This window comes from Dermacentor variabilis, chromosome 9 (assembly GCF_050947875.1).
Source record: "Dermacentor variabilis isolate Ectoservices chromosome 9, ASM5094787v1, whole genome shotgun sequence".
In the NCBI taxonomy this organism is placed as follows: Eukaryota; Metazoa; Arthropoda; class Arachnida; order Ixodida; family Ixodidae; genus Dermacentor; species Dermacentor variabilis.
Genome location: NC_134576.1, coordinates 91,193,524 through 91,309,099, shown reverse-complemented (window position 1 = coordinate 91,309,099; position 115,576 = coordinate 91,193,524). Strand labels below are relative to the sequence as shown.

General features: G+C 43.0%; 2 protein-coding genes across 4 annotated transcripts; one reads left to right on the top strand and one right to left on the bottom strand.

Annotated features, from left to right (window-relative positions):
• Window positions 1-17,377: 17,377 nt before the first annotated feature.
• Window positions 17,378-78,342, bottom strand: LOC142558438 (uncharacterized). The gene is made up of 5 exons (XM_075670573.1): window positions 77,971-78,342; window positions 71,181-71,303; window positions 46,873-47,339; window positions 33,541-34,170; window positions 17,378-19,730 (listed from the first exon to the last, which is right to left on the bottom strand). Exons 1-5 carry the CDS (start codon window positions 78,035-78,037, stop codon window positions 19,200-19,202), a joined length of 1,818 nt encoding a protein of 605 aa, XP_075526688.1. The 5' UTR covers window positions 78,038-78,342; the 3' UTR covers window positions 17,378-19,199.
• A 7,926-nt stretch (window positions 78,343-86,268) lies between these two features.
• On the top strand, window positions 86,269-115,314 carry LOC142557118 (uncharacterized). Of its 3 annotated transcripts, none has more exons than XR_012822716.1 (6): window positions 86,269-86,405; window positions 86,732-86,863; window positions 86,943-87,059; window positions 105,589-105,771; window positions 113,290-113,693; window positions 114,639-114,656. XR_012822716.1 is itself a non-coding variant. In XM_075668735.1 (6 exons), exons 2-6 carry the CDS (start codon window positions 86,849-86,851, stop codon window positions 114,785-114,787), a joined length of 498 nt encoding a protein of 165 aa, XP_075524850.1. In that variant the 5' UTR covers window positions 86,287-86,405; window positions 86,732-86,848; the 3' UTR covers window positions 114,788-115,313. The 3 variants fall into 3 exon arrangements, 2 of the variants coding, with proteins under 2 accessions (XP_075524849.1, XP_075524850.1); XM_075668735.1 differs by lacking the exon at window positions 113,290-113,693 and adding an exon at window positions 90,658-90,691 and having other exon boundaries at window positions 86,287-86,405; window positions 114,639-115,313; XM_075668734.1 differs by lacking the exon at window positions 113,290-113,693 and having other exon boundaries at window positions 114,639-115,314.
• The last annotated feature ends 262 nt before the right edge of the window (window positions 115,315-115,576 follow it).

Here is a 115,576-nt window from a genome sequence, read left to right as displayed (position 1 = left end):
GGCAGCAATTGTACAGTTCATTGAACTAAGTGTGTCAGAAGAATTTAGTGAGTAAATTCACCAAGTATTGTTTGAATTCACTCTAAATAAAGAGTTTCTTTAGCCGAATGTGCATAGAGTACTTTTAGCGAGCTGTATCATATGCAATCTTTATAACGGAGTGACCTGTATAACGAAAAACTTTAGTAGTCCCAAGCACCACGTTATAAAGTCCTGTTTGGCTGTAATAACGAAGCTAAGAAGCAGAAAGGTCAACTTCTGAACCGACATACGCCACTTTTAAACTCGGCACTCTTGTTATTACAAGACATAGTATAATTAATGTTGATTGCCCTAGGACAAATACAAAAGAAGTTATGCATGTCCCATTGAGCAAATGCGTAAACCTTAGGAAAACTGCCATTTTAAAAATGAGAAAGATTGATAAAAATGTTTTGAATAAAAATGTTATGGACTCCCCATATTGCCGTATAGAATTAGCTGCTTGAAATTTTATGCCTTCTTTTGTACGTGTCACTTCAAAACTAAGATTTTTTTTTTGCTACGACGATAACAATTAAAGAAATCAAACATAAGAAATCTATACTTGTTTTTATAGGGCAATTTAGATAGTAGGATATGTCCATAGTCTTGCTGCTCACAAATTTTCAGCCTAGAAACAAATTACAAACAGTTTTCGCCTTTGTGGTTTTGAAACCATATAGTTTTCCTAAAAGTGCAAATTGGCTAAAAAACGTGAAATTGGAAAAAAATGATTCAATGATCTCAACACATTCCAAAATGCATGCAAATGCAGGGTAAAAAGGCAAATTTTCTTCTCTTTTATAGTGCAGATAATAACCAAACTTTGCGATGAGCTCCTTTATATGCTCAGAAATCCAAAACATGCAAAATTAGAAAATGTGTATTTCTGAAGAAAATCGGAATTTTATTCCCGCACCTGCGGACCATAAGTTCTATCTGGGAATGGCATATGATCAATCATGCTATCACCTGACAAAGAACTATCGTAATTAGTGGGCGCCTGTGTGCCAGCAAATGAAAGAATGCTCCAAGAAGAAATTTTTGTGAGAACGAGCCCTGATCTTTCAGTGACATCAATTGCCAAATATTCAACTTCTCATGAAAGCTGGTATACAAGTAGAACAGACTTTATAAATTTTACAGCTGTTACATGAACGGCTAGTATAAGCTACTGATCTTTAAATAAGTGAAAAATCACCCTTTTATCAAACATATGAATTAGTCTTGACGAGAGGCAAACCGTACGTAAGAGGTGCTTCCAAATATTCTAGTTATAATTTCACTGCAAATGTCACACGGAAAGCAGACACTGGAAGACTTTCTTATGAAGCAGTTTGTGCAAACTGACTGGCTACATCACAACAAAAAAATGGGCCACAATGAAGTGATCCACGGTCATTAAATACAGCACTGATGCCTATCCTTGAAAAGCAAATGCAAACACTGACACTACAAGTAAGTTCTACTTTGTTTGCACGTACATCGAAGTGCCACTCAGCAGCTCTTAAAAGTAAATCACACTCACCAGACTGAGCTGAACAAGTATTTTCATAGCATTTCACTTGCAGGTGCTGTTATGCGTGCACTGACTGCAGCATATGTGAAAGGTCCTTCATTTTCAGGTTTAACATTTTTTTTGAAATTCCTAAGGTAGAAATCAGATGTTATCTTTAAAGACAAAAACTGGGGAGAAACTGTGCGTTTTATCTTGCAGCCAAAAGTTTTAGATTCTTCTGGTAACGATTAACACAAGCAATGGTCTCCCTTTTGTACACAAATATTATATTTAATGAAGCGAAATCACTTACGTCAATATGTAATTGTAAATAAAGCAGCTCACTAATTATGTTACGAATTCATCTCTACACATCCTTGTTGTCAGATATTATTAATACATTTCAACGAAATTCAATTACCAAAGCAACAAACAGAGATGGGATTAGTGAGCCCTTCTTTACTTTGTTCTCTGCACTTTTTTTGACAGAGAAAGAAAAGTACAAAAAGTAGTACACACGAGCATGCTTCACAGGAGGTGTGACGTTTTTCGTTATCCCACAAGCCCTTGTCCATGAGCACTATCATAGGCATTGAGAACATTTCTGTGTGTAGACGTTACTTGTTCAGCCTTTTGCCCTTGTCTGTAGTCTGATTTTACTGGTTCTCAATATATGTTCTTGAAACAACATTGCTGTACCGTACTATTGCGCGTACGACACACACCAAAAATTTAACAGAAAGTTGGGCTGCGAATTACATGCAAATTTTGACTTGAGGTGTGGCTTCACGGCACTGTTGCTCCTGCTGCCGCGAAGCCATACTTAAAGGCAGCGCGGGGCGCTCCGCCGTGGAGCCCCAACTCAAGGCAAGGTTTTCGGCCATTCAAAGTTTCATTATTTCCTAGGTAAACTCACCCTCTCTCCACCCCTGAGTGTTGAAGCTCTCTTCTCCCTTCATTTTCTTTAGGAGTAGCAATTTTGCGTTTAGTAGTTAGGAAATACTGCACGCGGCACGGGTGAACTAGAACTCGGATCACGGTGAGCTGAGCTTGATGACTGCCCTTTAAAGCGCAGGAGACGCTGAAGATTATCGGCATCCCTTAAGAGGGAGTAGGCAGGCGGGTGGGGGGGGGGGGTGCGAACAGAGTCGCTGGCGGAAGATACAACGTGGGTGAGTCGATCGTGCGTCCATGAACTGTCATGGGCTATATGGAAGGATTTTTTCCCCTGGCTGCTTAAGTGGCCGTGCAAGTTATACATGGTGGCGGGTTATAGGCCGGAAAATATGACATTACCAACTAGACGAATCAGAAGTCATTCTTTGAATGTAACGTAGTTGGGTAAACATCCTCTCAATGTCACAGCTACCGTTCGCAATGCAGAACAATGTCAGCAGTGCATTAATTTGCTTCCTAGCGCATTACAATCATTTACATGCGTCCTTTGTCTGAAACATCCAATGCAATGTGCCAATGTTCTACTCATGTAAACGGCGGTGCTAAGAATAAAGCAAGAAGCTTTTGCTCCCTCAGTGCCAGCGAGTCCGCTGATCAGATATTTTTCCATATATGCCGGTTTTCGCTTGAATGTTAAGAGACAATGTGGTGCATGCTATATTCATATGATACTAATATAGGAATTATTGATATATCTTGACCATTTGCTAGCAAAACGCGGGCAGCATTCATTAGTTTTTTAACACCTGCACTTATTATTATCCTTTACGAAAAGTAAACTTCGGGGAGAAATCGGGCTTAACCGGATTTTCACATATTGTGTTCAGGGTGTAAAAACGTTTACCAGAAAACAAAAGACCCTACATATGTGTAATGTAATGTTTCACACCCATGACATAACTCAACATCACCAGTGGCTTCTCAAGACATCTATAGTCCCCACTTGCTCATGTCCTAGCCTTGGTGTGCAAATACTAACCAGTTTTATAGGGTTATAGCTTACGCTCGACCACAGGTCTGATGATGCATGTCTTAAGGTACAGAACAGACTGAGCTTAAACTATGCAATGCAGCTGGTGAACAGTTTGACAACATTACAACTGCCATAATGTACTAGCCTGTACTAAGACGGTGTGTAACATGTCAGTTTAGCTGTATTATTAAACAAGAGGTTGTTATGACAACATAAGCACTTGATCAAGGAAGCACTAAAATTACATCAAATGTGAACTCTAACTTCGATATGATGACAACTTTGTAAGAAACAGAAAAAATATGGCACACACAACTGTTACCTAATCTGAATTGCATCTATTTCATTGCTGGCTTCTTACATTATGTGTAACTTAAAAGAAACTTATTTCCACAGTTATGAACACATTTTAGGTCAATCTTCATTCGAGGTAAAAAGTGAGCCTTTGATATGCTGGCATAGCTGTGAAGTCACATGAAGGCACTTTCTAAGAAATTATGATATACAGTAGAGTTCACGTCCCTCTAGGTAACCTTACAAGAGATATTTAAGGTTGAAGGAGCCAGATAGCTCTCAAAGCAGTTTTGGAATCACATCCTCCCATATAAAAATTTATCAATTGGTCAATCTACAAAGAAAGCTGCAAGCGCCAGACTGTTAGGGCTTCTTCCCTGCATGACAGGACTTGTGGCCAGAGAGGCTGTTTCCCTGCAAAAGGAATGCGCTGCAGTCAACACACAAAAGGGGACGCTCTCCCCTGCGCCAGTGCATATGCCGTGTCAAGTTGTTACTCTGAGTGTTAACTCCTCTGGGTACAGGGGGCACTTGAAGGGGCGCTCGCCTGTATGTGTGCGCAGGTGTGTCCTCATGCAGGGCTTGCGCTCAGTCCTGTAAGGGCACAGCCGGCAGGAATGCAGCCCACCATGCATTGACACGAGAGATTGGTACTGCTCCAGGGACCCTGCTGGCCAAAGACCCGCAGAGTTGCAGTGAGCACAGGAAAGCAATACGAACAATGTGTCATATATATGATAGAACTAATGCGCTAAACCTGGCAATGAAGAAGACTGAAACCACCTGTAATCAAAATGCATGATAACCTTGGACTAGCAAATCCACGTATTGCTGCCTTGGCACCAGTGCACTAACGCAGTACACGTCTCACACAAGTTCCTACTTCTCCATGCATGTGCAACTGTCCTGAATGCATACTAACTACTGCTGGCAACTCATATAGGTCAGATTTGGCATGCAATTTAACATATTATCGCTTGCAGAAAGGAGTCAGGAGTCTATTCCATAAAAATTTCCTGTCCCTAACCTGCAAAGAAGCACTTCCTTGTGTTTTGTTTTTCTCGGATACCCAGTTCCCCATTATTGGTTTGATCACATGCAGCTTATTTGACACTTCAGTACCCTACTGCCTTTGTCAGTATTTCCGCAACTCACGATGCATGAAAGGCTTCAAATCTGTGGGGGGATAGCTATGTTTCCATCTGTGTATTCAAAAACTGCCGATGTGGCACTTTTGCACTTTTGTCTGCAGCTACATTGCCTTTTATGTCTGTATGGCCAGGTAACCAGCATACTATGATCATTTGGTTGCCCATGTAACCTGAGCATAACAAGCTGTACAGTTCATTACAAATGAAATTTTGTTTTTGTAGACTTATCAGAGCTCTAACAACACTCAATAAGTCTGCGAACACAATCGCTTTTGTAAGATTCATTTGCTTTATGTGTTTAACTGCTGAGAGGATTGCGCCTGCTTCCGCTGAAAAATACTTGCACGTATATGGATGTACCGGATATTAAAAATGATGGTACTAGAACTCCACAAGCAACACCAGCTGGAGACCTAGAAACATCTGTAAAAAATTCAGTACAGGAATCCTTCTCTTGAAGTTCAACAAAATGTGAATGTATAAGTGCCTCTATTTCTAAGAAAGAGGTGTCACAACAGATAGTCTGCTGCTTCTAAGGTGGTGGAAGCCGAGTAGGAGCCAATAATACATTCTCTAGAAGAGGAGGCCTGTGACAGTTCTACCAACCAGAGGGACAGAGGAAGCCTAGTGGCTACGTGGTCATGGAACAGCCTGGCCGTGGAGAAGTTACGGATTATTGAATGACATGGATGATCAATCTACATCTGATTTTACCTTCAAGGTGTAGGAAAAGCTTAACAATGCCCTTTGGAAGTAAAGACTATTTGTAATATTCAACATGCAGGCTTTGTACAGGACTAGTCCTGAAGGCGCCTGTAGCAAGACGGATATCCAAGTGATGGATAGGATTGTGCATCTTCAATACATAAGGCCTAGCAGAATTATAGACTATGGCTCCATAGTCAAGGCGTGATCTTAAAAATACTTTTGTACAAGCTTATGAGGCATCTCCTGTCATTTCCTAAGGACGTGCGTGACAAGAATTTGCACATATTCATCGACCTGAGACACTTTGCTTTAAGATTCTTCAGGTGCAGGACAAAAGTTAACTTCCAGTCTAATATGATACTACCCAATAATTTATGTTCACGGCATACAGATAGTCATTCCGCATCGAGATCTATCCCGGGGTCTGGCATTGTACCGCTCTTGTTTGAGAAGAGAATGCACATACTTGTTTTGAGGGTTTCATTTAACATAGTGCTCGGCCGCTCACTTAGACAAATTATATTTAAGCCATGCTATACTTGTTGCTCGTGGATACCAAGATAACATGACTTGTAACCTATTTGTAATGTTATCCACAAATACAGAAAAAAAACAATGTTTGTGGGATGACACTACGCAGCGAGTTCATTTTGACAATAAATAAAGTACAGCTCAGCACACCACCTTGTGGTACACCAGTCTCCTGCGTAAATTGACAAGATAGGATGTTACCAATTCGAACACTGAATGTGCAGTTCGAGAGATAACGTTGAAGCCCGTTCAGCAAGTTGCCTCGGACGCCCATTCCAGCCAGATCACGAAGGATACCGAAATGCCAAGTGATGTCATATGCTTTTTCCATGTCTGAAAATACTGATAAGAAGAACTGTTTGTGCTCAAAGGCATCACAGATATTTGTCTCGATGTGGACAAGGTGATCTGCCATGGATGTATCTTCCCTGAAACTGCACTGTAAGGGATTTAGTGTTTTGTTGCTGTCAAGAAAATGGATCAGGTGCCAGTTAGTCATTTTCTCAAAGAGTTTGCATAGGGCTATAGGCCTATAACTGATGGCCGAAGTCAGGTCCTTGCCCTCTTTGAGAATAGGAATTATTATTGCCTCCTTTCAGGTAGCCAGGATTTAGCCACCACAAAATATGGAGTTAAAAAGTGAGAGAAGTGTTTTCTGGGTTTGAGTGTTTAAGTGTTTGATCATGCCAAAGTATTCAGTTGGTTCATGGAGCCGTATCTTCGCAGAAGTTCAGTGAATCCTGAAACTCCATCATGTTGAATTGATGATCATATGGTTCAGTCTGTCTGGTTTTTCAATCGAAAGGCAGTTGTTTTGCATCTTGATGATATCTTAAGCATGTCTACCATTTGAGGGAAGAATTGCAAAGATATACGAAATGTGTACCTAGACTATCAGCTTGTTCTTTGAGTGTGTCTCCTAGGGTATTTACCAAAGGTAGAGGCTGAGATTGCCGGCCTTTTAATTTGTTGACTCTGTTCCAGGTTTTTCCCTCATCTCTATATAAGAATTTATACTACAGATGCATTTTTGCCAGCTGTCCCTTTTGGCACAGCGGTGCATTCTTCCACTTTGAGCCTTTATCTTGCTAAATCCGATAAGGTTTTGTGTTGTTGGTGAGTCACGAAGGCGACTCCAAGCCTTATTTTGCTTTTTGCACGCTTCCCTACACTTGTCATTCCGCCTGGGAGCACAAGCTGTTGAAGGCGATCCATTCATTTCTGGGATACATATTGACATTGCATCAATTAGAAATGCTGTTACGCCACTGCCTCATGAATATTGAGTGTACAGATGTCATCCAAGGTCAAATATATGTGAGCTCTCTGTATCGCTTCCAATTGGCTGAGTCGACCTTCCATCTGGGAGCATGTGGAGTGCATTTATCCTGTTTTGTACGGCTTCAAAACAATCAGGATGTGGTCGCTTCCACATGGGTCCCCAATAATGCTCCCTTCCAGATAAGGCATAAGTGTACTTGACACTACGATTAGATCTACCGAGAAAAATTTTGTGTGTGCAAGGCTATAGAAAGTAATTTCCTTTTCATTAAGTAAGCAGGCACCTGACGAGAATAGGAAATTTTCTATTATGCGCCCTTTCACATCACGAGAGACCCCCACCTTCCCCCCCTATAGTGTACTATGCACAATAAGATCTCCTGCAACGACATAGGGCTCCAGAAGTTTATCCATATAGTTTTGGAATTCAGAAGAGTGTAGGCTTGGACTGGTTGGTTATACATAGTTACACTGGAAGCATAGCGCGGGAAGGATGATCGACAAAGACTAGATAGGGTTAGCGCTTGTCCTATTAAGTCTTTGCCGATCGTCCTTCTTGCGCTATGCTTCTAGTGTAACTAGTTCAGGAAGTCTGTTCTCAATAGTTGGGAACAAGGGAGGATATACATTAGGAACTAATTGATATTAACTTATAAAACAGCACAGCTCGAACTGCAACTGCCTCAAGGGGCGTTTGCAGCTGTAAATGCTGAGAGGCACCTCCCTTATCCAATACTATATTGCTACACCGCTAGACGATGTGACAGTGTCGCTGCAGTCATTGCGGTAAATGCCGTATTTTTGGAGATAGTTAGTATGTGTAGATTTAAGGTGTGTTTTCTGAACACACACCACCTCTGGGTTAAACTTATGTAGGTGTTCTTTAATGCAATCAAGGTTCCGAAGCAGATCCCCGACATTACTTTGTAAAATTTCTGTATCCATGTTAAAAACGAGTTTGTGCTGTGCGTTTAAGAAGGCAGGTTAAAGTCGCTTAGCTTACAGGGTCCTTCCCGGGCCCCGTATTGCAGGTCTTGTCTTTCCTGCCATGGTGCCTAGACTCGCGGCGGTCCATTGGTGCTGCCCGCGCCATCTGGCTAGGAGTAGTGTCATCATCCATGGTAGTGTCCATTGCCTCTTGAGGGGCGCTGGACGTCGCCTCTTGTGAGCGGTGCAGTCGTTGTGAAGGCTTCGCCTCGAGAGACGTAGCTATGAAGCCTCCCAACCCGGAGGTCGATAGGCCCTGCTTCAGGGAGGGCGGCGAAATAGTAGTGGCTGCTGTCAAAAACGGGGCTGGTGGTACTGTTGTGACCATATTCTTTATGGGACAAATGGATGCCGGAGTCTGCAGCGGTGCTGCCTCCTTACACAGCTAGCATACCTTGCGGTGCACAGAAATGTCACGTGCATTCATGCTTCCTGGAAGGAATGTATTTCCTCTACTTTGAGTGTGACTATATCTTATTCTTTCTGCCATGTGGGGCAAGCTCTAGAGTAAGCTGCTTGACCGCCATCACAGATCAGGCATAGAAGTGGGCCATTACAATCATCTGAGAGGTGATCATGAACACTGCACTTCACAAAGGTTTGTCGACCCTGGCAATCGTGACCATACCTTAGACATTTCAAACATTTCCGAGGGTGTGGGATGTATGGTCTGACTTCGACTTGCATTTACCCTGTTTCAAGTATTTCTGGCAGCACACTGGTTGCAGAGGTGAAGATCACGTTTAGTTGAAATTTCTTTGTTTTCCCGTTAAATTATCATTCTTTTTACAACGGCAGTGTTCTGTTCCTTCCAACCATCTAGGAGCTCTTCCTCGCTCAGGTTCAACAGATCGTCTGAAATTATTCGCTCCACTTGTCTTCATGAGGCGATGTGGAGCCACTGTGGGGTTCACATCACTGATGGAGGCCAGATATGGGCGCTTGTAATGTTGTTGTTTATTGCAGACGTCAAACAGGAGGCCGCCGCTTGCAATCTTTGTAATTTTGTAGCGAGGATCAATCATTTCGGTGAGACATTCCTCAACAGTGAAAGGTGAAATCATTGTGACGGTCTTTTCAGGGTTTTCACTATGAATGACATGAAATCTTGGGAAGGTTTTTTTTTTTCATTGGCCAAAGACTACAAGATTTCTTCAGTGCACCCTCTTTCGATAAGAGGGCGACCAGGCACATGTGTGAAGGACAATATATCCATACATATGTACTTAATTTCGGTACCTATGCTAGCCATTCACCATTAAGCCCAACAAGGGCATGCTACGCCATTCGAAGTAAATGCAGATGCCAGCTGTACATGGCAACTATAACTTCATATAATAGATCCAAGGTAGGATAAACTTGTCATCATCACCCTACATTATGTCCACTACAGGATGAAGGACTCTCTTTGCAATCTCCACTTACGCCTGTACTGCACCAACAGATTCCATCTAGCACCTGCAAATTTCTTAATTTCATCACCCCACCTGCTACCCTAATGGTCTGCTAGATATCTAACCTACACATTACGTGACCTTCCCAGCTTTACGTTTTTTTCTTAATGTCAATAATTATATTGGCTATTCCCATGTACTCTTTTATCCACACCACTCTCTTCTCGTCTCTTAACGTTACGCCTAATATTCCTCGTTCCATCGCTCTTTGTGCAGACCTTAACTTGTTTTCTAGTTTCTTTGTGAGTCTCCAAATTTCAGTCTCCCACACTGTGCATGTTGAAAGATGCTCTGCAAGCATTATAGGACCACATGAGAATTACTTTTCATGGTCAAAGCATGAGACAATGTGATGCACAATACATTCAAACATGTACAGACGTCTCTGCCACTATGGTGAAAAAAAAATCATAAGGCGGGGCTGGCGCCGGTGGCGCCAGCCTTGCTGACCTGGTGCCACCTTAGCCTGCTCCTTGAAGTTTCGTCTTCTACAGTTATTGGGAAGCGAGCATTGGCCGGCATGGGCAGTTTCGTGGTCCTCGATGCACCATTTGTGCATCGTGCTATGATGCATGAATATCCCAAAAAGAAGTCCTTTTTATTCAAAGTTCTTTTATTTCATACAAATTTTCGGACCCCTTCGAATTCGAATCATCAGGATTCGCCTGTATATATATTTACACAGAAGAAAATTTCTGACAAAGCTCTCCATTTCACATAGATCACAACACTGCTACAGCATGTTTTACTGCTTTGCACTTTGCTTAAATGTAACACATCTGTTGTCACTACTCGACCATATTCTAGAAAAATGTAGTGCACATGGAACAGATCTAAGTCGGTCAGAGTACCCTAGATGTATTTGGTAAGATTGGATGCACTTTGTAGATGGTCACAAGGAAGAAGACGGGACAGGCGCAAACTAACAACTGAGGTTTATTCGAAGGAAACACTTAAATATCAGTTCATGCCAGCGCAGGCGCATCAGGGTATCAGCAGCAGATAAGAGGAGAAAAACACAAATTAGAAAAAAAAAGCCAATGGCGTGGCTTGTGTGAAACACAAGAAGCCCTAGCTTGCCAAATTGGCGTTATTTATCAGATTCCCCTGACATGTGGCAAAACCTAAACCTACATAGGCCAGACAGGCCGTTGTTTGAACGTGCGAATCCGTGAAAACGAAAGGCCTATTAAAAACCGGAAGCAACACCATTTACCCATGCATTGCCTAGATCATAAATGCGGCCTCTGCTCAACCAGGTTAAGATCCTCTGCAAATGCAGTAACGAAAAAGCACAGGAACTTCTAGAGGCATATAAAAAAGAAGGGACAAGCATGCATTAGTGACACATCGATCATACTTTACAATAGGGAGGCACTTTTCCTAGAAAATACAATTAGCTGAGCCACGCCATTGGTTTTTTTCTGATTTTGTTTTTTCTCCTCTTATCTGCTGCTGATACCCTGATGCGCCTGCGCGGGCATGAACTGATATTTAAGTGTTTCCCTCGAATAAACCTCATTTGTTAGTTTGCGCCTGTCCCGTCTTCTTCCTTGTGATCGTCTACAAAGCGCATCCAATCTTTCCAAATACATCTAGGGTATTCTGGCCAACTTAGATCTGTTCCATGTGCACTACATTTTTCTAGAACCAACCATCTTAATTAAAGGCTGTTCCATTTAAGCGATTTCGATATACACAAATTATACTGTATATGCTGTGACAGAAACACACGGGGAATGTGCCCTGATATGCCTCTCACGTCTGGTCTGCTATTACGGATATATTTAACAGATAATTCAACAACGTGATGTACTATAATACTGAAGCTAAGTCAAAAGCCCAGTATGCATTTCATGTTTACCATGCTCAAAATATTCAACATCATCTAAAGTGGAGCACATAAATCGAACAAAAATAATGCACTTCTCCCAAGTCACAAATATCTGAGAATTTCAATATGATTGTCAGATCCAGAACTGGTCCAGAGGTTCTATAAATACAAATCACACTGTGCATGACATTACATGGGCCACAACTTAAGACCAGACTGAACAGTCCTCTTTGGTATAATTTAATTTAGTTTAGTCACTTCTGTTGAATACGTTGCCAAGTTCAGTCAACTATTGCAAAACCTTAGTTTCTTGGCCCTCGAGATATCTGAATCCATAAATTGGACCCATACTGAATTTACTCTTGTAACGCTCGTGATAATTTCTTTTTCAGAGTTTTACTGGGTGCACGCCTTGCATGAGGCAGGCTTACTGCTCCTCACTGACACTTCAATCTGTGGTCAGACTGCTATGAAAAATATTGCCACCCCAGGCGGCCAAGCATGAACAGATTTAGAGTAGCCGACCAGTTTCCTGAACACTGACAATACCACAAAAATTTCCAAACAGTCAGGCAGACAGAAAAACCTAAAAAAAAAAATTATGGGGTTTTATGTGCCAAAACCACTTTCTGATTATGAGGCACGCCGTAGTGGAGGACTCCGGAAATTTCGACCACCTGGGGTTCTTTAACGTGCACCTAAATCTAAGTACACGGGTGTTTTCGCATTTCGCCCCCATCGATATGCGGCCGCCGTGGCCGGAATTCGATCCTGCGACCTTGTGCTCAGCAGCCTAACGCCATAGCCACTGAGCAACCACGGCGGGTCAGAAAAACCTATTTGTGACTGTAAGATTGATTACGTTTCTTTAGAGTGCCTCAACGACAGAAACTTTGTTTGCAGACGTTTGCTCATTGTCTGTTATGCTGCATTAAATTTTCCTTGAAATCTTGTGATGGGTGAGGCCACAGGGGCATTTCATGCATTTCCTTTTTATTCATCACTAAGTCCGATTTGTGTCACCAATCGTCACACAATACAAATGCTGCACACACGACCTTGACTGTGCAAGCCTGTTGATCTACGTTGTGCTGCGAAAAATAAGTAGGTAGCTTTATTGGCTTTATTCCCACATGCGAGCTTACACTGAATGTGGACATAGACTGGAGCATTCATTTGCGTATTGTAACAGTCTTTAAAAAAAATGCAACTCAAATTTGCAACTGCAACCCTGGGACTCACGGCAGTCCTTCAGAGCCGGCTGCGCCATCTCACTAGTAGTAGCGTCTTTCTCTATGGTAGTGTACATTGCCCCTTGAGGGGTGCCGGACATCCACTCATGTGAGATGTGCGGGCGTTGTGAAGGCTTCACCTCAAGAGACGAAACAGCGGAGCCTACCAACCCGGAGGTCGACGGACCCTGCTTCAGTGACGGCGAAGCAGTACTGGCTGCTGTCGCCGAGGGGGCTGGTGGTGCTGTTGTGACAACGTTCTATGTGGGTCGGGCGCATGCCGGAGTCTGCTGTGGCACTGCCTCCTTATGCACTGCATGAGCATACCTTTCAGTATGAAGAAAGGATACACGCATTCATGCTTCCTGGAAGTAATTTTTTCCTGTACTTTAAGTGTGACTATATCTTATTCTTTCTGCCACGTGGGGCAAGTTCTAGAGTAAGCTGCTTGTCCACCGTCACAGTTTGGACAGATGAGTGCCCCATTAAAGTCATCTGTGGGGTCATCTTGAACACTGCACTTCGGAAAGGTTTGTCTACCGTGGCAGCTTTGTGAACTGTGGCCATACCTTTCACACTTGAAACATTTCAGGGGGTTTGGAATGTATGGTCGGATTTGGACTTTTGTGTATCCTGTTTCTAATGTTTTTAGCAGCACACTGGTTGCAAAGGTAACGAAAAGATGTTCAGTTGTAATTTCTTTGTTTTTCCATTTGATTATGATTATGATACCTTCCGGAAGCCAGCCTAATCTCTTGGTTGACTAAATTCCAGTGTTCCATTTACTCTATTGGAAATTATCTTGGTGAATATTTTACACAGTACTGGAAGTAAGCTAATGGGCCTATAATTGTTCACTTCTTTAATGTCTCCCTTTTTGTGGATTAGAATAACACTGGCATTCTTCCAGTTCTCTTAGACCCTTGAAGTCATGACAGAGTTCACATAAAGGGCCGACAGCTTTTCAAGCATGATGTTTCCTCCATCCTTGATGAAATCTACTGTTATTCCATCTTCTCCTGCCGCATTTCCCCATTTCATGCCTTGCAAGGCCCTTCCAACTTCATCGCTGGTTACAGAAGGAGCCTCTGTAACCCGTTCGTTACTACTTCAAATGGAGGCATCATGGCTATATTGGGTATTGTACAGGTCAGTATAGCATTCTTCCGCATTTACTGTATCTTCAAAATTGCTGATGCTATTATTACCCTGCGTATCGTTCAGTGCATACATCTTGGCTTCTATTAGGTCAAGTTTTCTTCTCACTGATTTCATGCTGCATCCATTTTTTACAGCATCCTCAGTCCTTCTTACATTATCAATTCAAATATCCCTTATTCTCTCTTTGCTGATCAGATTTAACAGTTCCGCGAATTCTATCTCATCTCTTGAGTTCGATACTTTCATTATTTGTTGTTTCTGCAGGATAAATTAGACCAGGTTAACTCTTGCTGCCTGGAAAATTGGAAGTAATATGAAGTGTGTAGAAGACAGGAAAGATTGAAAATAAGACAGAAAGACTAAGAATGAGGCAAGGAAAGGAGAAAGCAACTACCAATCTTCCCCTGATTAAGTCCAAGGGCATTGTCTACTTGGAGCCAAGACCAAAGGGGTGTATTGCTTCTGCGAGGGACCTTAAAGGTCCAAACACTCGTCATTGGCTAAAACCATAAGATGTCCTTTGCCCCGGACAAGCCATGCACAATTAAACGAAGGAGGGCCCCAACCGCCATGTGCTCTGATTTGTGGTGTCGCAACACACCAAACACCTGCTGACGCAGACGTGCCTGCAGGCTTTAAGCAGCTGAAAAATCTTAAGAAATTATGCAGTTGATATAGAGGCTTACTTAAATGTCAACATGACTTCCTCGAAGGTGACCACAGATTATGCAGCATCATATTACTACTTTTATTCTGAATAGACAAGTACATGCCATGTTTTCGCAACTTACGATAGGATACACATATCTCCCACCTAGGTCCTTCATTGGGTGCAACCTCTATAGTACATACAGTATGAAGCACCATCAGTGCGCATGGACACTTGTAGTTTGACTGCCAGTGCACAGCCACTAGTAACATACTGCTACAGACTCACTAAAATGCACTAAAACACAGTACACTCACTGTATAGTATAAAAAACAACTAGAAAGGCCCATTTTTTTGAGGCACTTCGAAGTTAAACAATAGAGGCTGGAATGAAGCATATGATGGTTACTAGAATCACAACATAAAAGCCATACATTCATGGCACATTAACACAAGAAAAGTATACCAAACATGTTTGCAATACCAATATAAACATGAATGATCACTAAACATTTAAGAAAGCGAGAATGGGGAGTGATACTAGGCACATTGTTCAGTACTACAGTAATGAAAATAAATGAAGATCACTAATAACCAAAGTGAAACCAAATGCAGTTTAAGGAACGAAGTTAACAATTGGGATACAATACACAATGCAAGAGAGTATTATACTTGAAGCCCAATAACACATAGTCTTTTGATGGATCCAGAAACATCCAATCTTTGTGCAGTATTTATGACCCCTTGTGTTCATTGAATCGCTTTCTCTACATACCATAAATTCTAGACACTTGCAAAACCATGCACTGCTAACATGCTAGCACGATAGTGTAATGATAATAGTAATGCTAAAGGACAAAAACAAACCATATCTTCCTTGACAAACCAACGTGATTTCTCGTTCATGATAATGATTCTAACGAACTACTACTTCAAGTAATTCAATGCAAGTTAATTAAAGAAAGAAAAGCACTTCATGGTGTGACTATTGCACATGGAAACAACAGGTATGGTTCAGCGTTTCTTGCACATGTTACTTGGCCAAACTGGCATTTGGTCTAATTAGCACACACAGATCCCCGCTTGCCCTGGTAAAGTTGAGTCACCAGTAAGAGGTGGCTGGAAAATTTCCTCTCGTAAACAACTTTGTCTATAGACTTTCTGAACGATGAAAAAAGAAAGTATACTTAATAAAGCTGGATGGGTGAAATGGCCTATATAAGACTATGCAGGACACTGTGCAGTGTGTTCATATTGAAAGCCTGGGTTACCCATTGCACATTGACAAAATGTACAAGGTACACGTATACCCGGGCCATAGTCTAATAAAGCTGCATAATGAGAAAGCAAATCTATGAGGTCCCTTAGGAGAAACACCTCAACAACATAAAACTGACAATATAAAACCATCGAAGAAGGATTAGTCATGAAGGCTTGATTACAAAGTTAAGCTGCATGTACATGCACTGGTATCACATATCACTCTTTTTTGGCAGGCTGCGGGAAGAATGCCTGCAGCAGCAAGTTTTCTGGCAGGTCGTGCTGTAGTAGCTATTGCCACTCTGGCTGCGGCTTCAGCTGTGGTCCTGGTTGCGGTCTTGCTTGTCGACTTTATCAAAACTGTGGATGCAGCTGTGGAGATTTGGTGGCCATGCACACGGGCTCTTTGAAGTAGCCAAATTGCTCGGACAGGGTTTGGAAGCATTTTACACATGCCAGAACCTAACTTGAACAGAAACTTTAAACACTAGATAAACCACAGACAACTTTTTCCCACAGCTGATGTCAGTTTTTTGCCCGCCCTTTGTGAAAACTGAAGAAAGGTGTCATTACAACATACTTGCTTCTGAAAAACACCCACACATTCGTCATGAATATGCACTTGTAAGATGATCAGAACTGACATGACAATAAATGCATGCTACCTGGATATTCGCTTGTATTCTTAAAACTTATCTTAAGAGCTATTATTGAGTACCATGCAAAGAATGGTTGCGTAGTTGACATTCTGAACATGTTCGTCATTAGCAAGAATAAAACAAAACATAAGTAAATGAATGAATGAATCCTCCGGGCAAGACGCTTTGTCATCTATTGCCACATAAGACATCTTTTGCCACATATTTATCTTCTGATTAAGGAAGGTACACAAGCAGAACAGACTTAAGTAACTTTCCTGCAGTTTCACGAGCAGCATGTAGTATACTGCTAATTTTGAAGGAAAAAGAAAGAATTAGCCTTCTCAAGCAGGTTAATTGTTCTTAATGAGAGGCAAGTGATAAAGTAAGAGCTTCCGAATATTGTGTTTATAATTTTGCTGTACATGTTATGATGTAAACAAAAGTTGTATTTCACAGCCTTCCAACAATTAATGCGAGCTGTCTGATCACATCTGCAAGGTAATAAAAGCCACATTAACATAATCCGAGGTCATTAAATAAAAACTCGGTACTATTCATGAGAAGCAAATGCAAACACCTGGCACAGCAAAATGGTTCAAACAAAGAATAGAAGCATGAACGGAAAAATACCAGGATGCTACTGACATTCCGGACGAGGACCGACCTTCGTTGGAGTGAAGGCCGAAACGTGCACTGGTTGCTGGCCTACGAGGACCCCCCCCCCTTCGCCCCCCTTCGCCCCCCATCTGCTCAAATATTTTAACAGACGTGGTGATCTGCTTGGAAAAGAGGCAAAGAGGCAAAAAGAAAGAGGTAAATTATAAGAGGAGGAAGAGTAGGCTTTCGCCATTCACTTTTTATGAGAGATCTTACGAGACCCTGTAATTTTTAACAGTAATGTAATGTAATTTTACATGTATTATCCTTAATGAATAATTGCCAGGCTTAGCTTGGTTAAGCCAAGAATGTGTTGCATGTTGCATGTGTTGCATGTTGAACAATGGATGGTGCCAACAGCACGCCTAAACTCCGGGCAAGAACGTTTGCAATTCACACTCCCTTCCCTTCTGAATGCTTATACATCTGCACATTTTGACTTATTCACCTGTACTCATAAGGTATTGCGTAGGATGTATACAGAAGGTAGCTCCGAACAATTTTCATCCTCAGTTGTGCCAAAATAAGTCTTTGCTTCTGTATCTCATATTTCATGTATGAGAGTGTGATATGTAATAACAATCTTTTTATCCCTGTGTTTACTCAGTACGCTTGAAGTGCTCTTGCGATGTATAGCATTACATTTTTGTTCTTTTGTTTCGTTTATACGACACCTGAAGTTGAGTCGTTGTTTGTCTTCTGCTGTTGCCTGTAAAATGGGGGCTGCGGCTTTGTCAAGCTGTATTTTTACAGCTTTTTCTGCAGCTCCTCTGTCCATGTATCTTTGAGGCAGAAATAAAATTTATTATTTATTATTATTATTATATTGCGCGGTCAGGTGGTGGCTACGGCCACGCGTGACCGCGCCAGTTGGGGCCCAGTTTTTCCTCTGTGACGTCACATGCCGGCGCAGCGCCCCTAGCGGGAGGAACGGGAGTCAGGTGGTGGCTGCGGCCGCGCGCGACCGCGCGAGTTGGAGCCCAGCTTTTCCTCCGGCTGTCGTGACGTCACGTCACGTGGTTGCGCTAAAGGTCAATGGTGGCTGCCCGGCCGCGCCCAAGGCCTGAACTGAGTGATTGCAATATGCAACGCATAAAAGGAACTTTCAGGTAGAAATCAGGCTTAATGAGATTGTCATATATATTGTTCAGGGTGTAAATATTAGGAATCGTCAGTTTTTATCAGAAAAGAATGGACCATACATATGTGTAAAATGTTTCACACCCATGACATAACTAAACAACAACAATGGCTTCTCAAGACTTAAGTGCCTGCTTGGTCATATCATTGCCTTGATGTGCAAATACTAACCAGTCTTATAGGGCTAGCTTACGCTCTACCACAAGTCTGATGCTGCATGTCTCAAGGTCTAAAAAGAAACTGTGCTTAAACTACGCACTGCAGCATGTAAACAGCTTGACAACATTACAACTGCTATAATGGATTAGCTTGCACTAAAACAGTGTGTAACATGCTAGAACATGTGTATTATTAAACGACAGGTTGTTATGGCAACATCAGCACTTCATCTATGAAGCATATATTTACATCAAATGTCAATTCTATCTCTGATCTGATGATGTTTGATTTGGCCCATATTATTGTACCCCGGTCTGAATTGCAGCTATTTGTTCGCTAGCTTCATACATTACAATGAAGAATTACATTTTACCTTGAATGATCATTCAAGGTAAAAAGTGAGCCTTTGATATGCTGGAATAGCCATGAAGTCACATGAAAGCACTTTTTCAGAAATTCTGATAAACAGTAGAGTCAATTTCCCTCTGGTAACCTTACAAGAGATATCTAAGGTTCAGGTACCCAGGTACCTCTCAATGCAGTTTTGAAATCAGCTACTGCTATTAAAAAAAAATGGCCAAACTAGAAAGAAAGCTGCAAGCCCCAAACCTTTAGAGCTTCTTCCCTGCATGACAGGACATGTGGCTGGAGAGCTTGCATTGCTGTGAAAAGGAGGCGCTGCAGTGAATACAGGAAAAGGGAAGCGTTGCCGTGTGGCAGTGCATATGCTTTGTCAGGCCGAGACTCTGAGTGAATGTTTGTGGACACAGGGGACACTGGTAGGGGCGCTCTCCGGTGTGGGTGCACATATGCCGTGTCAGGTTGCTACACTGAGTGTATGCCTCGGGGCACAGGGGGCACTTGAAGGGGCGCTCTCCTGTGTGGCGGCACAGATGCCGTTTCAGGTGGCAATCTTGAGTGAATGTGGCCGGGCAGAGGTGGCACTTGAAAGGGCGCTCGCCTGAGTGTGTGCGCAGGTGATTCGTCATGCTCGCCTTATGCTTGGTCTTGTAAGGGCACAGCTGGCAGGAACGTAGCCCACCATGCACTGACACGAGCGACTGATACTGCTCCGGGGACCCTGATGGCAAGAGACCCAGAAAGTCGCAGTGAGCACAGGAAAGCAATGGGAACAAAATGTGTCACATATTTGATAGAACTAATGTGCTAAGCAAGACAATCAAGAAGGATCGCCTGACTTGTAAGCAAAATGCACGATAACCTCTAACTAGCCAAGCCACATATTACTGCCATAGCACCAGTGCATGGGTGCTGTAAATGTATCCCACAAGTTCCTATCTCTCCATACATATATTACTATCCTGAATACGTACTAACCCCTGCTGCTAACTCATAGAGGTCAGATTTGCCATGCAATTTAAGGTATTATGCATAGTCATATTAGTTTTTATATGTAACACGGCATTACGCACACTCTCTGACCTTCCCTGGCCCTTGTGCAAAAAACACCATTATTCAACACTAAGTTATGCACTCACCTATTAACTTACGATTACATGTTTGCTTTGCATAAAATTTATACAATGTAAGACACAAAAAGCACCAAGTGACATGTGCACACCTGAAGCACATGAAATTGAACATGAATATGAATGAAGGATGCTATTATAAAATAAAAAAAACATGTGAAACCCAAAATATCATGAACACAGCATTTATGAACGCTAAATGGCACCACATTTGCATGTTGAAGGGAATAACACTGATAATTACATATCAGTCGGTACACCAGAACATTGTTTTTTTACAATTTCAGTAGAATGATGGGTTATTTTATTTATTTATTTCACAATACTGCCGGCTTCCATTTGGAAGCCCAGGCAGGAGTGGTACAAACATCAACTGATTTCAAACTTTTTCCTCAAGGGGACAGAAAAAATAAGTAAAAAGACAGCCTAATAGGCAAGGCAAACATATGCAAATACACAAAAGAAATGCGATGATGCCGTCACATTGCTGCCAATAGGAAAGGCGTAATAAAGGAGACATCAGAATATGTAACAAGCAAAAGATACAATGAATGCATGACATTACAAGCCCATCTGTACTGCAGATAAGAAGGAATCTGGAGTGGCTGAGTTGACCACGCTTTGCGGAAGAACGTTCCATTCGCGAATTGTCTTGGGCAGGAAGGAAGAAAGATATGCGTTTGTTCTAGCACGCGGCAATAATGTTGTTTGATTGTGCTTGCCTCTGGTCAGTCGCGATTTATTAAATTGCATGTAGTTGTCAAATCTCATTTTAGTGTGGTTGTTAACTATGTTATACATTGTTTGTAGACTGTGCATTTTGCGACGAGTTTCTAGTGACTGGAGCCGAGATCACAACCTTAATAAGGTGACTGAAATGCGCCAATCATAAGCATTGTAGATAAATCTAAGAGCTTTTTTTTGTACTCTTTCGATAATGTTTATACCAGCTTTTACGTGAGGGTCCCAGACTATATCGTTATACTCGAGTATTGGCCTAATAACTGTCTTAAATGTGGTTAATTTGTTAGCACTAGTGCAGTTTTTTTAAACGGTGCTTTAATAACCACAACTTTTTCGTTGCTGCCGCGGAAACATACCGAACATGAGCGGTATAGCTCATCTTGGAATCAATTGTAATTCCAAGATATGCGAATTCCTCTACCTGTTTAATGTACATATTATTTATCGTGTAGGTGCAAATTAGCAGATTTTTTTAACGTGTAATAACTATGTGCACGCATTTTGAGATGTTTAGGGTCATATGCCACTGGATGCACCAGTCGTGTATTGCTATTAGATAGTCAGTTAAGCTAGATTGGTCATCCACAGATTCAATGCTCGAATAAACAATACAATCGTCCGCAAGAAAGCGGCACCGCACGGAAAATTTGCAAGGCAGGTCATTTAGGTAGATAAGAAAAAGAAGTGGACCTAAAACCGAGCCCTGTGGAACGCCCGAAAGTACAGAGGCGAGCGATGAATTCGAAGCACCTACTATGCTGACAAATTGTTTTCGATGCGTCAAGTACGAATCAAGCCAACGCAAAATTTGTTCGCTGCGTATGATGCTGTTTAGCTGTATCATCATTTTTTTGTGTGAAACCCGATCGAAGGCTTTCTTGAAATCTAAAAAAAGAATGTCTACCTGCCCACCTTGATCCAAGATTGCCAGTATATCGTTGGTCATATAAAGTAACTGCGTAGTGGTTGAAAAGCCACACGTGAATCCGTGCTGACTCTCACTAAAGAAGTCATTATTTTCTAAAAAGGAACTTAAATACTTAGAAATAAAGTGTTCCATAACCTTAGAAGCGGTGCAGAGTAGGGAGATAGGTCTGTAATTTTCTACATTAAGCTTGTCTTCCTTTTTGTGGACTGGGACTACTTTGGCGACTTTGCAGTCGTTAGGCAGATCCCCTTTGTTTAAACTTACGTTAAATATTATGAACAGGTATTTCGCGGACCATTCGGCGAACCGATTAAGAAAAGCGTTAGGTATGTCGTCGGGACCTGCAGATTTTTTTGGATCTAAGTTTAGGAGTGACGATAATATGCCTTCCTCAGATATGACAAGGTCTGGAAGCTTGAGACCAACGCCGTTAGCATCATCTTTTTGGGTGGGTTCACGTAAAAATACTGACAAAAAAAATGTGCGGCCATTAACGAATTGGCCAAAATCAATTGGCCATTAATTACACTTTGCACAGACAAGTGAACAGTGTTGATGGTAGTATGTAAGCATCCATGTCTATGTCACAATGTAAATAAATTCTATATCAAACTGCCATGTTGAGTAAATGAGAAACAAAATGCATGCTTTCAGAGAAGACGCTGGTGAGCTTGTTTCCTGGCAAAGTCCAAACAACACAACTTCTTGTCCGTTATGTAGCAGCCATGGACATGTCTGTAACAGTACAGAGGTAATCAAAGCCAGCACAAATGTTAGCAACACAGACAAACATTTTTCATTGTACTGACAACATATTTAGCCTGGGAGCACAATCCTACACTTAATATGAGAATTTCATACATCTATTACAAACAATAATTCATGGATTCATGTCAAACGTACTTCATAAGACGGCGATATATTTTTGTAATGGAAGCCTACTGCTGTTTAATTTTTATCCGCTCATAGTCTTGATCACCATGGCTCATTGTCCAAACACCAAGTGTCCCAATGCCTCTGGCAATGCCATTTCAGCCAATCAATAGTTTGTGAAGACAACATCGATATCCAACTCGTAAGGAGACACGCTGGTACTCAAACAAGAATAAACTGCTGTGACTGAGTTTGAAGCCTAGACAGAAGCCCTAGCCCATGTCATTGTTATTCAATTTTATTTCTATTATGATTTCTATATTTGTTTTTTTCGCTTCTCAAAAAATCTGCCAGGAACTTGCATTTATGAGAAAGCCAATTTGTAATGCTGAAATCCATGAAACTAAACCACCAGCTACTGCCTATGCACAAGTTTTCTGTACTAGCTGGCATGAACTCCCACACCGTGCATGTTGAAAGATGCTCTGCAAGCATTACAGGGCCACGTGAGAATTACTTTTCGTGGTCAAAGCACGAGACAATGAGACACACAGTACATTCAAACCTCTACTGGCGTTGCTGCCCCTAGGGTGAAAAAAAGAATCCTGAACCAGCCCTGCTGACCCGGTGCCACCTTAGCCTGCTCCTTGAAGTTTCGTTTTCTATCGTTATCAGGAAGCGAGCGTTGGCCGGCGTGGCCAGTTTTGTGGTCCTCGCTCACTGTGTGCTTGCTCACTGGGATATTTCACGATTTGCCCCATTCGTGCATCGTGCTATGATGCATGAATATCTAAAAAACAAGCCCTTCTTTTTGTTCGAACTTCTTTTATTTCAAACAAATTTTCGGACCCCTTCGAGTTCGAATTATCAAGATTCGACTCTAGATATGTTTACACAGAAGAAAATTTCTGGCGAAGCTCTCCATTTCACACAGATTGCAACACTGCTACAGTATGTTTTATTGCTTTGCACTTCGCTTAAATGTGCCACATCTGTTGTCACCACTCGACCATATTCTAGAAAAATGTAGTGCACATGGAACAGATCTAAGTTGACCAGAATACCGTAGATGTGCCTTAAAGCATTATTATTGATGATGCACCATACTGTGTTTTAAAAATACAATTTGGCACTGTCACTAGTACGTCTAATTATCATTGTTTTGCATGTTGTTTCCGTAGTGGTTCATATTTTCATGTCAACCTAAAACATATCCATCAATCGATACAAGAGTTTTCAGCCTGACATCCCTTCAACTTGGAATGACAACTTTAGTAAGCTTGCAATAAACCCTAACTGCCTTCTTAGTGGCCCCATTTCGCTTATTGCAAAGTTTTCTTCAGAAGAGGCTGCACTATGATAACCAGCTTGAGTGCTGACGAAACACCTTGCAATCATAGTCCTACTCTTGAAATTGGTCATCTACATGCAAGACCTCTCGTGTGCTTTCACATTCAGGCATAAAAGTATCCACAAACAAATGTTAAGAACTGGTTTTATGAAAGGAGAGTGGAGGTTGTATACAATAGACCTCAATAAACAGAACCTCAAGAAACCAGAGAATGATGTTCTGATTAACAAGTGTACCGCTTACTGAGAAACACGTGCAGACGTGCAGTAATATATGTCATATGCACTCTTAACCATGTTAGATATGTTAAGCATAAATATGTGAATAGCGGCAAGTTAATCCCCTGGTTTGGGCGAGGTAGACAGCTATTGGATTGACATGGCTATGCTAGTTCCTTTTTTGAGGAGGTACCACAGACACATCAAAACATAGCTCATTGCTCCAGCAGGTCAGCGAATAACATGCAGTCGTACGGTGGAAGTTCAAGATATCGTACGGCACACTGTTGGGCATCTGAAATTAGGTTGCTCTTATTTTGGCTGCCTATGGGGTGAGTGGCCTTGCTGTGATGCTGTCGAGTCAAGTCTGCACACTGTGTGTTAAAAATCTATACAAATTTTGTCTATATGATCCCTTCACACCGGTCTTTAATGATGGCTTTCTGGATAAGAAACAGGCATTTCAGCAATGTACTTCAAGTCCTGCGTCCTTTTGAAAAAATCATTTAGACCTTGTTTCTGTGGTTTTGTTTACAGAGAGTTACGAAAGTTTTCATTTTGATAAAAAAGAAAGTTTTTTTTTTTTCATTAACCAAACATAGAACCACACATCTTAGAAGGTGTTCCATTTAAGCTGCTATTGCACTTAAGTGATTTCTATATACAGATGTTACATTGTATACGCTGAGATGGAAAGACATGGGGAAAAGAACATATCCTTATATACCTCTCACATGTGATCTGCCATTTTGGATATATTTAACACATAATGCAAGAATGTAATGTACTATAATAATGGAGCTTACTCAACGGCCCAGTATGCATTTCATGTTTTCCATGTTCAAAGTATTCCACGTCATTTAAAGTGTTGTGTATAAAGCCATAAAATAACAAGACACTTCGCCCAAGTCATAATTATCCAAGAATTTCAAAATTATTGTCAGACCCAGAAATGCCGCAGAGGTTCTAACATACAATGAAATAGGTTTGGTAACACTGTGTATAATAGTACACTTCGCTAGACATCCAAGGTGACAAGGACAGAATAAAGTTGATAAGTGTCTGATCATGCTTGATAAGGTTGACAACGACCGAAGAGGGTTGATAAAGGTTTATGCTCGTGAAATCAAGTTTCATAACATCGATAATGATGCCAGCTGCATAGAGATCAGTAAGTGGCCAAATGCTTAAGAATACGTACTTAGACAACTGCCAGACGAGTTCCTGCACAAACTTTTTTCCAAGTGTTACTGGGTGCCGGCCTTACTTGAAGCCGGTTTATTGCTACTCACTGAAGCCTCAAACTGCAGTCACTGCTATGCAAAATATAGCAACCAGGTGGCCGATTATGAACATATTTACGGTCACTGACAGTTTTTTTAAAACTGACAATACCACAAAAATTTCAAAATAATCAGCAAGACAGAAAAAAATTATCGCACTGGAAAAATTGATTCAGTTTTCTACATTGCCTAAGTTACAGAAAATTTCTTTACAAATGTTTGGTCAGTGTTTGTTGTACTACATTAAAGTAAATTTTACTTGAAATTTTGTGATGGTCGGGGCTGCAGGTGCATTTCATACATATACTTTTTATTCATCGCTAAGTCTGATTTGCATCAAGAGTCATCGTGAAGTGCAGATGCCAAACACACACCTTGACACCATATCCTGCCAGTTTAGGATGTGCTTTGCAAAATAAGTTGGGAGCTTTATTCATGCCCACATGTGAGCTTCCAGCGTTCTGTCTGGAAAGCTCCCACAAGAAGTTGGTTGGTTTTCGTAGTAAATGTTGCCCGATTGCCACCACAGAACCAAACTCTGTGACACACCCGCAGCCACCGCTTGAGCTTATGGACGTGCTCTTCTGCGACACTTAGTAAAACAATTATTTCCAAGTTTTTACAAATTTACAAATTGGGGGTTCGGGCCTTACACAATAAAATATTGCAAATGTGCAGTTAAAAATCTTATCACAATGCAATATTTTGTGTTGCCTGCACTCATTTGGGTCATTTGGGTTGCCAAACACTTTTTAAAAATAGAAATGTAACTGAACTGTCACTGCCTGGACAGGTTACCAAAAAGGAGTCAGTGATGAAAAGGGGATTCTGGCTCTCGTATCGACATATTCTATTCAGTCAAGATTAAATTTTTAGCACTTCTTTAGACAAATTATTCTACATGTATTGAGCCATTTTTGAAGAAGCTGTGCAGCATAGTTTCCTATTTCTCTGATAAAACAAACTCATTGGGTTATAGTGCTTTTGCCAGTCTTTAACAGGTCTAGCGACATTTCTTCTGAAAAGAGTAACATTGTGAAACAGTGACATTGCACTTGCCTGAGGGCAATTTCTTTTGTCTTGTGTTTTTATTGTGATAGCCAAAACATTGCCTTAAAAACAGAATTCTGAGCTTAACGCAATGAAAGATAGTATCGTATGTTTCGAAATTTACATGGAGGACGACATGAAAAAGCATTAAAAAGATTCTTTATAAGCAGCTAAAGAACCAAGAAATTATGCACTTTATATAGTGGCTTAGTCAAATGCTAACATGACTTTCTTGAACATGACCACAGATTATTATTATTATGGCTTTTATTCTGAATAGACAAGTACTTGTCATCCTTTGTAAATTTACAATAGGATACACATATCTTACACCTAGGCTGCTACCTCGATGATACATACAGTATGAAGCACCATTAGTGCGCATGGACGCTTGTAGTTTGACTGCCAGTGAACAGCCACTAGTAACATACTGCTACAGACTCACTAAAATTGGCTAAAACACAGTATACTCACTGTATAGTATGAAAAACAACTAGAAAGGCCCATTTTTTAAAGCACTTCGAAGTTATACAATAGGAGCTGGAATGAAGCACCCATGATGGTTGCTAGAAACGCAGCATAAAAGCCATACATTCATGGCACATTAACACAAGAAAATTATACCAAACATGTTTACAAAACCAACATAAACATTGACCTCCTAAACATATAAAAAGTTCCAATGGAGAGTGACACTAGGTACATTGTTCAGTACCACGGTAATGACAATTAATGAAGATCACTAATGTGCAAACTGAAATCAAATGCAGATCAAGGAACAAAGTTAACATTTGGGATACAATACACAATGCAAGAGTATTATACTTGAAACCAGATAAAACATGGTCTTTTGAGGGATCCAGAAACATCCAATTTTTGTGCAGTACCTATGACCCCTTGTGTTCATTGAATCGCTTTCTCTAAATGCCATAAATTCTAGACAATTGCAAAACCATGCACTGCTAATATGCTAGCACGATAGTGTAATGATAACAGTAATGTTAAAGGACAAAAACAAACCATATCTCCCTTGACCAACCAACATGATTACTCATTCATGATAATGATTCTAACAAACCACTACTTCAAGTAATTCAATGCAAGTGAATTAAATAAAGAGAGAACTTCATGGTACAACTATTGCACATGGAAACAACAGGTATGTTTTAGTGTTTCTTGCACATGTTGTTTGGCCAAATTAGCATTTGGTCTAATTAGCACAATTTTGGCCACAGATCCCTGCTTGTCCTGGAAAAAATTGAGTCACCAGTAAGAGGCAGCTGGAAAATATCCTGTCATGGACAACTTTGTCTATAGACTTTCTGAACAATAAAAAAAAAAGAGAGTGTGCTTAATAAAGCTTGATGGGTGAAATGGCCATATATAAGACTATGCAGGACACTGTGTAGTATGCTCATACTGTAAGCCTGGGTTCACCCATTCCACATTGACAAAACGTACAAGGTACACATATACTCGAGCCATAGTCCAATAAACCTGTCGAATGACAAAGCAAATCTATGAAGCCTCTTAGGAGAAACACCTCAACAATATAAAACCGACAATATAAAACCATCGAAGATGGATTAGTCGTCTAGGCTTGATTACAAAGTTAAGCTCCATGCACACGCACTGATATCACGTATCACTCCTGTTTGGGAGGCTGCAGGCAGAATGCCTGTGGTAGCAAGTCTTGCGGCTGGTCGTGCTGTGGTAGCTATTGCCACTCTGGCTGTGGCTTCAGCTGTGGTCCTGGTTGCGATCTTGCTTGCCACCTTTATCAAAGCTGTGGATGCAGCTGTGGAGGTATGGTGGGCATTCACTTGGACTCTTTGAAGTAGCCAAACTGCTCGGACAGGGTTTGGAAGCTGTAAAAGCACTGGCTGTATCTGCGTGAAAAGCCCAGTTGACAGCGTTTTACACATGCCAAAACCTAACACCAACAGAAACTTTAAGCGCTAGACAAACCACAGACAATTGCTTCCCACAGCTGATATGACTTTTCTCCCTGCCTTTTGTGAAAATTGAAGAAAGGTGTCATTACAACATACTTTCTTCTGAAGAACACTCCCAAACATTCCCCATGAATACGCACTTGTATGATGATCAGTACTGACGTAACAATAAATGTATGCTACCTGGATATTCGCTCATATTGATAAAACTTCTCTAAAGTGCTATCTGTGAATGCCATGCAAAGAGTGGTTGTGTAGTTAAAACACTGATCATCCTTGTTATTAGCAAGAACCCAAACATCATTAAATGAATGAATGCTCCGGGCAAGAAGTTTTGTGAACACTGGCCCTGATCTTCTGCAATATCTATTGCCACAAACTCAACTTCCGATTAAAGAATGTATACAAAACTGACTTCAGGACCTTTCTTGCAGTTTCAGGAGCAGCAAAACGTATGCTGCTGATTTCGAAGGTAAAGAAATATTACCATTCTACAAGCATGTAAAATATTCTTAGTGAGACGCAAGCGATAAAGTAAGAAGTGCTTCCAAATATTCGGTTTATAATTTCCCAGCACATGTTATGCTCTAAACAAAAGTTGCATTTCACAGCCTTCCAACAATTAATGCAAGCTGTCTGATCACATCTGCAAAGTAATAAAAGCCACATTAACATCTGAGGTCATTAAATAGAAACTTGGTACTATTCATGAGAAGGAAATACAAGCAGCTGGCACAGCAAAATGGTTCATCCGAAGAATAGAAGCATGTACGGAAAAATACAAGGATGCTACTGACGTTTCGGACGAGGACCGACCTTCATGGAAGTGAAGACCAAAGCGGCAGTAATATCCTGGTATTTTTCTTACATGCTTCTGTTCTTTGACCTGTTTCACTGCCACATCCTGTGATTCAATGCTACACTGATGTGTATATATATATATATATATATATATATATATATAATATATATGTGTGTGTGTGTGTGTGTGTGTGTGTGTGTGTGTGTGTGTGTGTGTGTGTGTGTATGTGCATAAGAATGTGTTGAGTGTGTGCGTGCACTGTACTGGTCCCCGGCCTACAAGGACCTCTCCATTGAACGGAGATTTAAAGACCTGTTAGTAACTATGGAAGACCCCCTCCCTCCGCCCTCTACTAAAATATTTTAACCGACGTGGTGATTTACTTGGCCCCGAGATCATCACTACCATGAAAGACCGGATGGAGGCGAAAGTTGACAAAGGCAGCAGTGGTGAAGAGCCTGGAGAACAATAACCAAGAATTTCACTGCTGACCTTGCCACAAACATCCTTGCGGTTTTCTCAGCAGCAATTATACAGTTCAGGGAACGAAGTGTGCCGGAAAAAATTTGAGTAAATTCACTAAGTACCGTTAGAATTAGTTATAAATAAAGATTTACTTTTGCTGTATATGCTTACATTGCTTTAGCGAGCTGTATGGTGTGCAATCTATAATGAAGTGACCTGTATAACAAAAAATTTGGCTAGCCCCAAGCATTTCGTTATAAAGGCCCGTTTGACTGCAATCACAAAACTTCGCTTAGGAGGGGATGCTGGGCTGAAAAGTCAACAAATGTTGAACAGACATACCACTAGTCAGCACGGCTTTGTCTTCTTGTCCTTAGAAGACAGAGTAAATTTGATTACCCTAACACAAACATAAACAAGCGTGCATGTCCTATTTAGTAAATGAGTGTATCGCCTTAGGAAAGCAACAATTCTAAAAATTAAAAAGCTAGATTAAATTTATTGAATAAATTTGTTCTGGGCACCTCATATTGCAGGGTAGGGCCAGCTGCTTGGAAGTTTATGCCTCCTTCTGAAGAAACATCGTGCATACAAACAGATTACAAAAAAATTGCAATCCAAGACAATCAAAACCATTCAGAACGAGACCAAAACAAGCAAACCAAACAACAGCAAGCGACAGCTGATGCGAGCATAGTAAAGTACGAAAGAAGCAGGTCGGCTTATTGTGTGCACATCACTGAAAAGGCTGCTCTCTTCGGTCTCCATCTCTCTGCTGTTCCTGGTTCGTGTCTACCATCTGCTGCTCTGCGTTTGCTATTTCATCTTTCACTGTTGTGCTCATTTGCTCGGTTACACCACCACGGAAAAAGAGAATAAGAAGTAGAATACATAATAACATTGCCTTTGCTCTCTCCTTGATAAGAACCATTTCCATTTAGTAAGCATTACTACTCGCTCTCGCACTAGTGTGGTTATTGCAGCATCTCCTGTTGTTTTTCCTTTTAACTTTGGTTTCTCCTCTTCAGATAACAATTCTCTCAAGTTACCTCCTTTCACCCGACACCTGGACCTCTGAGAGTACGAGCCATAAAGGAGGATTGTCATCATCATCACGATGTTGTTAGGTTGACGACATTAATTTGCGAATGAAAAAGATGGGATAATTGGAAATAAAACGATTATGACGATACTGTTTGCAGTACCTGAAGTATGGTTTCAAAACCACAGTTTTCCTAAAAGTGCGAATAGACTAAAAAGGGTGAAGAGTGAAAAATTGATTCAAAGACATTAAAACGTGCCAAAATGCATGAAACTTCTAGGTAAAAAAGTTAATTTTCTCCTCTTCTATAGCACAGGTAAAAGCCAAACTTCGCAGTGAGCTTCTTCATGCGCTCAGAAATCCAAAACACAGAAAATTAGAAAATGTGCATTTCTGACGAAAGTAGTGATTTTGGCCCCGAACCTCCCCCCTTAAATGCTGTCTGGGAGTGGCATCCTATGACCTATCGCGCTATTACCGTGACAAAAACTATCGTAATTAGCTGACACCCAAGTCTAGTAAACGAGAAAATGCTCCAAGATGATGTTAAAAAAAGCAACAAAGCATTCAATACATTTATTTTTCTACGTATGGCAGTTTTCACTTGCACGTTAAAGGGACACTAAAGTGAAAAATGATCTTCTCTGCATCAGTAAATTACCGTTCTACAACACCAAAGACACCACTTTTACAACGATAAGACGTTTGGTAAGCCAGAAAAAAACGCAAGAACGAAATATGGGTGACGACGCCTACTTAAGTGTCCGCACCTGGGGGCTGTGACATCTTGGATTTTGATGGCATCTTCTAGGGCTTACTAAATATATATAGCGGTACAGATTCACTACATTGTGTTCTAAAGGAATTGAATATTGAACATGGCAAGTTTCGGGAACCTTTATTCAGCCAACGCGGCCCAAATGCAAAAACATACTTTGGAATCCCTGACGTCACGCTGACGTACCGGCGCTGGGGTTTCGGCGCGAAATTCAAATAGTGATACTTGGACCTTCATTTTCTCATCTAATAATCAAACAATTTTTTTTAAATGACTGCCTGCAGGGTTCTCAAACAGTGCTTCATTAGTCTAAACTGATTTATTGTTTCGCTTTAGTGTCCCTTTAAGCGAAAATGAGGTGTATACTGTATTCATACATTAATAACATAGGAATTATTAATATATCTTGACCACTTATTCGCAAAAGGTGGGCAGCATTAATTAGATTTTAAGGTGAAAGCCTTTCTAGGCTCACGGTGAAGTTTGTGTCATCAGACCTGACCGCTGGAGTGTCCGCCGAAGCGTCATCACGCCATATGAAGACAGATTAAACACACATAAAGAATGATAATGTTATAACAGAGAGTGGTAGACGTTAATAATGACTAGTAATGACTAATAATGACTACTGATGGCTCCAGAATGACCAATATGTCTAATGAAGGCTTGTAATGAGCACAATTGATTAGAAATGCATAGAAATGTCTAGTAATGACTGAAATGACTAATAATGACTTGAAATGACTAGTAATGACTATGAAATGACCAACATGTCTAACGACAGCTTGTAATGAAAACAAGTGATTATAAATCACTAGAAATACTTAGTAGTGAGCAGTAATGACTAATAATACACTGAAATGACTTGTAACGACAACTAATCACTTTGATATGACCAACATGTCTAACGACGGCTTGTAATGATCACAATTGATTACAAATGACTAAAGATGCTTAGTAGTGAGCAGTAATGACTAAAATAAAGAAGAGAAAGAGAAGAGGCAAAGAGAAATAGGCGAATGATAAGAGGAGGAAGAGTAGGCTTTTGCCGTTGACCTCTTACGAGAGATCTTACAAGGCCCTGTAATTTTTAACACCTACACTTATTATCTTTAACGAAAAAGGAACTTTCGGGTAGAAATCGGGCTTAACGAGATTGTCATGTATATTGTTCAGGGTGTAAATATGAGGCATCGTCAGTTTTTATCAGAAAAGAAAGGATCATACATATGTGTAAAATGTTTCACACCCATGACATAACTAAACAACAACAATGGCTTCTCAAGACTTCTAGTGCCCACTTTGTCATATCGTTGCCTTTATCTGCAAATACTAACCAGTCTTATAGGGCTAGCTTACGCTCTAACACAAGTCTGATGCTGCACGTCTCAAGGTCTAAAAAGAAACTGTGCTTAAACTACGCACTGCAGCATGTGAACAGCTTGACAACATTACAACTGCCATAATGGATTAGCTTGCACTAAAACAGTGTGTAACATGCTAGATCATGTGTATTATTAAACGAGAGGTTGTTATGGCAACATCAGCACTTCATCTATGAAGCATATATTTACATCAAATGTCAATTCTATCTCCGATCTGATGATGTTTGATTTGGCCCATATTATTCTACCCCAGTCTGATTTGCAGCTATTTGTTCGCTAGCTTCATACATTACGCATAACTTACAGAAACTTACTCTCACAGTTATGAATACATATTAGGCCAATGATCATTCAAGATAAAAAGTGAGCCTTTGATATGCTGGCATAGCCATGAAGTCACATAAAAGCACTTTTTAAGAAATTCTGATAGACAGTAGAGTCAACTTCCCTCTAGGTAACCTTACAAGAGATATTTAAGGTTGAGATACCCAGATACCTCTCAATGCAGTTTTGGAATCAGCTACTGCTATTAAAAAAAATCAATCAATTGGCTAAACTAGAAACAAAGCTGCAAGCCCCAGACCTTTAGAGCTTCTTCCCTGGATGACAGGACATGTGGCTGGAGAGCTTGCTTTGCTGTGAAAAGGAGGCGCTGCAGTGAATGCAGGAAAAGGGACGCTCTCCTGTGTGGCAGTGCATATGCCTTGTCAGGTCTTTACTCTGAGTGAATGCTTGTGGACACAGGGGACACAGGTAGGGGCGCTCTCCTGTATGGGTGCGCACATGCTCTTTCAGGTGTGAATTGTGAGAGAAGTTGCTCGGGCACAGGTGGCACTGGTAGGGGCGCTCTCCTGTGTGGCAACGTAAATGCCGTTTCAGGTCGCTATTTTGAGTGAATGTGGCTGGGCAGAGGTGGCACTTGAAAGGGCGCTCGCCTGAGTGTGTGCACAGATGATACGTCATGCTCGTCTTATGCTTGGTCTTGTAAGGGCACAGCTGGCAGGAATGTAGCCCGCCATGCACTGACACGAGCAACTGGTACTGCTCCAGGGACCCTGATGGCAAGAGACCCGCAAAGTTGCAGTGAGCACAGGAAAGCAATGGGAACAAAATGTGACATATATTTAATAGAACTAATGTGCTAAGCAAGACAGTCAAGAAGAATTGCCCCACTTGTAAGCAAAATGCACGATACCCTTGGCCTAGCCAAGCCACATACTACTGCCATAGCACCAGTGCACGGACGCAGTACAAGTCTTGCACAAGTTGCTATCTCTCTATCATTATATTACTATCCTGAATACGTACTAACTATTGATGGCAACTCACAGAGGTTGGATTTGGCATGCAATTAAGAAAATGCATAAATATCCAATTTATATTTTATATGTAACACTGCATTACGTGCAGCCTCCGATGTTCCCCGGCCCTTGTGATAGAAGCACCATTATTCAACACAAAATTATGGACTCATCTATTAAACTAAGGATGACATGTTTGTTTTGCATAAAATTTATACAGTGTATCACCACAAGAAGCATCAACTGATATATGAACACATGAAGCATGTGAAATTAAAGATGAATGTGAATGAAGGATGCTATAATAAAAAAAAATATAGGACAACATGCAAAACAAAATATATTGAACACAGCATCTATGAAGGCCAAATGGCACCACATTTGCATGTTGAGAATACAGCCACATTTCTGTGCATTAAAAAAATATTGTTTCTCTCTATTAGTGATATGCAAGCACCTTCCATGATCTATTTCCATGATCCTATTCCATTCATCAGCTAAAGCAAAATCAAATTATAAAATACTCAAGGTAACTTACCTGCAATTTAGTGTGTCACTGACAAAACCACACTCGCAGGATCTATTGAATAGATCTATGAAAACCGGCACAAATCCACACTATGCATATATTACATTCTCAGCTAGTACAGTTGCAGTCTTTTTTTCTTAACACTGATAATTACATATCAGACGGCACAACAAAACATTGTTTTTTACAATTTCAGTAGAATGATGGGTAAGCAAATGAACTGGCCATTAATTACATTTGGCACAGACAAGTGAACAGTGTTGGTGGTACTATGTAAGCATCCATATCTATGTCATAATGGAAATCAATCCTGTATCAAATTGCTATGTTGAGAAAATGAGAAAACAAATGGATGATTTTGGAGAAGACACTGGTGAGCTTGTTTCCTGGTAAAGACCAAAAAACACAACTTCTTGGGAGGTTTCCTGGGAGCCATGGACACATCTGTAACAGCACAAAGGTAACTATCAAAGCTAACACAACACTAGCAACACAGACAAACTTTTTCCCATAGTACTGACAAACATATTTAGGCTGGAGGTACGGTGCTGCATTTAATATATGAGGATCTCGAATACCTATTGCAAAAGATAATTTATGCATTTGTGCCTAGCGCACTTCATAAGACTGGATTACACTTTTCTAATGCAAGGCTCTTGCTGTTTCAAGCATATATTTCTATCCACCCACAGTCTTGATCACTATGGCGCATCCCCCAAACACTAAGTGTCCCACTACTCCTGGAAATGCTCATTCTGACTAACAAAAGTTTCATTGGTTAAGACTGGTGAAGGCTCTTCTACAGCCACTGAAGGCAACATTAATATGTCACTCCTTGGGAGACACACTTGTACTAAAAGAAGGATAAACTTGTCACTGAGCTTGAATGCTGGACAGAAACACTCCTTATTAGACACGCTGGTATTTAAACCACAGGGGCGGGTCTGCCCAAAGCCATTCTGGAGCAATTTTTGGAGCAAGTAAAACTGCAGCTTGGAACACATAAAATTTCTTTTGGAGCAGCATGGAGCAAACTAAATTTCATTTTGGAGCAATTTGGAACAGATACCATTTCGTGTGGAATCAGTTTGGAGCAGGCCAATCTGAATTTCGGAGGAATAATGAAATACCGCAGTACACTTTGAAACCACGACAAAACAGAACAGACCAACAGGCGCGCTGTTCTGCAACTGTCTTAAGGAACCTCTAAACTGAATTTTGAAGCAGAGAACCCCGATACTGAAACCGACTAGTGCATGCAAATTCTGGTAGTAGTGCCTGTAGATCTTTAATTAGTGGTAGCAACCACAAAAAAACATGCATTCTGCAATAATGAGTCCGAAATTTCGTAAAGTAGCCTTTGACATTTTTTGTAAATGGATTCTTTTTTAATGTCTCGACAGTGTGGGTGAATTGCATGGAAACGAGCTTCACCAACAGATTATGCAAAGAAGCCAGCTAGGAACTGCTGCGTTTTATTATAGCGATAGCAGTTATATGGACACTTCAGGTGCACTTCTGCCGTCGGCGCTACCGTGATGTTCCGGATAATGCTTAAGGGTGACAATGTCATCGCCGCACGTCTATGTGCGAGTGAAGACTTGCGAGGGTGAGTCGACGATGGCAACTCAGTCTCGTGCGCGCACAGGCACGAGCAAGGTAGCATCCTCACCCCAGAGTTTTGACATTAAGTGTGCGCGGTGATCATGCGAGATGTGTCCACATTTGATTGTGCGTTCGTGGCACCTTGCTTGTTCATATAGTTAGTGAGTGAAAGATTACAAGTTTATACGACCAATAAAACTACTATCCTTACTTCGTGTAGCTGTCAGCTAATTCGTTACTGCTCTCGATGCTTCACCTTTCAGGTGAACTTGCGACTTTTTTTTTAACCATTTCTACTGCAAAGCTATTACAATCTGTTTTTATTCCAAATCAACCATTAGCCTTTCGGAATCGGGCAAAATAGCTTAGGCCTTGCCACATGGGCAAAAAACAGATTGGAATAATTTTAGGTTATACTGGCCCCGGGAACAGAGACGGCCGCCTGCTGAACCCGCCTCCCTAATATCTAGTTCGCATACTCCGCCCTCAGCCTACTTTTCATTGTTTGGCGCCACAGGGAGCAATGTACCACTCAACCCGCTCAAGCACGTTCTAGTACACTCTGAATATAACTATAAAGCCGCCCTGGCCATTTCAACAGCAGCAACAACAGCTGGGAGGGGTCACGCATGCACCAGTCACTTGCTGGAAGCACCAAAACATCCAGTGTTATAAGCATGAAAATAACAAGAAACCATGCGGGAGGCACCGTCGTGCAGTGTGCGGAACGTCAATGGCTCCACCTTTTTTGGGAGAACGAATCTGCTAGCTGTTCGCAGCCACTGCTGCAGCACACATGCCGAAGCCGTTCTGGTGCAGAGTGGCAAAATTCCGGTCAATTTTCTGTGTTTGCTGCAGAACTTTGTGTTTGTATAAAGACTATGCAATTGGTGCAGGGGTCCCAGCAGTGAAACCAGAATAAACTGCTGTCGCTGAGCTTGAAGCCTGGACAGAAACAATCATTAATGTCGCTGTTATTCAATTATATTTCTATTAAGATTTTTATGATCTTTTCAGCTAGTCAAAAACTTCCAAAAACTTGCATTTATCAGAATGCCAACTTATAACGCTGAACAGCATGAGGCTACAGCACCAGCTACAGCCTATGCATAAGTTGCATGTTTTACCTGGCAAGAACTTCCACACTGTGCTTGTCGAAAGATGCTCTGCAAGGATTACAGCGCCACACGAAATTACTTTTTGCGGTCAAAGCATGACATAATATGATGCACAGTACATCCGAACATCTACAAGCATTGCTGTCACTAGGTAGAAAAAAAAATAACGATCAAAAAGACATACCTGAAGCCTAGAGAGTGATGAAATATACATGTTTAACATGGAACAATATTCCTTGCAAAGCTCTCCATTTCACATAGATCACAACACTGCTACAGTATCTTTCATTGGTTCATGCCTGGCTTAATGCACCGCATCTGTTATTTGTTCCACTTAACCACATTATATTATAGTCTAGCTCGCATGCAACAGTTCTAAGTTGGTCAGAATAAAGCACTAATATTGACGATGCATTGCACTGTGTCGTAAACATACAGCTTAGCACTATTGTGGCTATGTCTAATTCTCGTTATCCTGCATGTACTTTCCATAGTGGTTAATATGCTTATGTCGATATAAAACAGATTCACCAATCGATGTGAGGGCATTTTTTCAGCCCGACATCCTCTAAACTTGCAATGACAACTTTCCTAAGCTCGCTAGAAAATAAATCGGAATGCCTTCTCAGTGGCTCCATTTTGCTTATTGCAACATTTCCTTTAGAAGAGAACAGGCTGTGCTATGGAAACTAGCGAGTGTAGATGAAGGTACTTCATTAAAACTTCTTTCTGGGCGAGTTGGTGCATACTTGACATGAAAACTGTGTACAGCGCAAACACATGCAACCACAAAGTATAAGGGACAGGAGACAGCGCTTGTGTCCTGTCCCTTATACTTTGTGGTTGCATGTGTTTGCGCTGTAAACAGTTTTCATGTCAAGTGTAGATGAAACACCTTTCAATCATAGTCCTGCTCTTGCAATCGGCCATCTACATGCAAGACCTCTTGTGTGGTTTAACATTCACGCGTAAAAGTATATGCCTATACATGTTAAGAACTGCTTTTATGAAAGGAGTACGGAGGCTGTATACAATAGACCTCAATAAACAGAACCTCAAGAGACCAGAGAATGAAATTCTGATTAACAAGTGTACCGCTTACTGAGAAACATGTGCAGACATGCAGTAATATATGTCGTATGCCCTCTTAGCAATGTTAGATATGTTAAGCTTAAATGTGTGAATATCGGCAAATTAATCACGTGCTTTCGCTGAGGTAGACAGCTCCTGGTTTGACTAGGCTATGCTAGTTTCTGTTTTGAGGAGGTACTAGTGACATATCAAAACATAGCTCACTGCTCCAGCAAGTGATTGAATAACATGCAGTCGTACGGTGGAAGTTCAAAGTATCGAACGGCACAATGTTGGGCATCCGAAATTTAGGTCACCCTCATTTTTGGTCATCTATGGAGTAAGTGGCGATGCAGTGGTGCTGTCCAACCAGGTCTCCACATGCAGCATGTTAAAGATCTATCAAGATTTTGCCAATATGATCCTTTGATACCGACCTTTATGGATGGCTTTCTGGATAATAAACAGGAATTTCAAGAATGTACTTGAGATCCTGCCTCCTTGTGAAAATGTTATTTAGACCTTGCTTCTGCAGTTTCATTTACAGAGAGCTACGAAAATTTTTGTTCCGATTAAAACAAGTTTTTTTCTTTTTGTATCACCCAAACACGGAACCACCTATCTTAGAAGCTGTTCCATTTAAGTGACCATTCCACTTAAGAGACCCTGATATACATATATTATACTGTATATGCTGAGACGGAAAAGCATGTGGAATATAATGTGTCCTTATATGCCTGTCATGTCTGGTCTGCTATTAGATATATAATTAACATATAATGCAGGAAATGTGATGTACTATAATGATGAAGCTTACTTGACAGCCCAGTATGCATTTCATGTTTTTTTCTATGCTCAAAATATTCAACATTATTTAAAGTATAGTGGATAAAGCAAACAAAAACAAGGCACTTCGCCCAAGTCATATTTATCCAAGAATTTCGAAATTATTGTCAGACACAGAAATACCGCAGGGGTTTTATACATACAAATAAGTATATTTGGTAATGTTATCTACAACCTAATGTCGGCCACAAGTCAAAACTAGACTGAGCAGTCCTCTTTGATATAACCTAATTAAGGTTTGTCACTTCTGTTGAATAGGTAGCCAAAGTATTCAGCCACTTACTGCAGAATTTCAATTTGTTGGCCGAACAGCATACCTTTCAATAAACAACAAGCTCAAAACAAGCATTTCAACCATCAAAAAAGCATAGCATACACTCCTCAGCAATTGTAGTGGTGGTTTTGTGACAGCCTTGCTGGACATCCAGGTGGATAAAGACAAATGAGAGTTGATAAGGGTCGGATCATGTTCAATAAAATTGACAACAACTGATGAAGGTTGACAAGGGCTCGTGCTAGTCAAATCAAATTTCATAACATCGATAATGACACTGCTCAAAACGAGCATCCGAACCATCAATAAAGGATTGCATATTCCCCTCAGCAATTGTAGTGATGGTTTTGCAACATCTCCCCTAGACATCCAGGGTGACAAAGACCGATAAGAGCTGATAAGTGTCGAATCATGTTTGATAACACGGATAATGACACCGGCTGAATGGAGACGAGTAAGTGGCACAATGCTTATGCATACTTAGACAACTCCCACAGGAGTTCCTGCACAAATTGTTTTTTCAAGCTTTGCGGGTGCAGGCCTTACATGAGGCCAGTTTATTGCTACTCATTGAAGCCTCAAACTGTGGTCATTGCAATGCAAAATAATGCAACCAGGCGGCCGACTATGAACATACAGTATTTACAGTCACTGACCAGGTTCTTAAAAACTGACAATACCACAACAATTTCCAAATAATTACGCAGACAGAAAAAGCTTATTGCAATGGTAAAACTGATTCACCTTTTTAGAATGCGTTTGCCACAGAAATTTCGGCTGCTACTTCGACGGTACATACAGTATAAAGCACCATTATCGCACATTGACACTTGTAGTTGGACTGCCAGTGCGCAGTGACTAGTAACCTACAGCTACAGAATAACTAAAATGCACTAAAAGACAGTACCCTCATTGTATGGCATAAAAACAACTAGAAAGGCCCATTTCTTTTTTTTTTTTAACACACTTCGAAGTTATACAGTAGGGGCTGGAATGAAGCATACAGTAAAAGCTTGTTATTTCACAACTTGTTAATTCAAAATTTTGGATAATTCGAAGTAGCCGCCGCGGTCCACCTAACAACTTATAGAAAGCAATACGTAACACATCCTGTTAATTCACACTGAAATGCGCACCGCCACCGGTAATTAGAACTCTGCATGATTGTGGATAGGGAGAGTGCTAATGCGCTGGAGCACGTTGGCAATGCTGCCGTCGCTGTGCAGCTTTGCTCTTTGCATTTGCGGCCCTTTGTTTAGGTTTGACTGCAGAGAGACATGTTTACGCCCGACCAGGCATGGCCAAAGCCTCTGTTGCAGGTCAGTTCTCTCCCTCTCTCAAGACCTTCAAGATAAAGACATGGATGCGGCGCTGTGTGTTTCTTTTTCGTTCTTTTTGCTGTTGTTGATCATGTATCCTCTCAGAGGCTATGCTCTTTCTCTATTAGGTGCTCTGCCGAAAAGCAGTACCAGCTAATGTGTAAAACATGGCGGCCGTGACGTTCATCAGCACTCACAGTACCAAAGTGCACAGCCTTTGAGATTCGCAGCTATCACTCAAAAGAAAGCACCACCGAGATACGTGTTTGGACACCGCCTATATGTATAGTGGGACTTAGCAGCGTGCAGTTGGTGCAGCTACGAAAGTACAATGGACATAAACGTCACAGCAGGTCGTGGTACGTCTTGTAAGCCCATTTTACAGCTCAGCTCTTGTTGCTGCAGAGTGCATCGGCAGCGCAAAGGTGCGTTTATAGTGCGACATTTTCGGTGTGTGCTGCTTACGGCCAGTCATACTATGCCACTGGCACTGTGCCAGCTGAAATGTCGTCCCCTCTAGACTTCGATGCATGCGCCGTCAGCAGCTGTTTTCGGAGCAAGCGCAGAACGACCGCCAACCTGCGTGCCGCTTTGAACGGCTGTTTGCGAATGTCAGCAAAGTGGCAGCGGCACCTTTTATCTTCGCTCCATGCATTGTGGGTCGGCGCAGTCAATGTAACGAATGCACGCATGGAGCAAGGGCCATCTCGACGTCGAACCATCGGACCCAATGGACACGTCCATTTACGTTGGCTGCACCAGTGATTTGAACTACGGACGTTGTTGATCTCGCCAACGTAATGTAGCATGTGCGCGCGGGTGCTCATGTTACGTCGGACTATATACGTGCCTTAACTGAGGCTTTTTTTTTACTTTCATTTGTTCAAATCTGATGTATTTTGAATTTTTTTAGCATCCCCTCGATATTCAAATTAACGAGCTTTTATTGTATAATGGTTGCTAGAAAAAGAGCATAAGACCCATACAATGATGGCACATTAACACATGTACATGAAACATGTTCACAAAACCAACAGAAACATGACCGACATTCCAAACATTTAAAAATACGAGAGTGGGGAGTGATACTAGGCACACAGTTCAGTGCTCCAGTAATGAAAATTAATGAAGATCACTAATGTGCAAAGTGAAAACAAATGCAGTTTAAGGAACGAAGTTAACATTTAGGATATAATACACAATGCAAGAAAGTATTATACTTGAAGCCCAACAACACATAGTCTTTTGATGGATCCAGAAATGTCCAATCTTTGCGCAGTACATGTGACTCCTTGGGTTCAATGAACCGCTTTCTTTTAAGGTCATAAATTGAAGACAATTGCAAAACCATGCACTACTAATGTGCCAGCACAATAGTATGATGATTACTGTAATGTTAAAAGACGCTAAAGACAATCACTATAACGGACCATATCTGCCTTGATAAATCAACCTGACTTTTCATTCATGATAATGATTCTAACGAACCACTACTCCAAGTAATTCAGTGCAAGTTAATTAAAGAAAGAAAAGCACTTCATGGTGGGACTACTGCAAGTGGAAACAAGTATGTTTCAGTGTTTCTTGTACATGTTACTTGGCCAAATTAGCATTTGGTTTAATTAGTACAATTTTGGCCACAAATCCTTGCTTGTCCTGGTAAAAGTTGAGTCACCAGTAATAAATAGCTGGAAAATTTCCTCTCATGGACAACTTTGTCTATAGACTTCCTGAACGATGAAAAAAAGTATACTTAATAAAGCTTGATGGGTGAAATGGCCACCTATAAGACTATGCAGGACATTGTGTAGTATGTTCATATTGAAAGCCTGGGTTCACCCATTGCACATTGCCAAAATGTACAAGATACACATATACTAGGGCCATAGTCCAATAAAGCTGCATAATGACAAAGCAAATCTATGAGGTCTCTTAGGAGAAACACCTCAACAATATAAAACCAACAATATAAAACCATCGAAGAAGTATTAGTCATGAAGGCTTGATTACGAAGTTAAGCTGCATGCACGTGCACTGATATCACAGATCACTCCTGTTTGGTAGGCTGCGAGTAGAATGCCTGTGGCAGAAAGTTTCGTGGCAGGTTGTGCCCTGGTAGCTATTGCCACTCTGGCTCTGGCTTCTGCTGTGGTCTTGGTTGTGGTCTTGCTTGTTATAGTCACCAAAGCTCTGTATGCAGCTGTGGAGGTTTTGTGGGTATGCACTCGGACTGTTTGAAGTAGCAATTTTGCTTGGAATGGGTTTGGAAGCTGTAAAAGCACTGGCTGTACCTGCATGAAAAGTTCAGATGCCAGCGTTTTACATGTGCCAGAACCTAACACCAACAGAAACTTTAGAAAAGCCAGAGACAACTTTTCCCTGCAGCTGATGTGACTATTTTTCCCGCCTTTTGGGAATACTGAAGAACGGTGTCATTACAACATATTTCCTTCTGAAAAACACAGCCACACATTCCTCATGAATATGCGAGTTTAAGTGATCAATACTGACATAACAATAAATGTACGCTACCTGGATATTCGTTAGCCTTCCTAAAGCTTTTTAAAGTGCCATCTGTGAGTACCATGCAAAGAGTGGTTATGTAGTTAACCGCTGATCACCCTCGCTATTCCCAAGCACACTAAATCAGTAAATGAATCAATCAATGCTCCGAGCAAGAAGTTTTCTAAAAGCAAGCCTTGATCTTCAGTAACACCTACAGCCACATATTCAACTTCCGATTAAAGCAGGTGTACAAAGAGAACAGACTTAAGAAACTTTCATGTAGTTTAAGCAGCAAGAAGCGCACTGGTGATTTCAAAGTATGTAAATTGTTTCAGTGAGAGGCAAGCGCTAAAGTAAGAAGTGCGTCCAAATATTCTGTTGATAATTTCCCTGAACAAGTTATGCTGTAAACAAAAGTTGCATTTTACAGCCTTCCAACAATTTATGCAAACTGTCTGATCACATCTGCAAGGTAATACGAGCCACATTAACATCATGCGAGGTCATTAAATACAAACTTGGTACTATTCATGAGAAGCAAATGCAAACACCTGGCACAGCAAACAAGAAGGTCCACTAGAGAATAGAAGCATGTACAGAAAAATACCAGGATGTTTCATTTCATTTTACTACCTGAAAAGCCCTATAGGGGCATTACATAAGGGGTGGGCGTACATATATTTATTATACATCAGTTTAAGAATAACAGAGCACAAGTTTTAAATATCAAGTTTTAAATGTTACTAACGTTTTGGCCGAGGACCAGCCTTCGTCGTAGTGAAGGCTGAAACGACAGTAAAATCCTGGTATTTTTCTTACGTGCTTATATTCTTTGACCTGTTTCGCTGCCAGATCCTGTGATTCAAAGCTTCACTTATATATATGTGTGTGTGTATGTGTGTATGTGTGTGCTCAAGTACTGTACTGGTTGCCGGCCTATGATGAATCCACCCTCCACTGAACGGAGACTTAAAGCCCTGCCAGTAACTATGGAAGACCCTCCCCCCTCTACCAAAATATCTTAACAGATGTGTTGATCTCCTTGGCCCCGAAATCGTCATGGCCATGAACGACGGGATGGAAGTGAAAGTTGAGGAAGGCAGCAGTCGTAAAGAGCCGACAGAATAACGAAGACTTCGCTGACCTTGTCACGAACCTCCTTGTGGTGTAGTCAGCAACAATTGTGCAGTTCATTGAACTAAGTCTACCAAAAAAGTTTGTGACTAAATTCATTAGGCACTGCTTGAACTCATTATAAATAAACATTTTCTTTTGCCGAATGTGCTTAGAGTGCTTTTAGCGAGCAGCACAGTGTGGAATTTTTATAATGTAGTGACCCGTATAAAGAAAAAATTTTGGTAGGCCCAAGGACCTTGTTATAAAGGCCCATTTGACTGTAATCATAAAACTTTGCTTAAGAGGGGATGCAGGGCTGAAAGGTCAACTGCTCAACCAACATGTCACTTTTAACGAAATTCGGCTCGAGGCTTTGTCTTCCTGTCATTAGAACACATAGTAAATTTGATTACCCTAACACAAACACAAAAAAGTTATGCTTGTCCCATTGAGCAAATCAGTGCATCACCTGAGGAAAGCTATTATTTTAAAATTAAGAAGATATGTTAAATTTTTAAATTAAATATGTTTTGGATAAACCACATTGGAGGATAGAACCAGCTGCATGGAATTTTATGCCTTCTTCTGTAGAACCTTATCACTTCGAAACTGAGTTGTTTCTTTCTTTTTTGTTACAGTGATATAGAAATCTATAATTTCTTTTATAGAGGCAATTTAGAAATTCAATATGTCCATACACTTATCACGCACAAATTTTCCACCTAGCAGCAAAAAGTTTTGGCTGCACCTAACAAAAAAGTTTTGGCTTTGTAGTTTCGAAACCATAATTTTCCTAAAAGTGCGAATTCGCTAAAAAGTGCACCAATTCAGAAAAAAATTGACCCAAACACTTCAAAACAGGCCCAAATGCATCTAACTGCCGGGAAAAAAATCTAAATTTCTTCTCTTCTAATACCGCAGATAATAATCAAACTTGGCGATGAGCTTCTTCATATGCTCAGAAGTCCAAAACAAACAAAATGAGGAAATGTGTATTTCCTACGAAAACAGTGATTTTAGTCCTGAACCCCCCATTAAATGCTGTCTGGGAGTCACATCCTGCGACCTATCATGCTATTACCACAACAAAAACTATCACAATTAGCGGGCGCCCAAGCGCCAGCAAATGAGAGAATGCTCCAAGACGACATAAAAGAAAGCAAAATTCTTTTGTTCACTCAATGCCAGCAGTGCTGAAATATTATTTTTCTATGCTTGCAGGTTCTTGGTTCACTGTTATGAGAAAATGAGGTGTATACTATGTTCATATAACAATAACATAGGAATTATTCTAGATATTGAACACTTGCTCATAAAAGGTTGGCAGCATTAGTTTTTTTTAACACCTGCACGAAAAAGAAACCTTCGAAAAAAAAATGATGCTCAACCTGATCGTCACATATATAGTTCAGGGTGTGAAAATCGGGAAGTACTGGCTTTTAGCAGGAAACAAAGGACCCTACATATGTGTACTAATGTAATGTTTCACATTCATCACATAACTAAACATCACCAATGGCTTTTGAAGAGTTCCAGTGCTCACTTGCTCATGTCATTGTCTTGGTGCGAAATATGCAAACCATTGTAATAGGGTTAGCTTATGCTCTACCACAACTCTGATGCTGCACGTCTTAATGTGGAGAACGAACTGCGCTTAAACTATGCATTGCAGCATGTGAATAGCTTGACAACAATATAACTACCATAATGGATTCGTCTGCACTAAAACAGAGTGTAACATTTAAGTTTAACTGTATTATAAAAGAAGCAGCAGCTATTACAATATAACCAGTTGACCAAGGAAGCACAAAAATCAAATCAAATGTGAACTCTACCTCTGATGTGATGATAAATTTAGAAGAAACACAGAAAATTTGGCACACAAATAACTGTACCCTGGTTTGAATTTCATCTATTTCATCGTTAACTTGCTAGATTATGTGTTATTTAAAGAAACTTATTCTCACAGTTATGAATACATTTTGGGCCAATCATCATTCAAGGTAAAAGGTGAGCCTTTGATATGCTGGCATAGCTGTGAAGTCAAATCAAAGCCCTTTTTAAGAAATTATGATTGCTAGTAGAGTCAACTTCCCTCTAAGTAACTTTACAAGAGATATTTAAGGTTGAGGTAGCCAGATAGGTCTCACTGCAGTTTTGGAATTACCTACTGCCATAAAAAAAATATAGATGAATTGGTTAATCTAGAAAGAATGCTGTAAGTCCCACACCTTCAGGGCTTCTTCCCTGCGTGGATGGACATGTGGTGGGATAGCATGGTTTTCTGTGAAAAGGAGGCGCTGCAGTGAATGCAGGAAAAGGGAAGTGTTGCCGTGTGGTAGTGCATATGCCTTGTCAGGTCTTTACTCCGAGTGAATGCTTGTGGACACAGGGGACGCAGGTAGGGGCGCTCTCCTGTATGGGTGCGCACATGCTCTTTCAGGTGTGAATTCTGAGAGAAGTTGCTCGGGCACAGGTGGCACTGGTAGGGGCGCTCTCCTGTGTGGTATCGTAAATGCCGTTTCAGGTCGCAATTTTTAATGAATGTGGCCGGGCAAAGGTGGCACTTGAAAGGGCGCTCGCCTGAGTGTGTGCACAGATGATACGTCATGTTCGTCTTAATCTTGGTCTTGTAAGGGCACAGATGGCAGGAACGCAGCCCGCCATGCACTGACACGAGCGGTTGGTGCTGCTCCAGGGACCCTGATGGCAAGAGACCCGCAAAGTTGCAGTGAGCACAGGAAAGCAATGCAAACAAAATGTGTCATATATTTGATAGAACTAATGTGCTAAACCAGGCAATCAAGAATGATTGCCCCACTTGTAAGCAAAATGCACGATAACCTCGGACTAGCCGAGCCACATGTTACTGCCATAGCACCAGTGCACAGACGCAGTAAAAGTATTGCACAAGTTCCTATCTCTCTATCATTATATTACTATCCTGAATACCTACTAACCCCTGCTGGCAACACATAGAGGTCGGATTTGGCATGCATTTAAAGATATTATGCATGGATGGTCAAATTATTTTGTATATTTAACATTGCATTACGGGTGCCCTTCGACCTTCCCTGACCCTTGCACAAAAGATACGATTAATCAACACTAAATAATACAATCATCTATTACACTAAGTATTACACATTCTTTAGCATATAATTTATACAGTGTAACACATAAGAATGCATCAACCGATATTTGAACATATGAAGTATATGAAATTAAACATGAATATGAGTGCAATCATCTATTAAACTAGGTATTACACATTCTTTTGCATATAATTTATACAGTATAACACATTAAGAAAGCATCAGGTGACATTGGAACATAAGCAGCACATGAAATTAAACATAAATATGAATGAAAAACGCTGTTATAAAATAAAATAAGAAAACCGTGAAGCCCGATATATATTGAACACAGCATTTATGAAGGCTAATTGGTACCACATTTGCATGTCGAGAATACAGGCACATTTCTGTGAATTAAAGAAAGGATTGTCTCTTTCTACAAGTGCAATGCAAGTATTTTCCGTGATTCATTTCCATGTAGCTTTTCCATTTATCAGCTTAAGCAAAATGAAGCTACAAAAAACTCAAGGTAACTTACTGACCATTTGGTCTGTCCCTCACAGAACCACCCTCACAAGAACTATTCAACAGATCTCTGAAAACAGGCACAATTCTACACTATGCATATATGTATTACGTTCCCTGCTAGTACATTTGCAGTCTTTTTTTTCTTTACCCTGATAATTAAATATCAGTAGGTGCAACGAGACATTCTTTTTTTACGATACGATTTCAGTAGAACAATAGGTTAGCAAACGAAGTGGCAATTACAACTGGCACAGACAAGTGAACAGCGTTGGTGGCAGCATGCAAGCATTCATATCTATGTCATAATGTAAATCAATCCTATATCAAATTGCTATGTTGAGTAAATGAGAAAACAAATGGATGATTTCAGAGAAGACACTGGTGAGCTTGTTTCCTGGTAAAGTCCAAAAAACACAACTTGGGAGGTTTCGTGGGAGCCATGGACACATCTGTAACAGCATAAAGGTAACTATCAAAGCCAACAAAAAGACTAGCAACATAGACAAACTTTTTCCCATAGTACTAACAAACATATTTACGCTGGGGGCACGGTGCTGCATTTAATATACGAGGATCTCAAATACCTATTACAAACAATAATTCATGGATTCATGCCAAGCGTACTTCCTAAGACTGGATTACACCTATTGCTGTTTTGAACACCTATTCCTATCCACCCACAGTCTTGATCACCATGGCTCATTCCCCAAACATTAAGTGTCCCGCTACTCCTGGCAATGCTGATTGAGTCCATCAAACATTTCACTGGTTAGCATTGGTGACGGCTCTTGTACAGCCACTGAAGGCAACGTCGATATATCACTCTGTGGGAGACACACTGGTATTCAAACCACAGGGGTGGGACTGCCCAAAACCATCTTGGAGCAATTTTTAGAGCAAGTAAAATTTTACCTTGGAGTAGTTTGGAGCAGATTATATTGTGCACTTTACCGACAGATTGTACAGAGATGGCAGAGTTATGAACTGCTGTGTTTTATTATTGCTATAGGAATTAACACTTCAGGTGCATTCTGCCGTCAGCGTCACCGTGAGTTTCTGCAGAAAGTCCACACGTGATAATGTTGTTGCCATGCACCATATGTGCAAGTGAAGGCCTGTGAGGGTGAGACGTCGTCGTTGCCGGCAGCTCAATCTCGCGTGCAAGGAAGGAAATTGGGGAGAATGTGCACAGTCTTTTGTTGTGCGCAAGGCACCGAGGTGGAGCAGAGAGGGAGGAGGGGGTCTACTCCGGCGGGTTCTGTGTATGGCGTGGGTGCCCAGGCCCTATCTTGAAAGCAATTTGCATGAGGATAGAGTGCATTCGCCGAGTGCTGACAGCTTTATGTGCGCTGTGTTTTCGTTGCTTAGACCACGTTGAACTAAGAGGCAGCATGAAATTCAATTCGGCTGCTGCTCCTGCCGCGCTTCCTCATTCCAGTGTTCCGACAGTGAGTGCACACGGTGATTGTGTGAGATGCATTCACGTTTGCTCGTGTGCGGGTGACACCTTGCTTGTTAATTTAGTTAGTGAGTGAATGTTTACAGGTTTATACGACTGATCAAGCTACTATCCTTATTAAATATAGCTGTCAACTAATTTGCTATTGCAGTCGATGCTTCACCTATCGGGTGAAACTGCGACTTTTCCAAACGAAGTTTGTATTGCCTCATTCCTGTCGGTGTCAGCATTGGTGTTGCCGCATGAAGAAACCCAAGCCATGCAAAAATAAATACTGCTTGTCTGGCTGCAGATTCTAACTACCGACACCAAGTTGCGAGACCGCCATGCTAACCGATTCAATCACTGTCAGTTCATCATATGTGCCCTTTAAAGCGGGATTTTATATACATGAAGTAAACGCAGCTCAGGGCGCGAGCCAATCAGAGGTGTCCCAACCATCAGGAGACGGGAAAGGGTGTGATCGCGTGTTCGCTTGCCTCGTGCCTGCCGTGTTACGCCTCTTCGGGCACGGCGGTGAGATGGGCAGGCCGTGTTTCGTTCAAACGGCAGCTAACACGGGCCGTGTGTCGAGCGTTACGCCAAAGAACAGGTGACATTTGATCAACGCCGCCGGGAACTTGCTCAAGAAAGGGTTCGTCACCAACATGCCGACCTTGCCGTGAGAGAGCGACAAGCCGAGACATTATGACAACGAAGAGCCCTGGATCCCAAACTTCGCTTGCACCCCTCTTCAAAGCAATGAAAGGGTGGTCAATTTTTTTTTTTTTTGATGTCATTTCTACATCATAGACCTGGCCGAATAAGAAGCACTTAATGCTTAAGTTTCTGGCATGCCATAAAGCAATTACAATCTGTTTTTATTTCAAATCTGCTATCAGCCCTTCATGATAGGTCAAAATGGCTCAGGCCTCACCAAATGGGTATAAAAACAGATTGACTAATTTTATGTTATACCGGCCCTGGGGAAAAAGACACCCTATTGCTAAACAGGCTGTAGCGCACGCCTCCCAAATATCTAGTTCGCTCAGCCTGCTTTTCATTGCTTGGCGCTTCAGGCAGCAATGTACCACTCAACCCACTCAAGCATCTTCTAGTACACTCTGAATACAGCGATACAGCCGCCCTGGCCGTTCCAAGAGCAGCAACAACAGCTGGGAGGGGTCACGCATGCACCAGCCATTTGCTGGAAGCAACAAAAAATTGAGTGTTGTAAGCATGAAGACGAGAAACCGTGCAGTAGGCGCTGTCGTGCAGAGTGCAGAACATGAACGGCTGCACTCTTTTTCGGAGAATAAATCCGCTCACTGTTCACAGCTAGTGCTGGAGCACACACGCAAAAGCCATTCTGGTGCATCATGGTGAAATTCTGTTCAATTTTCTGTGTTTGCTGCATCAATTTGCGTTTGTATAAAACTAGCGTAATTGGCACAGGAGTCCCACCCATGAAACCAGAATAAACTGCTGTCACAGAGCTTGAAGCCTGGACAGAAACACACCTCCATGTCACTGTTATTCAATTTTATTTCTATTATGATTTCTATGTTTCTTTTTCAGTTGTCAGAAACTCGCCAAAATATTGCATTTATCAGAAAGCCAACTTATAATGCTGAAATGCACAAGACCACTGCACCAACTACAGCCTATGCACAAGTTTCAGGTACTAGCTGGCAAGAACTTCCACACTGTGCTTTTTGAAAGGTGCTCTGCAAGGATTACAGTGCCACACGAAATTACTTTTTGCGGTCAAAGCATGACACAATGTGATGCACAGTATATCCAAACATCTACAGGTGTCGCTGTCACTAGGCTGAAAAAAAAGAAAAAACAGTCAGAAGGACATACCTGTAGCGAAGAAAGTGATGAAATATACATGTATACACAGAACAATATTCCTGGCAATACTCTCTATTTCACATAGATTGCAACACTGTTACATTATGTTTAATTGGTTTATGCTTGACTTGATGCACCACATCTGTTATTTGTGTCCATTTGAACATATTCTAGTAAAGTCTAGCACACATGCGACAGATCTAGGTTGGCCCTAGCTGTGTGTTGGAGCATTATTATTGATGATGCATCATATTGTGTTTTAAAAATACAGTTTAGCACTGTCACTACTATGCCTTATTATCGTTATTCTGCATGTATTTTCCATAGTGGTTTATATTTTCATGTCAATGTAAAAGATATCCACCAATCAATGTGAGAGCTTTCAGCCCGACATCCTTTAAACTTGGAATGACAACCATTAGTAACCTTGCTAGAAAATAAACTCAAATGCCTTCTCATTGGTTCCATTTTACTTACTGCAAGGTTTTCTTCAGAAGAAAACAGGCTGCACTATGATAACCAGCTTGAGTGTAGATGAAACACCTTCCAATCACAGTCCTACTCTTGAAATTGGTCATCTACGTGCAAGATCTCTCGTGTGGTTTCACATTCAGGCGTAGAAGTATGAGCCCACAAATGTTACGAACTGATCTTATAAAAGGAGAATGGAGGCTGTATACAAACAGAACCTAAAGAAACCAGGAAATGAAGTTCAGTGGTGCGATTGTAGGTCGTTGTTCGGCACGTTCATTAGGTTACTGGCAGGCACGATTGGCCTACTCCACACCGCCGTCGCCAGCCGCAGGTCGAAGGCACGTTTTTGGTGACGTCAAAATAACGACACGCTCCTGTGAATCATCGTGCACCCGAGCACATCGTCTGCTAGGCACTGAACCCAACGGGAGTTGGGAAGTTTGGAGCGATATACGCTCATTACGAGACCGGCTTCGCATGGCACATCTGGTGGATTAGATTGGATCCAATCGGTGGCTGTGGCTGTGGAATGGCACGTTCGGATCCAATCCATAGTTTAATTGAAGAAAATGGTGCTTGCGTTGGGAACTCAGGTGGTTGCACTGGCGTTGCTCGAGGAGGAAGAACATCGGGTGGCGGTGCGAAACGCATTTGAAGAAATGGCAGAAAGAGAATTCCGGTGTGGCTTTCCTTTCTCGAAACAGATAGTGCGTTGGTTGTACAGCAAAATCTACCCCATCATCGGTGCCAGCGAGCCACTGGAATGTTGTTGCTGCCTCTTGAAAAGTGCGCCACTGCTCCCGTAGTTTCTTTTTTCTTTTTTCTTCTCGCTCTGCACGACACCACCTAGGGACAACGCGGAGAAACGAATAGTTACAAATTGTAGTTGTCACACGTGCTACAATTTAAAAATGTGTTTAAGCTTGAGAAGAAAAAAATGAATTTTTTAGATATAGATTTCATTAATCGGAAGATGAGAAATATTTCGTTTTGTAGTATACTGTCTGCAAGCAGACGACAAACAAAGGAAGTAAACTTCCGGGGAGTTCACCGCTTACCAATTGGCTGCTCTCTCGGCCCCGTGTTCAGAAATGTTGCATACTGCCACTGTGTGACGTTGCAGCAACCGATCAGAACGCGTAGCGAACAAAGATCTCCGATCGCGCCCCTGAATAACAAGTCTATTGCTTATTGAGAAGCACGTGCAACCGTGCAGTAATATGTGTCATATGCCCTTTTAACCATGTTACATATGCTAAGCATAAATATATGCAAGTATGTCACGGGGTGCATGCCTTATATGTGGAAAGTTTATTGCTACTCACTGAAGCATCAATCTGCGGTCACTGCTATGCAAAATAATGCAACCATAGTCAGGCAGACAGAAGAAACTAATTGCAACAATAAAATTGATTGTTTTCTAGACCGCCTAAGCCACACACCATTTCTTTACGGATGTTTGCTCAGTGTTTGTCGTACTATATTAAAGAAAATTTTACTTGAAATGTTGTGATGGTCGGGGCTGCAGGTGCAATTCACGCATATCCTTTTTATTCATTGCTAAGTCTGATTTGCGTCACGAGTTGTCGTGAATCGCAGATGGCACACACACGACCTTGACACTGCAATCCTGTCAGTCTAGGCTGTGCTTTGCAAAAAAGTTGGGAGCTTTATTCATGCCCACATGTGACCTTCCACCGTTCTGTCTGGAAAGCTCCCACAAGAACTTGGTTGGCTTTTGTGGTAAATGTTACTGGATTGGCTCCACAGAACAAAATTCTGTGACACAACCGCAGCCACCGCTTGAGCTCATGGACGTGCTCTTTTGCGACACTTGGTAAAACCATTATTTACAAGTTTTTACACTCTAAATTGGGGGTACGGGCCTTAGACATTTCGATACGATAATTGTGAAGTTAAGTCACATCACTAGGCAATATTTTGTGTTGCCTGAACTGGAGCATTCATTTGGGTCGCCTAACACTATTTAAAAATAGAAATGCAACTCAACTGTCACTGCCCGGACAGGTTACCAAAAAGGAGTCAGTGATGAAAAGCGGATTCTGGCTCTCGTATTGAAATACTGTATTCAGTCAATATTAAATTTTTAGCACTTTTTTAGACAAATTATTCTACATGTATTGAACCATTTTTGAAGAAGCTGTGCAGCATAGTTTCCTATTTCTCTGATAAACCAAATTAATTGGGTTATAGTGCTTTGTCCAGTCTTTAGCAGGTCTAGCCACATTTCTTCTGAAAAGAGTGACATTGTGAAACAGTGACATTGCACTTGCCTGAGGGAGATATTCTTTGTCTTGTGTTTTTATTGTGATAGCCAAAAACATTGCCTTAAAAACAGAATTCTGAGCTTAATGCAAGGAAAGATAGTATCGTATGTTTCTAAATTTACATGCAGTAAGACATGAAACACCATTAAAAAATTCTTTATAAGCAGCTAAAGAACCAAGAAATTATGCAGTTAATATAGGGGCTTAGTCAAATCCCAATATGACTTTCCTGAACATGAAACAGATTATTATTATTATGGCTTTTATTCTGAACAGACAAGTACTTGTTGTACTTTGTCAATTTACAATAGGATCCACATATCTTCTACCTAGGTCCTTCATCGACTGCTACCTCTATTGTACATACAATATGAAGCACCATTAGTGCGCATGGACGCTTGTAGTTTGACTGCCAGTGCACAGCCACTAGTAACATACTGCTACAGACTCACTAAAATGCACTAAAACACAGTATACTCACTGTATAGTATGAAAAACAACTAGAAAGGCCCATTTTTTTAAGCACTTTGAAGTTAAACAATAGAGGCTGGAATGAAGTATATGATAGTTACTAGAAGCACAGCATAGGAGGCATACATTCGTGCCACATTAACACAAGAAAATTATACCAAACATGTTTACAAAACCAACATAAACATTACTGACCTCCCAAACATATAAAAAGTTGCAATATAGAGTGACACTAGGTACATTGCCCAGTACCACGGTAATGACAATGAAGATCACTAATGTACAAAGTAAAATCACATGCAGTTTAAGGAACAAAGTTAACAATTGGGATAGAACACACAATGCAAGAAAGTATTATACTTGAAGCCAGATAACATATAGCCTTTTGATGGATACAGAAACATACAATCTTTGTGCAGTATCTGTGACCCTTGGGTTCATTGAATCGCTTTCTCTTAAGGCCATAAATTCACGACAGTTGAAAAATCATGCACTGCTAATATACTAGCACGATAGTATTGTTGGAGGAAGAAAGCAGGCCCACGAGTGTAAAATAATGTATATTTACAACTGGCGTATATGGCGTTCAGGCAACTGCCAGACTTCGTCTTCGTCTAGTCCAATTCAACTTCTTCGTTCCCTTCACCGTAACATCACCCTCCCGGCGGAGTAGCTCCGTCCCGGTGCATGTTATAGAGCCTCACTTAATGGGGGGACATAGGGCTTAAGCCTGGCAACGTGAACAACATCGCTGGTGACGTTGGGATGCGCTGAAGGCTGAACGACTGGGGCGATCTCGTATGTCACGTCGGACAGTTGGCGTAAGATCTGGACGGACCAGAATAACGGGAAAGTAGTTTTTCCAACAAGCCAACGCGACGTGAAGGTGTCCAGAGAAGGACAAGGGAACCAGGTGAGAAATGGCAGTCTCAGTGCTGAAGGTCGTAGCGTCGCTTTTGAGAAGCTTGCGAGACTGTGAGGCGATGACGGGCAACATCTCGGGCCTGGGCGGCTAAGTCAATAGCATCGCGAGCGTAACCAGTGCTGGGTGATTGTACTGTGGAAGGTAGCAACGTGTCAAAGGGCAAGGTGGGGTCGCGGCCATACAAAAGGTAAAATGGTGAAAATCTGGCAGTGTCGTGACGGGACAAGTTGTATGTGAAAGTGATGTATGGAAAAGCAACGTCCCAGTCATGGTGATCGTCGGAAACGTACATGGCCAGCATTTCAGTTAGCGTGCGGTTGAGTCGCTCGGTGAGGCCGTTCGTTTGAGGGTGGTACGCGGTAGCAATCTGGTGTTCTGTAGAGCAGGAGTGGAGCAGATCATCGACAACCTTCGATAAAAAGTAGCGGCCGCGATCCGTCAGCAACTGGGGAGGGGCGCCGTGGTGCAGGACGACGTCGTGTAGTAAGAAGTCGGCTACATCTGTAGCGCAGCTGGTTGGTAGCGCTCATGCGATGGCATATCTCGTTTCATAATCGGTTGCTACAGCAATCCATTTGTTTCCTTTGATAGAAATTGGAAAGTGGCCAAGGAGGTCTAGGCCCACACGGAAGAAAGGCTCTGTGGGGATATCAATTGGTTGAAGCAAACCAGAGGGAGGCGTAGCAGGCGTCTTCCGGCACTGACACAGGTCGCAAGAAGTGACATAACGGCGCACAGAGCGATAAATGCCGGGCCAGAAGAAGCGGCGCCGCAGGCGGTCGTATGTACGAGTGATGCCCAGATGTCCAGCAGTAGGAGCGTCGTGAAGTTGCTGGAGCACGGCGAGTCAAAGGTGCTTGAGAAGGACTAGGAGGAGCTCCGGGCCGTCAGGATGAACACTACGACAATATAAAGTTCCATCGCGCAGTGGAAACATCCGGAGGGACGTGTCATTGGGCGACGAGCTTAGGCGTTCCATAAGTGTTCGAAGAACAGGATTTTTGTGCTGCTCGTCGCCAATATGGAGGAAGCCGGAGATGAATATAACACTGATGTCCGAGTCTGCATCGGTATCGTCCGGTTGATCCACAGGATTGCGGGACAGGCAGTCAGCGTCTTTATGCAGGTGCCCCGACTTATACATAATAGAATATGTATATTCCTGTAGACGCAATGCCCAACGTGCAAGTCGTCCAGTTGGGTCCTTCAAAGAGGAGAGCCAGCAGAGGGCGTGATGATCGGTTACGACGCAGAAGCTCTGACTGAAAAGGTACGGCCGGAATTTCACGACCGCCCATACGAGCGCGAGACATTCTCTCTCAGTAATGAAGTAATTTCACTCGAGCGTGGATAGAAGGCGGCTAGTGTAAGCGATGACATGGTCTTGGCCATGTTGACGATGAGCGTGGACAGCGCCGATTCCATGACCACTCATGTCAGTTCGTACTTCAGAGGGCGCAGAAGGGTCAAAGTGTGCAGAATTGGGGAAGTTGTAAGCTGCTCAATCAGGGTAGAAAAGGCTTTCTCCTATAGTGGTCCCCAAGAGAAAGAGATGTCTTTCTTAAGAAGGTCAGTGAGAGGGCGAGCGATGACGGCAAAATTTTTCACAAATCGCCGGAAATAAGAGCATAAGCCCAGAAAACTACGGACATCGTTTGTTGAACAAGGTACAGGAAAATATCGCACGGCGTTAACTTTCTGTGGATCAGGTTGGATTCCGGCGGCGTTTACGAGATGGCCAAGCATGTTAATTTCACGGCGACCGAAATGGCACTTGGAGGAGTTTAGCTGAAGGCCAGCCCTGCGAAACACAGAAAGTATGGTTGTGAGGCGCCGCAGATGGCTCTCAAAGTTCGGCGAAAACACAATCACATTGTCGAGGTAACAGAGGCATGTAGACCACTTCAAGCCGCGCAAGAGAAAGTCCATCATGCGCTCGAATGTAGCTGGCGCATTGCATAATCCAAAGGGCATGACTTTAAATTGGTACAGACCGTCCGGTGTGACGAAGGCGGTTTTCTCGCGGTCCATCTCATTGACGTTAATCTGCCAATAGCCGGAGTGGAGGTCAATTGATGAAAAGTATTGGGATCCGTGAAGGCAATCAAGAGCATCATCAATGCGCAGCAGGGGATCAACATCTTTCTTTGTTATCCTGTTGAGGTGACGGTAGTCAACGCAGAAGCGCCATGAGTTGTCTGTCTTTTTTCTTTACTAAGACAACCGGTGATGCCCACGGGCTACTGGAAGGTTCAATGATGTCCTTGTCCATCATCCTGTCTACTTCTTTCTGTATTATAGCCCTTTCTGTTGCGGAGACACGATATGGCCCCCTATGAATGGGGCTGGCATCACCGGTATTGATGCAATGCGTGACAACAGATGTCTGGCCAAGTGGACGGTCGTCCAAATCAAAGATGTCCTGAAAAGATGACAGGAGGTGACGAAGAGCTGTTGTTTGCTCGGAAGGAAGGTCATGGGCGATCATCTTAGAAACATCGTCCGCAGCTGTCGAGTATGGAGGAGTGGGTGACAAAGGTCCGTTGGTACTGAGGAAGGATTCAGAGGTCAAAGAAGAAATCTCAAATTCTTCTAAAGGAGTGATATGCGCTATGGCGATACCGTGTGGCAGCACATGCGCCGAAAATCCAAAATTGAGGATGCGCACGCGAGCGCAGTTTTCGTGAATCCGGATTAAGGTGCTCGGTAGGGCAATATTGCGTGACAAAACCACGTCAGTAAGCGGCGACACGACGTAGTCGCCATCAGGTATGGGAGGACAGGGCGTCAGGAGGACATTAGTAGCCGCCTGTGGAGACAGCCTTGCAAACTCAGCAGAACATAAGCGGTGTGAAGCACAAGTTGTTGTGTCGGCAGGAAGCGGCAGATCCAACTGTACAACACCTGCGGAGCAGTCAATTTGGGCAGAGTGTTCGAAAGGAAGTCGAGGCCGAGAATTAGGTCGTGTGGACAGTGTTCAAGGATGATAAATAGCACAATGGTATAATGGCCCCCAATGGTCACACGTGCTATGCACATTCCAAGGACAGGTGAGGTACTCCCATCGGCGACTCGCACAGTGCACGGTACGGTGGGTGTCAGAGCCTTTTTGAGCATTCGGCGGAGAGCAGCGCTCACAAGTGAAAGCTGCGCTCCTGTATCAATGAGAGATCTAACAGGAACGCCATCAACTTCAATGTCCAGTAGGTTTCCACATGTATGCAGGGTCAACAGAAGATTTGTGGGCCGGGTCGGAGTTGCAGCTTCACCTCCGGGAGCTGCACCGCCTAGTTTCCCGAAGCAAAGCGACCGGTTGCAGAAGGGGACGAAGAGCGGTGAACGAGAGGCGAACGGGACCTATGACCTTGCGGAGACGGGGAGCGGCTGGATCTTGGTGGAACACTGTCGGCGTTTATGTTCCTAGTCGGTGTACAGGGCGAGAAAGTACGATTGTCTGGTACTTGGCGGTAGCGACTCGGAGATGACCACCAAGGAGGCGACGACCAATGGTTGCGGCAATGACGGGCAATGTGTCCAATACCGGAAAAATTAAAACAGATAGGTTTATCGTCCGCTGTGCGCCAGTCAGCTGGGTTGCGACGGAGGGGAGGAAAGCTTTGCGTCTGGGAGCGAGTGGCCGGAGAAATCTGGTAGGTGTTTGTATGGCAGACCGAGCAGAGAGATGGAATGCCCAAACTTGCTATTTCCTCCCGAACGACCACTTGTATAAAGGAGATAGCGGGCACGCTTTCCCGACAGTCAGAACGAACTGGAGCCAAAGCCATGGCCTCAAGCTCACGGCGAACGATGCACGTGATTTCTTCCGGTCCTGTGGGCTGAACGAAGCGCAGCAGGTCTTCGCAAGAAGATGTCGCGGCGGTATTGGGCAATCGGTCGAAAGTTTGAGCGACGTGGCGGCCCTTCGCTTGTTCGAAGCACCGGCACTCCTTTATAATTGCATCCACAGTGGCACAATTCTTACACATCAGGAGATTGAAGGCATCGTCTGCAATACCTTTCAATATGTGACCAATCTTGTCTGCCTCGGTCATATTGTTATCAGCCTTGCAACAGAGGGCCAGCACATCCTGTATGTACATGGCATAGGATTCTGTGGACGTCTGAGCGCGGCACGCAAGTTCTTTTTTTGCTAAAAGCTGACGACCGACTGGTCTGCCAAACAGGTCTCGCATTTTTTCTTTGCAGACATCCCAGCTCGTTAGGTCGGCTTCGTGTGTGTCGTACCATTGCCTCGCAGTTCATTTTAGATAAAATATCACGTTTGCTAGCATCATTGTTGGATCCCACATGTTGTTGTCGCACACTTGTTGGTACATCGTAAGCCAGTCCTCGACGTCGGCGTTGTCCGTGCCACAAAATGTCCTTGGGTCCCGTGGATGAGTGAGGATGACCGTTGGCAAGGGCTTCTGAGGTGTTGTCACTTGTGTCGGTTGATTTGCCATTGTGGCGGCAGGTAGCTTACGTCCGCTGCAAACTTCCGTGATTGTACCCCGCACCTCCACCAAAATGTTGCAGGAAGAGAGCAGGCCATGAGTGTAAAATAACGTATATTTACAACTGGCGTATATGGCGTTCAGGCAACTGCCAGACTTCGTCTTCGTCTAGTCCAATTCAACTTCTTCGTTCCCTTCACCGTAACAGTATAATGATAACTGTAATGTTAAAGGACATTGAAGACAATCACTATAACGGACCATATCTGCCTTATAAATCAACCTGACTTCTCGCTCATGATAATGATTCTAACGAACCACTATTTCAGGGAATGCAATGGAAGCAAATTAAATAAAGAAATGAACTTCATGGTACAACTATTGCACATAGAAATAACAGGTATGTTTCAGTGTTTCTTGTACATGTTACTTGGCCAAATTAGCATTTGGTTTAATTAGTACAATTCTGGCCACAAATCCTTGCTTGTCCTGGTAAAAGTTGAGTCACCAGTAATAAGTTGCTGGAAAATTTCCTCTCATGCACAACTTTGTCTATAGACTTCCTGAACGATGAAAAAAAGTATACTTAATAAAGCTTGATGGGTGAAATGGCCATCTATAAGACTATGCAGGACACTGTGTAGTATGTTCATATTGAAAGCCTGGGTTCACCCATTGCACATTGCCAAAATGTACAAGATACACATATACTAGGGCCATAGTCCAATAAAGCTGCATAATGACAAAGCAAATCTATGAGGTCTCTTAGGAGAAACACCTCAACAATATAAAACCGATAATATAAAACCATCGAAGAAGGATTAGTTATGAAAGCTTGATTACGAAGTTAAGCTGCATGCACACACACAGATATCCCGTATCACTCCTGCTTGGCAGGCCGCAGGCAGAATGCCTGTGGTAGCTATTGCCACTCTGGCTGTGGCTTCAGCTGTGGTTCTGGCTGCGGTTTTGTCGCCTTTACCAAAGCTGTGTATGCAGCTGTGGAGGTTTGGTAGGCATGCAATTTTGTCAACTTACATAAAGGACCTCTACAAGATGCAACAGGGCTGGATCCTAAGCCGGTCTGTTATCTCATGAGAAAATACCACCACCACCATCATCATCAGCCTATTTTATGTCCACTGTAGAACGAAGACCTCTTCCTGCGATCTCCCATTACCGCTGTCCTGTGCCAATCGATTCCAACTAGCACCCGCAAATTTCCTAATTTCGTCGCACCACCTAGTCTTCTGCCGTCCTCTTGGTACCCATTTTGTCACCCTAATGGTCCAAAAGTTATCTAATCTGCACATTACATGAACTGCCCAGCACCATTTCTTTCTCTTAACATCAATTAGAATATCGTCTATACCTGTCTGCTCTCTGATCCAAACCACTCTCTTTCTGTCTCTTAAATTTATGCCTAGCATTCTTCGTTCCATCGCTCTTTACGCGGTCCTTAACTTGTTCTCAAGCTTCTTTGTTAGTTTCCAAGTCTCTTCCCCATATGTCAACACTGGAAAATGCACCAACTGTTTACCTTCCTTTTCTATGATAACGGTAAGCTTCCAGTCAGGAGCTCATGATGTCTGCCGTATGCGATCCAACCCATTTTTATTCTTCTGTGAATTTCCTTCTCATGGTCCGGGTGCCCTGTGATTAGTTGACCTAGGTAAACGTACTCCTTCACAGACTCTAGAGGCTGACTTGCAATCCTGAACTCTTGTTCCCTTGCCCGGTTGTTCATCATTATCTTTGTCTTCTGCATGTTAAAATTCAACCCCACTCCTATGCTCTCTCTGTTAAGGTCCTCAATCAATTGTTGTAACTCATCTGCATTGTTGCTGAATAGAACAATGTCATCGGCAAATCGAAGGTTTCAGAGATATTCGCTGCCAACCCTTACTCCTAAGCCTTCCCAGTCCAATAGCTTGAATACTTCTTCCAAGCATGCAGTAAATAACATTGGAGAGATTGTGTCTCCCTGTCTGACCGCTTTCTTTATAGGTATCCTCCTGCTTTTCTTGTGTAGAATTAAGGTAACTGTGCAACCTCTGTAGATATTTTCCAAGGTATTTACGTAAGCGTTCTGTACTCCTCGATTACGTAATGCCTCTATGACTGCTGGTATCTCTACTGAATCAAATGCTTTTTCATAATATATGAAAGCCATATTGAGATGCTTATTGTACTCTGCTGATTTCTAGATAACATGATTAATGACATGGATGTGGTCCATTGTAGAGTATCCCTTCTTGAAGCCAGCCTGGTCCCTTGGTTGACCAAAGTCCAGTGTTGACCTTATTCTATTGGAGATTATTTTGGTAAATATTTTATATAATACTGGGAGTAAGCTAATTGGTCAATAATTTTTCAATTCTTTAATGTCTCCGTTTTTGTGGATTAGTATAATGTTTACATTCTTCCAGTTTTATGGGACCCTTGCAGTCGATAGACACTTCGTATAAATAGCCGCCAGTTTTCCAAGCTTTATGTCACCCTCATCTTTGATTAGGTCGACTGTTATTCCATCTTTTCCTGACGCTCTTCCTCGTTTCATGTCTTGCAAGGCACTTCTGACCTCATCGCTAGTTATAGGAGGAGTTTCTGTATCCTGTTCATTATTGTTTCGAATGGAGTACTCCCGAGTCTTCTGGGTACTGTACAGGTCAGTATAGAATGAGAAAACACCTCTTTCCATCAAACATAGAAAAAATATGAGTGAAGCCTGTCATTCAGCTGTTTTCACCTGCCGTGACAGCAGCTCTGTCCTTCATGAAGGCCCATGCAGGGCACACATGTGACGCAAAGTTTGCCAGCGTCAGACCAACTGTGGAGTTCATAAAGAACATATGCAAATGGTTCATCCTTATGGATGTCAGCAATTGCCAGCAACATGGTCACCAAAATTACTAAGGCTCCAAGGAGTTCTCTGATCCAGAGGACTCGAGACTTCACAGGCTGGAGCTTGTTTTCTTAGAATGAGTTCAAGACTGAAATTGGCAAGCGAGCAGCAGTACTTTCTGAAGCAAGAAATATACCACACCCTGGTATTCACAACTGTGTCGAACGTTCCATGCACTAGGTTTTTATTGGAGAAAGGATTAAAGTTTGTACTGACACATAAATTTTCAAGTGACCCGATAGAATAGCTCTTTAGGACCCTTCAGTGCAGTGCTGGGTGCAATGACATGCTGGATGTCAGAAGCTTCAGCACTGTTACTGGACTTGAGAAGATGCTGAAGACAGGAATCGTCACTGATTCGCACACCAGTAACATACATGCTTCAAGCTTATTCTTTTTCTCATGCAACATTATCAGGAGCAGTGAGACAGGCAGCACATCAACAAAAAATGTGGTAGTGGAACCAGTGCAGCAGACACTGCGCGAACAGTGCATTTCACCAAAAGCTTTTCTTCGACTGCCAGACATACATTGCAGCGATTTCCCTTGTTGCAGGATACATATCCCGCTTTGTGAGCGAGAAGATTGAGTGTGAGCGCTGCGTGATCGCAAGGAAGCAATTCTAGTGCAATGGACGGTTTGATCTCGCACCAGGACAGAGGTCTGTGCTATCCCACTCCTGAGTAGATGCTTGTTCTATGTGCCCTGAAGAGGTTTGTGGACACGATGCTTTCAGATCGCGCATCCCTGCACAAGCCCTTCGAGACGTGTTTAATGCACAGTGTTAACATTATCGTTGCCTTGCCAGCACTGCTTTGTGACTGTTGTGGCCAAAGTCACAGGCACAGACTAATAGAACTTGTAAGAAATTCATGAAGGCAATTTTCACGAACTATGCCGTTGATTTCACTGACAAGAAAGCAGTAGCCAGGCTCTATGAAAACAAGCCTCTGTCTCATAAGTATTTAAAACTCTGATGGCTAAACAATGAGCTTGTTGCTTGTATGCCACCTTCTACACTAAACTGATCCGTGCCCACGTTTGTCTAGTTTTAGTGGTTCATACATGTTTGTTCCACAAGTGTCTCTTGTCCCTATGTCCTTAAATAATTTTTTTGCTTTCTCACTTACTCTTGTGAATTCAATTTATTCTTAACTCGGGCTCCCACCATCAGCAGAGCACTTCAAATGCTCTGAGATAATGGAACAGGCAGATATCTGAACGCTTCTTTCTGCACTATGCTCTCATATGGCAATATGGATGACTCGTAAACACGAAAGACTATAAAAAAGTAAGATGCAATAAAAAAAACAATGCGCGGGTTAGCAATGGGTGTAGCACGCCGCAGGCGCCATCGCGGGGAGAGGGTACCAAATAGGACACCAATGGAAATGGGCGCAATGTAACTAGCACAGAGAAAATAGAGGAGGCACTGGTTATGCCTAAGGAGGTTAAAGAAAAACTGCTGAAAAGGAAGTCACCTATAACGGCCTATGGGCTCGGTCGCAAGATGGCCACTGCCATCTTGCGAGTGGAAAGAAGTGGCCTGCCAAGAGCCTCGCAGCACTGTTTGCCCACTTTTCCAGTGGGTTTTAATTGCTTAACGAATTTTCATGTTCTAATGCAACACTGTGGGCTATAAGGTGAACCATACTGATGGTCTCCTGATCAGAGATATCCAAGTACTAGGACATTTTCCCATTTTATCGGCACAAATATGCAGGTGCCGCAAAGCAGAAAAAAATTCACACAATAATTAGCGTTTATTCGCCTTCTTTTTTGCAGTGTAGAAATTGGCCAATCATGAAGCATGTCAGAACAAAACACAATTAAAAACTGAAGATATAGCATGAGAAATAGCAGTACATGCAACAAACATGTGTATTCATTATTATCTTCGTTATCAGATTACCGGCGCTTTAGCATCCTCATTGCATGGAGGGCCTAGGAATTTTGGTGGCAGTTATTTCCTTTTAGCCTAAAATGTGAACTTTTCCTTTATTCTAGAGCAAGGTAATGCTAATCTGCAACCTTATTTAAATAAGAAGGATAATGCTAACATGTCAACTGCTTGTACGCAAACTTTTCTAAAAACACCCGAGCGCACTAGCACATTTTAGGATCCACACAGCACCACGCACGGCAAGATACGACGACCCAAAACACATAAGCTGTGGCAATTGGCATGCTTCTGCTCCCCCCCAAGATGGCAACACGGCAGCTTCACTTGACGGGCACTCCCTCCACTCCAGCAGTTCTACAATGAAGCTGTATATGGCTCCGCTTCCTTTTTCTTAATGCATAGAAGAAGTTCGCATAGACCAAGAAATCGATATAGCTAAGTTCAATGTGTGCACCACTTTGTGACATCAACATTGCCTAGTGACGTTATCAGCAGTTGCATTCTGGCTATGCTATGGATAGGACGCGTATTGTGCACACCGAGGAAGAGCAGCGTGCCCTACAAGAGCAATGACGTGAGAAGAAACCGGAATACAAGATAGATACAGATTACAAGATAGATGAAGAGATATGTTAACAAGCCACGTTTTACTTCAAGCTTCATTGCGCCTCCAGATTGGACCACATGCTCTTTCAAATAAATGGTTCGTTGATGGTAAACTGATCTTTCAGCCTTTAGCCATGAAAGAACTGTTTGAGCAGTGCACAGCTGCAATCTTGACAGCAAAAGTGATGAACACGATGACAACAACCTTTGTCTAAGTAAGGTGCATACATAGTGCTACAACTGCTAATGGCGCTAATGTAGTTGAAGCTGTCCCACTCCTCAGTGAAGAGGATCAGCAACACTGCCACTCCACTCGCAAAGCGAAACCCAAAAACAGTAGTGCTCAGCACAGTTACTTCAAGCAGATGGAAGGAACTTAAAGAAGCAGGATGAAAAGTGTGAATGAATATAGTTTGCTACAAGGAGTCAGGCGTGCTGCTCACACACTGCAGTTAGCTGTAAATGATGCACTGAAGACTGTAGGCTGTAATCGTATTACCTAACAGTGCCACACACTTGTGAAGAAGCTGTGCATTCAGTCTGTTATGTCACAAATTATGTGAAGTGGCTTTATGCATGAGCACTAGCTGTTCTTTTTCCAGACAGCTGCACAGTGCTCAATGATGCTGTAAATAAGATTCTGCAGTGTTTGCACACCATACACTTCCCATACACGAAGGCACACTTACTCTGCCGAACCCCGGTGTCGTCAGAGCCATGAAAATATTTTGCCTGTAGGACATCCAAATCATGTCCCAATGTCTGTGTACCATTTCGGAAACAAATAGGACATCCGCTGAACATCCACTTTCTGATATCCTACCACAAATGTCCCAGACATATCACACATAGACCTGTTTTACACATGGACATTTCTCTGGAAGTTACCACCTTACTGTATCTCTGGAAGTGATCACCCGAGAATAGCGCCCCTGTACCATACCATACGCATGCGTGTTTGCCAGCAGACCAATGGCATCAGTACCTGCCTTTCGTGTGAGCGTCTGTGCAGCAACATTTATTTGTGCTCGTACTGCTCCTGGCTGTGCATGGTTGCAGCATGTCTTGTCGAGCAACGCATCAACAGCAGGCTCCTTTCGTTTCTGCAAGCAACACGCACTTGATGCGGTTGCGCTCAGAGGTGGCAGAGAATGGTGGCGCTTTTGGGTTATTGGCCTCGAGCTCCACCAATGAAAAAGCTGGCGCCTCCGTCAGCGTGACATGCTATTAGGGATAACGTGGACATAGTGGCCGCGTCGGCTGCTTCGAGAGTGCCGAAGCGAGCTGAAAACGAGAGTTTAAATTCCCTCGTACGCTGTGGTCCTCACTTAGTGGCGAGATTTTCCCGCTTCGAGTGTCTCCTTTACAACGCTTGAAAGCACTAGAATAGGTAGTGGCTGCCTTTGAAGGCGCGCAACATGGTAGGCTACTGCTCGGTGCCGCACTGCCAGACGTACGCAATGGAGCCCGGTGTCAGCCATATTCACACGTGGCCGCAGGACAAGAAGCTGCGTGAAGCTTGGCTCGCGAAACATAAAACTGGCAAACAGTCATCGGCTACAACTCGGATATGCAGCAAGCACAGACGTGAGGAAGACATCTGCTACGGCGCCGGGTCTGCGATGTTCGGAAAACGCGCACTGAGACGCTCGCCCAAGTCCGCTGCCCGACTAGTGTCATGACGGTTTGGTCTATGAACTTGTCGATGCTATAGATACTGGCAAGTTCACTGGAATGTAAAGGGAGCGGCAAGACGCACATTAAAAAAAGGCATGGCATATGGTCATGTTTGTACGTGTTATGAATTAATGCACTGGATTACAAAAAAGAAGCAGCGGGAATCGCACGCTGAGAACACCGCTGAACATACAGTGCAACTCGAGAAATAATATGTAAACGTCGAAGAATTCAGAAAAAAAAAAAAAAGATTGAATCATCGCGACGGCACATCACAGTCCCCGTAGACGTCGAAGTCTCTACAATGAAATTATTTTGAACAGCTCTGATAGCGCCCACGCAACAATGGTTGCTTGTATACTGTCAAATGCTCATATTCTGTGGCCTAAAGCTCATGGCATGGTGCGAAAACGTGCTCACAGCGAAAGCAGAACATTGTGCGCGGACATGCATGCAGACACGCAGTCGGTCACTGCGAACCCGTGCGATCGCTGCATTGAGGCTTCATTCTGTTATGCCCCATTTGGTTATACAGACAGCCCACTCTAACAACATATTTCACATAGTTTACTCTCAGCGTTTGGCTACCTTTCACACAAGAAGCCAGTTTGGGAGACTCCATCGAGGCGACCGCGCGCAGTGGCGTTCACTGTACGTATTCGGTAAAGAGATAGCATCTGTAAACGATTCTGTGCTTTCAGTTGGCCCAAGATTATTACTTAGACAGTAAAAAACTTCTCCCGTTTCGAAAGTACTAGCTTACAGAAATGTCCGGGAGAGCTCGCGGGTGGTGTTTTCAGTGAGCGCTGACAGCAAAACCTATGAGGAGCACGCCGCGTGATCCCTCATACTACGCCAGCGAGGCGCTTCCGATAGATGGCGACTCCGTAACTCCTCGCCGCCAATAGCCTATTTAAAGCATGCAGTAGGCTTACAACGGCGCTACAGACTGCGCCACACATGCTGCTAAGCATATAGTTGAAGATGCTTATCGCAATAAGGTTGTAAGTCATACTGGCGCATCCATCAGTGGTTATATTGTTTGCTGGTGCACCCTTCGGTGGCTATATTGTTTGCTGAGACCGCAATCACACCTTCGTTCATTCCAAATGCTTATCTGTATACACACTGGCGCACTCACGCCAAACTGGCAATCATTGGTTGACCGAGCTCTGTATTTCTAATAAGGCCAGTGGTAAGACCAGCGGTACAGCATAGTGTTGGTCACACAGCAAGTTGAGGTGGCACAGTCAACCTTTATGCGACAAAAAGTGATTGTGGTACCCACTAACCGGTATTCACACAAGAAGGCACTACAGCTTAAAGGGACACTAAAGTGAAACAAAATATCAGTTTAGACTGATAAAGTAGCCTTTGAAAACCCTGTTGTTGTTAATTTCACGATGATGGGTTATGAGAAGAGAAAATGAAGGACGAAGTTTCATTTTCTGAATTTCATGCCGAAACCTGAATGGTAGTAAGTTAGTGTGATGCCACGGATTTCAAAGTAATTTTTCATACCTTGGCGGTGTTGACTCAGTGAAAATCCCAAATCCTGCCGTATTCAGTCTTTGGCTCCTTTAGAAGACAGTCTAGTCAATCTTAATTACCTAGGCCCTAGCAGATGTCAAAATTTATGACATCACGGCGGGCTGGTGTGGGAACTTCATAGTGGTGTCACTACCTTTCTTTTTTTTTACCCCTTTTCTGGCCTACAAAACATTTTCTCGCAGTAAGAGTGGTGTTTTTGGCATTGTGGAAGGGTGATTTACTAATACCGAAGAAATCATTTTTCTCCCTAGTGTTCCTTTTAACGGTCAGCCAATGCATTAGGCTCTAAATAGACTGGGTCAGAGATTCATCGCAAAGATGTTTTAACTGTTAGTATGTTTTAAGCTCAGACCACTTATAATGTAACCGCTTATAGTGCAGGAGTAGATATACAGTGGTCTTTTTCGACTTCTGTTTATCTTCCCACTGAAATCAATGTATATGCATACCACTTAGAGCAGAGTCACATAAAACAAAATACCAGTGATAACAAGATCGCTGGAAGATCCCACAGACAAGCAACGCAATGAGTGCACTTCTCGAAGAGGTGCGCCGGCCAAGGGCAATGTATAGGGGGAAGAGGAGGCGCGAAGCAAGCGAATTAACAAACATTAAAAAATTTAGAATACGGCGGCAATATGCTGGCTCAGCAGGCGCCTAGGCAACAGGTTGCGTGGACAGCCTAGGTGATGGAGAAACCTTTTGCTTCAGCCGCTTGTAATATCAATTCCTTGTTTTTTTCCCACTCCAGCTCTGCACAAAAATTGGTTGAGGTCACGAGTGTCTATTATGTTGCCGGTTCGCAATGTGTGTCTTTAAAAAGTGCAGATATTGTGTATGCAACACTGACTCCGCAATGCTGTCAGTTTAAACTGCATTTCACAAATTCAGTTCGAAACGTTGTCCACAAGCGAGCTTTCGCACTTTCTACCAGTACACGCGCATCAAGGTTTTGCTATACATGTTCGCAGTAGTTGCTGGCTGATTGTCCGCGAACCATACTGCTGTCAGTTCAGCCTGTGATCTCGTGCCAGATTTCCGTGTATTTGCTTGTGGGTACGAACATATATTAAGGGCCAGCTTCCCGCAACGTAACCATGCCGTCTCGGCAGTGACCAAGGTTACGGTTTGGTGTGGAGTCAAGAAAGTGCTTCTCAGTGGCTTTGTGGCCCTTACAAAGCAGAGGAAAGACCTCGCCATAGAAGGTAAGGGCACATCCCAGTCATATGTTTCGATTACTGGACATGGGGCTGATTGGTTATACTGCAGTAACACTTATAGAGCAGGAATATGCAACTCCAGCAGCTTACATTTATAAGAAGTCTATGCTGTATTAATGACGTTTTGCAATGCAACATGCTGCTCAATTCCAAAAATGCACAGGATAGCTATATATGCACTAACTAGTGCTTACTCTTTTAGCATGTTTTGAGTATCAAGAAAAGTTGTGAAGAGAGCACACGCAGCTGCTGCAGCAAAAGGAGGGACAGTCTCACTTGGACATACTACGGCACCTTACATTTTGCCACCAACCCAGAATGCTTGTTTTGTGGTGTTACTTTAAAGTGGCATTGATGAGAAACACTAGATCAGTTTGGAGTTAGAAAGTGGTCTGTTAAACCTCTTCTTATTTTCATTAATTACACAGTAAGAATTTGTTTACGGAATAAAGAAAGGCCAAACTGCAATTTTAAAGCGTTTGTGATAAAAACTCAGCACAAACACATCAGTGTGATATCACTGGTTATAAAGTATTTTCTTATATTTTGGGCACTGTGGCAAAATAAGGCATCCTCGAAACTAGCGACATTCATTGTTTCACTCCTTTCAAACACAATGCAGTCCATATTTCTTGCAAAAAAATACACGAGAAGACCAAATCAAAATCTGCAACGCCACGGTTCGCTGGTACGGCAAATTCAAGGTTTCACGATGACATCGCCACCTGTCTTTCTTTTTTTTTTTTCCATCTTTCCTTACTTATGAAGCATCTTCTTAAAGAAAGAGTGGCTTTTTATCTTGTTCTAGAAAACTAGTTTGCCAGTGCAGCTCAACATAGCTTTCTGTTCAGTGTCCCTTAAAAGAGGATTAACTTACAAAACCTGAACAAGTAAATAATAATCGTAGTGCCAGTAATACTAGTCCACAACAGAGTACGCCTATTACATGTCCCTTTTGTAAAAAGCACAGGTTACCTTCTTTTTATAAAGCACCATGCTGGATCACCATCAAATTTTGTGAGTACATGAATTGCAGCAGTTCATCTTGCCTTTTAAATTTGTAACTGTCACTGAATGTCTATCAGTACTGATGACCAGGTGTGTGGTGGCAAACATTGCTCGCATGGGCAAAGGCTCATGGACAGTGCTGACAACGATACGACTTCTCACCTGCGTGCATCTGTACATGTCCCATCACGTTGAAACAACTCTTCCCAGCATAGCTGCACAGCTTGCACAAACACGTCTTTCTCACAATGATGAACAGCAATGTGGCACTGGTTTCCCTTGACACTGCAAAAAAAAAAGCAGACAGGGCTTTAACAGAAAAGAAGGCAGCGCAGCTTGGTGCATTTTATGACACGCAGTAGAAAACAATGTACAGTGAATGGTGCAGGTGCGTGCCGAAATTTTGGCCACACACAACCTCTGTGCCCTTAGTGTACTGTTCACGCATAAAGGTTCATTGATGTTATAAGAGAAACTGAAAGAGAGGAATCCAACGTGCCTAGCTTGTGCAGTCCCTGCTTGATGCATGCTCCACCTCCACTGTGGGTCATCCTGGTATTGCACTACTTCCAAGATTGGCCCAAATTTTTGCTGATGGACAAGGACACAAGAAATGCCGACCAACGAGAGGCTAACAGTTTCGCTGTAAAATGTGGTACACCCAACAAAGAAAACCTATGTGCGTTCATCAGAAACCCCCATTAAGTTTCATATCAGATCTGCCAACTAAATGTGGCCAAGAAAAAAAAAAATTGGCATAGACACTTCAGACTGCTTACGTGTTGGAATGTGGATGCATTACAGTCCCTTTGGTGAAATGTTTTCGACATGCATTAAAGTTCTTTCTGCTGATTCGGCATGTGTACTTGCATATACATTGGCCACAGACCGGCTCATTTTATGCACTCATGACGTAGCGGCAAGAGTCCATTGCAGTAGACACATTACCGATGAACTCCGAAAGGCAAGTGACAAGCGGGAAGCAGTGCACTCATTTTATACACTCACAACATGGTGCCAGCTCCTTCCCATTGGCTGCGCTGTCATGTGCCTAATGATGCATGAACTAAGCAAAGCACACCTTTAGTCAGCCGGATGGCTGCAACATGACATGTGCAATGATGCACACACTGGTCCATACCTTAAGACAGCCAGAACCGTGGAGTCACCCTAGCGTCTGGGAAGCATGCTCGTCTCGCACCGCGAACGCCCGGGTTCAATTCACACCTAGACCGAAACGTACCAAATTTTCTTTTCAAAGGCATTAATTTATTTTGTTTACAGGAACCTCCCTTAAAAATTTGATGTCAATAAGAATGTCTTTGACATGTTTTTACTCTTCGCACCGTCGGCCATTTTTGATACCATTGCTCGGTCACACCGCCACTGCTGATGTTCGCATAATGGGCCATATAATGCTTCTGCATTAAAAAACAACCAAGGCACTTACGCAAACAGCAATAATTGCATGTTGATAGGATTTTGTTAATGCTAGACAAGAGTTCCTTTTTTTTCAATGTGCACAAGCAAACTAACATTTAATTTTAATTAGCTAACATTACGCACCAAACTCGGTGGATAAGGATATTGGATAGTGCAAATCCTACGTTGCTTTAAATGCAGTTATCACTTTTGTTTCAATATCCTCCACAACTTTTTCTTTGACATCTTGTCAATTACGTTAGTTTATACAGTTAGCTAATTAGACGCATTCATGCACAATTAACAATAAATACTGACTGTGAAAACCACGAACAACACCCATCAACATACAATGAACGCCGTTTGCCTAAGTCCCTCATTTAAATTTTTAATCTTTCGTGACATTCAGTTGGCATAGCAGAGTACCACAGAATAAATGTGAAGTTACTGTGTTGGTCATTACATGTCTGCCAGTATTCCACATACCTTCGCAAGAAGAAATAAAAGAAAAAGAAAACTTGGACACTTATGAAAAGAATAAAGGGAAAAAAAGTATTCACTGGCTTTCCAATCAGCGTCTTCGACCAATATTTTGCACAAGCTCACTTATTATGGCTGTGCCATAAAGTCAATATAATATGGCGACCGATATATTGAATGCCAAACAATGGTTTCTTCAAATCTTCTGACTCAATTTCTGACTCGTGCCATGAACATCATTACCATGAACGCAATTTCTGACTCTCTGGCCATTTATTTATTTATTCAGTCATACAGACTGTTGTTGTATAGATTTTGGTTATATGACCAACATTTGGCAGCTACAGTAGACCGAAACTGAAATTATGCATCCTCGGTTTGCCTTTTTCAGCTACGAAAGCCTGATTTTGTGTCGTTGTGGAGAATACAGAGCACCCGGAGTGAAAATCTAACTGATGAATATGGTTTCCATTTCTGGTCAAGAAATTTCATGAAAGCAAGCAGCTCGTTTTTCAGTATGCTGCACTACCATGCCTGCCTGTTCGAGTAATCCAATAATTTTATTTTTCCTGTTATGCCACAGGCTATTAAATTCTGCCAGGAAATGCACCTGGTGTAATGCTTCACAAAGCAAGCATATATAAAAAAATATCACCAGGTGAATGAGCTGCTCCACAGATGCTTACAAAAGATGGAAGCATTGCTGCATCCACTGTTTCGAAATGACTGCGGCTCAATAAATGTATGTGGCAAGCTTGTATCCAGTAAAGCACTACCAAACAACGTACTAAACCATTTATTACTAAAACGCTAGCATCGCTACCCACTGAAGCAAATGCCAAAGATTCTGCCAAGTTCTGTTGTGAAAAAGCAAAATCAAATGAGCATAATAAAGCCTCCAAACATTTTACTAAAAAGGTGGATGAATATCAAACTCCCTATATATACAAATCAAATACAAATTAAATATTGATTACTGAATATTTAGACACAGTCACACATATTTTACAGAAGGAATATTTATTTAGGCATATTTAGGTGCCATGCCTATGCCAACTATGCAAGAAAGTCGCGTAACTATCATGGACAAAGGATCAGTTTTAAACACAGCAGCATGACTATGCTCTCAACAACTTTAGGATCTAGTTTCAAACAAGCTTTCAAGAAAGAATGCCAGCTGTATGACTAAATATCTAAAAACGCAAAATAAATGGTTACCAAAAAAAGTTTGGTAGACGTGGAAAAAGGAAGTGTTTCAACCTCTAGTTGAAGGTGATCAAAGACAGTCTTCCTGAGTGAGTAGGGGGCGATCACTTGGTGGCGTCAATGCGCACAGCATCATATCATGTCACCCCTTGCGCGAAAGGAGTAGGAGGAGGGCTCAAGTGCTCAAATTTTTTTTTTTACTGTACTTTCCTAGGGTTTGGCTTACGTTTTTAGAGTGCCCATACTCATGAGACCAAGCCACATTCTTTAAACTGCACATATCCACAGGAAAGACCCACATTTGTAGACTTCACACAGCCATGAGAACAGCGTTAAGAGTGCACTACCTCAAGCAGCAACCACATGCATGTAATATTGAAGTGATGCAACAGGCAGACCCTGTCGCATCACAGTGCGGAGCAACCACGTTACATGCAACATCAAGAAAGAAGCAGCAACAAATTTAAATTGTTGTTCAAATAACTACTATAGTGCCCTCGTAAAGAGATTTCAAATGTACCGTGAGGCCAGTGGTATAACCACGCTGTAAAAGATCCACTTTTAATTTGCTGTCATTGCCAATGGAAATCCGCTCCATGCAAACAGCGTGACATGCCATGGCTGCCATCTCGTGAGCAATATTAACTTAAGCACTTGCCACTCTTGGTGGAATCTCAAGCCTAACAGCGTCAAAACAAACCATTGATCTCGATAATACTGACAAGACAGCGCCAATACTCTGTCCTCAGCGTGAGATGAGATGAAGCGATGGCCGATCTTACTATTTAATTTTTGCTGTCACGGCAGAATGCAAGTTTCAAGAGCAAATTCAGATTGAAGTAGGCAGACTGGTTGCTCGCTGTCCATGGGGGAAGTCACCAAGTGGATTTCCAGGCAACAAGCGAAATTTTCTGGCTAGCCAAAAACCAGCAATGTGACAAGCGACAGCGACAGTGGGCCCTCCGCGATGGCAAAACCTGTTGCTTGTCACCTTCACTCGACAATCATGTGTGTGCAGTTGCGCCTTTAAGAACAGGCCTACATTTTTAGACTGTGCTATCTTTGGGATCAGCCCATGACAAGGCTCTACATGAATTGATATGGAAAAGTGGGGGTAACTTCATACGCAAGACACTGTCTTTAAAAAGCTGCTGGAGTACTTGTGACATAAAGGAGATTCTTGGAATAAGAACATCACAAGTTGTAGCACAAAAGGTAAAAGTGCTACATGACTAAATTATCATAAAGGCTACTATACTACAGACAATCAAAAACCTTCATGGTGGATGCTTACCATGTAGGTTTCCACTGCAAAGCAGGTTTCAGATTTTTGCAATCATGAAAAAGAAAAAATAATGCAGATCCAATGCAGAATTTGGAATCTATACAATTCGAAGCTTTATAGAGCGGTTAATTTAACGCTTTACAAATAACAGCAATGTGCACCATTTTGTACACTTTTATCCCATTCAACATGTATAAACTCATGTAATGTGTACGCTTTATCTGCCACAATGGCCACAACTTTATTGCCATGCAAGTTTGATGTTTATTCACGGTATTAGTCGCAAGCTGTGCACTACAAATCAGACGGGTGCACAGTGTGAGACTATACACAGCTATTTCACAAGGACAAAGGCGATGTATCAGGGTGTCTACCAACTGGGAAAACCAGGAATTCTCACGGATTTTGAGTAATATAAAAAAAACTCAGGGAAATTGTGCCTCTATCAGGGAAAACTAGCGGTACTTTTGTTGAAAGGGTTGAAAGTCGCGGTAATGCTGACTCGAGTAACAGACAGGAATCGTAATGAATCATCTTTGACGCCCTGTCGTCGGCTGGAGGAGTTTCCAGTGCACAGTCAATGACCGACTTTCTGGATGCCTGATAATTTGGACGTCTTCACGGCACCAGCACGTACCCCATAGAGTCAATGTATCAGAACGTCTGAAATTTTGGACGCAAGAACCCTTTGCCGTCCGATTTTCCGGACTTTTTGCCGTGACCGCAGGTCTGAAACAGCACTAATCAAAGCCACCACTGCTGCCATTTTGATTACCTCGCCAACTCGAACCAGCGCTCTTGCACGCAGATCCGCTGGCAGCCGTAGCCACCACTGTGGCAACGCTAGACCTTATAGCTGCTTTGATGTTCGCTATTAAGCTTCTCGCCATTGGGTGTCGTGTTTTTCATTGGAAGAATTCGCTGCTGTCAGCAATGGCATCGACTGTGCTTTTGTGCTCCTCGCAATTGGCTTAGAAGCTTGGAAGTCACGGTGTGTTGCATAATGCTGGTCCCCAAAAGTCAGCTTCATCTCTTTACAGAAATGTTACTTGGTGTAGCATACGCAAAAGTATTGCAATGAAGCATAACAAGAGTGGGAAGGAGCTATTGCCATGGGACACAGTATATATTCCTTAATTATACATGCGTGCATCCGGCACCTCCTGTTACTGTACGAGCATTGATATGCCTAATACGTGTACCGACAGGCGTTCAGAGTGTTTTCGAATGTGCCTGTGGCAGTTTGAGCCCTTAAGGGCAGTAAATAACATGCATTTATTTTTTCCAAATGGCTGATTTTTCGGACGTTTTCCCGGCCCCTAGGGAGTTCGAAATATCAGACATGGACTGTGCAACTGACCAAGAAGATGCTTCAAATGTTCCGTGGGGCGAACGAGTGGCGGAAGGAGAACAAGAACAGAAAGAACCTAGACACTGAGGAATGAACAGGAAAGGAAGTGGGCTGCTGCCATTTTGAAGAAGCTTGAGCTCAAAAAAAAAAAAAAAAAGTGTTGGCTGATGTTGAGATGCAGGTGTCCCTTATTCAAACCAATATAAACTCTTTATAGCAGTGAAACACAACACTCAGACGCCATGCGCGGGCTGAAAGTATGTCAGGACAGATGAGGTTGACCTACGAGCTGTTGAGAGAGAATCTCAGTTGTGACAAAGTTTGGGCCTCACGCCACTGAGCTTGCTACCAGTTGATAGAAATAGCTCATATTCGAAAACATCTGCTTCTGTATGCATCTATTTTTTATTCGTATTTGAGGATGTTCGACTCGATTTGCAATTTTTTTTTGAAGACATTTTATTTGCTGTGCATTTTACTAACCCCTCCCTTCTATTCTCTTTAGTACTACTCCTTAGTATTCAAATTGGATTAAGTCGTTCTTTTCGAATTTTTTTTCATATGCCTACTAGAGAGTGACAGCAACGGGCAATATGGTTTCAGCTCGTCTTGACATAAAACATAGTTCTGCATCACTCAGGGAATCTTGCAAAGGCACTCAGGAAAAACCGGAGTACCTTTGTAACAACGTGTCATTATTTTGCATTATTGGCGGCGCCTCCAGGACACCAAAGCGGCAACGCCTATGCAAAGCAAGGCTATGCAACGGCTTTCTACCGTTGCAGCGATAGAAAGCGCCCCTAGTGTTATGCAACGCGTCTCAGAGATTCAGAAAAGTCTTTATTGCGAGCAGCATTAGCCCCAGGAGACTGCCTACGCAAATCAAGGGGATGCAACCGTTTTCTACCGTTAGGTACAGCACGCGCAGGCCTCGGCGAGCCCCAACCCACGTTCTAGCTTTGGTGTCATGGAGGCGCCGCCAATAGTGATAAATAATGACGCGTTGTTACAACTAGTAAAAAACACGACTGAATAAATATAATTACGTCCAGCCGCCAGCTTTAAAACAGAACTTTGACAGCCAGTTTACTGGTACCTTCATGCGGTACTTTCATTACCAAAGAGCACCCAGCATACAGGCAGGCACGCCAAACCAGGGAAAGAAGGCAAAATGAACTTCGCTTTAAAATGAAGCGTAAATACATTACCTTCACAGAATGGAGATTTATTCACACAATGTCCACCCGACTCAGCTACTTCACCGTCGGTGCACATGTCGTCCGTGCGCCGCCGATTGCATTTGACATGCCACACTTTCTGCAGCGATTCCGCAAAGACAGCGACTGAAGTTGTCACTCACGCCTCTACAGACACTTCGCGAGTTCGTCCGGCGGCGCATGCAAGTCACGGAACGTCAAACACATGTCGCCACCTAAATATCTCAAATCACTTCCATAGAATAAAGAACATCACTTCTATGAACGAGTTTCATAAAAAACGTGCGCCGGCGCGTCGCCGTCGACAAGGCAACCGCCATGGTAACCGCGAACGTGTTGCCAGCTCCTGGAACAGGCATATGGGAAGACTGTGTGACTGTCGATGCGACTAAAGCCCCTGCATCCACGCGCCACCGAACCTGGTTAAAGCCCCTGCATACACGCGCCACCGCCGCTTTCTTAAGTAGCGACAACCTTTGTTGTGCGCCGCATTTTCCCCTCACACCAAATCCGGTTCCGGTATTTCCGGTTCCGGCGTTTCCGCTTCCTGGAGTGGCGTTGCGGGAATTTCCGCTTTGACTGCTGTGGACGATGGTGAGACGTGCGGGCGTGCTTAGCAGAGCTGTAGCAGTCACCATAAGAAGAATGCAAAGGGGACAAGCTGTTGTATGCCGCTGAAGTAGTTGTTCGCGGTCACTGTTTTCCAAATGCACGAGAAACGGCAGTTGTCTCCAAGCGCCCAGGCACTACATTCCACTGTACGTTGTCGCTCGTGCCACAACCGGTCGCAGATTGACGCGAAGCAGCGAACACGAGCAGATCGCTGGTTACAATAGGCGGTGGTTCTTGGATGGAATCGCATTCACAGTTTCAACCGCAGCTGGTGCAATTAAAGCCTCTCCAGCGACGCAAAGTAAACAACGGTAAAAAAAAAAAAAAACAGCACTTCCACTCGGAACAGGAAGCTGCAGCTACGTAAGTTCCGCTTGGCGCCGGAAGTTAAGGGGGTGAGTGGGGGAGGAGAGTGGAGGAGGAGGGCAAGTTGGCGGTACTTAACCTGGTCGGCGGAAACGTGTATGGAGGGGCTTTACCCCCACTCACCCCCTTAACTTCCGGCGCCAAGCGGAACTTACGTAGCTGCAGCTTCCTGTTCCGAGTGGAAGTGCTGTTTTTTTTTTTTTACCGTTGTTTACTTTGCGTCGCTGGAGAGGCTTTAATTGCACCAGCTGCGGTTGAAACTGTGAATGCGATTCCATCCAAGAACCACCGCCTATTGTAACCAGCGATCTGCTCGTGTTCGCTGCTTCGCGTCAATCTGCGACCGGTTGTGGCACGAGCGACAACGTACAGTGGAATGTAGTGCCTGGGCGCTTGGAGACAACTGCCGTTTCTCGTGCATTTGGAAAACAGTGACCGCGAACAACTACTTCAGCGGCATACAACAGCTTGTCCCCTTTGCATTCTTCTTATGGTGACTGCTACAGCTCTGCTAAGCACGCCCGCGCGTCTCACCATCGTCCACAGCAGTCAAAGCGGAAATTCCCGCAACGCCACTCCAGGAAGCGGAAACGCCGGAACCGGAAATACCGGAACCGGATTTGGTGTGAGGGGAAAATGCGGCGCACAACAAAGGTTGTCGCTACTTAAGAAAGCGGCGGTGGCACGTGGATGCAGGGGCTTTAGATGCGACTAGTGCGACGCCCAGGGTTGCTTACGGTTTCGTGGCACACGCTGCATAATTCTTTTATTGTAGTGAATAAAACGTTTACACTATAATATTATTGACTTCTCTTGATTAGAAGCAAATAATATGTACGTTTACTAATTTAAAAACGTTAGTTAAGATTTGTCTTGGGGTGCGCGACGGCGGTTTCTGTAGTTCAGTGCGACATCGCGCACGTAAACAGCTGTTCGCGGGTGGTTCAGCGCTGCGTGTTGTCTTATCTACATTCTATGACCGTTTCGTTCTGCCTGCGCTACAACAATCTACAAGATGACCTATCGACAAGTTCATATAGCTACCCTCACCGTATATGCAGTATTCGGAATTCGGCTGCCACGAAGTTGTCGTGTGAGCCCAACAAGATCCTCGCGCTACCCGTGCTCGGCGTCAGCTTCTGGAGAAATGATGCGTGTATATTGCCCGTCATTGCGCATATGTGGTGCCTGCTCCTAGCCATATTCTTACGCCAAACGCAACAAGAAGCACGAACCCGAACGCCCGCGTGTGCCCCTGAAGGAAGCCTCAAACGATCTGTGTGATTGCGACGTGGAATGAAAATCGTGTTGTGAAATTCAACCTTAGCACTAGCCTGGTTCGTCCATCGCCGTGCTTGCGCTGCGAATATATATATGGGAGCCCTCTCTACATATTTCTAAAGGCGCAAAAGCCGACGCATCAAATGTTTCGAGCAGTTACCGTCACTTTTGTAGAAACCTGTACGTTGTAACATAGCATTCTAAAAGACACGCATCTCGTCCACTTTGTTGTCTCGTGTCTCGCGCTGGTAGTATACTCGGAACTTCTAACAAGAAGACCATATCAATACGCGCTATTCGTAATGCAGGATCGTAGGCCCACGGCAGGCGCACTTGCCGTAGAATTTTTCAGCTTTCTGCTCAGCCTCGCACGCCTCTCACGGTTAGCCTGTTTTGTGGAAATAAATATTATTATTATATTATTAATGTTATTAGATATTATAGTTTCTTCACTGTAATATATAGCAATCATCCAGATTTCTTAAGCTAGTCATGCATTTAATCTGTATTAGATCAACATTGTTACGACATGCTTATGGGAGTCATTTCAAACTAGATTGCTCAGCCAGAGAAAGTACAAATGCAAGCCTCAATGTTTATTCCAATTTGGTATTCCTAAACAGATTATATTGGCAGAATTTTATGCCTGCTTGCATTTCCTGCAATTCAATGTTCAGAGCTGGAAAAACTGATTCCTTTTCTAGCTGTCAAAAGGCTGCTTCAATGTCGATAGCAAGCTACAATTATTCATTTCGAAAGTGTGAAGCAATGACTATATGTCTAAGCTTATCAATGCGTTTTTGTTCCACGCACAAAATGAATGCATGACGTGCTTATGTACTTATTTATTTATTTACCTCGCAGGCTGCAAGGTTGGAGTATTATGCAAGGGGGAATAAAAAAGTTGTTACAAAAGGAAGAAGGGCACAACATTAAGAAAAAAAGCAGCAAAAAAAGCAGTACCAATACATTGCACCAACTAGCCCAACGTGTTTTACTGGCACATTATACAATACTTAACAAACAATAACAGAAAACGTTACTGCCCATGCACCCTGTAGAGACGGTGAACCAGCAAAGCTGAAATGTGCAGCCCCTGTGTTTATCACTGGGTTAATTCCAATGGTTTATTCAAGTCTTTCTATATTATTGGTTATGTCTGCGTTTCTTAATGAGGTTATGCACATGTTTGGCTTGGGTTTATCACATTCTTTATTTGGAATGCCACACATTGCACTTTGCAAGATCACCATCATAGAAAGTGCAATGGAGTGGTTCATTGGGTTAATCCAGCGGGTCCATCAAAGTCTTTCTGAATTATGTTACGCACTTGTCTTTTGTAATGCGTTAATCATAATGTTTATGACTCAGTTATGCCCTGTAGTTACGAAGTGACACACTGGGGCTGCACATTTCATTTAATTAAATACAGGGACACATTTTCAAACCTATTGGGAAGTCGGAGAGACTTCTGCACGCGCGCTCTGCTGCTAGAGAGAAACGACGCCACTATCTGTCTAGCCAATGGCCCACCACACCTTTACTGTGATAATAATGACATCATGATCTTGTCTTAACCCCATCCCCCTCTGTGTCCCATCCCTGCAATAATACGCAGATATAATGTATGTTTGAAATGCATAAGCATTTCTATGTCTACCCAACAAGAAATGTCTCCGTCCATCATGCAAGACGAATGCAATGGCTCATACCCCTACACTAAGGTTTTTGGCATCGGACCAAGAGTGTTTCGCCTAGGCATATACAGCTTCACTGTAAAAAGAATGAACGCCTTTCTGCTAGAGACCAAGACAATCATGAGGTGTATTAACAAATGAAAGTTTATTGAACATGCCGAGTAAATGCTGTTCGACAAGCAATAAATCGAATTTACACAAAAAGCAGAAGCAAGATCTGATGTGTGTCCATACAGATCCCAACAGGAAACGCATTCATCTCTGAAAGTGTAACAGCGGCCATGCTGACACAAGATTCTCCCAGTGTATTTGCATCTACAGCATCCATAATTTCTCTAGGCAGCCGATCTCCACAGAATGCTAGCTTCCTCTACAATGCACTCTCCACATCTGAGCATGCATTGTAGAGGAAGAAGCTAGCATTCTGTGCAGATCGGCTGCCTAGAGAAATTACGGAAGCTGTAGATCTAAAAATGCTGGGTTAATCTTGTCAGCACGGCCTTCGTTAGAAATGGATGCATTTCCTGTCGGGAAACGCACATGAATTTTTGCTTCTCCTTTTTGTGTATGTTCAGTCTATTGCTTGTCAGCGAGCATTTACTCAGTGTGTACATTAAACTTTTGGTTGTTAGATCATCTCGGTTTTCTTGTTTGTCCTATGTGTTCTCTGGTGCCATTTGCAGCCAGGCTATTCTTTTTTTTTTTTTAGACTGCAACAAGTCACTTTAATGGCCCTCATGATACCTTATGAAATCTTTTATTTGGCCAATGTAGCAAGAATGTACAGTGTGAAGCAGTAAGAACAGGCTATGCTAACTTCTAATTAAAAGGTTTATTGTGAAAATGCAGTGATCTATAAAGGTTACCACAAAGTAGTACAGCAATAAAACCTGATAAAGACTAGTGCTTGATGAAAGCAAACATAAAAGTGGGAAAAGGAGGAAATACATATAGATATACAAGTCCAGGGGAAAAAAACATTGTGATCACCAAGTGTGCATGTGGCTACCTTCCAGGAAACTCATTTTTTTCCCAATGGCATGGAACTGGAAGAATGTGCTTGCATAAGCAAGCTGTCAGTCTGTCTATTGGAATAACAACAGTGTTCCTTGAAAGGTGCCGGCATGCAGGATTGGCAATTATGATTTTTTTGTAATAAATATTTACTGTAATAAATATTTATTTATGTTTGGCTGCATCAAGCACCAATTCTTATCTATCCTTCAAAGATGTCTTTCTTTTTCTGGGGAAAACTCGGGGAAGGCAGGAGATGGAAATTCAAGACGATGAGCAACATGAGAACAAGGTGAAAGTAGAAGCCAACGTTTCCACACGTGGACCTTGAAGAAGACAAGTCCACTTGTCGAAACGTTATATGGGCTTTAAGTTTATGTAGTGTCATACTACTGTTACACTGCTATTGCCAGATCAGTGTACTATATGTGCCTTATGTTTGCTTGCATCTTCATCATTAGCAACCTCCTCTGTGTGTTTGGCAGTTGCATACAGTCTCCTGGCCTAATTGTTTGCCCCCATATTCCACGGTACGGGCCTGTTATGTTTCAAGTTCAGGTACTCCCGAGGTTGTGTTTCTGAAGGGAGGGGTAGTCGTCTTTGCATCTCATATGCTAGCTGGCATAGTATCTTGGGACAAGGTTCTGAGCTCTTGAGACAAAGAATTTGCGCTGCAGGCTGCAACTCTACTCTGTCTAGGTGCTTGTTCGTTAGCTCTTTCTCATAGAGGTCTTCAAGCATGGTACAATCGGAAAGACCTGTTATTACTACCCGATGCCTGTATTCGATGAGTTGTCTTTTTTGTGTGCTGCTGGTAATGCATACCGTACCACACCTTGGACACAAGCACAGCATCTGCGATTTTCTATAGTATCCACTCGTCCACCCCCATTATTTCGAGATTATTCTCTTCACCAGGTGTGGAAGTTGCGTCCAGGCATTGCATAATTGTTTCACCCACGTGCTGGCTCTGCCGTCATGGGCTTACACTAGCTGAGGATTTGTGGATGTTGACTTGCGGGCGTATTTGTCCAGCTATGTGGATCACAATGTGCAATCTAGGGTAGTTCTTGATTCTAGTCTTTCTTTTTTTTCCGACGTCGATATGAGCTGACTTATCAGAAAGCGAGAGGCCAGACTGGCCAAGAAAGTCTGCCGTGTTGTCGAGGGCTTTTTGCATCATTCTTGATTTCTGTACAAGATAGCTTTCCCATAGACTGTAATACACCATAGGCTGTAGTGTTTCTTGTAGTATGCCTGTGTTGTTGGTGTGCGTGGGCCTGATGTACCTCCAACTCTCACCTTGAATTTTCTGTCTTTCAGAAAGTTACTGTTTAAGTGCTCTACCAGAAATGTTTTTGCTCATCATTCCTCTTATTAGAGCAGCATGAGCTACTGCTGTTAAAAGCCTCTTCACTCTCTTCATTCTTTCATAAGCGGTATTACACAATGTCCTGCAATAAAGTTTCTGCTGCTTATGGCCCACTCATATCTGCCAGAAGGGACAACTCTTGAAAAAGGTTTTTTTTGTGCTATGTGTGCGACGTAGTATGAGCATTCATGCCTTGACATTTATACATCTGTAGAACCAGCTTCCTGACAGAGTACTTGCTATACCTGATCATGCTTATTTGTGCAGTGCTGTTGAACAATACATATTGATGCAATGAATATTTACACACTCGAATTATCACGAAAGATGGTTGTTTTACAATTCTGCCCTTTGCTTTCTATTGGTGTTAGATTTTGCATAAGCATGCCCCCTATGCAATAGCATTTTGAAGTGTAAGGGTTCAATAAAAGGTGAACTAAACCTAAGTGCAAGAGTTTTTCTCACCTACGACTCCCATCGAAATGCGACTTCCATGGCTGGCAAATCAACCCCTCGCCTTGTGTTAGCAGCAGATTGCTATAGCCACAGTGGCAGGTGAACAAATTGAAGAACAATATTTCTGTCTATAATTTTTTTTCTTCCCTATATGCAAGTAAAGTTTGGAATAAGTTAGTCATTGCAAGAAAAGCCCAGTTTGTAATCTTTTATTGAATAAACAACATATTGTGTATAGTTGAAATGCAGAAATTTGTTCTAAAATCCTCGGGTGATGTATGTTCTTGCAAGTAGCATGGTATTTCATTACTTATAAAGATAGTAATCGCAGCGGATATCGTTATATGGGTTTACACACTAATATATGTGATCACAAACTTATTAGAAACTTGCTAGAAACATGTAAGGCATGAATGTTTCTGCACACTTGATCAGCTGTGAACATGCAAGAACTGCTTGTACTGGCTGACTTCACTGCACAGTTTTGATTTACTTTTCTTCAGCGTGTCGTTTTATACTGGTTTATCCCCACAAGAACAGGCCGTTTGCCTGCTTTTCGCATTGTTGCACGAGCTCTACATAATTGTGCAGGTGGGTACGTCGTCACTTTGCCACTATAGCAAGCAATTTAATTAATCTACTAGCTGTACAGTTAATTACCTTGCAGAGCAAGTGTTCATACAGATGCAGTAAGGATACAAAGTCCGCAACATAGTCTATGTTTATTGGTTTCTGTGCAAGAAAAAAAAATTATCCAGAGAAGAGGTGCAACTTAACGTGCATGTAATATCTTATTCAAACCACGGATTTAATGCTATCGTAGCAAATTCATTACGATAGCCTACACTTTTGCTCTGTCAAATTTAATAAGAGGCAAGATAAGCTTTCATGATGTATCGGGAAATTCATGCTTGAAAACCGACAAGAAAATGCAACTGAACGGTACCGCGTTCAGCGCAACGTTGAAACTTCGGGTACTTTGCTGTCTTGTCATTTGCCCTTGCCGAGGTTGAAATAATTCAAGCTGCTCCGTAAGCGCGATTTTACAAAAGAACATTGTGACGACCTCGTCGTCTGCTGGGGATCGAACACCTCCTAGCACTGACAACTCGCAAAGGCGTACGAAGCAAACGTGAAAATGCACTTCATTTGCTGTGTAGCGTGTCAACAAACGCATAGCAATCGGAGAATGCAATCTGCGGTACAAGTTTTTTTATTCTCCCTTCGCGTACGTACCGAATTCGACGATCCACGTCTCCGCGCGTTGCACTTATCGTACGAGACGCCATTTTCCAAAACAAACCGGCGAAATAGCTCCGTTGACAGCTCTCCGCGCAATTTCGACGGAAAATCGCAGCGATCGGTGCGACGGTGCGACGCGACCAATCGGTTGGTCGCAGCCGAAAATCGGGGGGTCGGCACTGCGACTGCGATTTAAAAATCGTACTTCCGGTGCGACGAAAAAAATCGCATCATGTGAAACAGGCTAAACCTTCTGTGCAATGTATTGCACAGACATGTGCTGCCATCTAGCCAAGAACGAGAGAAGTCAATTGCGCGGAGCGCTTGTTGGGCCAGTTTGAAAATGGCGTCCATCCCGACGAAGACGTTTTATTCGACGCGCCCAAGTAAGCTGCTCCTATTTACTTACCACGTTGCTAAATGTTCTGAATTTTGCGATGAAGAGGTTCAGGAATGTACAAGGATCATGTTGTGCATGGTTTCTCTTCAGGCAAGCGCGTATTTTGTCCGTGGCGACGGTGAATTTGTTTGTGTGCATTGTATTGCACATTGGGACTGACCTACAACACGTGGGGCTGTTTTCAGTCTGTTCACCGTAGGTGCTTTTCTGCGCGGGTGGACGTTATGTTGACGTTAAATTTTATTCAAAAAGTTATTGCCAGTTGATATGTAAGCAATGTTTGTAATTTCGGCTTTCTTTGACCCGTGCCAGGGTTGAGTCTGAGCAAGGCAGAAGCGATATTGGAGGCCATTGCCTCCCAGGATAACTCGGATCTCGACTTGTCTGATGATGAGTTGAACGAAACATCTATACAAGTACCACAACCAGATGTTTCCTCTTCAGGTGAGTTTCCTAATACAAGCCTTTATGATATTAATACAAGATGCGGGACTTAAGTCTGATTTTCTTTTCTTCTTTTAAGACGACTCGGACGAGCAAGATTCCGACAGCGAGCCATCAACAAGTATGGGGAAATTCCCTCCTTGGAGGCATGCTCCGTTTGTGTCATCACTGCCTGATATTCCGGATACGCCAGATGGTGAGCCCGATTCTAGAACCAATTGGAATGCTCTGGACTATTTCAAGCAATATTTTTCAGAAGAGTTTTACCGAAACATGCATGAAATGACTGAGGTGGGCTATCCTCAAAGAAAAGGGACTCTGCTGAATAGCAACGCTGCTGAAATGAAAAATTTCATAGGGGCAACGTTTATGATGAGTTGCTTGGGATACCCACAGATCCGACTTTATTGGGCTAGGCAAACACGAGTTGCTGCTATTGCTGATGTTCTGACTCGTGACCGCTTCTTCTTGTTGCGAAAAAACATAAAAGTTGTCAATGACTTGGAAATCAGTGACGAGAAAAAGAAAGCCGACCGGCTGTGGAGATTGAGACCGTTCATTGAAATGATAAGGACGGCTTGCCTCCAGCTGCCAAGAAGCCCGTCAGCAAGCATAGACGAGCAAATAATACCATTTACAGGCAGAACGACACTGGTACACGTCCCTGATAAACCTCATCCAACAGGTCTGAAGAATTTTGTGCTCTCCAGCCCAAGTGGAATGGTTCTGGACTTCGAAATATATCAGGGAAAGTCTGCGCTCACAGCCAACAGATCTGAGCTGGGTGTTGGTGCTTGTGCTGTGCTTCGGTTGTCAAAGTCCATGCCAACAGGCAGTTCTTCATTTTTTGACCGCTACTTCACTAGTGCACCGCTGCTTCGGCACCTCTCGAGCCAAGGCCTGCGTGGAACTGGCACAATAATGAAGAATCGCCTACCAAAGGATTCCAAGCTACCTGATGACAAAGCTTTGGTGAAGAAAGGCCGGGGATCTTTTTGCCAAACCGTAAATGTGCCTGATGGCATTTGCCTCGTTAAGTGGGTTGACAACAAGACCATTACGTTCGCTTCTTCACACATTGGTGAGGAGCCAGTAGGAGAATGCAAAAGATGGTGCAAGAAGGAAAGAGTCTATAAGGATGTATCTCAGCCGGCTATCGTCGAAGAGTACAATAAGAATATGGGAGGCGTTGACCTCTGTGATAGAATGGTGAGTCTCTACCCAAGCAAGGCAAGGACAACGCGCTGGACTGTTCGTGCTCTTTCTTTTCTTGCGGACGTGACCGTAGTTAATGCATGGTTGCAGTATAAAGAAGACTGTCAACTCCTGCGAATTGCAAGCAAGAACACGCTTAGTCTACTCGACTTCAAACTTTTAATTGCTCATCATTTGCTGAGAGCAGAATTGGATGTGGGCGAAGACGATGATGAGCCGCCACCGAAGCGCCCTGCCAGTAAGATAACACCGTTGCCTCCCGCCTCTTTCCGGACAGCCGGAGCAACACACATGCCTGAACTTTCATCCCAAAAGTCCGCATCGAGATGCCGTAACCCCTTGTGTAGTGAACGCACGAAGTTTCGTTGCACTCGCTGTGACATTTTTCTTTGTATAACTTCAAGAAACTGTTTTAAACAGTTTCATACCTAGAAATAACACTGCAGGGTACAAGAAAAGCCTTCTATGCTCATTACCCATATTCTCTCATGATATTGTTTTTTTCATCCACTGGATCCCAATGTGTAATATATTGCACATGCTTTGGTAAGCGAACCAAAAATCGTACATCAATAAAACTTTTTTATAGTGATAAGATAGCTTCAGTGGTCTAATGAATGCATTTTCCTGATCTACATGTAAAAATTCGTCACTCGGGTCTCACGAGGATATAGGTTTAGCAGCTCTAAATAACTGTCCCCGCAAGCAATCTGAGGCTCTCCCGGGGGGACTGAGGTGCCCGCTCGGATGGTGAAGCCTCGAGCTAAGCTGTCCGCCCCTTCATTGCCCTGAATCCCTGCGTGGCTTGGTATCCAGATTATGTTGTGTGTAGGTTGTCCTTCATAGAGCGGTGCTCTACTAAGGATCTTGAGTGCCGTGCTGCTTATTCTACCGCTGATATAGTTTCGGCACGCCTCTTGTGAGTCTGTTAGGATGTTGAGGGATTTTCCTATCCTGTATCCTTCCTCTGCTGCCAGTGCAACAGCTATTTCCTCTGCTTCGGTTATGTCTGATACCGCTGCCGTGAGACTCGTGGTTAGTTTGCTTTTGTTATTAGCTACTACCGCTACTGCGTGTTTTCTGTGTTCTTTTGGATAGAGAGAAGCATCTGTGTAGAATGTGTTGTCTCTCTGCCCCATCGTTCTTTCGTAGAATTCTGCCCGAGCCTGTCGCCTGCTGGTATGGAGATTGGGGTCCATATTGCGGGGGACAGGTTGTATACGTAGTTTCTTCCTTAGCAGGTCCGGTATTATTGCCCTACAACTTTGCGGTTTTTCTATTTCCCAACCCAACTTGGTCAGGAGCGCCCTTCCTGTTGTGTTACTGAGCCTTCGCGCTTGTGCCTTGAGCTGGCATTCTTTTAGTTCTTCAAACGTGTTGCTGATTCCCAGTTGCATCAGCTTGTCATTGGATGTGTTTCTTGGGAGATGAAGGGCTGTTTTGTATGCCTTCCGAAGGATTGCTTCGGCTTGTTCTCTTTCGGCTTTGATGGTTACATGGTACGGCAGGGAGTATGTGACCCGGCTGACCACCAGGCTGTTGACCAGCCTGAGGGTATCTTCCTCTCTCATGCCGTATCTCTTAGGACTTGAGACTGACTCCAACCAAATAACTGAATTTTATTAGCCCGACGTTTCGAAGCCCATTCGGCTCCTTCTTCAGGGGTTGTTTTTCGGGGGGTGGCGGTGAGCCGCTTTTAAAGCGTCTTTTTTGAAGAAAGGAGGGGGGAGCACGGGTGGTGGGGAGACACTTCACAGACGGAAAGGTGGGGGAAAACAAAAGGAAAGGGGGGGCGTTGTTGACGGCTTCCATGGTGCTGGGATGACCGGTGCTGGCGGGAGTGCTCGCGAGGGTGCCCTTGATGGGAGGCGGGGGGGGGGGGGGTTACAGGGTCGCGCCGACGTTTTTGTGTTGGTGAAACAGGCGGGAGTCTACCTAGCTGTGCGTCCTTTTCTTCTTTTCGTCATGTCGCCAAGGCCATGGACATACACCGAGGGTAGGTTGCCCTTCACGCGGTTTATGTTATTCCCCGTATTCTGAATGTGCCACGACTCCAGTAGTAGTTGTGTGAAATGATAGGTTTGAATAACTCGTGGGTCAATGAATGAACATGCATCTTGAAATGGTATGCTGATCCATTGAAGAGTATCCCTCCCTGAAGCCAGTTGGATCCCTTGATTAACCGAAGTCCAATGTTTCCATACGTCGGGCTGATGCTGCTGACCGCGCTCAACAGGCTTGTGCAGCCGAGCGCAAGGAGCAGCTTCGTACCGAGAATCTGGCAACCTACCAAGCAGTCGTTTGATGAACTGCCGGAATTAATCCAGTGATAACCAGGCCTGCACGTTTCAGCTTCACTGGTTAACCATCTGTATGGAGTGAGTGCTTGGGCTTTGATTTTTTTCTTAGAATAACTGATGTTGGGGGGGGGGGGGAGGAGACAACCTATATCACACTTACTATGTAATTTCTTTTTAATTAGAAGCGACAAGGAGGGAACAAAGGTTTCTAAAAACTGCCGACATATGGCTCACAATTGTTGTGCTAAATATTAATGGCCTTTGTTTGTTTTGCTGCAGATGGATGAACAAAAATTTGATGCAGCCGAAATTGGTAAGCTACATCATTTCATGATTCAAGATGTTTTAGTTCTACTTGAAGAAGAAAATGATAAAGAAAGTATCTTCACACGTTTTTTATTTCTAATATAAGTAGTTTGAGGCTGAACCTGTTTTGTGGCGTTCTGCTACTCCTGCTTGTGCTGAAGGGTATCAATATAATGCGAATGTATGTACTAGAACAATGCACGGGAGTGGACTGGCTCAAAAGCCGAGACATCCTAGCCATAGTCTGCGCTCGAGTTGGTCAAGTAGTTCTTGACTCGGGTTCCTGGCTATGATTTTCGGGCTTGGGTTGAGCCTGGGCCTCAATCGGGCACTTTTTGGGCCCCCAAACATGCTATTTGCCACTACAAAAAACTGAAAACTTCGAACGCAACAGCTATATGCAAATTTATGGTAAGCGGTGTCTGTCGGTTTGTGGAAAGTCCAGGCAAGTAGGCCACTACACAGTAGTGATATGCTGCACAGATTAGTGTGAACTAGCAGCGGTCTTTAGCCACTGAGAAACTGGTACAAGTGATAAGTGCCCACTATTGGCATTATTGGCATACTTCAGGCACTTTTTGTCTATCTTCTTATGTTATGCGACCCAAGTTGGCTACTAACTGTCATTCGGAATGGGTTATTGGAACACTACAGGAGAGGTGTTGGTAGAACGAATGAAATATATTTCATACACTCTGCCAATGCCAGCATAGTGCAGGGTGCAGAAATGTTGAGTAAGCTAAAGGGGGTGGGGCAGTAACCACAGGTGTGTGGTCTAAAATTTTGCTCATTTGAACACAAAGAGTAACATCAATCAAGAAAAAGGCCAGCCTATATTCAGTAATGGTAAAAGCACACGAATTGAGACTGTTGATAACAAATGTGCATCTTCAGAACAGGACGGTGAAGCTAATGAATGAAACCATAACTAGGCTGACTTCAGAAGCAGTAAATGAAGTGGTAGGTAAGGGAACAAGAAGGCCAGTAGGTTCGGCCTCTGAAGCAAGAAAGGACCTAATAAAGGAATGACAAAGCATGAAAGTAGTTAACTCCAAGAGATCAGATTAAATTTGAGGAACTGCTAAATTCATCAACAAAAAAAGTGATATTCGAAATCGTAATGTGAAAAAGATTAAGGAAGCAGTAAAAAATGGCCACAGCATGAAATCGATGGGAAGAAAACATGGCATAGGACAAGTTAACATGTATGCACTGGAAAGTATGCGGTAAAATGTTATCAGAAATATTGATGATATAATAAAACCAACAGAAAAATTGTATACTGACATGACAGTTCTTAAGGCAGCCTTGCCACCTTCAATTAAAGTAGTGATGAACAGGATAGAGAGGCTCCTTTTATAAATGACAATGAAATTAAAAGGGCCTTGCGAGACATTACCCGGGGAAAAGCAGCAGAAGATGGAATAGGTCAGAGTAGTCAAACATGGAGGAGCTATCATGCTTGAAAAACTTGCGACCCATTTTCCGCAATGCCTCAAGACGACTTCATTTGTACTAGAGCTGAGTGAATGCCAGCAATACAGTCGATACCACTTGTAACAATACTGGTTTTAACTATATATATTGGTTATAACAATGAGAAGCTGCTGCATGTCAGCTTTTGTATGTAGGCGAAAGGTAGTGAAATGCGAAATCCTTGAAAAGAAAAAAAGAAAACGAGAAATTCGTGCCGCTGCATGATGGGCTGCAGCTCCAACAGCTGCTGCGCGCTCATTATCCACCAATCACCGCGCGGCTCTCTTGTCTACTTTCAACCCCTTTGAACACAGATGGGCTATGCCCATAGCTCTATGCCACCCCACCCTCCGAAATGTGAATGAACAACGCCAACTGCGGCCCTCGCAGATTCCTCGCACCCAGATAGCCACAAATACCCAGTACCTGTAGTGGACTTGATCCATACACCCAGCAAGAAATGAGATGTCCTATGGACATCCTTTGCATGCCCATACGTCTAAGGGATGTACAATGGCATCAGTTTTGGATGTCCAGTGAACATCCATTTAGTTCTTTCAGTAGACGTGCAGGGGACAAAATTTTGAATGCCCATAGAACGTCTCTAAAGAACAGTACTTCAGATATGCTTTGCACAAAGGTTTAGATGTCCTTGGAACGTCCATAAAATTTGTACTTTAGACTTGCATTGTAGGCCCCGCAAAGTTTCCGCATTTTCTACGTGCACTTCTGTGATTTTGACGTGGATGATGCTATGCAGCTCGAGCCTGTAGGTTGGTACGACGGTTGCGTGGCATCATCATCAGAGTGTACTAGAATGCGGTTGAGTGGGACGAGCGGCTGGGGCGCCGCAACTTTGCAGTGAGGCACGCGACGACGAAAAATACTGTGGTGGCACTGCGATCGAAGTGGATTATGCTGCATATCAAGGTTGCGTCATTGGAAACTGCTGGAGATTGTTTGGCGGGTGCGTTCGTACTGCTCCGTGTGCTGCTGTTTATGATCAGACCGCTCAAATGGCGTTTGTTTATGCCTTAGGAATGACTCCCTTTCTTTCTCTTGCTTACTTCATTTTATCTATTTTTACTGCCGCTCGGTGACTGCGTGTACATCAAGGCCGTAGTGTCGACTTATTCTACTATGTTATTGTACGGTTCCCTTGGAGAACAAACATTTTTCTTGTTCTTCAAGCAGTATGTATCTGTCATGTGTGCATTTGCTCATATATTTTTTCGTCAGTAGGTCTTGCGAATCATCATCAGCCTATTTTACGTCCACTGCAAGATGAAGGCCTCTCCCTGCCATCTACAATTACTCCTGTCCTCCGCCAATTGACTCCAACTAGCGCCTGTGAATTTCTTGATTTCACCACGCCACCTAGTCTTCTGCCATCCTTGGCTGTGCTTCCCTTCTCTTGGCACCCATTCTGTAAACCTAATTGCCCACTGGTTATCTAACTTACATATTACATGACCTGCCCAGCTCCATTTCTTTCTCTTAATGTCAATTAGAATATCGGGTATCCCTGTTTGCTCTATGATCCACACCGCCCTCTTCACGTCTCTTAATGTTACGTCTAACATTCTCCGTTCCATTGCTCTTTTCGCCGTCCTTAACTTGTTTTCACCTTCTTTGTCCGTCTCCATGTTTTTGCCCCCATATGTCGCCACAGGGAGAATGCATTGATATTACACCTTTCTATTTAATAATGGTGAGCTTCCAGTCAGGGCCTGACAATGTCTGCCTTATGCACTCCAACCCATTTTTATCCTTCTCTAAATTTAAGTCTCATGATTAAGGTCCCCTGTGAGTAATTGACCTATGGTAAATGGGCTCCTTCACAGACCCTAGAGACTGACTGGCGATCTTGAACTCTTGTTTCCTTGCTCGGCTATTGATAATTACCTTTGTCTTCTGCATATTAACATTCAATCCCACTCTTTTACTCTCTCTGTTCAGGCCCTCAATCATTTGATGCAACTCATCCCCGGTGTTACTGAACAGGACAATGTCATCTGCAAATCTAAGGTTGCTCAGATATTCGCCGTTGATCCTTACTCCTAAGCCTTCCCAATTTAATAGCTTGGATACTTCCAAGCATGCAGTGAATAGCATTGGAGAGACTGTCTCCTTGTCTGACCCCCTTTTTTATAGGTATCTTCCTACTTGTGGAGAATTAAGGTAGCTGGGGAATCTCTGTAGATGCTTTCCAAGATATTTACGTGGCCAGTTTAGCCCTAATTTCCCCATTATTCTTCATGATCGTCCTGAGAGTGTTCCTCGGAATCATTCACGCTGCGGGGACACATCAGACTTACCGCGTTAGATCTGATTTATGATTTTGAGCTTCACGACAAAAGGCAAATTCTGCCGCTTCATCACGGTAACACTATGGGAGAAGGCCCACAAAGCACACGCACAATGGACCAGAAAAGCACCGAGACAACTCGCACTTTCGCCATATTGCACGCCGAGGGCACAAGAGCCCCTGATTGGCTGTCTGAGCAAGCGTTTCGGGCGGGCCAGGATCATTTTTTGCAGGGGGGTGTCGACGGCTCATCCGAAGCAGCGTGGTCACAATAGGGAGAGCGGTTGGATGGAGCCGCGCTGTCGGGTTTCCCCGCAACCGTGAGGGAAAGCCAACATCTGGGGGCACTTTTCCACAGCTCGACATTCGATATATAGGGAGTCCGTGCTATTTTTGTTCGATGTAAAGGTAATTTTTGCTATATATATACTCATTGTAATTATACCGTGCCCAGAAATTGTTTGCTATATAGAATAATTCGATCTAAACGGGTTCGACTGTATTTGATTAAGGGGGGAGGCTACACTTGAAATACTTTTTATCTGTGGACAGATCTGAACGAAATTTTCACACTTTGTGTATTTTAATATGCAGATTCTTAAAATATAATTAATTTTGCCATAGGATAAGTAGTTTCTGATATACTCTTAAAGCATTGTATAAGCTGGGTCCTTTGTTTGGAGAAAAATTAGCATCTAAACAGAAAACCCTAACACAGTAATTTGAGTTGTGGGGATGCGCAACTCTCATGCGTCCCCTGATGTGTTGTTTTCCCGGACGGCTCGCGTGGCCTGGCGCCCGCGGCGGTCAGAGTGGTTGAGGCGCAGTACGAGAGATGGCGCGAGTGTTGCGCTGTTAACGCTGCCCATAGGCGGGGTTACTTGGACGCCGAAAGACAAGGCACTTGGTCTTGAGCGGCGAACGTGGCGGACGTCCCGCGCGTGCGCCGATCCATGCTTTTGCGAGACCATCTCGTGTGGCCGCCTTCGAGCGTGCCACCGCTCGCGTGACCCTACGCGCGAACGACCAGGCGTTGGGATCCAGCATGGGGCGAACATATTCGCTTGTTATCCGGTCGCGGTGAATCGGACTTCTAGATTTGTCGCACGCCCATCGGTATGTTTTGTGTATAGCAACTTGGCTAGCAGGCATTGATCTATGAAAGGTGCAATAAATGCTCTTGTGATTGTTTGCACTACTGTGTTGTCGTTCCTTTGTCCCAAGAGTACGGGAGGAGACCCCCATAATGACTATCTAGAATGTTGAGGGAGTGTCATAAGGTATTAATCAATGTTCTAGGCTAATCTGAGCAAGAGTTAGAGCTCATCAAAGTTGTGAGAAAAGATGCCATCTTGACATGTCAAGCATGTGACCCATTTCAAAAACTTTTTGAGAAGAGTACTGCTTTGAAAAGGTGCATATTGCTTACTGCATACATTTCTCTTTCTGGCAAAAAAAAATAAATTATGCTGATAGCTGAAATAGGATAGAAGCTATTTTACCTCCAAAATTGCAAGTCTGTCAGAATTGTTGTTTTGAGAAATCAAGGAAAAACATTCTGCAGCATCTCTATTCAGAACATACCAATAAAATCTCAAGGAAGTTCACCAGGGGCATAATCTGGATGCATCCTATCTTTATGCCGCTTTTTGACCAGCTTCCTTGCGCTCAAATAGGCTTCTTGCTGGATTTAGCGCTTTGATGGCCGTCTTTCTCCTTTGCTCGCTGATATGCAGTGCCAGGAATATTCATGTGTAGCTGCTGTAGAATTGCAGTAGAAGCAAGCAGGTTCCCAGTGTTGAAGCGTAGGATGGCTTCCCCAACAGCAGCTTGCACAGCAAAGAGAGATGCATGCTGTTCCTTTGAGACACTCCAAATCGCTGAGTGAAGGCTCTCATTCGAATTTTGTCTTGCCTTGCTGGTATCTCTGGTATAGGGTTTTCTTCAGATAGCCGCGTATATACAGGCAGCATTGCTTCTGCCACATGTTCTGGCAAGTTGTGGTGCCTAGGCTCAGGCTCTCCCTTTGCTCTCTCAGCATTGCGACGACAGAACATGGTCAGAACATTGCTGAGCTCGTACTCCTTGGCGGGGTCCTTGAAAACATCACCACTTTCTAGCCGCACCCGGGACACAGCACGAGTCCAAGGAACTCTTGGACGGATAAATCCACGATTGCAAATTCAGTTCCGTTGTCGTTAACGTCCTCTCTCGTGTCGACACCCAGCAGCTTGAACTTTCGTTCCATTGCAGGCTGCGACGCCAGGCACGTTCTCCGGCGATTGCTGCGCACTCGCTACTTTCTTCAGTCGTGAAGGAAACGGTGCCTGCACGATGTGTGCCAACACGCGTGGCGTGGGCGGACGAAGTGTTGACGCTAGACGTGCCGGTTTGCAGCTCAGAACTCGATCCGGTAGAATGTCTAGGCAGACCAGCAACCGGCAACTCCACGAGTATGACAGGCCTAGCCGCCTTCCGTCGCGCATTCCACAGCCGCTTGACGCGTAGTAGCCTTGAGACGACGATCTTTTCTAGCCATCTGGGCAGCGAAATGAACACCTTATCAAACGTCGTCGCGAAGCAAGCGCCTGAACAAACGTAGACAACATAGACAGCGGCGCGATGAAACCAGAGATAAACAAACGTAGCCAAACGCGAGAGCGGTTGAGCGCGCGCGGGGGTGTGCGCGCTTTGGCCAATCGGTGGCACGGACGCATCTTTCAGAAATGACGCGATAGCGTCGGTTCCCCTTCACCGACGCCATTTTGAACTGGCGCAAAATGCGCACAAACAAAACAGCTTCAAAACGAGCGCAAGATGGCGGCCACCGCGTTTGCAAATGGCGACGGCGGGAAGCTTGAACATTTTTGGCCAAATCTTGCTGATTTCGCGTTCACACGGGCCCCTTTAAGCACGATTTTTTATTATTTTCCGATTAAATTTGGCTTCTAGATTTCGCGGAGGGATTCTTGAATGTATAAACGTAGCGAAAATGCGCTTTTCCAAAAATCGACTTTTTTGAGATATTTTGCCGTTTCAAGAGCCGCGTCCCCCCTTAATGACATAGATGTGATCCATTGCAGAGTGTCCCTTCCTGAAGCCAGCCTGTTCATTTGGTCGACTATAAAGTCCAGTGTTGCCCTTATTCTATTGGAGATAATTTTTGTGAATATTTTATAGAGTAGTGGGAGTAAGCTAATGCGCCTATAATTTTTCCATTCTTTAACGTCTCCCTTTTGTGGATTAGTATAATGCTTGCATTCTTCCATTTTTCTGGGACCCTTGCAGTTGATAGACACCTTGTATAAAGAGCGGCTAGTTTTTAAAGCATGGTCTTCACCATGTTTAAATAAATCTGCTGGTATTCTACCTTCTCCGGCTGCTTTTCCCCATTTCATGTCTTGCAGTCCCCTTAGCCTCTCTAATCTGCTCATTACTACTTTGAATGGAGGTATCGTGGCTGCTTTGGGTACTGTACAGGTCAGTATAGAATGCTTTTACTCTGTCTTAGAGATTGCTGATGATATTACTCAGTGTGTCTTTCAGGGCATATCTTGGTTTGTCCGATGCCTAGTTTCCTTCTCACTATTTTCAGGCTGCGTCGATTTTTTTTACTGCTTTTTCAGTCTTTCTCACATTATAATTTCTGATATCTCTTAGTTTCTCCTTGTTGATTTGTTTTGACAGTTCCGCAATTTCTATCTGATCTCTTCAATTTGACACTTTCATTCTTTGTCGTTTTTTAGTAGGTGCCTTGTTACTTAGGAGTGCTTACTTACTGGTTGCCTTGGGGACTTGCCTTCGACTTCAGTTGCTTCTTCTGAGGCCAGCCTAATTATAGTTTATCACTTTTACCCTTTCTCTCTTCAAATGAATGAATCCTTGTGAAACGCAGACTGAAAAAAAAAAGTGTATAAGCTTCCTGCTTGCTGTTTCAAACAAATAAAACATATCGGCCCCATCCGGCCAAAGCCGTGAATGCGTGCAGTGTGCGGTAAGCCCATCAAGGCAGGTGAAGGGACAGATGAGCATGGAGAGGGAATCGAGTCAATCGGCACACTGTGATGTCGATGCTAGGCTGAAGAAAATGGAGGCTTCCCAGGAAGAGCTTGTCAAACAGGTTGAACAGTTCAAAAATGAGCTAAATAGGGAGCATGATGGAATGTGAGCGTACTGGAAGACAGACCTCAAGCAGCCGAGGAAAAGTCAAACAGGGCCACCATTGTGAATGAGAATGGTCATGACAATTGAACGTATTCCTCCAACGTGACAGGAGAGGGAGTATCAGCAAAGGATGTGGGAATTCGCGTAATGTGAGGAGGAGGTAGCTGGAAAGAGCAGCACTTACTTTGAGGCTGCTACACACAAAGCAGGAGCGCGACTCATGCGGAAAAGGTAACAGAGGAGGGAGAGGTGGGAGAGAGTGAAATGGTGATTATCTCCGGCTACTCAAGCCTAGCTAGGTGCTCAGAAGAAATTGTGGAGAGGCTGAAAGGCGATAAAATAGTGGCCATAGGGACATTTCCAGAGTGAACGCCGAGTTCTGTCATGAAGGGAGGAAAAGCGAAGCTTGCAGAAAATACCTATGTGTACAACCTTGTCGTAGTACCAGGTGGGCTAAATGGCATCCTAAACAGGAATGCGAGAATATGTCCCAGCTCTTGGCGAAGGGGGTAAGCAACTTGCGCGAGCTATCCCCTCAAGTGCGTATCGTAGTGTGCATATCGTAGTGTGCACAATGTTGGATATGCGCATGCGAGACAGTCTCGTACAAAGAGCCGTAGTGGCTGCTAATGAGGCAATATGGAAAATGAGCCGAGAGAAAGGCTTCGAGGTTGACGAAGTAAACAGGGAAATGTGAGAAGGTGTGGTGGTTTTAAATGAAACGGGATCCACTTCAATTACAGGCTGGCACGAGAAGTGGGCTGGCGGCTTGGTGGTCGCGCTGTTGCTTCTTTAGGAGGCCATTGCGCGCTCAGGAAGCCATGGTAGGTAGTAAGGAAGAAGGACCCCTTAGGGAACCTCAGAATAGCGTCAGGATTATTCACAGAAAAAAGAAGAAAGCACGAAAGCTCGCCATGCAATAGGCTACATAAACATGCAGCGCTACAGAAGAAACTAAAAGTGGGCAGAGATTGAGCAGCACTTCAATGGAGAACAAATAGAGAAAAAAAGCTTATGCGGCTGAAGAAACGCACCGTAGAGACCCGGAAGAACTGCCAGGGATTGAGAATAGTTTGGGAAAGGTTCAACAGAACTAAGTTAAAGAGAAAGGGAGAGAGAGTCGGAATGCTTATCAATCAGGAAGCCAAATGGAAAAGAGTAAATTCAAAATTTCAAGAACCACTTTGGTTATCAGGCTTAATGAGTGGAAAAAATACTTGGCTGGGCGTTACATATTTTTGGACCGGAAATAATTGCACAGAGAAGAATTACGAGTTAATGGACTGCATAAGCGCTGATATTAGGGGGTCGGGAATGATGGCAGAATTATCCTATTAGGTGATATAAATGCCCACATACAAGATTTAGATGACTATAGCAATAACAACGAGAAGTCAACGCTAGAGCTCTGTGAGCAACATAATACAGGGTCTAAGCGAATACAGGGCCTAAGTGTGAAGGGCAGATTACGTGGGAAGTGCGAAACCGGCTATCAACCATTGATTGCTGTCTGATGACAGAAGGAACTTGTAAGTTGAGAGAAATGGTCATTGATGAGGAAGGGTATAGGAGCATAGGAAGTGACAATAAACGCATCATCCTGAATATGTGATATGGAGGTGGGGAAGAGAGCAAGGAGTGCAATATGGCCAGTGCAAATTTGTGCACTGAACAAATAATATACTCACTAGAGTCGAAGAAGAACTTGACAAATGGCCAAGAGTGGGAATATAGTGAGCTTCCAAGCGTAATAATGACAAAAATACGGAAAGAGAAACATGTTCAAAGGCAGAACCAAATTCCCGCTCCCACACGCCAAACTCGAACGCGCGCAGGCGGCCGCGTTTCGAATGCTACAAACGGACTCGTATCTGTCACGAGGCCTACTAAGTCACTATAACTCAGAAATCCCAGCAAATTGCCCAGACTGCCTAGAACTTCATTGCTCACTCTCGCACTTGCTATGGCACTGTACCGCGTTACCAAAGGACCCTCTCTCCAGTGAGCCCGAATGGGAAGAAGCCCTCAAAAGCCCGCACCTCAAACTACAACTCAAAGCCGTCCAGAGGGCCCAAGAACTGGCGGAGCGTCACCACGTTCCTGTCCCGACTTGGGCGTCGCCTACGGTTTCTTCCGGAGTACTCCGCGTGGGATCTCCAACGGATTGAAACTCCTCAGGGCTTCAATAAAGTTCTTGACTGACTGACTGTAAAGGAAAAAAGAAACTGAAAGGCTGGTGGAACAGGGAAATATGAAAAGCGATAGTCGAATGACAGAAAGCATCCGGAGAACACAGGCAGGCAAAGAAGGCGCAGTTACCTCGGGACGAAGCAAACGGCAAGTTGGATATATACAGGGTGAAAAAAACTGGTTTTATATACTTGCACAAGCAAAAATAAATGGTGAAATAGAATGTTGGTTGTCAGAAATACGTGAGAATAAGAAAGCCGCACCTAGATTATTTTGGGACCACGTAAAATTATTAGGCAGGAAGTCAACAGCAATACTACATATCCTGGACGAAGATGGAAACAAACCGGAAGGGCAAGCGGCAATAAATTACAGCCGAATCTTTCCAAGGCAATGACGAGGTTATATTTGAAAAAAAAGCATGAAAGAGAACCAGATGGAGAGGAAGCTGGTGCTGACGAATTTCAACTGGAAGAAAGCCGAAAATTCAAAAGCGAATGAATCAATTTGATTTATAAAGGTAAGGGGCAGAAAGATAGTTACTTTGTATAGACCGTTGACCATTACATCAGTAATATACAGGCTGGCAATGCAGGCAGTGAAATTAAATCTGCAAGCATGGGGAGATAATAAAGGCATTTTGGGAGAACTTCAGAACGGCTTCTGAATAGGTAAGTGTTCGGATGGGACAGCTGACATAAGGAAGTATAATATGGATAGAATTGAACGTTCTTTCGGGAGCGGAGGAAGCCTCAAAGCAGTGAAGAAACTAGGAATTGTCAAGTCAGACTTATGCGTTAAGAGACAAAGCCGGCAATATCATTACTAATATGGATGAGATAGTTCAAGTGGCTGAGGAGTTCTATAGAGATTTATACAGTACCAGTGGCACCCACGACGATAATGGAAGGGAGAATAGTTTAGAGAAATTTGAAATCCCACAAGTAACGTCAGAAGAAGTAAAGAAAGCCTTGTGAGCTATGCAAAGGGGGAAGGCAGCTGGGGAGGATCAGGTAACAGATATGTTGAAGGATGGTGCGCACATTGTTCTAGAAAAACTGGCCACCCTGTATGCGCAATGCCTCATGACCTCGAGCGTACCGGAATCTTGGAAAAACGCTAACATAATCCTAATCCATAAGAAAGGGGATGGCAAAGACTTGAAAAATTATAGACCGATCAGCTTACTGTCCGCTACCTACAAAGTATTTACTAAGGTAATCGCAAATAGAATCGGGAACACCTTAGACTTCTGTCAACCAAAGCAGGCAGGATTCCGTAAAGGCTACTCAACGATAGACCATATTCACACTATCAATCAGGTGATAGAGAAATGTGCGGAATATAACCAACCGTTATATATAGTATTCATTGATTACAAGAAAGCGTTTGATTCAGTTGATACCTCAACAGTCATGGAGGCTTTACGGAATCGGGGTGTAGACGAGCCGTATGTAAAAATGCTGAAAGATATCTATAGTGGCTCCACAGCCACCTTAGTCCTCCATAAAGAAACAAAATCCCAATAAAGAAGGGCGTCGGGCTGGGAGATACGATCTCTCCAATGCTATTCAGAGCGTGTTTAGATGAGGTATTCAGAGACCTGGATTGGGAAGAATTTGGGATAAAAGTTAATGGAGAATACCTTAGTAACTTGCGATTTGCTGATGATATTGCCTTGCCTAGTAACTCAGGGGACCAACTGGAATGCATGCTCACTGACCTGGAGAGGCAAAGTAGAAGGGTGGGTCCAAAGATTAATCTGCAGAAAACTAAAGTAATGTTTAACCGTCTTGGAAGAGAACAGCAGTTTACGATAGGTAGCGAAGCACTGGAAGTGGTAAGGGAATACATCTTGGAACAGGTAGTGACTGCGGATCCAGATCATGAGACTGAAATAATCGGAAGGAGAATGGGCTGGGGTGCGTTTGGCAGGCATTGTTAAATCATGAACAGCAGGTTGCCATTATCCCTCAAGACAGTCTATAATAACTGTCTTACCAGTACTCACCTACGGGGCAGAAACCTGGAGGCTTACGAAAAGGGTTCTACTTAAATTGAGGACAATGCAACGAGTAATGGAAAGAAGGATAGGTGTAACGTTAAGGGATAAGAAAAGAGCAGATTGGGTGAGGGACCAAACGCGAGTTAATGACATCTTAGTTGAAATCAAGAAAAAGAAATGGGCATGGGCAGGATATGTAATGAGGATAACCGATGGTCATTAAGGGTTACGGACTGCATTCCAAGGGAAGGGAAACGTAGCAGGGTGTGGCAGAAAGTTAGGTGGGCAGATGAGATTAAGAAGTTTGCAGGGACAACATGGCCACAAGTAGTACATAACTGGAGAAGTATGGAAGAGGCCTTTGCCCGGCAGTGGCCCTAACCAGGCTGATGATGATGATGATGTCCCTGCGGAGAGCTCTCCCGCAAGTTGGCAACGTGCAATGTGCTACAAGATGGCGCCAGTGCAACACGCATTGTTCAGTGGTGCATGAGTAGAGATAATGTGTGGCGGGTCCTGTGAATCGCGCCCATGCGTCACCCGCATGCTACCTTTCACGATTTCGCGATTAGCAAGGCAGTCGCGCCACACTTCGCACTGTTTCCTATATGCTGCACGAGACAGATTGTCCATGGCAGCTCGGCTACTCCATGTTCCCTTAGCAATATAGACCTCGCACCTATATAACCATCATACAAAATATTGACACGTCAGTGGAAACACGTATAGAACTGCGCTATAATTTCACATTTGGGAGTATCGTTATAATTCGAAATTTTTCTTTATACAATTGGTCATATAATTTCACATTTGGGAGTATCGTCATAATTCGAAATTTTTCTTTATACAATTGGTCATCAGATGTTAGTTTTCGTAAATTCTGTTAGAGTATTGGTTTTCGGGGGCATTTTTAATTTTTGTCTGGCATTTTTATCATTTCGCAAGAATTATCAATTCCCACTATGTGGGCTTTGTGCTGCACATCGTGTTTGTTTGCTACTCACACGCCTTCAGCGACGCTTTGCACCGTGTGCATGCATTTTTTTCACCGTGCCTCCTGCGTGATTATATTTTATTAAACTAAAGCTTTCTTTTTATGTTGACTCCCGTCCCATGACTCTGGTCTAGGGCCATTGTGAGCCTGATCTCTCATGGGCAGTTGAACCATTTAGAAATGTAGGCGGGATGAGTTTGATATCGCCCATGCACACAGTTTCGGCCATTGCAAATAACCTCCAATCTTTGACGCTGCTTTATCATTAAACACGGGCACACGGTCATAATACTATGGCTAGGGCAGGGCATCTGCTCCGACCTTCGTGCGTGCTTTCCTGCGCTCGCTGCAAAGTGTTGCATAAATTGCTGGAGTCCCAAATGAGCTCAGCGGCAGTTCCTAGAGGTTGTTTTCGGGCTCGTGCAGTTTATTTTGTACGACGAGGCATCTTCAACATAGGAAAGAGTTTTGCGAGGCATATGGCAGTGATGTAACTTTACATGGCCGGAGTTTCTCCTGCCAGTGAAGTGGGACGGAGCAGCCAATGCCATGTCTGCACGTGTGTTTGAGCCTACAATCACCGTTGAAGATCAAAGCCGTCATTTATAAATATTCCTTTCATGAATGCTCTTGCTTCCCCATTCTCTTCGTAGTTCTATGCCATGTTTGAGCAGCGCTGAGTAGCTGAGAAACACACGCGATGATCATAACAGCGTGGATAATGTTCTGCTGTAAAATAACTTCTCTTCATTTTGGAAGCGTTCAAATTGCTGTATATAGATAGATTGCGTGACTACCTCATTTGTTATACGTAGAAATGGCTAGTAATAAGAGGGGCACATGCAGTGTTAATAAATACAAATGTCAATATAAAAGAATATTAAAAGCTTTCATCAAGTCTCAGATTTTTAGACATTTCAACTGTCTAATTTTAGAGGGAGTTTTGCTAAATCAACGAAGGCATTTGTTTTGAACATTTACTGTTTCTTCCGGATGAAGTGTGACCTCTTGGTATCACTGCTTCGGAATATAACAACAAATGATGGTGTCATCATCCCAACCCATATGCAGTGCACTGGTATTTGTAGTTTCTGACGTGGACACGGCGTAGTAGCAGCTGTGAAGCAACAAAAGCAAAGATGTGGTGCGGCGCAGTATTGACCGGTTGCCTTCACCTAAAAAGGTCACGTCCTCGTGATGGCTGCGGCAGAAAGGATGTTCCACGTCCGCCGTCAAGGTCTGCGAGTGGTGTCGTTGGCTAACCATCCCAGGGTTCTACAAGGAAACATAAATACCCAAGAAAGTGCACGGGGAAACGGCACCGCAGTAGCTCAATTGATAGAGCATCACACGCGAAATGCGAAGGCTGTACGATCGTTCCCCACCTGCGACAAGTTGTTTTTCCAACCCCTTTCATTGCCATTAATCTATCGTTTTTTTAGTTCATTTATTAAGGACAAGTAGTTTCCACTATGTTGTCCTTGTTGTCGGTGTTTGTTGGCTTCTTATGATATGCACACACAAATTTTACTCGAGAAAAGGTGCGCTGTTATTAGGTGTTATGGCACAGAAATGTGGAACAAAATTATGGGCAGTTGTACGTAGCTTATGGTTCTCAGGGAAATGTGCTGGAACGTCTAATAATCTGACAATAGAAACGGCGTGACCAGCTTCTATTTGACGTTGACGCTTATGTAACAGATTTACATTTTTCCTTTCCGCTTATTTGAGGAGAGTAACCGAAACCCTTGGTTGATTTTTTTGCAGCTGTTGGCTTTGAAACTCTTGTGAAGACCTTGCTGTCAAAACTCCGCAAAGTGAAGAGACAGCAAAAAAGGCTGAAGAACAAGCTGGACACTGGCGTGCAAATAACAAAGGAGTTCAAAGAGGAAACGTTGAAGAAAAGGGGCAGCCTTGTTGATGTGGCACAATCTTTGCATGCATATTCAGGTGAGTTACATGTTCAGAAGTAATTTGTATGGTAATTGCAGTCAAACCCCGTTACAACGAACACCACATTAACTAACATTTCAGATTAACAAACTTTTAAGAAATCCCATGCCGACTGCTTATAGTTTCAATGTAAAAATATATCACTACTACGAACTTCAGAATAACAATCGTTATTTAATTTCCGTGTCATCTTAACACCTCAGTACTACGAACTCGTATCCGGAAATGCGAGGATTCTGCATTCTTGTTAACGAAGGCATGACCAGTTCATTCTAAGATACTGACGTTCACTTCCACGGTGCGCTTTGCTTTTAGAAAATGCTGTCTGATCATCTGCAGCGAAAAAATTGATATTTATTAACATATAGCATGTATTTAAACTACTTCTCTCATCGGCAGAACTAACCGTACCGTTCCAAACATTTACTCATTTCTCTACATTATTTTTTGCTTCCAGTACAAATGGTACATTGCTTTCCGCTATTTTTATGACCAATGAGCTCAAGACATTGACTTGTATCTGGAGTTCAGGACCCATCATTGCACTGTACTCTGCCTCTCAAGCTTATGCAGACCAACTCGAGCTAAAAGTGTTTGTCTCACCTGCACCATCTGAAACAGTTTATGAGGTGCTGCACTCTTGCATTAATTTTAGTGGTGCAGCAATGGTGCCGTTTGAACCCCATCATTCGTTTCAAAACGAGCAGGAATAGGTGCCCATCACGGGGAAGCTCCGGGGCCTGAGCCCACTCCGGAGTTTTCAGGGGGTGCTCAGCCCTGGGTGATGCCAAAGACACGCACGCACACACACACACACACACACACACACACACACACACACACACACACACACACACACACACACACACACACACACACACACACACACACACACACACACACACACACACACCTAAAGTGCCATTACCAGAGCTTTGTAACCCACATCATTTGAGGTTTCTTTTGACTTTCCTCGACCTTCTCACTTGAAATTTTACAGGGACTAATAGCTTACTGCATCATTGTTGGTGGGGACGTGGACGGCTTTTAATTCATACTTTCGCTTTATTTCTGCAAGTCCTGACAATAGGAGGACACGCGTATTAGAAGCACTAGCGGCGGCTGCCTCATACATATTTTCTCACTTCAACCTTGTTTTAAATTTCCACTTTAAACACCATGCATATACACCATATATTTGAATATACACACAGGACAAAGTTTATTATATATTTGAAAGAGATGGAGGTAGCCAATTAAAATTTGCTTCTAAAGGTATGGATAGCCTATGCCTAGATAATGAATGTTGCTGTATATTCACCATGCTTCAAATTGCTTTGCATGCTTTTTTGACCATGAAAAAACCTATGGGCTTCAGTGACCCATTTGGCAGAGTCTTTAATTAATGGCGTGTGAATTGCACATGAATGTTGTGTGTCTCAGTATTCCTTCTTTTTCCAGTACGCAATGCTAACGACTCAAGAAAAAAGAACATTTCTAATAATTTACAACATATATTAGGGACGGAAACATTGTCAGTTGCATACAAAGGTCATAAATATATGTAGGGTGTCCCGATTAACTATCATGCACCAATATTTTAAAAAAGAGCAATGCGTTACTAAAAGAAACCTAGTGCATATTGTTTACAGTACAGTGGAGTAGCTGCCAGTAATTTTTTTGTTACTGAGAGTTAATTAAATAATTCTAATTAATTATCTAACTTGAGACATACTATCCTAATTATCAAAGTGTCAATGAGGCATTTGAAGGCACAGCCAAGGGACATCTAACTACGGTATTTTCAGCAACAAACTAATTGCATACTAATTTTTTTCCGACTGATAAATAAACCCCACAAAATATGGAGAATACCAGGTTGCGCTCCCACCCAAATCATAAAGCCGTGCCCTCGGACAAGCTCCTTCTGAGTTATCCAGAACGAAATAAAGAAAAACATTGTGATCTTGCAAGTTCCTTATCTGCCGTGTCCCGGCTGAAGTAACATGTCGTGTTTGATGTTAGTTGGAAAACAGTTGTGGTAGCTGTTGTCTTAGCATCGATAAAGTGCGTGGATGTCCGATTTTTCTTTTTTTCCCCTTTTTTTGCCACAAAAGCGAATTGACAACGTCGGTGCAAAGGTTTCAATTTGCGTTTTGTTTTGTCCAAGTCTCCATGTCATTCTCTATTGAGCAGAAGGTAAACATGATCCTTGCCTTAGGATCTGCAAGTGGCAGAAAGAGGAAGGCCGCAAATATATATATATGTCAGTCATGGAAGGGTGGTGGTAGACCAAATGCATAGACTATCATCAGAAATTATGAATACCTGAGCCAAACCGGCAGCTTCAAGAAACAGCAGCGGAGGACTCCATCTTTGAGTCCTAACCTACGCATGGGTGTTCTAGCATTTATGGCCTCAAACCCTCATGCTAGCATGCAAGACGTGGCCACCGAAGTACCAATTTCCAAGTCAGCAGTTCGGAGGATTGTAAATGACAGCCTTTCGCTCGTGCCACCTGAACCAGCATTAATGCTTAGAAGATAGGGACCTGTAGAGATGTCTAGATTTCTCGCATTTGGTCCTCACAAAAGCCTATGAGTCTCCGGACTTTTTGAGCAAGATCATGTGCACAGATGAAGCCAGTTTTCGCAGAAGCACCTAGGTAAATTTGCATAATGCACACTATTGAAGGGACTCCAATCTACATTAAGTAAAGCGCAATCGGCACCAGTACCAGTGGTCGCTCAATGTGTGGTTTGAAATTTACGCCAGTGCAATAATCAGTACCGTCTTCAATCACGCACTGACTGGACAGCGTTACGTGAACGAAATCTTTGAACGAGTGGTGGATGAGTTTCTCAGCAAAGTCCCGCTGTCACGTCTTCCACTTCTGCGGTATCAGCAAGATGGGCCACCTGCATGCAGCATCAGCCGAGCACAAAACTGGTTGGGTGCGACTTTTCATGCGCAATTGATTGGAAGGCACGAGCCTGTAAATTGGCCGGCTAGGTCACCGGACCTCTCCCCGTTCAATTTCTTTCTTTGGGGTTATGTGAAAGATGGTGCTTACATGATCGAGATGAACGTCAGATTAGTTCAAGGTAAGGATAACGGATGTCTGCCATAGAATTCCGGCATCGGTCATCAAGAAAGCCACTAAAGGAGTGATAAAATAGTCAGTACTGCGTAGCTGCAAAAGGAGACCTATTTGAACACGTCCTCTAGGCTGATGTTCAACGGAGCTTACGAATTCATAGATAATAAGAGCACACATTTTTTTTTTGTCTGTGTGTGTGTGTGCCGACATTCTGATTGCCAGTTCGGCTCATAGAAGTGCTATATTTAATTTCGTGAACGCATTGGTTTTGCCTTTTCTCTACAAGTTGGTCGCTTTCCAATGTGTTTATTTCGCTTTCATTTGTTGACACGAACCTGTTTTTGTAGCACATACACACTTTCATGAAAAATAAAACGCTCACTTTATATTGGCTTTGGTCCGAAGCAAGTTTCTGGTGCGAAATATAACTTCGCCCGCACTCTTTCGATGCGGTGCGAGCAAAGGCTGGATTTTGAAACATTCTGTGCCTATTACATTGCTCTTCGCATTTCTTGTGTGGTGAGAGCTGCACTTTGGCTGTGTTATCAAGGCTTTTGTTATCATTGATCAGTCGGCCTTGAGAGAGGGATAATAAGTGTGACGTAGAGAGAAAGGAGTAGCTGCGAAGCTGCGAAACCTGCTGTTGGGGCTCCTTCCGTACCATTATCAAGGTGGTGCGCTGTCTCTTCGGGTTTGCGACTGGCAATGCAGTTGCTTTCAATCAGCTTATTTGAGGGCACTGCTTTATGATGCGAGTGAGAGTTCACTCACATGGTATTTTTCATAGTTCGTGATGTTTTTTTTTTTTTTTTTTTGCCAGCAAAAAAAAAATTGTACACAATTAGTATGTCGCTGAAGACACTGCAGTTAGATGCCATTTTGGGATGCCAACAAATGCCTCATTGACACTTTGAAAATTATGAGAGTACTTCTCGAGTTAGATAATTGTAATTACTAAATTAAATCTCAGTAACGAAATAATTACTGGCTACTACTCCATTTTACTGGAAACAATATGCACTAGGTTTTCTTCGAGTAACGGAACTGTTCTTTTTTTAAACCTTAGTGCATGATAGCTGTGGAACACTCTCTCTTCATCACCATGCCCCTTTCCCCAGTGCAGGGTAGCAAATCGGACATGCGTCTGGTTAACCTCTCTGCCTTTCCTCCCTCTCTGTTTAATTCACTCAGTAACCGAAATGAGGCCAAGCCAGATTCACTCAATATCAGAATCAACAGCAGTCATGTGCGGCAGCACTTATGCTTGGACTAGCAGAAAAAAAAAGAGAGAGAGGCTGCAGTTTTGCAGAAAGGCGAAGCAGTGTTAGTGATAGCCAAGTATGCGACAATTACACGAAGGAAGATTACACCAGGAAGGGGACTCAGGCTGTGAAATTGAACTGTCTCCTACTACGAGGTCTTGTATATACTTAGCGCCGTCACTTCAGTGCCCAAGTCTTCGAGGTCACACGAAGTTTGAAGTGCAAGAAATATATATATGCATCGTAAGGAACCGCTTTATTCCAGCCAAGCTTGGGCTACTACCTCGAGGATTAAACTGTGCTGCTGGTGATGATATATGCAGATGGAAAAGATGTGCAGATGATCAAGTTGAAAGTCAGGCATGTGTTGCGCCCACACTAAATCTCTCTCACTGTTGAAGCAGCCACCTGGCTGCGCATAAGTGCTATAAAATGCGTGAAGTATTTGGTTTTAAGCAGGAGACATGCACTATCTCTGTCCCACAGCAGCGGGAATCGGATGGCGTTCTAACAAGCGAGACATGGTAATTGACAGGTGATGTCGGCTCAATGACCGTGGAAAGTCAAATAAAACACGTGAGAATTTTTTTGCGTGAGCCAGGAACGGGCACAGGAGTCCAAAGAAGAACTTCGTCACCCGGAGAAAAAGTCACAGCACAGTGGGTCGAGTCGTAACGAAACTTGCGAGCATCCTGGGAGATGCCGGTGTTAAGCGGGACGAGGCTACTGCAGTCCGCGAGGCGAGACACAAGTTGTTCCGAGAAAGGAACTGATGGGGGTACAGGAGTCGAAAGGAATGATACATCAAGAATGAAACTTGGTGAACAGCCATAGATGAAGAAAAAAAGGTGAAAAGCCAGTATTATGTTGCGTAGACATGTTATTAGGTGAATGTCACGAACGGCAGGATTGCATCCCAGTTCGTGTGGCCGGGGCGGATGTACATTGCAATCATGTCAGAGAGGGTACGGTGAAAACACTGTCAAGCTGTTGGTCTGCGGATGGTAACTGGAAGTCGTCTTGCGAATTGTGTTAGAGGTGCACAGAACTTTGGTAAGGATGGAAGAGAGGAAGGCTGCTGCGGTCACTGAGGAGAACGCGTGGAGCGCTGCGGTGTAAGATAATGTTGTGTAGAAAGAAATCGGCGACTTCAGCAGCAGTCCCGGGTGGTAGAGATGCTGTCTCCGCATAGCATGTTAGATTGTCTACGGCCGTTACAATCCAACGATATCCATTTAAGGTCGTGGGAAGAGGACCGTACAAGTGTATTCCAACTACTTCGAAAGGCGAAGCGGGACAAGGCAAAGGTTGCAAAGAGCCAGAAGGAGGTGTTGGTCGTTTGCGGCTTTGACAATGAACGTAGGATGCAACATACTTCGCAACGGCTGAAAACGGGCCAGGCCAGGAGCAGTGACTTCATATTCTGTTGTAAGTCTTGTGGTAGCCTAGATGACCACTTGTCGCATGATCGTGAAAGGCTTCGAGCACCTCAGATTGCAGAGAACATGGTATGACCGGGACCCATTTGTTGCCATCGATGTGATAAATGTTGCCATGTAAAGCCCCATTGTGCAGCTTGAATTAAGTTGTCGATGAAGTCGGGCGTTTGGAGGTGACGAAGAATCTTCCATGCGTTGGAGAATAGTTCAGCAGTATGGGTCGTTGCGTTGGTGGGACACAAGGCCAGATGGGCTGTTGTGTCTTAGCCAATCGAGGGTTACAATGGATAAAGCCGATGAAGAGGACTCAGGATGAACACAATTACGGAGAGGTGATGGTGAATCGTCATAATTCGGCAGAGGGTAGCGAGAGAGAGAGCATCAGTGTCTTGATGCTTCTTTGCAGCCCTGTAGGTGACATTGAAATCGTACTCCTGTAGGTGAAGCACACAGCGACCCAGGTGACCTGATAAATTCTTTAGTGATGAAAGCCAGCACAGTGTGTTATGGTCAGTAACGACTGTGAAATGGCAGCGATGGAGATATGGGCGAAATTTTTCACTGTCCAACAGCAAGGCACTCCTGCTTGGTTATGGTGTAGTAATTCTTCTCTGCACTGGTTAGTGCATGACTAGCATAAGCAAGTACTCGTTCGTGGAACATGTTGTCACGTTGCAGTAGAATGGCACCGAGAGTGACTGCTAGCGTCGGTGTGAAAGATGGTGGGCACGGTCGGATCAAAATGGTACAGTACTGGGTCTGACGTCAGAGCATGGTGCAAAAGCAGGAAAGCATGTTCACATTCGTCGGACCAAACAAAGGGCGCATTACTGGTGAGGAGTTGAGGGAGCGGGGACATAAGTGTAGTGAAGTTGCATATGAAGTGCTGGAAGAAGCAAGTCCAAGGAAACTGTACATGTCTTTTTGACGCAGTGGACACAAAATTCGAGGTTGGCAGCAAGCTTCTCGGGGTCCAGTCGAATACCTTCTTTGCTGACTATGTGCCCCAGAATTTTGATGGTCTTGCTGGCGAAACTGCACTTGTGTGCGCGTGCGTGCGTGCGTGTGTTGAGCTGCAAACCAGCATTTGCAAGACAGGCAAGGACTTCATCAAGACGTTGCAAATGTTGTGAGAATGTGGTTGAAAACAATGTCGTCGAGATAGCACAGACAGGTTTTTCCATTTCGAGCCACGCAAGACTTATCGATCATGCGTTCGAAGGTGGCAGGCACATTGCAGAATCCAAAAGGCATCGCATTGAACTCTTAGAGCCCATCAGGGGTAGCAAATGTTGTTTATTTTTTGTCAGATATGGACATCAGTATTTGCCAGTAGCCTGGTCTAAGGTCAAGGCTAGAAAAATTTTCAGCACCATGGAGTGAATCAAGGGCATCATCCATCCGTGAAACAGGGTAAACATCTTTGCGCATGATTTTGTTCAGCGCACGGTAATAGACGCAAGAACACACTGAGCTGTCTTTGTGACAATTGCAACGACATGAGTGTCAACAGCTCAAGTGACAGTTGAATCACGAGGCAACAGTTGGGGTTCGAGAGTTTGGTTCATTGCGGTAAGCAATGCAGACCCCTCAGAGAAGCGAATAAGGCCAGGGGTAATCAGAATTGCTCGAGATAAGGTATGGTCATAGGGCAGAATGAGTATGTTGCCATCCACAATGTTACAGGAGCTGACACTTATAATCTCGTCTCTAGGTGGCCAAAGAACGTAATCGGAAGAGGTGACGAGACGAATGCGTTCTTCATGGTTAGGAAGAGAATTTCCAGTGGCATCCAGTTGTGTGAGGCGCTGATGATAAGAGATAGAAGCGGACGCCAAAGATAAGAAGTCCCACCGCAAGATGAGTTCATGGGTCACTCACGAAATACCGCAAAAACAATATGGTGACGAATTTTGTCTATGGACACACAAATAGTACACTGTGCGATTGGACAAATAACGTTGGTTGCTGCACAAAGAGAAAGGCCGGAGTGAGGCAATTCCTGTGTTTTATAGAGTCCCGAACAGTCTCATGGCAATGATCGCCAAGCATCTTGTAACATGTAGCCACCTCAGAATTGCACCAAACAAAGTTGATGGACGCAGCCAGTCTTGCCAGGTAATTACATTTTGACTATTCTGTATTGTTTGCATTTCTTGTGCAAAAGGAATTCTCGCTGAGAGTTTTATCTTCAGTGGCCTTCAGTTGACATCATCTGCTACAACTAGCACATAAGTTAACTTCATAGCACCACTAGGATGGAAACATTGTGTCGTGGGATGCTTCCTTAAAAGTGGACAAGAAGATTCTAAAGGAAAAGTGTGAGATGGTCACAGTAATAACCAAGGCATTTGGCATGGGGATGACCTAGCTTTAAAGGTATTATCAGATGTGGACAGGCATATAATCCTAAATGGCACCTTGCAAGAGTACCAAGTGTCAAATGTAATGTGTATTGTGCATTGAAAGGGCCAAGGATGTTTTGTACATGCAAGGGAACACTATAGGCATTTGATAGCAGTGGCTTAGATTTACCACATCAACAGGAACCAAACAAACTCCCTCAGACATAAGCATGCAGCAAATTCAAGGACTAGATGAAGCTTCAAAGAAGTAACTGTGTTTCATGTAGGATAGGAGTGAATGACCTTTGTGCATGAGATCACTTACAAAAAGACTAAATGAATGCTGTACAGTGTCTGTATCATATCTTATGCAGACCAAACTAGCCTGGAGTTTCAGCATTCCTTGTCAGTTCATTTAAATAGGCACTACAATGTTCAGAGTTCAATATTTTACAAAACATAATATGCAAGATGTAGCATGCTAACCTTCGTGGCTCAACAACTACTGAACCGAAACCTCAATGAGCAGTGAAGCTTCCTTGTAATTTTCATCGTAACCATACTTTTGCTCTTGAAAGTGAACCTCTTTAGTGAATTTGCTTGTGTATTAATTTTTCTTTAGGCAAGTATTTTTTTACATGTTAATGTCTCAGTCCTGCTTTCTCTTTCCGGAGCTAAAACAAAATGCCTCTTATTTCAATTTGATCTTTTGACCTAGGAAGCCATCATCTGGTGCTGTGTACAGCAAGCACATGCTTCATGCAAGAAGGGAGCCTGCACCATATCTACATCAGCAAGAACATCGGTGCTCAAGATAAACATTTTCTGTGCAAATACCTGTCTTTTTATACTTCCAGCATGAATTAATGTTTCTTTTGCCTTCACATGCAGGAAGGTTTATAGGAATAAATAGTGACTGTTGAATGCCCAGGAAAAGCCTTGAAGCCTTTCTACTTGTACAGTGGTAAAGTACGTGTGTACTTGAACTGATAGTACAGAAACGAAAGGCAAAATAACAAGTCCAATGCTCGGGGCAGCAGTCGTATAAATGGTAGATGAACACAACTAATTGTGCTGTCCAGTTTCATTCAGTTTGACCAAGTGTTGCAAGAATTGCCTTCAAAATGCATCATTCAGTTTAGCCAGCTAAAGTCAAACTCTTACGAACTTGGGGATGTCTGCTGAGAATTTTAGCATAAATGGTATGTGTGCATCTTTCAGCAGCACTAGAAGCCCAACAAGGTTTTCGCGTTACTGTCACCCCTCCCTTGGGGTTATTGCAGTGTCTACTTCAAGTGCTTGAGGGTATCAAGGAGAATGACTCCAATTTGCTATGAATATGTACAGTGTTGATGCAGAAATGAGAAGGCTATATAAATATGCAGGACAAGAGCTGGTAGGCCTGGTTATAAGCATGAATTAAAAATTTATAGACCAAATGCAATATGAATACAATTTGTTAAATGACATCTATGTGTGTGAACTGCCCACATGAAAAAAAAAGAAAGTACAATACTTGCAAACTACCAACACAAACATCACTCTAGAGAAAGATTCTGTAAGGGTCCACTAAGTGGGCTGTCTATTTCTGCACGCACTGATTAGGTAGAGCTCTAAGCTGGCAGAGCAAGTGGCAATCGTCACCGTGGGCTCTCT

Coding starts and splice junctions, on each gene's coding strand:
- LOC142557118 (XM_075668734.1), top strand. CDS start 86,363: ATGGCGTCCATCCCGACGAAGACGTTTTATTCGACGCGCCCAA. Junction 86,406..86,731: donor GTTTTATTCGACGCGCCCAA/GTAAGCTGCTCC, acceptor GACCCGTGCCAG/GGTTGAGTCTGAGCAAGGCA. Junction 105,772..114,638: donor ATCTTTGCATGCATATTCAG/GTGAGTTACATG, acceptor CTTTTGACCTAG/GAAGCCATCATCTGGTGCTG.
- LOC142558438 (XM_075670573.1), bottom strand. CDS start 78,037: ATGTGCACCGACGGTGAAGTAGCTGAGTCGGGTGGACATTGTGTGAAT. Junction 47,340..71,180: donor ACATGTACAGATGCACGCAG/GTGAGAAGTCGT, acceptor TCTTGCCATCAG/GGTCCCTGGAGCAGCACCAA. Junction 34,171..46,872: donor TCCACGCAGGGAAGAAGCCC/TGAAGGTGTGGG, acceptor CTATGGCAGTAG/TATGTGGCTTGGCTAGGCCA.